At 26.4% G+C, this 132,061-nt stretch overlaps 7 protein-coding genes across 10 annotated transcripts; 5 read left to right on the forward strand and 2 right to left on the reverse strand.

The window, feature by feature from the left end:
* The first annotated feature begins 7,759 nt into the window (after window positions 1-7,759).
* Window positions 7,760-8,872, forward strand: LOC145833382 (metal cation symporter ZIP14-like). The gene has a single exon (XM_082940561.1). The coding sequence runs from the start codon at window positions 7,760-7,762 to the stop codon at window positions 8,870-8,872; it is 1,113 nt and encodes a 370-aa protein (XP_082796687.1).
* Window positions 8,873-17,802: 8,930 nt separating this feature from the next.
* On the reverse strand, window positions 17,803-22,791 carry LOC145834863 (uncharacterized). The gene is made up of 10 exons (XM_082942382.1): window positions 22,676-22,791; window positions 21,968-22,081; window positions 21,815-21,910; window positions 21,655-21,753; window positions 20,918-21,119; window positions 19,693-19,819; window positions 19,344-19,489; window positions 19,129-19,278; window positions 18,385-18,523; window positions 17,803-18,323 (listed from the first exon to the last, which is right to left on the reverse strand). The coding sequence occupies exons 1-10, from the start codon at window positions 22,713-22,715 to the stop codon at window positions 17,853-17,855; spliced, it is 1,584 nt and encodes a 527-aa protein (XP_082798508.1). The 5' UTR covers window positions 22,716-22,791; the 3' UTR covers window positions 17,803-17,852.
* Window positions 22,792-41,730: 18,939 nt separating this feature from the next.
* LOC145834028 (tRNA N(3)-cytidine methyltransferase METTL2-like) lies at window positions 41,731-42,688 on the forward strand. The gene is made up of 2 exons (XM_082941338.1): window positions 41,731-42,450; window positions 42,552-42,688. Exons 1-2 carry the CDS (start codon window positions 41,805-41,807, stop codon window positions 42,560-42,562), a joined length of 657 nt encoding a protein of 218 aa, XP_082797464.1. The 5' UTR covers window positions 41,731-41,804; the 3' UTR covers window positions 42,563-42,688.
* Window positions 42,689-43,699: 1,011 nt separating this feature from the next.
* LOC145834976 (fructose-1,6-bisphosphatase 1-like) lies at window positions 43,700-51,950 on the forward strand. The gene is made up of 7 exons (XM_082942506.1): window positions 43,700-43,886; window positions 44,768-44,930; window positions 45,486-45,581; window positions 46,643-46,780; window positions 49,209-49,346; window positions 49,725-49,844; window positions 51,385-51,950. Exons 1-7 carry the CDS (start codon window positions 43,723-43,725, stop codon window positions 51,568-51,570), a joined length of 1,005 nt encoding a protein of 334 aa, XP_082798632.1. The 5' UTR covers window positions 43,700-43,722; the 3' UTR covers window positions 51,571-51,950.
* An 11,838-nt stretch (window positions 51,951-63,788) lies between these two features.
* LOC145833858 (phosphatidylinositol 3,4,5-trisphosphate 3-phosphatase and dual-specificity protein phosphatase PTEN-like) lies at window positions 63,789-66,430 on the forward strand. Its single transcript, XM_082941084.1, has one exon. It carries the CDS (start codon window positions 63,798-63,800, stop codon window positions 65,052-65,054), a length of 1,257 nt encoding a protein of 418 aa, XP_082797210.1. The 5' UTR covers window positions 63,789-63,797; the 3' UTR covers window positions 65,055-66,430.
* Window positions 66,431-67,401: 971 nt separating this feature from the next.
* LOC145833922 (general transcription factor IIH subunit 2-like) lies at window positions 67,402-68,718 on the forward strand. The gene has a single exon (XM_082941192.1). It carries the CDS (start codon window positions 67,411-67,413, stop codon window positions 68,620-68,622), a length of 1,212 nt encoding a protein of 403 aa, XP_082797318.1. The 5' UTR covers window positions 67,402-67,410; the 3' UTR covers window positions 68,623-68,718.
* Window positions 68,719-84,819: 16,101 nt separating this feature from the next.
* LOC145834714 (ribosome quality control complex subunit NEMF-like) lies at window positions 84,820-110,815 on the reverse strand. Of its 4 annotated transcripts, XM_082942213.1 has the most exons (28): window positions 110,729-110,815; window positions 109,254-109,322; window positions 107,802-107,904; window positions 105,349-105,474; window positions 105,002-105,094; window positions 104,091-104,176; window positions 103,522-103,589; window positions 103,367-103,456; window positions 103,233-103,306; window positions 103,023-103,154; window positions 102,418-102,606; window positions 102,159-102,319; window positions 100,245-100,452; window positions 98,848-98,927; window positions 98,461-98,639; window positions 97,868-98,038; window positions 95,775-95,833; window positions 95,127-95,286; window positions 94,881-95,023; window positions 93,049-93,156; window positions 91,856-91,915; window positions 91,576-91,653; window positions 91,244-91,418; window positions 90,187-90,337; window positions 89,972-90,015; window positions 89,527-89,606; window positions 85,216-85,325; window positions 84,820-85,031 (listed from the first exon to the last, which is right to left on the reverse strand). In XM_082942213.1, the coding sequence occupies exons 1-27, from the start codon at window positions 110,785-110,787 to the stop codon at window positions 85,224-85,226; spliced, it is 3,048 nt and encodes a 1,015-aa protein (XP_082798339.1). In that variant the 5' UTR covers window positions 110,788-110,815; the 3' UTR covers window positions 84,820-85,031; window positions 85,216-85,223. The 4 variants fall into 4 exon arrangements, with proteins under 4 accessions (XP_082798339.1, XP_082798340.1, XP_082798338.1 ...); XM_082942214.1 differs by having other exon boundaries at window positions 84,820-85,325; window positions 94,881-95,011; XM_082942212.1 differs by having other exon boundaries at window positions 84,820-85,325.
* Window positions 110,816-132,061: the final 21,246 nt, after the last annotated feature.

Consider the following 132,061-nt stretch of genomic DNA (forward strand, 5'->3'; position numbering starts at 1 on the left):
TCTATGGGGTTTTTGAAGCTTTATTAAAAAAAATTTTTGAAAGTTTTTCTTTTATTTATTGAATACTTATGTTTTACTAAAGTTATGCATATTGTTTTTCATCAAAGAGTGCGATTCGTATAAACTTTTATTTTCATAGTATGTGTATGAAAATACCCAGACTTATTATCCTGGACAAGACATTAAAAGGTTTCTGTGATATGCGACACGATAACCGAAAGAGTTTTTTCTTGCAACAAGTCATAGGACCAAATATTTTGAGCGGTATTTTTTGTCGTTCAATAAACTATAATAATACCAACTCCAGGAGCATATTGTAAATTCAAGTACGAAAGACCTTACTCCTAACCTAAAAAATTTTTATAGAAAAGTTCTAAACTAAAAGTTTATTCATTTAGTTTTGATTAAACATTAAAAGACTTACTTTTACTTTAGCGGTTTAAAAACTTTATTTAAGCTTTCGTCGACTTTAGGCTGATAATTTTTTTTTAATTGTAACTTTGTTAAAAGCATGTTTTGGTCACTTAAATACCTTTTTCTTTTACTAAACTTGTAAAAAAAACGTTCAAATAATAAACAATAGCAAAATATAGTATCTCTAACCAAAACAAAACGAGCTTTTGTTTTTGTTTTTTATTGAAGATCTCCGTTTTAGTATTTTTTACAGCAAACTAAAACTTTTAAAGTGTTAACAAAATTTATTTTAAAGTGTTATACAAAATATGTAAGACAGTATATTTTATCTCTATTTTACATTTATTTAAGATTATATTTAGTATTTCTTTTTGGACTAACTGATATCACATTGCTTCTATGCAAACTGTTTTTGTAGTTTTTATTTACAATTGGTGCAAGTAAAACTGAAACAACTGTTAGCAATTTCGAGAAAAGTTATATAGTTTTATACAAAAAATTAATTAATGTTTTTGATGTGTTTAAATTTAAAGTAAACAGTAGTTTATTAAAAAACCGAGTTTAGGTAGAAATAAAGTTGTCTATGCTGATATTTGTTTACTTTACACGCACGCTCCTGTTGTATTTTATTTATTTAACTTTTATGATTATTATTGGTGAAAATGAGTTTTAAGAATTATAAAAATCTTCAAAAAAAAATTTAGAAACAAAGGTCTGTTATGTGTAATAGTTATGTAGCAAAAATTTATACCAGTTTTGCTAAAACTTATATAATGACAATGTTTTTAAATCTACGAAAATATAAAATGTAATTTTAAATGTGTTTTGAATCTCATACTAGTGTTAGAGGAACCGCTCAGTTCCAACCCGCGATAATTTCCCGCCCTTGCACAATTCCAACCCGCACAATTCGCATTTGATCAAATTCTAGAACCGCTTACCGACCAAGGGTAAGGGTTAGGGGTAACAGTGACAGTAAAAAATAAATAATAAAAAAACTAAAAAAATTTAAAAACAATAAAAAAAGCAAATAAAAAATAAATTAGATGGGAATTGTGCGGGTGGGAACTGTTAGTATACCTAGTGATAGACGTCGGTGTGTAATGTAGCTTCTTTTGTTATAATAAACACACGAGTTAAAAAGAAAGCAGTATAATATATAATAAGTATAAAGATACAATTTACTATTTCTTTTAAATAATGAACCAAAATAAAAAAATGTATATGTTACTATTAAATACTAGATCATTACGACTAGAACTTTTTTTTTCTTACAAACACTAATAAATTATTAGAAAAAAAAACAATTATCTACCTGGCTTAAACACTTTTTACGCAAAAAAGTTCTTTTTCTGAAAACTTGTTTACTAAACGATGGAGAGTGGTGACAGATTAACGATACTCAGTCAAAACATTTAAGCTTCAAAATTCAAGATATACATATTTTTCTTATATCATGAAAATCATCTATTTTATTTTGATTAAAATATTATCTTTAAAACTAAATTTTTCTCATTTTTCAAGAAGCTGTAGTTTTAAAATTTGATCTTTTGTATAAAAAGTAGGCATTTTTTGTTTCAAAATTATTTAGACAAGACATTTAACTGTATCCGTGGTTTATGACGTAACAACCGAAAATATTTTCGTACACCAGGTCCTTAGACTAAACTTATTAGCGCTTTTTTTGTGGTTGTTTAAACAATATATTTTATAAATTTTAAGATAACTATAAAGAATTTTAGTTACAGCCTTTTGAATTGTCAAATGTTAACGTGAATTGCAAATCAGTGTTAAGTATCTATTTGCTTGCGAATGAAATTTAAAACCATCAAAAAACTTAAACCAGCTTTGTTTTAAAAAACTTCCATTTAAGTTTAATTAAAACACAAGTAACAGCTCTTTTTAAAACTTCCTTTTATGATTTACTAACACAAATTATTTTCACACGTTTTTGGCTATGTTGTAAAAATGTAAACTAATGCTTTATTAATGAATGCTGCTATTTATTTTTGAAATTTTACTTAATTACAATAGTGTTTCGAGTATATAATAACATTTTTTATTTACAATAGAATAATAATGGTTTTAGTATTTGTTTTATAAGTTAAGTTAACAAATAAAATTTAAATAAAATTACTTTTTGTGATGATTTTTTTTTTAAGTCAAGTAATTTGTTTTCCTTGAAAATCTTAATTATAAAAGATATCATTAAGTTGTAAATGATTAGGATTTTAAAAAACTAGAAACTAATAACTTTATACTATGAAAAAGTTAAATCGTTTAAGTTTTTAAACAAACAATAGTAGTTTTACAATTTGAAACAGTTTTTAAAATTTTTACAATTATTAAGTTATTAAAGGCAAAAAAGAAAGTTTAATTATCGTTTAATTTAATAAAGTAACTTCATTAAATAAGTTTTTTTAATTTAAATCTAACACCTAATTATTGTTCATTCAAAGCTTTTCAATGAAATGATTTTACACAATAGTCATCGCTTATCAATTTACTAATGAACGAACGCTTTTTTATCAGAGTCATTTGGCCGGGCAAAATGATATAAAATTTTTTGTGTAATTTATTAGTCACATGTAAATGAAAAATAAATAAGAAGTTTATAATGAGTAATTTTTAAACCATGAAAATTGTATAAAAACCACTTTAATTTACATAGTCTATAGTTTTATCACTACATTACTAAGCACCCGATTCAGAGAAAAAATCCTTTAAGTATTAAAATTTACAAATGGAAAAAATCTCGTATTGTTTTTAGATATCGATAAAAAAAATAACTGTTTATATATCAATGATATTTATGCAGCTAAGTGCTAGTTAAGTTTAATATGAAAAATAGTATAAGTTATTAAAATCAACTTTTTACTCATGACATTTTAAAGCAAACTTTCATCAACATCGGTTGCGCACCGAATCAGTATATTGGGTAAGTTTCCTAACTTGTCACTAATTGGTATTCAAATTTTCGTTTAACTTTTCGAATACTAAATAAACATAGTTGAAAAAAGACAAATTAAGCAGAAAAATAAACAATAAAGAATAAAGATATTACATTCTTTTTTTTACTTCTTTTCTTTTTTTTTGGGTGGCACGCATGCGCCAGTGTCCCTCCCCACGCTACGCCCCTGGTTTACACTATACTCATGCTGAAAAGCATGCTAGTGGGAATAAGTTTAATTACTAGAAATATGTAAAAAGTGCTTTTCGAATATATTTCAAAATTCAAGACTATATATTTAATATATTATAAAATCGAGACTAAAATTAAACAACTTTAAACCAACACGATTATAACATTATTTTATAAAAGTTTACAAAATAGTAATGCTTCAATATAGTTCTCAGTTTTTTAGTACAAGGTCATTAAAAAATAAAAGCCAAAAATAACTTTACAACCATATATATAGAAATAGATGTATTATAAACAACCAGCTTTGATAAAGTCACTTCGATCATCAGGCCAAAACACTCGGTAGACTAAGATCCACCATTTAAAATCGCCAACTAAACGTAATTAAATGAAAATGATTCGTAGGTCTACAATATAACTTTGGTCAAAGGATTAAAGTGATATGATCAAAATTTGTTCATAACAACCTTTAAGCTTGTTTCACGGCACAAGAAACTACAGGCTTTGGTTCTGACTTAGGCCTTTTTTTTTTGTTTTTTACTACGAATTTTTGTATTAAAACTACTTTAAAACTAAAGTTAGTTGTTTATACATAAAAATAACTATTATAGAATCATAGAGTTTGAAACAAAAACAATTTTTAATTTATGTACTACTAGTAGTTAAATGTGTAAAGTTAAATGTATAACTTATACATTCCTTGTTGTAGAACAACCTCTTCTAAATTATCAATTTTCTTAACTTGTAAATATGCATTAGCTTTTTAAAAAAAATAGTTTTTTAAGTTAACTAACGTAGACATTTTATTTTTTGAAACAGAGGTCGGTTCGGCACTGCACACTCGGCAGGCATTTAGTGTTCTCGGAGAAAGTTTCGAAAAAATAATACATTTGCCGGCCTTAGTTTTAGTTTTTGATCTTAATGATAGACCCCAAAATATCTAGTGTAAGTTTTAAATCTCCAGTAAATTCTACCTAAGGTCTTTTTTTAAATTTTTTAAACTTTAGATTACTGAGTAATTACTGTAAGTTTCAAAACCTTCTTTTTCGACCCAAATTTGCATGCTGGTGGGTCGCAGTTTGCCAATCTCTGGTTTTGAACTTGAATATTTACTTGTTTAAACTATGGTACTTAGCTTTTAAAAATTGTTTATATTGAACTTAATCAATAATCACGAATAATTTAATAAATCAATTTTCTCAAAACTAACTTTAACCAAAACTTAATAAATTCTCTGTTATTTGGGCCATCATAAAACTTTTAAACCGTTTTTTCCACTACTTTAGTTAAGCTTTATAAAAAGGTGTAATATTTTTTACTTTTTTTGAAATATGTAGTTTAAACTTTTGTATAGTTTTGACTACTACTAATGTAAAATTTTAAAAATATTACTTTTTGTTAATTTTATAAAACTAGCTTTAAAGTAATTTTGTTTAATTTGTATTGAAAATACAAGTAACTTACTTGATTCAAGAGGCCATATCTGAAAAAGGTAACTAAAGCTTAACAAAACGTACACAAAGTCATGTTAATATTGTAAGTATAAAATAAAATATTAAAAAGTAATGCCATGTTTTAAATATATAAAAAATTCTTAGAAAAATTTCTAAAAAGTCCATTGTTAATGTTTATCTAAATTAGCAGTGAAAAAGTAAAAATACGGTCAATGTTATTTAAATCATTTAAACTTAAATTTTAATTAACTTTTGATTCAAAATATCTTAGTCATTGATGTAAAGTAGAGTTGTTTAACGTTACTAAGTTTTTTTGTTCTTTGTTTTTTATATGTGTTTTCTATAGTTTTTTTAGTTTTCCTATCAATAATTTTTTTAATATACTGTTTAACACCTCTAAAATTTATTTTTTTATTCAAAAAACAAGGAGTTTTAGGTCCTGTAAGATTTACTACAACTACTTGGTTTGCTTAAAAAAAAGAACTCTACTGTTAGGAGTGAATTAATCTTTGTATAGATAAAGTACACATGCTTTTATGAAACGCCAACTTTAATCTTAATCATATTTTGATTCAATTTTTGCTTTTAATCAGATGTTGAAAAACATGGTTATTGTTTATAAAGAAAAATTGGGATAAAAAATATTTGTAATGCTAAAGTATATAATAACAAATTTCACAGTACTCTTTACATTAATTTTTCAGTTTAAAAAATTATTAATAGTTATGTAAAAATAATTTTAAATTTTCGAAATGTGTTTTGTTTTTGAAAAATTATAAGTTGATTTTTAAGTTGTATAAGTTTAGACACTTTTTTTTTAATTATGCGCTTTTTATAAAATACAAATGAAAACTATTGTGCACCTAGACTTTAGAGAAACAAATGAGTAACTAACGCTATTGTTTTTAGCCCGGGCCAAAATTGTTTAATCTACGTATATATAAGAATGAACTTTAAGAAGATAAGACACAACGACCTATTTACGTTTTATTGGTTTAATTTAAATTTGCCTAATTACCTACAAAGAAAAAAAAGTTTAGTTTAATATAAGAACTATAATACTTTAAATCAGAGTTCATTACAGTTGGTACAATAATTTTATTAACTATAAATGCTTGTACTCATAAGAAATTTGTTTACAATATTAAGTTTATAAAGGAATAAACAAATAGATTAAACGTAAAAATTAAGAATCTCAATTTTTATTTCTAAGAGAGTATAGTTATTAACTTTAATTATCTTGTTTAGACTATTAAATTTTATTTCGTTGTTAGTATTTATATGCACAAACGTAATAATAAATATATTAAAATTATAAGAATCTTTGAAAGCTAATGTGCACCAAGAGAGAAAATGAGAAACTAACGCTCTCGTTTTTTGCCCGGGCCAAAAATTTATAATTTGCGTACATATAAGAATGAGCTTTAAGAAGAAAAGACACAACGACCTATTTACATTTTATTGGTTTAATCTAAATTTACCTAATTACCTACAAAGAAAAAAAAGTTTAGTTTAATATAAGAACTATAATACTTTAAATCAGAGTTTGTTACAGTTGGTACAATAATTTTATTAACTATAAATGCTTGTACTCATAAGAAATTTGTTTACAATATTAAGTTTATAAAGGAATAAACAAATAGATTAAACGTAAAAATTAAGAATCTCAATTTTTATTTCTAAGAGAGTATAGTTATTAACTTTAATTATCTTGTTTAGACTATCAAATTTTATTTCGTTGTTAGTATTTATATGCACAAACGTAATAATAAATATATTAAAATTATAATAATCTTTGAAAGCTAATGTGCACCGAGAGAGAAAATGAGAAACTAACGCTCTCGTTTTTTGCCCGGGCCAAAAATTTATAATTTGCGTACATATAAGAATGAGCTTTAAGAAGAAAAGACACAACGACCTATTTACATTTTATTGGTTTAATCTAAATTTACCTAATTACCTACAAAGAAAAAAAAGTTTAGTTTAGTATAAGAACTATAATACTTTAAATCAGAGTTTGTTACAGTTGTTACAATAACTTTATTAACTATAAATGTTTGTACTCATAAGAAATTTGTTTACAATATTAAGTTTATAAAGGAATAAACAAATAGATTAAACGTAAAAATTTAGAATCGTAATTTTTTATTTATAAGAAAGTATAGTTATTAATTTTTATTTTCTTGTCTAGACTGTATTTAAAAAAATTTAATATTAATCTATGTCAGTATTTATATGCATAAAATGTAATAAAAGTTGATTAAAATTATGAAAACCTTTAAAAAACATGTTGTTAAAAAATATTTTATAATTGAGATTTTGTAATTTTTAGACCTCTTTAATTTTGTTTGAAATAATATGTATACATATATATCCGTTTACTGCCAGTTTTGTTATGTTAATATTCAAATTTTGTTTAAGTATTTTTTGTACCAGTAGCCCATTTGAAACAAAAAATTATGTTTCTTTTTTTTTATAAAAAATTGATGTACACTTAGCATTTAGATAAAGTAAATCTATATGATTAAAAAGTTCTACATTATCTAAGTTAAGTATTTTATAACAGAGCTGCTAAAATTTTATACTATACAAAGTAAAACATTTATCAAAGATGAGTAATTCAAATTTTTTTTTATTTATTTCATTTGTGCTTGTCCTTGCAACAACCGTGGCTTCCCACGGAGGGAGAAAAGAAGAAGAATTTTTTCACCACGACAGTGGTGAGGTTAATTACTGTGCCGTGCACCACATGGTTAAAAAAAAACTGGCAGCTCCTTGCGAAGATAAAAAATGCGATTTTGATAGCATTTATAAGGGTATGAGCAACAAAAACTTTTCCGTGGTCTGTAAAGAAGAACATAAGGAGGGCGAAGCAGAAATTCAATTAGTTTGGATTAATTCGATAGTTTCGGTTACAATAATCAGCCTTTGTTCTCTCGCAGGCACCGCGCTTTTTCCTTTAACTAAAAAATCGGGTTACAACAAAGTTTTGCTGTTTATGTTGGCTCTTTCAGTGGGAAGTTTATCAGGAAACGCTATTTTTCACATGTTACCGACTGCGTTTAGTAATGCTACTGAAAAAGACGCGCTATGGAGAAGTATGATGATAGTTTCAGCTATTTTCCTTTTCCATTTAATAAACGAGTTTCTAGAAAAAGCCTTTAAATCAAACCATGATCTTATAAAGGGAGCTTCATCAGCAGGAGAAGTAAGTGAAAAAATATCCGAGTCAAGTTGTTCAGTAGAAGAAGGACCTTGTCAAAATTCCCTTTTAAATGATTACAATATAAACTCTCTTGATACAATGATTCGCGAATGCGGCTCAGAATGTGAAAGAAAAAAATCATTTTTCGATGTAAAAGGAGTAAAACCGGTAGCTTGGCTTATAACAATTGCTGACTTTTTACATAACGTAATAGATGGGATTGCTATTGGAACAGCTTATAATGTCTCTTCTTTACATGGCTTCAGTACCTCCTTAGCTATATTTTGTGAAGAACTACCTCACGAACTAGGTGATTTTTCAATACTTCTCAATGCAGGATTTACATTCAAACAAGCAGCTTTCTTTAACTTTTTATCCGCTTGTGGGGCTTACATGGGCGTAGTAATGGGTGTTTTGATTAGTTTAAACCTCGATTATATGCCATGGATATTTGCTTTCACAGCAGGAGTGTTTCTTTATATTTCACTTGCAAACATGATGTCTGAAACAAAATTGCATGCGCAAAAGAAAGACTTAGCTGAAAGACCTTGGATGTGCTTCTTTATCCATCACTTGGGTCTTATCTGCGGATTCGGAATAATGTTCACTTTGGGATTTTTCGAAGATAGTATTAGTTTCGTTCAACATAAGGACTAAATTTTGCTCTATTTGACTACTAAAAATAACAATATAAATAACAAAAAATATAGATTTTAGAATTACTAAACATCACTTAAACCATTTGTTTATATTGTAAAGTATGGTTGTCGATTAATAAGTACTATAAAAGTATGTTTTATTTTTTGTATTATAGCTAATTAAGTATGTTGCACAAAAGACTTCTGTTTTTCGTAATCTAATCATTTTATATTTAATGTTTTAATTTGTTCAATTTTAACTTTTTGTTTAAGTTGCTGAGTTCCGCGACTACCATTTTTTGTTTGCATTGATAACTTTTTGCAGAAATCGAGATTTTTTGGTTATGTTCTAAATTAACTTTATTTAAGTTGTTAAATTTTAAACTGGCTGCTTGTTTAATTTATTCTTAACATATAAACTGTAATATAACAAGCATTCCTACAAAAGCTACCTTTATTAACCATGAATAGTGTCTGAACTAAATAAAAACGATACTTTTTAGTTAATTAAGTTTAGTTAATTTTTGTTTATTTTGTTACCTTAAGATAGACTTCCGTTTTAGTACTTTTTTCTTTTGAAATGATCTTTCTGTCTCTTATTTTATATGTACTATCGAATGATAGTTGAATTTTTAGTTTATTTTTCTATTTTCTATATAGAATGTTTACCTAAATTTATATGTAACTACTTTGCATAGTTTGTAATGTACTAAGTTGTTTACATTGTTTTTTTGCAAAACATTAAAAGAATTTTATAAGATTTAAGTTGTTTCTTTGAGTAGAATTAAAAAGTAAGTATAAAAGTAAGCACACATATTTTAAAATTACTTTAATTAGTTTATTGTTCTAGTTTTCTTTAATATTATAAGTTACATTTATTATTATTTACATAAACCTAGGTTTTAAAATATAAACAAAAAAAACTATAAATACTCTTAGAAGCTAGTTTAAAAGTCTCTGAGTACTCAAATTATTCACCTACTAAAGGAACATGAAACTAGATATATTTTAAAAGCATTTATTTTAGATAAATTAATATTTGTATAGTATATGTAAAATTTTCAAGTTAGAAAGTCCCGAAGTAAGAAGCATAAAACGCTTGGATTAAAAATAAATGTTTTTTTTTTCCTACTTAAACATGTGATCAGTTTTTTTTTGAAAATTTAGAATGAAATCTTTAAGCAATATTTTACTATTTTAAAAAACTTATTTGTAATTTATCTTAAAGACAAAAATTTACCAACTAATTTTAATTTGTTTATCTTTCTGCTTGAAAATCTACATATTAAATGTTAGATATTTTTCAAATATAAACAAGTTGTAATTAAAGTTAAAATATATTTTTTCTCTAGATTTTAAGTAATCAAAATAAATACTTTTTAATAGTTCTAAAATATTAAACAATACTAATCATAAATATAAAAAAATTATTAATTATTTCTCCATATTTTCTACCTAAAAAACATAGTTTTTGAAAAAAGATCCTTTTTTAGGCTTTACATTAAAAAGATATGAAACACAAAACTTCAATACATATTTTTGATATAATATAAAGATCAAAAATGTTCTTACTCTGATGACCAACATAAAGTAATTAAGTTAATTAGTAATTAAGTTTATTATTTCTGATCACATGATAGTGGTACAGTAACTTATTTTTTGAAACACAATACATGAAACAACTCAAAAGCAATTACAAAAAGCAGAAATAAAATAGCTTTTAATCACTATTATTGTGTAAAACAGCACTTAGTTTTTACATGTTCGAATATTTAAAATAATTATCCATCAGGGTTAGACTTTCGGTATATTACTATAGAATTTAAAGACCACTATGATCATTAGAAACTAAATTATCTCTAAACTTCGTCATAAATTTAACATGTTAGTTGCTTAACAAAATTACCACAGTCCAGTATATCATCACAACAAAAAAATTGTAATTGAAATGCAACAAAGCAGCAATTATGCTTACGTAAACAATTTTATTTAATAGCTTTTAAGCTTGTTTAATTAAGTAGAGTTAATTGAAAATGTTAGTTTGTTTAACGAGAAAAAGAAATCGACTATCGAAAATATTATCAAACGACTTGATGTACATATTATTGTATTTATTTAACATTACTCATTTACTTTAACTATTTTAACCACAAAAAAAAAGACTTTATATCAGTAAAAACTTTTATCTTTTAAAAATAACAAGACATAACAAAAAGTTTAAATTGTTTATCAGTAAAAATTTGTGCTTAAAGAAAATAAAAGAATGAAAAAAAATTCTAAAGGAAAACCAAAGCAGAATATGAGATTTAACTTTGAATAACTTTGCATCAAAAAACAGAAAGTATTTAAAAATTAAACAAAATCTGTTTAGAATAATAAACTCAGACGTACTAACTTGTTTCAAATTGTAAAAACAAATCTTAGGGTAAAGGTCTAATTAATGTGTTTTATTATTATTATTTTTTTTTTAATAAATATAATAGTAAAAATATACCTATAAATTCAATTAGAACATGATAAAGTAAATAATACGAAAAGAAAAAAAAAGTATACAAACTGCTTAATGTAGTCTTTACAAAAAGAAAATAGCTGTAAATATTACCTAAAATATTTTTAGCTGAATATTTTAACATAAATTTTAGGGAAAACATTAAACTATTTCAAAACAGTTATGTCAAAATTTTAAAAACATACATAAACAAAACTAAAATTAACTTATTAGATTATTTTTTACTAGTAGTCTAAATATAAGAAAGATAAATATCTGATATAAACACTTTACCTAACAAACTTTTAAAATTTGAGGCTTTATGTCTTAAGTTCTCCTTAAGGAATATAGTTGTAAAAAAGATTTTAAAAAATAATAATTAATTTTTTTAGTAACTACTACAATTAGAGTTATCAACACTTTCAGAACAAAAACAACATACTCAGTAAGGACTATCTTTAGGTGTTAAGTTATTATTAGTGTACTCCTAAAATATTGAAAAAATTAATACTTATGGCAACCTAATAATAGACAGTTTATTAAATTGATATTTAAAAAAAATTCTCACATCATCCTAAAACCTTTTAGATGGTCATTTCTCTTTTAAGTTATTAGGCTATCAAGTCCATTTTTTTAACCCTGACAAGCTAAAATCTTATGCCCAGCCCATGTCTATTACATCTCAATAAGAAAAATTTTCTTCAGAAAATCTTGTTGAATAGTTATTTGCTTTATCTAAATCAGAGTTTCCCAAACTTTTTTTTTCCCAAACTGGCCCCCTAAGAAGAATTTAAAAGAGCTTAACCCTTCCAACAAGATTTATCAAAAAACTAGTCTTAAATACGCCTAAAACCTTTATTTTTGTTCTTCACCATTAATTCCAAAACATATAGTATAAGTTTCGAAATTAACTCATTGCCCCCCTCCTTGCAGCTAAAAAAAGCACTTTGAGAAAAGTTTCAAGTTTTTGCGTAATGTCTAGTTTAAGCTTAAAATTACCTTTAGATACGCTTAAGACCTTTTTTTGCTCTTCATTATCACCTCAAGAGTAACTAGTGTAAGTTTAAAATTATGACCTATCTGCTAGCCCAACCCCCTTTTGCAGTTTATGGCTTCCAAAGAGGCCAAATTGCTCATTTTGGGAAACCCTGCTCTAGAACAACGGATTAACAACAAGTATTACTGTAAAGTTGTAAAAGCAATTGTAAATGACATAAATGTTGTCAATGACTAGGTGTTTAAATGTGAAGCAATTTTTTAATTTCTTTAAGAAATGAAGCCATGTTTTAAAACAATCTACGAATTATCATAAATAATAGAAAGAAAAGGGCGAGACTCAGAAAAGAGAAAAGTTTTTAAATCTAACCAGTGTGAAATCGAGTTTATAAATTTGTTTTATTCATGTTTTTAATAAAAATAACAACTCTAATTAACTGTTTAATTCTTTTTAAACGTGCGAACAAATTTAATTATTATTACAAGTGTATTGTCAATAAGATGGACCCAAGCATCAAAATCTAAGCCACTTAAAATGAAAGATACATAACATAGAGATGAAAAAAAATTAACACAAAAAGTTCATACTGTTTAAAGTTAAAATGAAAACATAATTTAGTTTCAAACAGAAAAAAAAACACAAACTTATAGTTATTAACTTATTTACGCTTTGATGTAGAAGTATTTTGTAAACTTTATCTTTTCATCTCCTTAAAAGAAATTGCATCATTAACATTTTCAATGATCTGTTAGATCTAACAGTAGTAAAAAGTTACATAATTTTCGATTTTAGCACCATCTTTTAGCTTCTCACGAATAGAAAACCTCATCTGCAAATTTCAGGGAAACATACTGGGACGCTCAAGTAAATCAATTCAGTGATTCTATTGCAAAATTCAGCAGCTTGTGAATCACTTACTTCTACATCAAAATATGATAAAATTTTATCCAAGTAAGTTAAAACACACTAGAATTTCAAAAGACATAATAGCAACAAAAGTTCAAGATTTTTTTTTTCTTTAACAAACTTCAACCCGATATACCAATCATGACTATTAGAATGTGGTTCTGCACATTTGTTAAACCTTTTTTTTCATTTATTTGGCATAATCAATACATTTGAAAACGTACTACTTTAGAATCAAAGTACAGACAATTGTGAAAAAAAAATTCAAATATTTAAATGCATTGACAAACAAAAAAGTTGCAAAACCCAAAGCCCCAAGCACAATAACATTAGACTGGCAACATAAATATTTATCGTACACTTTGAAAAAGGACTAATCATTAATAGAGGAAAGGCGCTACTAATAAAATCGAACTATGGATTAAACCAAATCTTACAAAATAAATCAACGGTTAATAAGGAAACAGCAAAATAAACTACTTATTAATTTTACTAACAAACATTTTTTTTAAATCAATATATTTAAACTTAAATCGTAGTTGTTCAACTTTTTCGGATGAAACTAATTCGTTTTTCAACTAAACAATAAAAAAAATAATTATGCCAAACATAATTATTGAAATGATGTTTGCATTTAAAAACTTTCTTATTTTCTCTCAGTAAGTCATTATATAAGTCATTATGTATCAAATTATGACTTCTTTACTAGCCCAACTTAAGACTTCTTAATGATTCTCAGTAAGTCATTATGTCATTTAACAAACTGCAAAGTACCGTTAAGCTTTTATTTCATTGATAAATTTCTACGTGGACTTTGAGCAAAAAAAAAACGTCACTGACATTTAATCAGACTTGTTCATTAATATAACAACTCCGAGGGTGGTCACATCTCGTCTCGTTAACCTTCTTTAAATTTTCAATTAAGTTCATATAATATCCAAAATTTAAAATCACGTGATTCACTTTTTTTGTTTTTATTACCTAACAAATTAGTATTTATTGTGGTATACTTATTTTTAACATTTATTTCATTAAAAAGAATTGAAACAACAAAAGCACCACAAAATAACAAAAAAAAAAAAGAGAAAATGTGAAATTATTTATTATTAGATTAAGTATAATTAAAAGCAATAGGTCGTAAAAACTACTACATCACAGTTCTTTCTTCCTTTTCACCAACTACTTTTAGACGGTTGTTCAGGGCAATTTCCTTACTTTTATTTGTTTTAAAGAAAAACCAGCCAGCTTAAAGTCTATTGAGTTTTTTATTGGTGTTTATCTGTTCTATTTTCAATGTTTTACTTTAAAACAAATAAAAAAAAAGCATTTTTACCACATGATAATACAGATTTAAATCCTCTGTGCCACTCTTCAACCTGGTTGTCAGTTCTATATTTATTGTTTATTCATTCACACTTCAGAACTTAATTGAAAACGATGGTCGCCCCAACGTTTAAGAGTCGAGCTATATAATGACCACTTCGAAAACTCCCTAGTATAACTTGTAAATTTACACTATCTTATCAGGAACAAAAACTTCAAATGTTATGTTTTCTAAAATTTGTCATATTTGCTATCTTTTTCATAAATTGCAATTGCATTTGCAAAAATAATTAAATTAACTTAAACAAGTAAAAAAGAATTTTTAACATAAAAAAGTACTAAAGTATTAGTTTTTAACAAAACAATAATAATAAAAACTATAAAAAAACTAGAGTTATTAAAATATAACGTAAGTAAAAAACTATTGTACTTAAATAGAAAAAACTAGATAATGGAAAATTAAAAAACAAACTTGTTGGTTTGATAAATATAAGATTTGCTATAAACTATGAAACAAATCTTATATTTTTTCCATTTGTTATATTAATTTTTTCCATTTTAGTAAACATCTAAATTTAATGTTTCTTCCCTGATAGGATAGTTAAAATTTACTTGTTTTATTAGGTACTTTTAGGAATGGTTATACTAAGACAATTGTAAAGCCTGTTATTTAGGTTCTAACATATAATTAATAAATAAAATTATAACATAACAAGAAATTTGTAGGTGCAAATGACCACCGATAACGAAGTCGACAGACTTTAAGCTGACTTTTCTATCATTCTGTTTGTGGTTTCGTTGTTTAAGTTCTTATTAGTAAAGTAAATGTAAAAAATATATATATCAACAAATAACAAAAACATTAAGTATTATAAATGATCACGGGTTAAAAATGATAGTAGACTTTTAACAATACCTTTCACACCTTGAAAAAAGTTTTGACTATAAGGTCACTAGTTACACGAGATACAGTAGTTTTTTTTTACGAATTTTAATTCAGATGTTATCCTTACCGTGCAATGACTTTGTTTAATACTAAATTTTTTAACAATATTATGTACTTCAGCTTTTGTTACATCCAACAAAAAAAAAATGTTGCTTTTATTTTTAAGATAACTAGATATATTTAGATTACTTCATTTTTTTACAAGTCTGCTTTTTATGTTATCAAAATAAGTATTAAGTTTATTATTATATTAATTGGTTTAGTAATACTTTTATTTTGTATCTAATTTATAATGGAAATAACTTCCTTTCTTTTGTATGTTTGTGATATAATTTCTAATCTCTAAATTATCCAGACCTAAAATGCAAACTACTATTATAGACATTATTTTAAATCAATCTACTACAAAGTTTACAAATTTACTTGGTTGTTATTTTCGTTTATATTTAGTTTATAAAAATTACCTTCTAGGCAGTTTTTTATTATATGTAAATTATAATTTATGCTAGTGTAAATTACCTTGTTTGTTTTTTTGATGTGAAAATTTTATTATTGGACTTTTAATTTTTATGTTTGTCTTTAACCTTGAAATTCTCAGATGTAAACTGCACTCTTCTTTATTTATTTTTTTTCATGTCTTTTTGAGTGTTTTCCATTGATTAATTTCATTAAGCATGAAATATATAAATGCTTGTTTTTTTTTCTAAATTGTTAATACAGTTTATTAAAGTTTAATCTAAAAAATACTAGTTTGCACATCTAACACAACTCTTTTTAGTAAGAATTGCGAACTCAAAAGTAAGACTAATGAACTAGGAAGCTATTATGCTTTAACTAGTAAATTAAGTAGAACTTTATCTAACATAGTTCTAAAACAGTCATTCTTGAACACTCTAAGTTGGTTTTTTTCATATTGAAGATACATCAGCTCTTTAAAATATAAATATTTTAGTGAAAGTTATTACTACCGTATTTTTGTTAGCACAAGTCAGACTTTAAGTCGTTTTTTTCTAAATGCTTTTAATAATTAATATTTTATAAAATGACTTAATCCTAAGAGATACATTTGTTTCCTATTAAGATTGTAATTTATTATGTCCGTTCATACCGACTTAGTATCCTAATATTATAATTAGCTTGCTTAAAAGCTACTTTCCTGTGCATAGAAAAAAGTTAATTAAAAAAATGTTTGTTTTTTACTCTTGATTGTATTAAATTGTTTTTTTTCTGTTAATTTAACATTTTTCGGTAGTTCTACATTAACCTAAAATCAAAATTATATACCACTTGGAATAAGGATTGGGTTTTGGTATGAAATATATTCGGTCAGAGAGCAATTTTTAAATTTATAACTTAACAATTTAGTCGATGAGTTTGAAAAATTCTGATGTAGACTAATATATAATATTATATTAATTTTACAACTATCAATCTATTATGAAACAGTTATGAAGTTAACAATAAAATGTAATCCTAACTAAGCTTATAATCTTTTATATATTTTTATTAAAATGTTATAATCAGCTATTTGTTTTGTACCCTTTATTTTAAATAAAAAACTCGTGTGCTTTATTATAAACTTTCGTAGAGTAAGAATTTGGACTTTCTATTTCTAACTTGAAACTAAAGATAAAAATTTATAACTATTTTTTCACGTAATACTGCAAGTATAACGCTTCAGTATTACGTTTTTGATAGTTTAGAATTACTTCTGAAACCGTTAAAAATTACTTGACAGTTATAAACTCAGCTTTGTTTAAGTAAAAATTAATGCTCAAGAAAGTAAAAATAGTTTCATCGTGATTTGCAAAAAAAAAATTAGTAAATTGATTTTTATTTTAAAAATAAGAAATAACAATTTAGAAAATTGCGTACTATATGATAAAAAGAAAACCAATAGCTTTTAAGTTTAACACGAAATATTAACACGAAATTAAAAACGATTTAAGAAAATAGCATTAACTTTTCGCCTACAGATTTTGTTTTAAACTTTTATGTGTATCTGACAAAATAAACTAAAATACTTAAGTAATATTGTAATTTCAAATAGATATTAAACTTTTTTTTAATAAGTTTTAGACATTAAATCTTTAAATAAATATACGTTATCAAAAAATTGCTACTTGTTGTTTTGTTCTACCGTACTTTTAAAGTAATTTGTTAAACAGTTATGATTTTACTTAATTAACAAAAAAAATTTTTTTAATTTAATACGAATAAATGGCCGAAAATAACTAACAACGTTTAAAACACTTGTTTAAAGCTAATAATGAATTAAAAGTTGGCAGTTTTATTAAAAATGGATGAAGAGAGTCAAAAGTAAGAATTTTTTGCTATACTTATCTCTGAGAACCACTAATTCCAACGACTGGGTTTCTTCTGTGCGGCCCGAAAATTCTTTTATGAAACATAATGGTTACCATGATGGCGAACAAATATATCAAAACATTGATCTCCATCAACACAAGAAAATTAATTTCAGCGTAGTTGAAGAAGACTGACTCGACCATGAGCAGAGCGTAAATTACCAGTATCGTAGACAAATATATCACGTTTTGTCCGGGAGTCGGTTCACCGTAGCTCCACTTGCAAGTCACACAGTTTTCAATAGCAATGTAAACGTACAACACGAGCCATGCTAATAGCATGTTGATGTATTGAATTGAAGGAATGTTAATTGTTTGCCAAAGATTCCTAAGTCCACTTGGCAAGTACAGCCCAAAAACAAGAAAAGCTATCAAGTAGAACGTTACTGGTGGAATTGCTCTCCACCATTTAGATATGGTTTTCCAGAACGGCAGTGAAAAAATCTGTTTACAAAAGTACTATTTTAAACTAATGTTTTTGAATTTGTTTTAGTTGTTTTTTTACCTGAGTAAAACAAAACAAAAATCCAAATCCGAAAAAGAACATGGGCCATAGCTGATTCGGTGTGGCCGGATTGGCAGTCTGAACTGCAACAATAGCCCCATGGGCCATTACCCAGCTCTCATTTATTAGTTTCCAATATCTGAATAAAAATACATAAATAATGATTTTACAGTACTTTTGATAGAACTTAACAGAACTAAATCAAACTGAATATTTTCTTTACCTTAAAAAATGCATAGGGTGATTTATAAGTTTTTAAATATTTTTTATTCATTTTACTAACTGTTAAAAATATCTAAATATACGTTTGGAATTAAAGCTGCTGCATAATATTTTAGATAATAATTTATAGTTACCCACCTTTCTACAAAGTGTTTAAATTTGAATAAGAAAACCAAGTTATTCCGAACACTCAAAAATATATGTTATTGAAGAAACATATTTAATCGTTTTTTTTTCACAGTAAGAGGCTATAAAATAAAAAATTGATTGTGATTAACTAGTATAAAAGATACTGCATCAAGAGACTAATTTATGCATGTGCATTGTACAGTACAGTGTGCAGACGTTTTTGTGAATAAAAGGTTTGACTTTATATATTCAATAAGGTAAATGGTCTAAAGTTTTATATTTTGATTTGTTTTAATTTTAAGATGAAAAAGTTTACTAATATATACGTTAAATTAAGTAAAACATAACTTTAAAATAGTTGCGTACGTAAAACTAAGTAAAAAACAAATAAACTTGTTCAAATGAAGATCAGTATACATCATGGAACCTTGAATTAATAACATTCCTGTGTGCAAAAAACCTGTTGTATGTGCCCATGTATTTTCCATAGGATGGTACCAAAATGTGTAGACTATCGCCCAAGAAAAGTAGTATCCATGGTATCTAAAAGTTAAGAAGTAGAAAACTTTCAAATAAAAAACGTTTATTTTTTTTGAAATAAAACTAACTTTCTTATGTAGTTAATCGGCTTTTGGTTAAGTCGTAACCTCTTAGCAAAACGATCTGTTGATCTTGCATTAGGCCACATAAACATTATTCCTCTGTCTCGATATTCGATTAACATAATAAGACTGATCATCAATACTACTGAAGACTGTAAATAATTTTTAAAACTTTAATTTTTTTAAACAAACATAGCTTTTATGCGCGATTTTAACTTGTGGCTATAAAACGTCTTCTAACAAACCAAAAAGAAAAGCAATAAAAACGACTTTTAATGATTTCAAAAAACCTACAGAAATTAATTTAGCTTAGAAAACGATTGTTTAAAAAATGTATTAAATTCAAAATTATTACTTGAGAAGATGATAGCGAAACATCTTGTGAAATACCATCATATGTCCAGTGTGACTGGATTAAGTGTAATATATGAAAAATTGCGTTGATAATTAGCGATGCCCAGTTGTACCACTTTAATTTATTTCTGTAAATTGTTTTTAATTTTATACATGTATAAAAAAATTATTCCTATATTTAAAAAACTAAATAGATTTTAATAAGCAGTAAATAAAAAAGTATTAAAAAAACCATAGTTCATTATTAAAAACTAGTTAATAAAACTTCTATTTTTTATAATATGTATTTAAATACTTGCTAAAACTTAAAAGGGTTATTTAAAAGAAATACTTTGAAAAAATGTAACTTTTTAAGTAATTTAAATATTTACAAATTGTATCACTTTTTTATTGTTTTTGGTTGAGCAAATTAGTTAGTTGTTTAATCCGTAAAAAAAAAATTATTCAAAAAGACGACTTTTAAAGCCTTTTTGAAACAACAGTTAGTGCATTAGTATATGGTTGTTAAAATGTTTAATTAACCAATTTTTAAAACCGATTATATATGTATTTTTTAATTATTTTGAATTTTTTTTAAACACTGCAGTTATTCAAAAAACTTTACATTTATAAAACTAATCATAATTTTCTTTAAATTTGTATGCACACTTTTACATATAGCTATTTTTTGACAGAAGCAGTTTTTAACAATACAGACTGTAGTTTTTTTCATTTCGACTACATTGTTTATTAAATGTTATTCAACTTTAAAGTTCAGAAAAAAAAAGGTATTATTATTTTTTACTATATGTGTTGTAAAGCTGTGATGAAACTAATAAACTTAATTAGAGAGTTAATAATATAAATATTTTTTCATAAAGGTTAAACCTTTAATTTTTACAACAAAATACTCAAAGTAGTATATTAAATTTGTTTCGAATTAATAACGTTATGTACAGTTCTATTTTTAATTTAAATTTGGAAAATAAAACTTAAATAGTTCAACTTAGTATTAGTTTTATGTTTTGTAATTATTACTTTAAATTTATTAGTTAGGTCAAAGCATCAACAATACGCCAAAATTCTTGAAATTGTTTTGTAACAAGTTGCATAACTTTTCTTACTTTCAATTTTGTTCTCACGCAATTTCAGTTGAAATAAATCGCGTAAAAAAATTCATATATTAAATAAACGTAAATTTTACAACTTTAACTTATCCAATTAATAGCGCAAGTTTAAGTAATAACCCATATTTACTGCCTTTGATTCCATATTTCTGACGATATTCTTGTGTGTTTTCTTGTTGTGCTTTGTATATAATAACCCAAATGCTAATTTGATGTAAAGAATACATTACCCACATAGTGGCTCTGCTAAGATGTGTAATTTGCTCGGTAGGAAGTTTCCAAAAGTACCAGCTTGCCGTGCAGTCTGGTAAGCCAGATCTTCCTGTTTGTGGTTAGTGTAAGAATTTTTTCTTTATTTTCAAAATTTAATACGATTTTTCAACCATGAATCAAAACTACTTTGAATGTTTCAACCTATAGGAAAGCCAGTTTAAAAAAGTAGCTCGTTACAGAAAATTATGTTTTTTATAAAAAGAAGTTAGTTAATCTACTTAAAACTATGCTAGAAAATACTGCTAAGTATAAGAGCTATGTTTTATTTAAAAAAAAAAAACTCTAAACAATTATGAATACTTTATGTTAAGTATTTTTAGATTTAAAATAGTATAAAAAGAACTTTTTTATAAGTTTATAATGGGAGGTTCAGTAGTCAAGAATCTAAAACTATTTTAATTGCGGTTTTTAACTTTATAAAGTTTAATCATATTACGTATTTTTGATTATGCTTCAACTTGGCTGTAAGAATCTTGTAAAGCTGTTTTAATTAAAAAACTATATGACTGTTTCTTTTTTTTAAACTCTTTTAATTTTTTTAACACTAATTATTTAGAGTAGAAAACTAAGTTTCAAACTAAAACCTGGTTCTGAAGTATCATTGCAGCCGTATGGTTCAGTATCAAATCTTCCGGTTCCGTTGTAGCCGTAACCTGACTGTGCACCCCAGTCTGCCGAACTTCCTATCAAGTAATGAAAAATTGTCTTCCATTTATTTTACTTTGTGATAAAAAACAACCTTACCCCAAATCCACATAGCTCCAAGTACTGCTGCAAGAAATATCATTGAAACGGCCCAAACTACTTTATCTTGGTCAAGCTTGTAACTTTTGGACTTTTCTGTTATAATACAAAAACGTTAAAAAAAAATTTAGTAAAAAGTTTAAATAAACTTACTTATTTCAGAGTTGGTTTCTAAATAACTTTCTTGTGGTGGTTCTTCAACTTGAACGTTATTTGACTGCTTCTGATCATCATTAAACTTTGATCCATCGTTTTTCTCGATTGGAACTAAAATTTGTTTAAGTAAAAAAATCCACTAAACATTAAATATCCCTATACTAAAAAAAAAATTAATGTAATTTGGTTCTTACAGTCATTTTAAGAAATATATTTTTAGATTTGATAATCTTATATAAAGTGATAGTCTGTGATTTCTTTGATATACTAAACTTTAAGTTTTAGATATAAAGTTTAACTACTATGTTATCAAATTCAGGGAAAGTAAATTATAAATAATTTTATTATAATATACGTACTTCATGTTAAAAGTAATGTATTGAATACTTTTGAAACGGATGCATCACAAGTGCGTAAAAAATGCAACAAAATTAGTCGTTTAAATGTTTATATTATGCTTACAGTAATATTTAAGTTATTCATTCCTCTAACACAAAATATTACTCACTAAAATAGCTTACAAAGTTGAATTTGTATAAATTAAGTATAAATGATAAAATTATTAAAATCGCTTAGCTGTACATGATCCAATTTTGTTTTTGAAGGTTAGTTAATAAACTTTCAGAACTAATAGTTTATAAAAAGTGAACTATTTTAGTATTACAACCAAAGTTAAACTGAACTAAAATATCAATTGTTAAGTACTTAATGTTGTGGGTACATCAGAAGTTGTTGAAAGACTCATTGTTGCCACCTTTTTGGTAGTTTTTTGTTGTTTTTCAATTTTACTTAATTAGGCTTAATATAATTTAATATAATATACTGTAAAATTTTTACAAATGTAGCTTAAACAAGAAAGTACTCTGCCAAAATTATCCAATCTTTTTTTTAAACTTATTGTTTAAAATATTTTTTTTGAACTTGTACAATCCTTTATTTAATTTTTTATTATTTCTGATACGTGAAGTTTAAAGTTCTCAAACAACTTTATTGTTAATTCAAGTAGAAAATATTTTAAAATGCTTGCTATACAACTTTAAACGTTTTCTATCAACTAAGTTTTTTTTTAACTTGTTCAACAGTTGTTATACCGTTTTATTTATAATAGTTGAAATCATCTCAGACTAATATTTTTAATTTACTAAGCAATAAATATTTGAATATTTTCAATATCTTCTGTTTACTACTACTTTTTTTATTATTATTCAATACTCAACTAAAGATAGTGAAAATTGTATTTATTTAGTTTTAATTAAAAATATTAGAATAATCGTGTAACTGGTTAAACTGTATAATTATTACGTAACATCAGACTCTTAAATCGAAACTTACCAAATTGTTATAATTTGTTTACAGAAATATTAACTCTTTGTATTAAAAAAATTATAACTAAACAAGTTTTAGTATAGTGATAACATTCGGAAACATTATGAAATTTTATGTTTTATGAAACTATATTCTACCAAAAATTAATGCCGGAATGTAAACGACTGTAAGGATTCTGTCTTTCTATAAAAGCTTGCTAAGCTAAATAATCTATAATGAGTAAAGTGATAAAACTTTAAATTTTATTTTAGTTATTTAATAAAATAAAATTGTTGTTACGTTATAGAGTCTTATAAGGTCTTACTTATAAACCTAATATTATGTATAGGTGACAATAGCTTAAAAAGTACAATGCTTAAATTATTTCACTAAATATACCCTTTTTGCTTTTGTAATAAACTAGTCGGAAGGTAAGTTTTACTAGTAAATAAGCAATATTAACTTTCAAGTTCAATCATAATACCATGAAATAATTTTGTGATTTATAAAGCTTAAAAAAATATAAAGACTATTTAAAGTTATAAATCCACCCGTCTTGTAAAAGTCTGGTTATAAATTAAGTTAAATATAACTTTGAATTCAGTTGTAAATACAAAGCATTAAAGTATACGTTATTTTTTCAATAACAAAAGGCAGTTTTATGCATCTATTTTCTTATTTTTTGTAAGTTTATATGATTTTGTGAAAACTACTTCAGTTCTATAAAGTTGTTTGAATATTAAGATACATTTATATTTGTAATAGTTCATAACATTAAAGTTGATTGCTATACCAATAACAAAAAATCTGAACTAATGAAAAAAATATACTTTATCTACCAATTTAGTACCTGAAAACCCTAAAATAAAAACTTATAACCGGTTCTAAGCACCGTAACCAATTGAAAAAACAAATCTTCAAATCGTATAACTTTTTTTTTGCTTTTTTAAATAAATTTTGTTCTCACTTTCTTACTTTTTTAGTTTCTGCGTAATGAAAAATAACTTAGCTACTTCTAATTTGAACGTATAACTGTCATGCTTCAGTAATATTCTACAAGAAAGTTGTAGCGTGCAACTTATACAATAGTCTGTCACTTTGTAGTTTTATGTTTCTTTTTTATCTTTAAGCGAATTACAATTTAGCATTTTAAAAGTAAGTAAAATTAAGAAAGAGGGACTTGAAAGACTTTCTGTAGTGTAATGTAGATTATATTTTAAAACTATTTTTCGAAACTTCACAACTGTATTTAAAAATTCGACTTTAATGCTTACTTATATATAAAACAAAAAAAAATAATTTATATTAAGAAATACATTTATTTGAAAGCTACTTTTTGTTTTTACAAAAAAATACAATTCTTAAGTGAGAAATTTTAACGAGCAAGTTATTATGCTTTTTTTTTTTTCAAAAAGAATTCGTATTTTTTATATAAATAGTTTTTCAATATGTTTTGTTTGTTTTTTTAAGAGGTTTAAACATATAAACATAAAGTTAGTAAACTTTTTGATATCCAATTTAATCATTAAGTTACTCTGAGTAAAGTTAGTAAACTATAGATAAAGTTTATTAATTTCTAGAAATAATTTTTAAACAATATTTTTTTTTGATTTTAATGAATATAAATGAAATTTACGAAAAATTTAACAATAAAAACTTATTGTAAAATTGTAACTATACTTGTTTAGTGTATTTGGTAATTATTAAATTAGAATTTACAATTCATGATGATGTTAACCTCTAAATATTTTTGTACGCATATCATTTTTGGATGCTAAACTTTTAGTGTCAAAGAGTTTAAATTTTACATTACTAAGTTATCCTTAATCTAAAAAAAGTATTTTCAAATGCTTAATTAAGCCTCATTTAAAGGAATTTAAACACTTTTGTTTAGGTAAAACAAATACACAGCTAGTTTTTTTCCTCGTTTAAAAAATATTTTGACCTTTTTTTGTCCTATTTAGTCGTAGGGCTAGAAATAACTGTTTTATCTTTTTTAATGACTTATAAGGAAGTATAAATAATGTTTAATTAAAATAAGTTTTAAATATACTTTGTATTTTTTTTATTTATTAATTTCAAATAAAAAATATCATTTCAATTCTAAAAGAGCAGACACATTTTTATAGTTTTTTTTTTTTTAATCTATCATAGCTTGAAAATAAGTAACCTCTTAAAGTCTACTTTAAGTTGTTGTAGTTGAACTTTAAAAGATACCAACGAAAAAGTGCACTTGTGTTTAAAAGGCTCTTACTTTGAATTGGATCAACGTAGAGTGATGAATAATTTATAACCATTAAGAGCTTTGTATATTAATATACAAAATTTTTGTTTCTATATACAGTACTGCTCGAAAAGTAAATATTTGAACTGGTTATAATTTATCTACAAACTAGCATTTTCCATAAAAAAGCCAAGTTTTTTTTGACAATGAACTTAATATAATGATGAGCACAGTGAGGTATTGTAAACCTTGATTTATTTTTAATTTTTTTGATCACTTTTCTTAACGTTTGCTACCTTGTTTTCTAAAATGTTTTCTACTAGAAAATCGGTATTGTAAAACTTAATTTAAGATAGTACATATTGATAAAATTTTCGTTTCTTCAACTAAGAAAAATACTTTTACACTACTGATAACAAAGGAAAACTTTTATGCCTTGTTTATGAAGTAGTTTATGCAAAAGCTTATTATATATTTTTAGAATTTGTTATAAAAATAGTTAGCCCAAATCGGTTATATGTGGTGTGCTCAAAGGATTAGGTATACACAAAATGAAGACAACACACAGTAAATGTGATTGAAAAAAAGTTCTTTTGCTTATTCATCTTTTTAGATCTTCTTAAATTTTGATATAGAAGTTTTATTCTCAACCTAGTTTTGTCCTTTTTTCTAGTATTCATTTAAATTCCAATTTTCACTCAGTCTCTTGCTGATGAGAGAGTACTAATTATATTGCGATTATTAGTTAGTTTTTTCACTCACCAGTTGCTAAACTTTAATTGTTCAGATCGCAATTGCAAGTATTTTTGTAACACAACCTTATTCGACCGACGTTCTTTTACGACCAACTAGTTTGATAGTAGAGTCTTTAAGATACGTTCATCGCTCTATTTCAAAAATGACAAAACCAGCAAAGCCTGAGTTGGCTGAGGGTGGTGAACATAGTGGTGAGACCAGAACATATCAGCACCTTTTGTTGGTAAAAAAGTTTTCATCTAAACGACGAAATTCTGATAATACGGCATTAGTATCGTTGGTAGCTAGTTAAAAAGTTCGTTCCCACAATTAGTTCGTCCACGTTTAATGTCCGGTAAACTTTTTGCTGTATTACAGTAGAGTACTGCATACACAACCAGTATAAATAGCTATATTCAGACGGTCATTCCATACTTTATACCAGTATAATCTTTATTCTCGGCTTCCATTAATGTTCAATCTGGCCTTTGATAGTTCACAAGACCAAACTAAATCTTTGGTTATAGGTCACATAAATACAATTGGTTTCAAAAGAAATATGCAAAATCGTGCTCTGTTCCTTACTTTTTTGCAGTTGTCGCATAAAAAGCATTGTTTCAGTGACAGAGCGATCAAATTTAAATCAACATTGTGACTCGGTAATACTTTTTCAAGTAACTATTATAAACGAGATAGGTTCACACGTTCAAAAATTATTCTCAAACTACAAACAAAAGTATTATTGCAATTTGATACAGAAGTTTTGTTCTTTAACCAAATGATAATATCAGCACCTAATTTTGTCCTTTTTTCTATTTATCATTTGAATAGTTTTTCACTTGAAAAAGGATAGTAAACAAGGCTTACATTGACATCAAAAATATGACAGTATTTCCTCTCTTCCTAGTATTTGAAGAATAACTCTTTGTTGAATTAAGTGAACTTAATAACAGTGTAAAACATCTTAAACATGCATAAACATATAAACTAAAATGATCTAAAGCTTAATAATTCTACATCCCCTTTAGCTCATTTAACGAAAAATAAACTTAAGGTAAAACAAAGCTCAAATGAGGGAATCTAAATAAATAACAAAAAGCATATATTAAAAGTTTAAACAAATTGAATATACTAATAAAATTCAATTGGCTTTAACCAAAGAAAATGCTTTAACAAATTAATGATTAACAAATAAATAATATAACGGTAATACAACAAATAAACCTTAGAATTAAATTCTATACAACTAAACATATCCAAGTTAACGTGAATCCATTCTGTCTTTGTTAATATCACCAATTTGGAGACCTGGGGAATTGAAGTCTACCTACGCAGAGCAAGTGGTACTTATTTTTTATGGGAACCATAGGAGCAGTAGTGTGCTCTTCCTCAACATTCTTATGATCCCCATCAGCTTCATTTATCTCATTAATTCTATCATCTTTCGAATCATCTGAAAACATTGAAGGCGAATCAGGAGATTGATGACTTACATTGTCCTCTTGTGAGCTAGGTTGATCTTGACGCCAACCATAGAATGCCCTTGCACCAATACTCATTGAGATTGGGTTGTACAACCTCAAAAACCTTCTATTCATTCGCGTCAACCTCCGTGAGCCATCAGTTCTCACTACAAATTGATCATGTGGAGACACTTCCATTACAACTCCACTCCTGTCCCATTTACGTGGATGGTTGCCGCTCTGGTTCTGCAGTAAACACCTACTGCCAACGTACAAAGGTCGCAACTTCCTAGCTTTGTGGTTGATAGCTTCTGCATTTTTGACGAATCTTGTACGCAGTGCCTCTTCTTTTAATTTCCATGCTTCTCTCCATACAGGTCGCACCGCATGATTAGAAAAGTTGTCCAGCTTGTTTTAAAAAGCAAAAACATCTCGCAGCTGTCGTCTATATGTAATTACAGCTGGGAATACTTTACAGTTGCTGTCAGGGGTGTTCCTCAACCGAAGCATCTCACTTGAAAATCTATCGCTATCTAGGCTACCTGATTCAGTAACTTTGGACCTTAGAAGTCTTTTTGCTTTCTTTACAGCGACTTCTGCTCTTCCATTTGACCTTGGATAGTATGCTGAAGCTACTCGATGTGTGACATCCCAGGTTTTAAGAAATTCCTTTTTTGAACTAGACGAAAACTCTGGTCCACCATCACTTGATGTCTCATCAGGTACTCCAAATCTAGAAAATAAGTCTCGTAGGCACTTAATCAAACCAGCGAACCTGCTTGAGGTGTTTCGCTGAGTGTTGAAAATATTTCTGTCCAACCTGACAATCTGTCACCTACTACTAGAAAATTGTTTACAGCAAACTGGAAAAAATTGCAAATATCTTCTCGAAAGGACTTGTAGGAGGATCGATAACTCTTGTGTTTAAGAAAACGATGATTCAGAAAGAAAATTTTGTTTGCAGCTTTGACACTTTTCTCGAATTGATTCAATGTCCTGTGTAATCCCAGGCCAGAAGACAATCTGTTGGACACGAGCATGCATTGATGTTACACCTTAATGTACTGAATGTAACTTATTGAGAACCCGAGGTCGTAAACTTAAAGGCACTACTACTCTATCCTTGTAAAGTATAACTCTATCACTCACGTACAAAGCATCATCGTATTAAAAATAAGCTGACAAAGATTCATCATTTTTTTAACTTCGACCTTCGATACACCTAAAAACTCTTGAAAGTAGTTTGTCATTTAACGTTTCTTCTACAATTTATTCTCAAGTGATTGCGATTGAACGGCGTATTTCATTACTTAATGAAGCAATAAGAAGTGATTCATTAGTCAAGTCACCATCACGCAAATTCATTTCACTTGAAAATGTAGGATAACGTGATGTAGCGTCCGCAGCTAAATTTGTTTTACCAGGTATGTACTGTACTTCAAAAAGCCATGGTAGTGTGCGTTGTTTCAGTCTAAATATTCGCATGTTCTGAATTTTGTTTAAAGTACGACCACCAAAGATCTTTACTAGTGACTTATGATCCGTAACAACCACAAGATCTTTACAGCCCTTAGTAAAATACTTTGTCTGCTCCAACGACCAAGCAATAGCAAGCGACTCTCCTTCAATGGCAGCATAATTATTTTCTGCTCCATTTAAAAACATTGAACCTACAAGTTTCACCTTCCAATCAGTGGTGAAGCAGTCTGTTAATCGGCTATTTAAATGGCATTGTTTCTGCATGATAAAGTAGCCTAAGCCTTGCTTCGACCAGTCAGGTCCTAGAAATGGCAACTTTCCAAGATCAAAAATTTCTACACCGCTTCTTATCGCATCAACAATCATTTGTTTTGACTCATTAAATGCTTTGTTCAAATTTTCTGTCTAAATAAACTTGTTTTTTGGGCTGAGAAAGTCTCTAAAAGGTGCCATAACTTTACGAAGTTTGTCATAGTTGGATACTTGATATGTTAGGCAAACCCAGCTCCGTATATCTGTCGCAGACTTTGGTGTTTGGAATTTCCGAATTGAGTCCAAGTACTTTGGTAAAGGTTCTATGCGTTCATTTGAATTTTCTAAAACCTGCAAATCAACTGACTTTTGACAGATTTTGAACATCTTTGGATTAAGGATTATGTCAGGTTTTCCAACTTTTGACAAAAAATATATTGTTCTCCACGAGTGATATTCTAATTCAGAATCATAAAAGACAGTATTTCCTACACACCTTTCCTTTCTATCAAAATTATATAAGATAGCTGAAAAACGACGATTGTAACCGTCACCAGACGAAACAAAGCCTTGAGGTGCTCTAGTATATTGAAACCTACTAAACGGAGTGATAAATGTTGTGAGATGCCTATCACTTTCTCTCAAAGGAACTCCATGATACACGTCCCAAGCATCTGTTACAGTCTGGAATGTTCCTTTTGGAATTCTGCGTGCCAACTTAAACGAAGTTTCTGAAGCACATGTCTCTCTCTTGCAATACTTGCTAAGAGGTGATAAATTTACAGTTCTTCTAGGTGACCCATCTTGTTTCCTTGTGATAACCATACGATGACACCAGATTACAGGTTCACCAAATGGGACACGTTCCAAAACACCCAACTTCTTCTCATCCCTTATGAGATCCGCTTCAACCTGATATGCCAATGAATTGGTACGTGTGCCGGACTATGAAAAGCAAGAGGTTTAGCATTATCCTGCAAAATAATTTTAAGTGAGGGCCCACTAATTAGTTAAGTGGTTTATGCGGACATATAACAAACGTAGAAGCTACATATCTTTGCAGAATCCAATCACGCATCTTACTCACATTTTCACTTGTAGCCTTGAATGGAAACTTGCATGGTTTATCTGAAACTTTGCTTCTGGTTGGGCAACTGCAGGTTACCTCGTGTGACTTGAGTTTACACTTTGATATTTTTCATTCAAATTTGCAACAACTTAAGAATGCTGATGAAGAAGCTGAGAACCAACAGTGAGAATTAATCTATTTATGATTAGAAGTTTACCCATTGTTTCATACAAGAGAAAAAATCCAGTCACTGACATAAATAATACTATTGCAGCTGACTACCTCATTTTTTGGAGACATTCCACTAACAGTAGCTCTGAAAGCGCCTAAAAAAATAATTAGAGCTTTGTTAGCAGCCCGAATTGTGATTTCTACAGGAAGTAGGTCATTCTTACAAAAATCAGCATCTTGAAAGTTTGACTGTGCACCACTATCAGCTAACACACTAATTATAACAAACTTATTTATGCCGTATTTAGTGATTTTAGTTGATGCACGTGGATGGTCAAATGTCTTGGTTCTACGCAAATTTCTCTTGTCAAAAATAATGTTGTTCAACATAATTAGTTTTTTAGCGTGTAATGATATTACTTGTGTATTCTGTCGCATAAAACAGGAACTATCATCATGGGTTTGAACATCATTGACCTTCTTTGACTGGCTGCGCCAACAAGAAAAACAATATCTGAAAGGTTTTACATTTTGAGTTCCTTTCCTTTTCAATGGATAAAACAACTTTTTACAGCGCTAGCAGATACGTATTGGGACTTATCCCCTACATTAAAAGGTTGTTTTTTTTTGTCGTTGAAACGAAGATACCGCTGATACATTCCGAGAGTTCTCTGTTGCATGTCTGCCCATTTCCTTACTCTCAATAAAGGAAACTATCTCAAACGATGACCTGGACAAGATATCTTCAGTGCTTAAAACTTCTCTTCTAATATCTTCATCACCTACACCTGCAAGTATCACGTCTTTAACTTCTTCTTCTGTATAACTTGAAACATTTTCCTTTCCACATTAACACTCACTAACTATAGTGAATTTATAAGCTTCTGCTTTACTTTGAACATGGGTTGCAAATGTTCTGAAAGGTTCATTGTGGTCTTGATGTAATTTCACCAGTTCTGCTCTTTTGACACCAACTGCAACTTTTATGACTGCTACTGACGTCATCAATTTAGCTACATACTCTTCTGATTTAGGCATCAACCTTGGATCATTTGCCAACATTAGATTATCAAGTTTGTCATGGGCACATTGAAACAGTTGTTTGCTTGCATTCTGGCTGCTTATGTTTGAACCAATTTTGAATGCCTCCAACCTACGAATGAACGCAAGCCATGTTTCCTGGCTGATCTCACGGTTCACTCTTGGACGAATCAGTTTAGGTTCATTTGGCATTGATACACTTTTTAATGAAACAGAATTCTTTTCATGGTCAACTTTATGTAGGTCCAGAAGCCTGCAAACTAACTTATATGATTTATTTGGCGTTTGGTAGATGCATACTTGAATTGGGCACTTTATCACAACCATAATAAGATATTTTACATGAAGAATAGCACCTTAAAGAATTAAGTGAATTTAATAACAATGTAAAATATCGGAAACAAGTACAAACATATAAACCAGTGGCATAGCTGGATTTTGGTTAGGGAGTGCGCAAACTTTTTTCTCAAAAAATCCCCTAAATTAAAACTTATAATTAGCTATGAAACGATCTTTTTATAAGTAATATAATTGAAATAAATTCATTAAGTAAAAAAAGTTCGAAGTAACTGTTTGTTACTTTAAAGTTTTTAAGTTAAAAGTATACTTTTTAAGTTTAATTTATCTGATTGTATTTGTTTAAAATAAAAATCATAAACAAAGTTTTTTTCTCATAGGCCGACACGCTTTTTCTTGTATGTTTACTAAAATAAAGATCAGAAAACTAGCAGTAGTCTTAACATCTATTGTAGCATAAAGAAAACTTGTAAAATTGTTTAATTTTCCTTTAAGCGTGACGTATTTTTGTAAACTTTTTGTAGAAATATCTGTCATAAGGTTATACTAACGCGGTGCACTAATTTATTGCGTGCATTTTGAGTCTAAATTCTTATGAAATTCATGAAGTTATAAAATTTTTCCTTATGGAGTTTTTCATCAACATCGGTGCGCACTTTCGCTTGCGCAACGAATTAGTATATTGTGTAATTTCCTTAACTTGTCACTAATTGGTATTCTAAATTTCGTTTAACTTTCCGAGTACTAGATAAACATAGTTGAAAAAAGGCAAATTAATTAGAAAAATAAACAATAAAGGATAAAAATATTACATTCTTTTTTTTTTACTTATTTTCTTTTTTTGGGTGGCACGCATGCGCCAGTGCCCCTCCCCACGCTCCGCCCCTGATATATACTAAAATGAGCTGAAGCTTAATAACTCTACAGTACTTCTAAGGAGCTATCTCAGTTATAGTCCTATTCAGTTTTTCAGTATTTAGTTGGCTATCCACGGACTTTCAATAAAGTTAAGTGCAATAAATCTTACATTATACTTTAGTCTAATACAGGGATCGGCAAACTGCAGCCCGCGGGAAATTGAGGCACGCAAAGGATAAATCTGCTGCCCGCGAGCACGTTATATTTTTGAATGGAATGCGGCCCGCGAAAAAATATTTTGCGGCCCGTGAGCATGTAAATTAGCCCGCTGAGAAAAATAGGTTTTAAGTTAAGTTTTTTCGGTAGTTTGTTTTTTTTTGTTTAAAAAAGTCTCTGTGAAAAAATTTGAAAGAATTAAAAAACTTTACTGATTTAGATTGAAAATGTAAAAAAGACAGTTTAGAATTCTATCCGAGTTTTTTTCAGTTTCATAATAATTTATTCTTACAACAGCAAGTTATTATCTGAAAAAAGAGCTTGGATTTAGTAAGTTGTTTATATAATACATATTCAGTATATAAAATAAATGCAAATATTTTCCATTTTATACAAAAGTAATGAACAGTAATCAACTACGATATAATTTCTTTACAGTTTAGGTATCTTTTTAAATGTTTTTTATTTCTAAGTTTATTTTATAGATGTTTAACTACTAAATGTTATATTTTAGAGTGCACAAAAACAGTTAAAATAACAGAATAGTAAACAATAAAGTTTTTTTATTTTAGTTTTGACACATTTTGATTTTTTAGAAGTCTTTTGTGCACTTTAGATTAAATCCTATGCACACCAATGTACAAAGATGCTCATACTTTGAACCAGTTTTTATTTAATAACTAAGTTAGATTAAGTTTAGTGTACGCATAATTTTCTAAGATTATTGTTTGTACGTATAATATTTAAGTGCGTACAACAGGGGCGTGTCTAGACATTTTTCAAAAGGGGTTCACAACTTTTTTTTGCTCTTAATTTGCCGCTTAAGTACGCATTTCTTAGGTGTGCACTGCCAGTTAAGTACGCAATATTAACAATTGTTTTTTTATTTCTTCAACTGTTACAGACATAACTAACTTAATCTATAAAAAATTAACCTTTTTATCAGGAAACAACATTATAAAATAATTAAAACTAGTATAAACTTTTATAAAGAGAATTATATTTTTGATTTAAATGTTAGTATAGATGTAGTTCTTACAAATTTTTCTTTTAAATTTTGACTTTTTACATTTATATATCTTTTATAATAAAATTTTTTTTTTTAAGTTGTTTAATTAATAAAATTTTAAATTTCACTAAAAAAAATTTAGACTTATACAATCAAATTAAAACATCTTTAAATTATAACTAAATATTTGCCTGATAGTGCAGGGATTCTAATCATAGTTTTGAAATCTCTCTGAGTTGAAAATTTCAAAAAATCAATAATCAACTTTGTGGCTAAAAAATATACAAAAATGTAGAGTTCTTAAATTTTTTTTTTAATTTAAAACCCTTTACATTTATATATCTATTTATAATAAATTTGTTTTTTTCAAGTAGTTTAATCTATAAAATTTGAAATTCCACTAAAAAAAATTTTTAGCCTCATACAATCAAATTAAAATATCTTTAAATTATAATTAAATGTTTGCCTGATGGTACAGGGATTCTAATCATGGTTTCATAATCTCTCTGAGTGGAAAATTTCGAAAAATCAAGAATCAACTTTGTGGCCAACAGATATACAAAAACAAAACAACTTTAAAAAAAATATTAAAACACCATTAAATGATAAAAGAATAAATTGCCATGTGGTGTAGTGGTCTAAAGATGATTTTGAATACTCTCTGAATTGACTTTTCAAGGTTTAAACCCAGTTGGTTTGGTTGACACATAAACAAAAAATCTAAATGTTACAAAAGCTTCAATTAACATTATTATATACAATCAACTAAGTAAAATAAAACTTTAGTGATTATATTGACATTTTTTAAGTAAAATTGTAGTTACTAGTTGAAAAACAATACATAATCAAAAGTTGTTTATTTTAAGTAACAATTTATAATGGGAACTAATAGCATTAAAGTAAAAAGTTATCTAGAAAAAAAAATCAAAATGTGTCAAAACTAAAATAAAATATACTTTATTTTTTACTATTATTTCATTTTAACTGTTTTTGTGCACTCTCAAATATAACATTTAGTAGTTAAAAATCTATAAAATAAACTTAGGAATAAAAACCATTTTAAAAATACCTAAACTGTAAAGAAATTAAAACTTTACCTACTATCAAGTCACAATTAAAATTTTATTCGAAATTTATTTCAGCTGGGCAAAAACGAACATCTTTTGTTAAGGAAACTTATACCTTTCAGTGTTATGAATTCAACATTCATTGTTCAAAGTTTATCAAATAACCAAAACAAAGTCAATAAACAACGTTTTAAGTGATATTCTAAGAACCTTTTTTAATTTTATTTTATTTTTCATCAGGGGCTTCACAGGAAACAGGAAACCAGTCAAAACACGCCCCTGGTGTACAACCACATTTAAAACAATATATGACATAATTTAAAATAGTTTTTGTTAGGTATATATTTTCACTTTTTAAACAATTTTTATTGGCAAATTAAGTTAATTTTTATGCGTTGCATACTAACATACACAGTTGCTGTTTTTTGGAACTACCTATTTAATACAAACTAGTTTAGGGATGGTAAATTTAATAAATTAAAATAATTCAAACTCAAGCAAATAAACAACTAAACATTGCTACACACTAAGACTATGAATATTTGAATAATTCAAACCTCAGGCCAATTTATTTGTTTATTAATTTTTGGCTTGAACTGCTTTTTATATACTAAAATATCAGACTAGTTTTTGGTCACTCAAGCTGGCTTTTTTGCTTTATAGAGTTGCAAATAAAACTAATGATGTATGTTTTGTTCGATCTAGAGTGTTCGTTTGACTATAAACTAGGTTTTTCGAAAACTAATTAAAAGCCAAAGTTATAAATAACAATAACTAGTAAGCTGAAATTTCGCAGATATTCAAAATCAGATATTCATATTTTTGAACTTTTATTCGCTATAAACAAGTTTTCGTAAAAATTAATGGAGCTTACCATTCTTGTTCAATTTGAACAAAAAAAATCTTAAACGATTTGTTTTGCTTTTTAGATATGACATTTTTGGTTTATATTGAATAGAAATATCAAAAAGTTACTATTTTTGACCTAAAAATTCAACTAATTTTTTTTTGTTTATTCTATATTAAACAACTAAGTTTCATAAACATCAAAAAATTTTTTTTTTTAATTCAAAGTTCAACTAATTTTTTTCTAGTTATTCTGTATAATACAACTAAGTTTCGTAAAAACTTAATGGAGCTTACAATTCTTTTTTCAATTTAGACAAAAAACATCTTAAACGATTCGTCTTGCTTTGTTAATATGGCAATTTTGGTTTATATTGAATAAAAACATCAATTTTTTTTTTGACCCAAAAGTTCAACTGAATTTTTTCTTGTTTATTCAATATAAAACAACTATGTTTCGTAAAAAATAAATGGAGCTTACAATTCTTGTTCAATTTAGACAAAAACATTTTAAATGGTTCGTCTTGCTTTATAGATATGACACTTTTGGTTTAGATTGAATAAACTAGCAAAATATTATGACTGTTTGAACTCAAAGTTCAACTAAATTTTTTCTTGTTGTTCTGTATAAAACAACTAAGTTTCGTAAAAATTAATGGAGCTTACAATTCTTGTTCAATTTAGACAAAAACAATTTAAATGGTTCGTCTTGCTTTATAGATATGACACTTTTGGTTTAGATTGAATAAAAACATCAAAAAATTATTATTTTTGACCTAAAAGTTTAACTAACTTTTTACTTGTTTGTTCTATATAAAACAATTAAACTTAACAACCTTTTTTGTCTAAAGTGAATAAGAATTGTAAGCTCTATTAGTTTTTTACGAAACTTAGTTGTTTTATATAGAATAAACAAAAAAAAAAGTTGAATTTTTAAGTCAAAAAAAATATTTCTTGATGATTTTGTTTAATCAAAATCAAAAAAAAAATTCATATCTATAAAGCAAGACGAACCATTTAAAATGTTTTTTGTCTAAGTTTAATAAGAGTTGTAATTTCATAAATTTTTTACGAAACGTAGTTGTTTTTTTATAGAATAAACAAGAAAAAAAAAAGTTTAACTTTCAGGTGAAAAAAAGATTTTTTTTGATGATTTTATTTAATTTAAACCAAAAATGTCATATCTACAAAGCAAAACGTATCGTTTAAGATGCTTTTTGTGTAAACTGAATAAGAATTGTAAGCTCCATTATTTTTTTACGAAACTTAGTTGTTTTATATAGAATGAACAAGAAAAAAATAAGTTAAACTTTTAGGTTGAAAAATAATTATATTTTAATGTTTTTATTCAATCTAAACCAAAAACGTCATATCCACAAAGCAAAACTTATCGTTTAAGATGTTTTTTGTCTGAATTTTATAACAATTATAAGCTCCATTATATTTTACAAAATCTTGTTTATAGCGAATAAGTGTTCAAAAATGCGAATATATGATTTTTAATATCTGCAAAACTTCAGCCTTCCACAATAATTACGTTTTTTTGATTTATACTTAAGTACTTTATTTATTCACAACCTATTATCTTGAAATACAAAGTTATTTATACTAACTATTTCGTTATTTAAAAGAAAAAATAGTTGAGAAAAAGATGGAGTTTTTATTTTCTGCTGTTTTTACAACCCTTAACTAGATCTTCCGCAATTAGAAACTAAAACAACATTGCATAGTTGAAAAACTTGTTCTCGGCATACGCATTATAAAATGCCTGCTGCAATTTTAATTCTCATCTGATTGGTTTAATTCTAAGGAGGCTTGAAATTTCGAAATTTGTCTTAGTTTTAAAACCTTACTTGACCCATAATTCAATATTTATTTGAACTGTTTAAAGGTTTTTGAATTTCTGAAGGTAACAAGTTGTCATTTTAAATGCTTTAATATAAGAAAACATCAGTACTTTTTTTATTTTCTTCCTGTTCATGAGTATATTATTAAAATTTAAGTTAAAGATAGCTTGCTTATATACAAGTTTATTTTCCAGTATTGGTAAAATGTAGGTTTAAATTATTCTTATATTAGTTTGTTTGATAAAAGACTCTTCATTTACTTAATGCTTATAAGAAAGTAATTGTTTTTTTTATGTTTGTAAAATCATTGTTTTTTTGCCATTAAATAAAGTACCTATCAAGTTCTTACTGAACTTTTATTACACTTTAAACACTTTTCAAATATTAATTTTTGAAGCTGTTTTGATATTTATTAGTTTGTTACTGTAGGTTTTATAGTCTTTTACTTTGATTGTGTTATTAAAGTAATTTTTGAACAGTGTTTTATTTTTTTTACTGTATTTTAAGACCAACAATTAGTAGAGTAATCAACTGAGGTCAAGAGATACAAACTTAATATTTCAAAGTATTAATTAACAAAAACAATAATTTTCCATGTAGGGCTGTTCAATTAGAGTTCACAATTCAATTTATTAGTAACTTAAGTTTATCTAAGAATTTACTTACAATTTTCTTAACAAAATTTTTTAAACATTTTTATTTAAGTTAGGTTTAAGTCATCCATTCAATACACTTTTTAAATAATCTTGTATATTCTTTCTTTTATTTAGTATTCAAAACTATAATGTAAATCACTCACATATTTATTTTATTTTATGGCCTTATCTAAATTAAATTCAAGCTTTTCATATTAGGCTTTTATTTATGAATTATAGTTTGTATACTTAGCTTAAGCCTCAATATCCTCATACATATTAGCTTTAGTTTTTAGGAGTTTAATTATAATTAAAGACCTAGAGGGCATAGTTGTGAAAATAAAATATTTTAAACTGAATGTAAAGAAAAATGTTTACATGATTTAATGTCCCAGTTAATTGCTGCTAACCATACTATTTCCATTAAGAAAATTTATTGAGCAGTTCTTTCAAAATTTAACTAATTTCTGTTTAAAAACAAATAAATACTACTTAATCAAACAAAATATAAGTAAATTACTTGTAGTTTGTTTGATCAAACAGTTTTGTGAGTATTTATTTTGCTTTGAAAATGAAGTTGGTTAAATTTTGAAAGCACTGCTCAATAAAATTGTTTAATGGGAAATGTGTGGTTATTAGCAATACAATGGTACATAAAATCTTTTAGATATTTGAAAATATTTTACCCAGCTAATTTTAACCTAATAGACTTCAGTTTACCTTTGATAATCAACTATATTTTCTTAAACTTTAATTTAGTTATTAAACTTGTCTTTTCTGACAAACTTTTGCAAATTTATATATATCTAACCAAACTACAAGTCCTGGACAAGACATTAATAGGTATTCATGGTGTGGGACTTGATAACCAAAAGGTTCTTTGTGCACCAGGTCCTAGGACCAAATATTTGAGCGTTTTTTTATTGTTGAATAAACTATAGTAAAGACAAACTTTTCAAAACTTGTCATAAGGATTTTCATTAACACATTTTACTCTAAAATATTTTTTTATTAACCATTCAAACTTTAAATCTATTGAGTTCTTATACTTATAACTTTATATACAATTTTATGAAAGAATGTTGTTGATGTAAAAAATTCTTAGTATTCTTCTGGTTTATAAAAAATATTTTGTTTCTAATGAAATTGCATAGAATGAGATTTAAAAGTATATTAAAACTATATTTGATCTCTAACAAGAAATGTTTAAGTCAAAAGATTATTATTACAAAGAATACCTCAGGCTCAGGCTAGTTAAAAATTTTAGGCTGGGCTTTAAGTTTTTTAGGTTATTTGAAAACTTCAGGCTTATTTAAATTTTTTGAATACTCTTTGGTTTTGATTTGTCTAAATTCCAAATCCCTAAATCTTAAACTAGTTTTTTTGTCTAAAGTTTTTGCCTCGAAAAGTAGCAACCATAAATTTTCAATTTATAAAAGACTTTATTATTAATTCTTTGAGGATTGAAACACTAAGAATGATCTTGTTAATGTTTCTCACAAATTAGTAGCTGTGGTTAAAACTTCAGTCATTTTAATAAAATCCAATCTATAAATGTTATTTTAATAAATTAAAAATTTTGTATTTTTTCTTTTTCAAAAGAGTTGTCTCAACTTATAAAAGTATCCATGTTTTTAGCTGTATTGTTTTTAATTAAACTCCTATTTTTAAAAATTAATTATGCAGTGTAACCTATGGATGTAGGTACCTTTAATAATAAACTTAATCTATGCTAAATGATGATACTCAATAATAACTAGGGCTACTCTATATAAAACTAGACATGACAATGACGAACATGTTTTATTAAAGAACAATTGCAAACACTAACAAATATATAAAGAATATCAAATTTAAAAAACACTTTAAATGTGGTCAACACCTTTACACAAGATTTATCTAGCTAGCAAGAATATACTTTAAGAATGTATAATAAAATAAAAAAGATTTAACTACTTAGAATGTAAATAAGAAATACTTATAAAAATAACACTAATAAAAAAAAACTTCATAAAACACAAGAAAACAATATAAATGTCTATTCTTCAGTATCACGTTTACTGCAGCAGGCTGTGACTAGAATTCCCCACTGCTTTCTGTGGCTGATTTATATAGCAGCGTTCTTAATTTTTTGCAACATTACATCAGTAATTTCTGGTCTGCACTTTATTTTCTCATTTTTCAACTGTATTAAACTTGCATCAGTATAAAACTTGACCTTGTGAGCTTTCTCTTAACCGCTTGAATGAACTTTTAGCTCAAAACTTCCATTAAATCTAAACAGTAATCAAGTGCAACTTGATATCCTGTTACAGTAGGTTCCACAATGACAGTAAGTTAATACTAATAATAATTTTTTTATTGCCTGCTTAAAAAAACCATCTGACTAAAAGAACTTCATCCTGTAGTTTTTTGCAGACTTTAAAATTTTATGTTTATTTCTTTAAAAGTTAAAATTACGGGGCAGATTAATATTTTTTAAGAAATTGGCTTCTAACTTTATGCTAAAAGTATGAACTACAAGTCAGTTTTTATAGGTTATAAAAATTTCAATTAACTTTTGAGATATTTTAGTCTGATAAAGATAAATTATTATAAAGATTGCTCAATGTTTTTACTTTAATAGTTTTTTGTTTCCATTTTAGTTTGCTTTCTCTATTAATAAACTATAAAGCTGCCAAACTTTGATTACTTATACTTCTAATAGTTACTTTGAATTTGAAAAAAAGTTGTAAGTGACTAGCATTTTAGTTGATAATTTAATAATTAAGATTAAAACATAAAGTAATTCACCCTCTTCTACCATGCTCCTAAAAACGAACTGAATAAATACTTTATTTCTATATAATTTTCCATAACTTACTTAAAAAATATAATTAAGAGACATTTAAATGGTTTTATAAAGTTTTGAAATACCTTCAATTTAGCATAAGTTATATACAATAACATTTTACAGTTCTGTAAATTTAAGTAGTTAATTCAGTTTTTTAAAGAAAATGTAATTGAAATTTTAAGTCAAATAATTTTTTTGTTTTTTGATAGTATATTTATTTTGTTTTATTAACTTATAATATATTATTAATAGCAGAAAATATAGGTAAGTAAGAACTACTCAAAAGTACTAAATCATTTTAAAGGATTAATTTTAAATAGTTTATAAATTACTATTTTACAATATCATTAATTAAAACATATTGTTTCAAATTTGTTACTATTTTGAACTACATTTTGGACAGATAAAAATTATACAGTTTTTAAAGTCATTTGTATCTTATTAAGTTCAAGCATTGTGGTTACAAGTTTGCTGTAAAAATTACACTATGGATAAAGAAACAGATAACACTAGACCCCAGTTTGGAGATAGAAAATTGAAAAATCCTAATAATGTCTTTAAGCATAATGCTTGGGATAACGTTGACTGGACCTCAGAGCAGGAAGCAGAAGCCCAAAAGATTACTAAATTGCAATTAGAAGAATCTGCTTCTTTAGAAATTAAAACTGACTTGCTTGAAAATGCTTCTTCAAAATGGGATAGTTTTTACAAAACCCATAGCAACAAGTTTTTTAAAGATAGGCATTGGTTGTTTACTGAGTTCCCAGAGCTGTTAGTAGCTGAATCTACAGAGAGTTCAAAAAGGTTTTTGGAAGTTGGCTGTGGTGCTGGTAACACTATATTTCCTCTCTTAAAGGCTAACTCAAACTCGAATTTTTTCATTTATGGTTGTGACTTTGCTGAAAGTTCGATTGATGTTATTAGAAATAATGAGGAGTATAATTCTACCAAATGTAATGCTTTTCAACATGATATCACCTCTGATGATGTTTATCCTATTGAAGAAAACTCACTTGATATCATAATTATGATTTTTGTCTTATCTGCCACTGAGTTTAGTAAAATGAAAGAAACAATAAAAAGACTTGCAAGACTACTTAAACCAGGGGGTCAACTTTTGTTTAGAGACTATGGTAGGTATGACCTTGCACAGCTAAGATTTAAAAAAGGTCGATGTCTAGATGAAAACTTTTATTCAAGAGGTGATGGTACACTTGTTTACTTTTTTACTCAGGAAGAAGTTAAAGAAATTTTTACTAGTGCTGGTCTACAAGAAGAACAAAATTTAGTAGACAGAAGGCTTCAAGTTAATCGTGCCAGACAACTTAAGATGTACAGAGTTTGGATCCAAGCTAGATATAGAAAACCTTGATATTGTTAAGGGCATAGGGGGGGGTAAACACCCTTTTTTGGTTTTTGATCTTATTTTATAAAGTTTTTACTAAGCTACAAGATGCTTTTTACAGATTTTAAAAATTCAAAATAATTTTTAAGATATAGCCGGTCAAAGTCAGAGGCAACAATAGAATCCTTATGGAAGGCGCAAACTAAAACGTCAAATAACTAGAAATCACTAAAAATCTATCTCCTCCTACGTTTTTTAAGATAACTACCTCAAATTTTCAGGATATGTTCCTTGCAGTATTTAGAAAATTCTGTCGGAACAGAATTTAAAAAAATTAAAAAATAAAAATTTTATAACAAAAAAACAAAAAAAAAACTGTTTTTTTTGTTTATTTTTTATATAAAACTTTTATTTTTTATTTTTTGAAAAATTCCTTCCGACAGAATTTTCTAAATATATAAAGAAACATTTTCTGAAAGTTTGAGGTAGTTATCTCAAAAAACGTTGGAGAAGATAGATTTTTAGTGAAATAGTCTATTTTTGCCGTTTTAGTTTGCGCCTCCCATAAGGATCCTATTGTTGGCTTTGACTTTGACCGGCTATATCTCAAAAACTATTTTGATTTTTTTAAATCTGTAAAAAGCATCTTGTAGCTTAGTAAAAACTTTATAAAATAAGATCAAAAACCAAAAAAGGGTGTTTACCCCCCCCTATGCCCTTAAACTCTTTAAGATCCTTAGAAATATTTTAAGAACACATTTAAAGTTTAATAAAGTTTTTAAAATTTCATAGTTAAGTTTATTTAGAAAATTAAATAAGTGTATAAATGTTTAATAAAACTCTAATTCTCATAGAAATTTTTACATTAAATTTCAAATAACTCTTAGATTTTTTTTAGACATATAATTTTGTCATATTTTTAGTTAAAACCTTACTAATTCCAGTAGTTTTACATTTATTTTATAAAACACTTGTTAGGTAATTTGTTTTTTAGCTAAAACATACTAAATATTTTAATTAAATTTAAAAATAGAATATACTTTACAACTAAGTTTTAGAAATGGCTCAAGGTATCAATACAAACTTGAAAACTTTGACACGATTTATTGTTGAAGAAGGACAAAAAGTTAATTCTACTGGGGAGTTAACAAATCTCTTAAATAGTATATGCACTGCTGTGAAGACTATTGCTACAAATGTTCGTCGGGCTGGTATTATCAATCTGTAAGTTTCTGTATAACAAGATCAAAGTATTATAAAGAAAATAAAAGTTTTGTTTTGATTTTATGAGTTTTTTTAAATGTTACATCCAATTTTATGAAATTAAAGCTAATTAATTTATTTAAAAACTAATACTGTACTGCAGTGTATCACAGACTAATTATTCCTTATTGTTTATGAATATTTTGAGGTTGAATTTTTTTTGATTGTGTCTGAATTCTAAAATAGAGGTACTTCTGTGTTAAAAAGTAGACTGAGTAGATAAGGTCATTGTAAACAAGAGTTACATGATAATTTAAGTTATGATTATTCAAATTATTATAAAATTTATTAACGTGCAATATCTCAAAAATGATTTGAACATTGAAAAATGTACCATAAAGATAAATAAAGTTTGATAAAGATTAAGATCTTAACAAAAAAATAAAAATTGAAATAGACAATAGCTGTATTTTAGTAAGTTTAATTTTTTTAGCCACTTAAAGAGATCTTTTTAAATTTGAAAAAGAAAATGTACCAGAAGCCCAATTAATTAAGATAATGGTATAAATGTTTAAGTTATTAAAAGACATTAATCAAAATGACTCAGAATTTAATATGTTTTCAATAGTCATAGTTTGAAATAACAAGTCTAATATAAAGTATATCTTTTGTTTGCAGTTTTGAAATTGTGTGATTTTCAGGTTTTTTGCCTACTCTTTTTTAAGGGTAAAAAGTCTTTTTTTATAGCTTGCTAATAAGAATTACCTGGACTTTAATATACATAATTAATCCTTCAAAAAAAAAGAACAACTCTTATTTTTATTGGGCTTTATGCTTTGTTATATTTTTTAATATATTATTGTAAAACAAAAAATATGAATAATTGATTAAAACTTTAACAGTTATGGACTAGCTGGTTCTTCCAACAAAACTGGTGATGACCAAAAGAAACTAGATGTCCTTTCCAATGATTTATTTATAAATATGGTCAAATCTTCTTATTCAACATGTCTTTTAGTTAGTGAAGAAAATGATGAAGCCATAACTGTTGATCCTGATGAACAAGTTTAAATTTTTATTTTGTTAGCATTTCAAAACTTCATACATAAAAAACTGATTCATAAATTGTTTATCTACACGTTTTTTGGTTTAACTTACTTTAAAAAATTAATTGAATGAAACGTGCGTTAATTTAAAAAAGGAGTAAGATATTTAAGAAAAATATTTTAACTTCAATTACAAATTAAACAAACAAACGTCTTTTAAAATCAAGCAATTCTTAACATTTTTAATATTATATTTGATTTAGTTCTAGTAATTTTTTGAGGAAGGACGAATTGTAAACCTGAAAACGTTAAACTTTAGTATTGTGCAATAAAAATTTGTAAATTTTTTAAAACTATCATTTGATTTTTAAACTATTGATGCTGTAGAAAAACCACCTTGTGAAAACTCCGTAGAATTGTGTTATTGATTTAGTATAGAGAAACTTTATTAATTTTTTATAAATTGGGTACTTTTTCAAATTTTTGTTGTTATTATAGAGATTAAATTGTATGATTTTTATCAAGTTCTTTAATTTTTGAATACTATAAAATAAATACTTACAATGTACTTTAGGGAAAATACATTGTAACCTTTGACCCTTTGGATGGATCATCAAATATTGATTGTTTGGTTTCTATTGGTACTATCTTTGGAATTTATAAAAAACAGGTTTGTCAAAACTAACACTAAATTTGATTCTTATCAAATAAATTCGCACATCTTTTAGTATCAATAACTTTCTTAAGCTTATTGTAGTTGTTAAATAATCTAATGAATTAAATAAAAAGACTTGAGTTTTACTTTCTAGGGTTTTCATACTTAAACATGAGTATGTATTGATTATTACTAAATAAAGCAAACACTTTCAGTGAAAACTATTTTTAGTAAAGTTTTGAAGTTATTGAATTATAATTTATAAGTTAATATAATTTTATATACAATCAAACCACAGTTTATTAACATATAAGCTAGTGATTACCTATATTAATTGTTTACATTTAGTCTATAAAAGATACTTGTTTTTCTTTATACAAGTATATATAAAACTTTATTGATTGAATGAAAAGTAATATAGCACATTAACGTTTTCTGCAAGGAGATTGTAAAAAGTATGTTTTTTAATATTTTCAAAAGGTAGTTCAAAACATCTTATTTAGATATTTTTACTGTAAAGTTTATATATTACTCAGTAAATCTAAGTATTTTTTTATTGTAAAGTTTTAGTTCATTTTTGCTATATATTGTATTTTTTAAATTATTTGAGTAAAGCTTGGTTTTTTTTTCTGTTTTTATTTTTCAAATTCTGCTATATTTTAATATGTTTAATATTTTTGTAATTAACACTGTACTACTTGAATTACTAAAACTTTTGATAAGTTAAGAAATTTAAAAAATGCGGTTTAAGCAACTAAGACAAAGTAAAATTAGGTAATTTAAAATTTACATTGCTAGGAAATAGTTCATAGAAAATGGCTGTCCCTGCCTAATTGGTTTTTATTTGTATGAGTTTGTTTTGTTAAGTTATAAACAGTATCTGATAGCCTAAATAATTTTGTACAAAATAAGATAAGCTTGTAAAAAAAAAATGGTCTCAACCCCTTTTTTAGTGAAAAGCTAACCATTTTAACAATTTTTATTTTATTTATTTTCAATTACTAATAAAATAGTTTTGAGATAGCATTTAACTTTTGTTAGATAGTTAACTTTAATCTTGACATTTTAAAATGTAGCATCAAGGCAAAACAGTCGAAAAGGACGCTTTACAACCTGGAAGACAAATGGTAGCTGCAGGTTACGCTCTGTATGGAAGTGCTACTGTTATTGTGCTTGCTACTGAAAATTCTGTCAACATGTTTATGTTGGATCCAGTAAGTTTTTTCTTAATTTGAAATTTAATACTGTTAAATACTTGTGTAAATCATAATAAGTTATGCAGTTTAAGTTTTTAAACAGTGTTAAACCACAAGTGTTTTAGAATTTGTGTAAATCCAATTACATGCTTCTTTGATTACTACTAATAAATAATGAACTTCACCGCACGACCAACAACAACAGCATCCAAGACAAACTACGATCGGTTTCGTCCTTTTTAGGACTCATCAGACATGCTTAGTCTCGAGAAATCGCTGTTGTGATCTTAAAGCAGGCTTTAGTGCAAATGCACTGAAGCGACCGTTTGTGGGTAAAGTCTAAAAAATTCACGCAGGCAAATCGTTTACAGCCCAACGTCTAAGACATTATAAGCTTTTTTTTGACTTTACCCACAAACGGTTGCTTCAGTGCATTTGCACTTAATCCCGCTTGGTTAAGATCACAACAGCGGTTTCTCGCTACTAAGCCTGCCTGATGAGTCCTAAAAAAGAAGAAACCGGTCGTAGGTTGTCTTGAATGCTGTTGTTGTTGGTCGCACGGTGAAGTTCGTTGTTTATTATCGATGGCATAAAACATCTCAACTTTGTTGATGATGGCCAAAATAAATACTGATTACTATTAAGTCAGGGTTGTCACAGATCAGGCTAAGTCAGTTTTTTTGGGGTCAAAGTGACCTAAAGTCAGTATTTTAGGTTAAAATTGCAAAAATTCAGTTCTTTTAGGTCAAAATGTCAGAATTTGTCAGTTCTAATTAACAAAGTTCCTTAATTTTCAAAGCCTTAATATTGAGAAATTAAATAAAAAGTTCCTTTATAAAGTCAGACTAAAATTGAAAATTTTTCCTAGAAACATGTTGAACTATTACCGTTTTTGAACAAGTAGTTGTTGTATGTAATTTTTTTAGTATTGATGATCTGTGCCAAGGACTTTTCAATAGTGAATCTTTGATATATACACAAAAGTCTATTTTGCAAAGTTTTAGAATCAGACTGTTTTTTGTTAAGTAAGTTATTGAGATCTTAATAACTAAGCACTTATGTAACCAGTCTATGTGTATGGTTGACCTCTTTATATAATTTTTTCGTAGAGTTAATTAAATTTTGAAAATAAGTAAAAGCAGATTATGTAATTTATTTTTGTATTTTAAAGGTTTCAGAGCAAATAATAAGAGGAAGTATTTTATAAAACAGATGTACGATTTACTTTTTTATAATTAAGTTTGTAAAGTAAGTAAGAGTAAAAAAAATATTAATAACTTTTTTAAAGGTTTTGTTTTAAATGACATGAGAAAGTATTTAATTTATATAACGGAACATGGTTAAGTTTACTTATTTGTAGTACTTTGTAGAATTACTTGTAGAATTAGTTTTATTTTTTATGCATCATAGTTTCATAAAAAGTACTTTAGTTTAAAATTTATAAAAAGTTTTTAAAAAGAGCTTTACGATTGTTTATTGGTTATAGTTACTATTTTATTACATGTGTTGTTTTCTTTATTTTCGTTTATTTTTGTAAGGTTTGTTTAAATATTTTATGTAAGATCATGGCTAATTTTTTTAGTTTACGTCCTAATATAATTTTTTTTAGGTCTTAACGAAGTTAATTACAAATGTTTAAGTTTTGATGCCATTTTTCGTTTTTCTGAATAAATTATGATTTAGTTAAAGTATTTTAATCAAAAATAGTTTGCCAGTATTTTACTTAACCTTTGAGACACTTAAAGATTATTTGAAAAGAGGTAAACAGCGAGAAAAAAAGTATACCTAGTTCAGTGCAAACATTTTTGTAGTTAAGTTTATATTATTTATTTTTACATTCCAATAACTTATTAATAAAGTTAGCCTTCGTTGAAGTACACATTCTGAACACAGCAACTACTCAATAGAAAGTTTGAAGCTTAGAATTACAAGTCTAAATAAAAAAGAAACCTGGTAATTTTTTATTTATTTTGGTTCTAAAATGTGTACTAAAGTGCGTACTTCTCTAAATATGTGTCTTCAAAATATGTACTTATTAAAACATGCGTACTCAGAAAGCGTATTTAAGTGAAAAAGCGTATTCAAAACGCGTCCCTAAGAGTAATGTAAAAGTCAGGCTAAATCAGTCAGAATCTCGAAAAGTCAGGTTGAATTTACAAAATTTTGCGTGGCAACCCTGAAGTGCAGTAAGGTAAGAAAAAGTAGTTGTAATACATAATTTTTTGTTTTCAAACTTTAATAGAATTATTAAAATAGGATATTTTAATTAGTTCAATACTTTTATTATGAAAGGAGCTACTTTTAACTGTTTAGTGAAGTAATAGAGTTAGTTTAATAAGAAAATATTGACCATTTTATGTGACTAAAAATAAAACAAGTTATTATTAAATTACTAGTTAAATTATAAGTTTTTTGTTTCTGAAGTTTTTAATAAAAATTTAAACAGAGTGTGGGAGAGTTTGTGTTAACTGATAGTAATATGAAAATTAAACCAAAAGGAAAAATATTCAGCATAAACGAAGGTTATGCTCAATACTGGGATAAAGCCATGACTGAATACATTAGAAGAAAAAAATATCCTGATGTAAGTATGAGGATACCAAACTTTAAATATATTATGTTTACTTTGATTATGTAAGGTATTTTTTATTTAAGTTTTTCTTCCAAGTTTAGAATAATTTTTTTAATAAAATATTTAAATTTTTTTTAGCTATCAAGTCAGTTAAAATTAAAAAAAAAAACTTTTGGTAAAGTTAACTGTTATCTATTATTCTTAGATTATAACAGGTTAAAAATTAAGTTTAACTAAAAATTATATAAAATAAGCTTGTGTATGCAATATATTGCAGAAAATATTTTTCTTAGACCACATTTTGTAGATACATATAAAAACTTTTCCTAATTAAATTTTATGCAGTTGCTATAACTAATAACTTTTAAAGAAGGCTATTTTGTTAAGTAGGATGGAAGTTCACCTTATGGAGCTCGTTATATTGGCTCGATGGTAGCTGATGTACATAGAACATTGGTATATGGTGGACTGTTTGCATATCCAGCAACTTCTAAATCACCTCAAGGAAAAGTAATTGATTATTGTAGTTTTTAAAGCTTTTAAAATTAGAATAAAACTAAATAATTTTTTAAATTAAAAATATGCGCATTTAGTTTCTTAACTTAAATTTTTGTTCTAAACACTTTGGTTAATCTTGTTTAAAAATATTTTTTGATAAGTTAAACTTATAAACACTTTTTTAAATATAATTTTTCGTTGAATTATTGAAGGGATTAAATTTTTTTTTTAATTTGTTGCTGTTAATTTAGGCAATAAAATTACTTTTGTCTTAAACTGATAACGCTCTAATAAATAGTTGTTATATCATTGTAGTTACAATTTTTATTATTTTCAGTAAAAACTTTAAAAAGTATTTTACATATACCTGTATTTTGTGAAATTAATAATAAAGTGTATAATATTGCTCATAGTTTTCGCAAAAACATTTAAACCATATTACGCACTTCACTTCCTTGTTGTGTACAAAGTATAATACTTGTTTTAAATTGTAAATTTAATTTTGAATTTGCATTTATTAAGTTAAAAATATTTCTAGTAATAATATAATGACTTATTTAAACTTTTCGTTATAATTTTGCTTTCTAGTGTGCTAAAAAAAATTTTGTTTTACATAAATTTTAAATGCAATCTTGATTGCTTTAACATATATTGTTTTTAGTATTCATATCGACAACAATCTATATATATTTTTTCAACTCTCAATCATGTAATACACAAGAAATCTTTTAACTTTTTCAGTTATGTTTAGTTACAAGTTTGAACTATTTTTTATTGATAATTTTTTTTTTTTGACATTTACTTCTTTTGACTGTTTTAAGTTTTAATTATTTTAGAATTAAAATTTTTCAGTAAATTAGTCTTAAACTTACTTTTGCAAATACATATCTTCTTTTTTATAACAGCTTGTCTCATTTAATTTTAAATTTACGTAAGAAAGTCAGTACAATAAATCGTAGTTTCCAAAAACTCGGGAGTTCTGGAAAAATCTATAGTTTGTCAATTTAGGTAAAAAACCTGGAACTTTTAAAATTTTGAAAAAAAAAACTGAAAAAATTTGGAATTTTGAACAAAAATCACTAAAAACCCGCATTAAATTTTTTTTTTAAATAAAGTAATGAAATTTTGATTTGATACGAAAAAATACTACTTTTTTTTTTTTTTTAAAACACTTTTAAAGTAGCTTTAAGGTATCTTTTCAATGTTTTTATACTATTTAAGACAGTTTTGTACCTTAAATTTAATTTTTTACTAAAAATGAATCAAAAAACCTGTTCTATAAAAAACCTGGAACAAAAGTTCAAGAGATTCTTTGCAACCCTGTTAATTATATCTAAACAAAATATTACAACCATATATCAGGAAAGTAAAACTTCTTTTAGCCTTCTTATTTTCTAATTTTTACTCATTGAATTTAATTGTTATTTATTAAACTCTACTTTTTTTAGTTCTTTGCTTACTTCCAGAACTTAATATCTTTTGTTAACTAACGTGTTAATAAATATATATATTTATACACTTACTGAAATGATATTTTTTTTTACCTCAACAGTTAAGATTATTATACGAAGCTGCCCCAATGTCCTTTATAATGAAAGTGGCCGGCGGAAAGTCAACTGACGGACACCAAGACATATTGGACATTGTGCCCACTAAAATTCACCAGAGGGTTCCAATAATACTGGGCAGCACTCAGGACGTTGATGAGTACTTGAAAGTAGTCAGCTTGTTTAAATAAAAACTCATTGTAAACAATTTGCAGTTTGGATGTAGGCGTGCATTACTAGAGCTTTGTATTTATCCTAATATGCATCAAATTAGCTTATTTAAACTTTTAATCGGCTATCACTCCAATTGTTTGTTGCTTTTACTGTAAATGCTTTACCTCCTTATATCTCAACTTGTACTTTTAATCAAACTTTTGAAAATTTAATTAGTTACTTTTGAAAAACTTTTTTAGTAATTAAATATATCTTAAGTGTACTTATATTTTGTTAGTATTAATAGTCATAAACGCATAAATTGTTATACTTTATTTACATTAGAATCTGTAATGATTTCATTAAAATAATTTACATATATTCTTATCTTCTTTATTTTTGTTAAATAAAGTTTTATTTGACATCCACTTGCAATTTAATATTTTATTTTTTAATATCATAAATAGGGTTGATCACGCCAATTCGACCATCAGACCACAAGTTTCGGTAGACTGAGACCGGTTTCGTCCTTATAAGGACTCATCAGTCAGTCACAACCGAAAAACTTGTAGTCGTCAATCTACAAACGGTTTATCATGCTTTCACATGAATCAACTATTTGCTAGCAATGATCAGTGACGTCAGCATTGTCATTTGCCGTGCAACGTTTAAAACATTGTCCACTAAGCAAGACATCTGGCACGCTCGTTTTAGTACGATCAACAAAAAACATCCGCGAAAGTCAGCAGAGCAGAATCCTGGACTTTCGTTTGCCGTGAGACAAGCTCAAGTTTAACAATAGGGTTGATCACGCCAATTCGACCATCAGACCACAAGTTTCGGTAGACTGAGACCTGCTCTGCTGACTTTCGCCGATGTTTTTTGTTGATCGTACTAAAACGAGCGTGCCAGATGTCTTGCTTAGTGGACAATGTTTTAAACGTTGCACGGCAAATGACAATGCTGACGTCACTGATCATTGCTAGCAAATAGTTGATTCATGTGAAAGCATGATAAACCGTTTGTAGATTGACGACTACAAGTTTTTCGGTTGTGACTGACTGATGAGTCCTAATAAGGACGAAACCGGTCTCAGTCTACCGAAACTTGTGGTCTGATGGTCGAATTGGCGTGATCAACCCTATTGTTAAACTTGAGCTTGTCTCACGGCAAACGAAAGTCCAGGCTTCTGCTCTGCTGACTTTCGCCGATGTTTTTTGTTAATATCATAAATTAATATTTTTTATTACTTACTAAATTTTATAATTTTAACAAATTACCATTGTAAGAAGGTTTTTGTAACTTTTAATATACCATTTTCAACAATAAAAAAGTTTAAAATACTAAGAAGATGAGTAATATTTATATATTTCATGATGCAAATCTTCAAATTCTTAATAATTTTTTTATATATGTTTTTTTAACTGCTAGACATTTTCCGGAAGCTCACAGTATCTTTATTACCTAATTTAAAATTGCTGTATTCAGGGTTGCCAAAAAACCGTGATACCTTGAATTTGACAATTTAGGCTAAAAAACCTGGAATTTTGAACAAAATCACTAAAAAAACCTGGAATTTTTAACTATTTTAATATGTTAAGTAAAAAATTTCGATTTGACTATAAAGGGTGGGCAACATTTTCAATCAATGGGCCGGATCCGGGTAAAATTAGTCGTTTGCGGGCCGGAGCATCTCGAATTAGTGATTTACCGGATCTGGTATCCGGATCTAACCGGATAATGACTTTTTAGATCCGAATCCGACTAGATACTAATTTTAAATCGAGATCCGGATCCTGTCGGATTCTAGTTCAAATAAAAAAATTTGGATCCGACCGGAATCTAATTTTGTAGATACCGTTGATCACTTTTTTGAATCCTCCAAATTCACAAAACTTTTTCAAGTCTGACAGCTTAAGATGTAGATTGAGACATGTCAAATAATAACTATAAATATAATTGACAAAGGTACGTATATGAATTATCGTACTTAAAAAACAAGTTTCTTGAGGTAATGTAACAAAAAGATATTCCAACTAAGTTAGAACAACAAAATATTAGGACAAAATGGTATATTTATTAGTACACATCAAATTATTAAGTCATTTTTAGCATGTTTTTAAAGTCAAATTCTTACAGTTTTGTAAAAATATGATACAAAGTTTTATGAAAATTTTATAATATTTACCCTTTGCAAGCCTGTCATTTCGATCGCGGGCTGGTCATTTTTATTTGCGGGCCGGATCTTATTAAAATTTAAAAAACGGTCTGGGCCGGTTATTTTCACTCTGCGGGCCGGATCCGGCCCGCGGGCTGTACGTTGCCCAACCCTACTATAGATAAAAAAAGAATTTATCATCATAATTTTATTGTTAAAAAGCACAATTAAAGGAGTTTTCGAGTATCTTTTCAATGTTTTTATATAAATACAAATTTTGAAAACCTTCAGAAAATTTGGCAACCCCGTGTATTGTTAATTTTTTTATTAGTTTTCAAAATAAAATTAATTAGTGATTTTTTTACTATATTAAACAAAAATTTAAAATTTTACTAAATTTTTATTTAACAATTGCTTAGAGATAGTTGCTCAGCGACGTGTTTCAAGGTTATACAAACAATATTTAAACTTCGAATTAATACATGTCATGAGGTGTTCTAAAAACAACCAATAATAAAGTTTTTTTGATAAACTTTGACAGTTACGTGAAGCAACTCTACTGTAAAATAGACCTTAAATTATTTACTCGAAAAACTTACTCTAAACTATATAAGTTTATAGATCAATGATATATTTAACTACTAAAATTTATATATATTTAATTAACTTTACAAAACTTAAACAAACGCAATTATACTCAAGTTTCGCGTTCCGGTTTCTCAGTTGTTAATTTGAAATAAAATTCACTGTAAAGCTTAAAAAAATGTGTAACAGTATCATAAAATACCATAACTTATTAAACTGATATGAGATATGTTAATAAAAAAACTTAATAATTTTTCAAATATTTAAACAAATATAAAGAAAAAAGGTTGAATTAGTTTCAAACCATAATAAACTTTAGTAACCTATTTTTGATATGCTTACAATTGAGCACAAATTAATTTATTTTGTTCAAGTGCGTTCTGTTTTTTAGCGGATAAATAGTGACGTTTTAGCATTTGTTTTCACATAGAAGTGTGTTGGTAATAAGAATTAATTACTCAACAAGTAATTAAAAGTCTGGTAAAAACGAACTTTTCTATAAATTAAGTACAACTACAAATAACTTTAGAAAAAAAAATTCGACGTTAGTTTTTTTGCTATTGATAAGAGTTTTTAGTTTAAGTATTTCTACACTTTAATAACTAAAACGTATGTTGCATTAAAAAAAATCACTTAACCAATATGGGTATAAACACTATTGTTTAAATCTTTTACAAAACATGTGTCGCTACTGAATTATGAATATTAAATTTCCGTGTGGCTGATTTTGATATAATTTATAAAAATATTTTAAAATTTTTAATATTTTTTTATACTGTATATAAAAAATAACTGAAACAAGTAAAACTAACTTCTGTATAAATACTTTGAAACTTTTTTTTATATAGTTTTTCTCACTTAAAAAAGCAAAATTAACATTTTTTTAAAGGAAGCATTTGAAAAAATTTATTAAAATAAATTGAATTATAAGTAAACAGGTATGTTGTTATTTGCTTTATATATAAATAACTACAATTTTGACAGTTGTTCTTTTTTAAAGTTTCGATCAGTTTTTTGTAAGAACTCAAATTTCATTGCAAGTAAACTGATTAAAAAGTTTAAATCATTAAAAAGATAAGACCATCTATCGACTTGAAAAAATTTTTTTTTGTATTATATACGAACATTTTATGGTTTTTGAGATTATTTAAAACAGCCAAAATCAATTTTTAAAACTGCATACTGTGTAAAGGTAGAAAAATTATTTATAAACATAAAGCTATGCTAAAGTTTTCTTTAGAAATTTAAAAAAAATTAACAAGTAGTTATTGATTATAATTGTTTATTGAACGAAAAAAAGCGCTTAAATATATGTTCCAATGACCTGGTTTACGAAAAAACCTTTCGGTTATCGAGTCATACACCAGGAATCAGGATACAGTTTAAAGTCATGTACAGGACAAGTCATATAATTATGTTAATTTAAACAGTTTTTATTTAAGATAATCTTTTAATATCTTTTTGTTCAAGTATTAGCTTAAAGTAATTAAAGCTTTAAAATAAAACTAAAAATGATATATTTAATTAAATAAATTGTTGGTTAATATTTGCAGAGAATAGTCTATGTAAATAAAATTAATTTTAAGTGTATTATATTATAGCAAATGTATGTTAATAATATTGTTTTAGAATTTAAGAAAAATGTTGTTTTTATCATAATTTTTTGCATATTTATAAGATTTAATATCCTGGACAATACGTTTAAAGGTATCCAAGTGGTGTATGACTCGATAACCAAAAGGTTCTTTATGCATCAGGTCCAGTAAACTATAATAATGTTTTATAATATAAAAATGCAAAGAATAAGTTACAGAAAATAATTTTTAAGTTTTTGAGTCAATTGAAAAACTATTAAAAAAATATAACGTTGTAAAGCTATTTAGCATTAAAAGTTAAAGAAAGTTTTATTCTACGGACAAAACTTTTTTTTTAAAGATAGGGTTCAAGTAAAATGTGAACTATTTCTTTTCAAGTCTGTATTATTTTTTGTTTTTTATTCAAACTAAAAATATATGTTACTTTTAGTTAATTTTAACACAATAAAAGCTATTCACATTTCGCATATGTACTTGTTCATTGAACAAATCATATTTAAGTTTAATGATAAAAGTTTATAACAAAATTTTTATAATCAAAATTTATTATAATTAATTATTATATTATAATCAGCTTGTTTTGTTTTTTCTGACAAGTTTAAACTTTTAAACTGATATTTTTTCAAGCTCCCGTAAAACCTACTCTAATAGTTTTAAATAAATATAAGTTTGAAGCTGGTGAAAAATGTCCAAATTATTTGAAATTATCACTACCTTTATGATTTGTTTACAATAAGTTAAATAAGCTCAGTATCTTCCCCAATCAATATGCTTTATGAGTTTTATGAGAAGTTATTGTTAGGGTTGTCACTTTACCTGGAAAAACTTGGAATTTTAATATGTTCAGTAGTAAAATTTCAATTTGACTCAAAAAATCTATCATATAGATTAGGGGTGGGCAACGATGGGCCGGATCATAAAAAATTAGTCCTCAGCGGGCCAGAGCATTTTAAGTAAGTGATCTACCAGATTCAGTTGGATCCTTTTATAGATCCCGATCTTAATTCAAAAATGTTATCCGGATCCAACTAAATACTAATTTTAGACAAGGTTTTGTATCCGAATAGAACTAATTTGAAAAGATGTGGATCCGGCTGGATGCTAATTTATCTGGTGTTTTAAAATTTTGAATCAATTTATTAAATACCAAGATTCTCAAGTATAAAGTTTTAAGTTAATTTTTATTAAGTACTCATAATTCTATATTTATTACAACTCTGGACCAAATTAATACTTGTTACTTTTAAAAAAACAATAATTTACTTACTAAAAGTTATTAGAGCCTAAGATTTCAAACTAAAACATTAAAGTTTTTTAACTATTCAGAATTATCTAATTTTGGTCATCCTTGGCTCGAGGCTACATTAATAATATTATTCAGAAGTTGACTAAAATTACAATATTAAACTACTATCTTTTAATTTAAAAAAAACTTATAAAGATTCATTCAAAATTTTGTTGGATTGTAAACTGTTATTACAAACATGCGCAAGTAAATTTTCTAAACAAATCATACTTTAAGTTAATGAGATATTGTTTTGAAATATTGTCATCAGTTGGTCATCATTAAACTTAATCATTTAGTTGATCAAACATTTCTTATCTAAAATATCAATAGCAGAAAAGAGTGCAAACTGTAGTCTTAACTTGGAATATTCTACTAAAATGTAAAGTTGTGCAGTTTTACTGAAAATAGGTGTCAGTGTTATTAAAAACTACTTTTCTTAACATTTATAAGAACAACTCACTACACATCTGGGAAAGAAACCAGTTTTTTACATGTCATTTTTTATGAAAATTATTTTGATAGGTAAGATCATTAAAGCTAGTTCAACAAACAATTTTTTTTTGATTATTTAAGAAAAAATTAATTTAACTGACTTGAAACAGAACAAAGTACTATAACAAAAGAGTGTTTTTATTATTACAGGAATTAAAAGCCATTTTTAAAAACGTTTTCAGGTTAAAGTTTTACAGTTTATTTTTTGAAAATAATTTTAAAAAGATTGTGTACAAATTTTGTAATATTTACATTGACTTGTAGGATTTCATACAAATTTTGAAAATGCCAAGCAGGCTGGATCATTCACTTGCGGGCCAAATAAATTTTGTCTGCAGGCCAGATTCCATTTAAATTCAAAAAAGGTTTGGGGGCCAGTCATTTTGACTCGGGAGCCTGATCTAATATAAATATAAAAATTTTCTCATCATCAAAAATTTATTCTATTAAAACTATACATTTGTAGCTTTACAGTATCTTTATTTATTGTTATACTATTTAACACAGTTTCTTACCTTAAACTTAACTTTGTACTAAAAATAGACAGACTAAAAAATATGTACTTTTAAAAACCTGGAGGAAATTAGGAAAACTTGGAAAAAATTTTTAAGAACGAGTGGCAACCCTGTATTATGTGTTGTAAAAATTTATAATAGTATTTTAATTATGTAGTTTGATTAGTATCCTAGTAATCCAACTATTTTCTGCTTGATCCTCAGAAAACGTTTATTATTGTAAGGGGTAGAGTTTGAGACTGATATTTTTTTACCATTTGAACTTATGATAGAGATTAAGAATTTTTTTTTGTGCATTTCTTGACTTACACAGTTTTGATCTTGTAAAGTTCAACTTAAAAAGATATAAAGCTGTCATCAGGACCACTACATCAGCTGACCACTTAAAATAGATGTGTATTTTTCACAAAATGTTTATGTAAAACTAAAATATTGTACTCTGTAAGATAAAAAACCAGCACTGAAACATTCACAAAAACAAGAATTTTGCATCTAAGTATGTTTTTTTACAGCTAAGTAGCACCTAATTACACTTTGTATAAGTTAAAAAAATTTTCAAAGTATAAAAAAGTTATTTAAATATTATATTTTGTTAGATTTAGACAAAAAGTTTTTGTTGTTACTTTCATTGGAAATTTGATAAGTGCAACAATATAAACTACCTTAATCATTGTTAAGAAACTTTCATATTTAAATGTTCTATCTTAGGTTTTGTTTTAAGTCTTAATGTGCACGTGTCATGTCAACATGTAATCAAATAACATTCAAGACAAATTAAATTTATTCTTAATTTTACAAAAATAACTGATCCATCAGTTTATTTTTACAGTTAAATAAAGTTTTAAAAAAATAAAAGATAGAAGCAATCAGTTTGACAGTTCCTTATAGGATGTACATATTAATGGCATATGTGGGTAAACTCTTTTTTTCAAATTTAATCTTATTTTTTGCATAAATAGATAAGCTACCTGTGACTTTTTACCGCTTGCTAAAATTCAAAGTAAATTTGAGATATAAGCGATTAAAGTTAGAGCGTTCAATAGGTTCTTTATGGGAGGCAGAAACTAAAAGGGCATTAAAATAGACTATTTCAGTAAAAATCTATCTTCTTCAGTTTTTGAGCAATTGTTTTAAAACTTTTTAGAGTAATCTTTAATAAATTAATAAAAAATTGTAAGAAACAGATTTTTTTAATTTTGTAAAAAACAAAAAATTTAAAAAATAACTAAAAAATTATTATTTTTTATTTATTTTGATCATAATTTGTTTAATGGTTTTTTCTTTTTGCAAAATCTGCTTTCTACAAGTCGTTTGTAATATTAAAAGGTACATTTCCTAAAAATTTGAATTTAAATTCTATAAAATGAAGGAGGAGATAGATTTTTAGTAATTTTTCAAATTTCTGAAAAAACTGGCCTTAAAAATTTTTGATTCCATACGGTTGTATCAGAATATTTTTACAAAACTTGTTATATCTCAATAGTTAATTGAAGTTTTTTTGTTCAATAAATAGTATAGTATATTCTCTAAGCTTTCAAATGTTAAGTTTAAAAAAAAAGTTGAACCCTTAGAAAACTATATGCCATTAAATATATGCCCTATGCCCTTAAAAAACGGCTTTATAACTAAAAATTTATATTCTCCAAAAATTTTATCTTTTAAAACTATCTAAAATTTACAAAATTTGAAAAGCTGTTAAAAATATATTCCATTAAGTTTTGAAAATTTTAGGTTATAAAAAAAATTTCAGACAGATATTCCTAACTATTGCAAGGATCACTTCTGAAAATTTAAGATTTGTAGCTCATAAAAAAAGTAAATATAATTTTAGTCAAACATTTTATTCTGAAAAAAAAAAGAAACAAAAAATGCTGTCCATAGTTTTGTCTTAGTAAATTTTTAACAAAGTGATTATAACAAATAATAATTTAAGTCTTTATATTTTATAGAAAATTATTTAAAGTTTATACTTTAAATTTTAATATAAAAACTAATAAGTATAAAAAAATCCTGAAGCACCATATGCTTTTTAATGTTCTGCAGCCACCCCTAATATGCCTTTTACATGATCACATGTTGGCTCTGGTAGCTTTATATTGATATTACTTGTTATCAAGTTGCTATGGAAAATATAGTTTGCAATAAAAGAGTCATATTGAATATAAAAAAACGGTTTTTATATGTTAACCAAGATGTAAGGTATATGTTTTGTTTTGAAAAATGAAATTTGTTTAACTACAAAAACATTTATAATTAAAAAACAAGTAAATAATGTTACATTACTACCTTTAGGTCAATAAATTCATGAATTAGTCAGTAATTTTGTCTTTTCTAAAAATATATCAGAAAGTTAAGGTGTTTTAAATTAAAAAGTTATTAAATATTTTTCTGTCAAGTAGTTCAAAAAAAAATCTTAAGATAAATCTGTTTTTTAGATTTGTGTATATTAAATACCTTTGATAGTCTCTTGCTTGAGTATTTACTTTAAAGCCAAAACATTTTAACTTTACTGTAAACTTTTAAACTTAACTGTAAAAAAAATATTTGAAAGTAATGACAAAAAAAAATATCTCTTAAACAATTTTTTGTCATCTAAAGGTAAGTAAAGTAAAAATAAAGAAAATAAAAACTCTTCAAACGTACTGGGTGGCCATTTTACCTGGAAACACGGTAAAAGCTGGATTTTTGAACTTTCTGCATGATATAATGAAGTTCAGATTAAATAAGAAATGAATTTAAGGACATAAGGGGATTGGTCCAACATTTTTTTAAATAAAAAATAACATAAACTATTATATGAAAGCTTTAAGTATGAACTAGAAGCTAGTTTTGATAGAATTAGGAAATTTTATTTAATTTTTGAGATATTAAATTTCTTTTTAAACATTTTCAATAAATGTAAAGACCGAAAATATTTTAGGGTCTATTTTATTGAAATTTTAAAATTCAATTAAATTCTATCTTCTCCTTCGTTTTTTAGCTAGAGATCTCAAATATTAAGGAAACATTTATTTGGTTTAAATGTTGTGATTTTTAAAATATTTAAAAACAAAACATTTAAATAAAAGTAACAAACAAAAAAGGTGGTTTTAATAGAGTTTTTATATCCAAAAATTAAAAAAAAGCCTGCTTTAATTTGATTTAAATATTAGTGATGAACTTTCTTTGAAAGTTTGAAGAAGACAGTTTATAGTATTTACAACGTCTAGATTTACACCATACTGAAATTCTAGCAATTGTGGCCTGTATACTAAGAAAATAAAATTTAGAGATTCTAACCTTAATGAATTAAAGGTTTTTAAAATGTTATGGGAAATTTCTAACTTGAAAGAATAAGTTAAATATTTCAACACATAGTAATTCATCTTATTTTGTTAAGTTACTCAATTTGCAAAAAGTATTTAGTGAATGAAAGTTTAAGAGATTTTTTTTGGTGAAAGCTTTAATACGCTATTAAAAAATCTCAGATGGATAATGTCAGATTTGTGATTTTTATATGCCTATAGATTTTTATATGCCAAAAAACTAAATAATATAGACATGTACTGTGAAACATCAAAATATTATCTATAAAATTAAACTTAATAACTGTGATGAAAAAAATAGAGTAATATCAACATATAAATTGATATAAACTCAAGTAGAAGAATATGAACAGTAGCTTAACATGGGAATGGGTCTAAATTGCACAAAGACAAAGTTGCACAAGAGCATAAAACTGCACAAAGATACTTTTTCACGGGGAGACAAAATTGCACAAAGACAATTTTGCACCAAGGGTCAATTTTACATAAGAGAAAATAAAAAGAAAGGAAAGTATATAAAAAACAGAAAAAAAGAGTTAGGGGTAACAGTGATAGTAAAAATATCTAAGAAAAAAAAATCAACTTTGCAAAAATGTTTTTCTGCTAAAGTGTCTGCTCATGAAAAAGTGTCTTTGTGTAATTTTATCTTTGTGCAATTTCATTCCCTTGTGCAAAAGTGTCTTCGTGCAAAAGTATCTTTTTGCAATTTTGTGCCCTCTTGTAAGTTTGTCTTGTGCAATTTTGTACGCACGTACAAGTTTGATAGCTTCCCGCTTAACATAGTTGTTCTCTAACACCATCTACCAGACAATTTTTTTTGGTCATTTTCCCTAGTATAGAAAAAAAAATTCAAGCTAATAACTTTAAATAGTTGTTTTCGTTTTATTTTTCTGGAATAAATTCAAACAAAAAACTAATATAAAGCTCTAAATTAGGGTTTTGCAGGCATTTGGAGATCCCAAGACAAATTAAAATAGAATTGCCTGTTGCAGTTGTAAGTTGTTTACTTTTTGAATCAGACCTTAGAAATACTGTGTCAGTTTCTAGTTTTGCTGAAATTATACCTAAGACCTTTATTTTAATTTTAATTCAAACCTCATATTATCTAATTTAACTTTTGAATTTACCAAAAATTTTACCTTAGTCCTAATTTTTTCCTTCTTCATTTCAAACCCTAGAATACCTAGTGTAAGTTTAGTAATTTCTAGAAAACTACTAGACCTTTTTACTCTTCATTTCAAACCCCAGAATATCAAGTGTAAGTTAAATATTTTCTTTTGTGGGTCAAGTTTTTACCTCAACTTACCAAAACTATAGCCACCTCCCATTCAGGGGCCATAGTTTTCCAACCCACGCTCTAAAACAAACTTTAAAAAAACATTCTGGTCAAAAGTATTTCAGAAGTTATTAGCATAGTTGCCAGATTTCTATAAGAGCATTACCGCAAATTTACTTCAATATTACATTTAAGTTAAAACAAATGTTATTCAGTTTGAAGGAAGCTTTTTTTTTAATTTTGGCAACAAACTTTATCATTATAGAAATTAAAATACATACTAGTTAGTATTATTGGTTGAATTAAACTTAACTCTTAATCATACTTAATTGAATTGCTTTATTTACTTAAGTGTTACTTTTTCATTCAAAACAAACAAATTTTTGTTACGATTAAGTACTCAATCTACATAGCAAAATTAGCAATTTAACAATTGTTTTTCAGTTTAATTAAGTGAACTTAAAGGCTATAAACAAAATACTATAAAACTTAAAAGGTTACTTAGATTTAACTCTTTTAGATATTAAAAGATTTTTTTCAAGTACCATTAGTTAAAATGTTTATCAGAATTTAAAAAGAAACATATTATAAGTTTAAAGTCTAAAATTTGTTTAAGTTACATCTGTTTAATATAGTTCTTCAGAAAGGTAATCATTAGTTAATGAAAGAAGTTGTTGTTAACAATTTTCAACTGAAAATATAAAAACAATTTTTATAAAGTTTGTAGTTAAACTGCTTATAATAAAAAAGTAATATTTTTAGATTTTTTTTTTAATGCAACAAGTAATACAAGTTTTGCCACAACTATATAAAAGTAATAATTCTGATTTTATATTTTATCTATACAGTACAAATATTTAAATTTAATTATATAAAAAAATTAATGTGCTCTACTTTAAGGTTTTTTAATATAATTGATAGAAATAGTTGAACCAAGTTTTTCCTATTTAACAATAGTAAAAAATTAAAGATAAAATGATTAAAAAAATTTTAAGTATAAATTGTGTATTCAAAATAAAAGATTTAATTTTGTTTAGAAAAGTGTTAAATAATGGCTAAAACAGTTAAACATCTTGTTTCAAAAAATAAAAGAAGGTACCAGCAAGATGATTTTGACTTGGATTTGTCTTACATAGTTCCTAACATAATTGCAATGGGATTTCCTGCTGACAAAGTTGAAGGCTTATATCGCAATAATGTTAGTGAAGTAATCAGGTTTTTGGAGACAAAACATCCAAACTACTATAAGGTTTACAATTTATGTTCTGAACGTAACTACGATACAGATAGGTTTCATGATCGGGTAGCATCTTATCCTTTTGATGATCACAATCCTCCAAATTTTGAGTTGATAAAACCATTTTGTGAAGATGTAGACCAATGGTTGGCTGCTCATAGAAAAAATATGGTAGCAATACATTGTAAAGCTGGAAAGGGAAGAACAGGTGTAATGATTTGCTGTTACTTGCTCCACAGAAAACGTTTTACTTTTCCTGATGATGCATTAAATTTTTATGCAATTGCAAGAACAAACAATAGCAAGGGAGTGACTATACCTTCTCAACAGAGATATGTTGGTTATTATGGGGATTTAATAAAGTTTAATTTAGAGTACAAACCTAGTATGCTAATACTTCATTCATTGACTCTTGAAAATATTAGTACACAACAAAATAGCAACCCACTCATATTACAAGTATCCCAAAGTGGAACCAAGTTGGGCTCATTTATGAGCAACAAAGTAAAAGAATTAAAGCAAGGTAAAATAAATTTTGAGTTGAAAAATCCCCTTCCACTTTGTGGAGATTGTAAATTTGAAGTGTGTTTAAAACAGGTTATGAGAAAAGAGAAGCTTTTTCACTTTTGGTTCAACACTTTTTTCATCAGTTTCGGAAATAAGTTGAAACTAAGTGGAAATGAGTATCAATGTGAGGAGTCTTCGTCTGCTCAATGTGTTGTTGACCCACCAACAGAAAATGGTGTCAGAGATACTAAAAATAATCTTCCTCACAAAGTTTGTATTGTTTTCAATAAAATGGAGCTTGACGGTGTTTCGAAAAAAGATGAAGGTAAAAAGTTGCTAGGCCACAACAACTTCAGAGTGAAAATTGTTTTAAGTTGTCATGGTAATCTATCTACAGGTTCTGTAAGTGAAATTGAGAACCAAATGGACAACTGCAGCATGTCAAGTTCTAACACTTCACCTGGTAAGCCATCAACAGGAGACTCTGAATCATCAAAAGATTCAGTTACGTTTTTTGAGGAAGATGACTTAGAAGAAGATGAAAAAGATTGGTCTGCACAATAAAAAACACTAGAAACGGTAATATAGCGTTGAAGTAAATTATTTGAAAACTGACTTTTGTATAATAATTAAAAACACTGCTGTTGTTTTTAAATTGCCTAATATTTTTAAATCTACAGCAGTAAATACTTATTTTTTGAATTTCTTATACTTCAATATAATTTTCCTTGAGTATGAGCTATGAATACTGCCTTAAGTTACATTTAATCTATATCCAGGTAGAAAAAAATATATTTTAGCTTTACAAAATAAAACTTTATTGCCTTGAATTTATTTAAAAAGAATTTTGTATTTCTGTTACAGCTACCAGACTTATTTTTTGTATTATGTTCTTTAATACGAACACGCTATTAGTGGTTGTATTTTTTTATTTAATTGTTGATTGAGATTGACATCTTAATTTGTAAGTGTAGAATTCTATGAAAAATGTTTTGATATAGACAGGGTTGCCAAAAAACCTAGAATCCTGGAAAAATCTGGATTTTGACAATTTAGGCTAAAAAACCTGGAATTTTAGAAATATTGAAAAAAAACCTGGAATTTTGAACAAAAATCACTAGAAAACCTTGAAAAACCTGGAATTTAAAACAACTTTGAAAGGTTAAGTAGTAAAAAACAGTTTGACACAAAAAATTTATTGTATAGATAGTTTTTTTGTCACAATCAAAACTTGTATTTAAAAAAACACATTAAAAGTAGCTTTAAGATATCTTTTCAAAGCCGTTATACTATTTAACACAGTTTAATTTTAAACTTGAAATAGACTCTAAAGTGTGTAATTTTAAAAACATGGATAAAATTTGCGAAAAACATTTGGCAACCCTGGATAAAAAACATCTACAAATTATTTAAAGCTCTTATAATTTAGACTTATTTTTTTGTATCATGTTATCAGTTATGATAATGTATACTTTGAAAAAAAGTTAGCTTAAGGTTAAACCTTTTTCTTATATGCAATTCTATCAGATGCATTTAAAATAGTATTTATTAATTTTTTTGATGACTATCCAAACAAATTATATTTAATTTAAACATTTTTATAAACATAAGTAAGGTGTATTAAATACTAGTACTTCATTATAAAAATAATAAAATTAGCAGAACTAAATCTTTTTTTTTCTATAATATTTGTTTTATACTTTATTTAAATATCCGGTTAGACATAAACTTAACTTGAAACTGCGTATAACTTTATATTGGCAATATTTTTTGTACTATGTGCAACTTATAAGAAATAATATATTCAATACATGACATCTCTTAACAAAGCATAACAAAATATTTTTATTCAAAATTTGTAAAAATTTAATTATGTTTATTTGTATTGATTTTAATGTTATAAAATTGTGTTTAATTGTACAAAATGTAATAAATTAAGTAACCTATGATTTTTTTAACTTCAACTGTAAAATGTTTTTTCTTATAATTATTTTTCAAAAGTTTTTTATATATACCATTTCAACAAACTTTGTGCAATATATTTGTTAAACTACTTTTATAAATATGTTTTTAGAGAAGATAGATGAATAAAAAAAAAAAAAAATTGTTTAAAAAATTGTTAGTTATTTTTGCTTTTGGTTATAAATTATGCTTAACAACTTACTGATTTAAAAAAGTTTAAATTTAAAAAATAAATTCGTTTAAGTTGTTGGTATAATTGTTAAAACTTAATATCTAAACTAAAAATAAAATAGTTTTTTTGTATATAGTTTGTTATTATTGAAATTTAAACTGTTGTTTTCGTTCTTCAACTAGTATTAAATGGCTTTATTTTTTTCGTATAATAGCTAGACTAAACCTGCATATTATAAAGACTAATAAGTTTATTAAATGTATCCTAAAAGTTTAGTCAAATATAAATTCTATTAGACATGTATGGACACTAAAAAAGTGAAAATTTAAATTTAAAAGTATTAATTCACAGAATTTTCTATCTTTCTAAATTCGTTTGAGTATAAATATTTTTAAATTTATGTTTAGCCTTTAAAGACTTATTTCATGGCAATCACATACTTATAAAAGCAGTACTTAAATTATTTGAAATTTGTATTGTGGTTGGTCGCAAAATTGTATTTTGTACATAAATTTATTTTTATATAAAATTTAACTTTTTTTTTTGATAGTACAATCAAAAGTGTTTTACATTTATTATAAAACTATTCTTAAAAGTTTTTCACTCATTTTTTGTTCGTATATTTGTAGCTTAAATACAAAAATACCTAAAATGTTTTATTAGTTTTCCAACCATTTTCTTAAAAATCATTTTTTGAATTTGTTTTTGTTTAAAACATTTTATTACTAAACCAAAACGGAATTTATGTGAATTTTTTATATATTTTTTAGACTTTACTAGTCAAAAATGGACGACGAACACGATGAGGACAAAAAGTACGATTTGGAGGGGGAATTTTTGAAAACTTGGGAGTTGGTGAGAGAAGATGAGCACGGGTCGTTGGAGAAAACAGTGGAAGAACTTGTGGCTAGAAAAAAGAAAGACAGGCTGAAAAAAAGAAATGTTGGCGTCAGGCTGGGTATGATGCGGCACATGTACGTCATAATCGACATGTCGAAATCCATGTCTGATAAAGAGTTTAAACCGAACAGAGCAATAGTCGTGTTAAGGTATTTGGAAAATTTTATAATTGAGTTTTTCGATTCAAATCCTATTAGCCAGCTCGGCTTCATTGTTACTAAAAACAAAAGAGCTTATATTATCAGTGAGCTCAGTGCAAATTGTGTAACTCATTTGAAAGCTGTTGAAGAATTGTCAAAGGAGGTTTTCCGGACGAATGGAAAGTGTTGCTTTGGTGATCCTTCTCTGTACAACTCTCTTGAAATAGCCGCAACAACTCTATCAAATATGGCCAACAATGCTTGCAAGGAGGTCGTTTACATATTCTCAAGCTTAACAACAGTCGATCCTCACTCGTCTTCTAACTTGATAGATCTTGCAGTAAAACACAAAATCAGATGCAATTTTATCAGCCTCACTGCAGAGCTGTATGTGTGCAAAAAGCTTTCACAAGCAACTAACGGCAAGCACGGCGTTATTTTGTCGCAGTCAGACGTTGGAGACATGCTGAAGGAGTACATATCACCTCCTAACGATGGCACAACCGAACCAGATCTGATGAAAATGGGATTTCCGAAGCTTGTTGCTGCTGATAAAAGCGGGAAAATTTCGTTTTGCATGACTCGAAAAAAGTTTACGATCGGAGGTTACTACTGCCCGCAGTGCAAAGCCAAGTACGCGGAACTTCCTGTGGATTGCCACATTTGCAAGTTGACGCTCGTCTCAGCCCCGTACCTCGCCAGATCATACCATCATTTGTTTCCGCTTCCGTGTTATAAGGAGGTCAATCGGAAGTATGAAGTGAACGCCGCTCAAGAGTGCTGTTTCACCTGTCAGGTGGATTTGAGCGACGTATGCAATCAGTGCGACAGATGTCAACAGTATTTTTGCACGGACTGTCACGTTTACATATTTGACACGTTGCACAGCTGCCCGGGCTGTGTTAATGAAAGATGTGAAATGCGTCCTTCGTTTAAAAACGGCTACAATAATTTTTAGTTGACGTGAGACCAACTAACACTTAAATAGGTAATGCTTTTCAAAATTTAGTAAACATTCTTTTTTTTAAACATTTTTTTTTGATTTTCTTCATTGATAAACAAAAAATACTTTTTAAGACTTTATTAAAATGTTTTAAAGTTATTAGTATGAGTTTTATGTTTGTATTTTACCTATCTTTTAAGTTAATTATTTTTATTAGAAAATTAATGATTTAAAATGAAATACTTTTAGTTGTAATTTGCACTGACTTATTAGTTCAGGTTTTAAATTTGAACTTTTTACTAATACTTTAAACATAAATTTGACATACTTAAGTTACCGTTTAGAATTTATAGGAAGCATGTACTAAGCAGTAGAATTTATAAATTGACATATAAAATCATATAATCTTTTTTACAAGTAAAAAAAGTTGAAACGATTATAAAATATTTTACAGCTTTCAATACACTTAGCTTAATTCTTGAAATATCTTGAATATTTTGTATTTTGAGTTAAATTTATTTTAACTTGTTGGTTTGAAATTTATTTCATAAATAAATTTTAAAAAAAACTTTGTATAAACGTGTTTATTTTTGGAAAACATAAACTTAATTATATAATTTATGAAGAAATAATGATAAATCGCTCTTTTCCTTAAATTCTTCAGCATAAATATATGTAAACGATTGTCTTTTGATTTAAATTTTAATTAACAAATAATTATTTTTAATTTAGGTGCCAATCAATGTTCACTTATTCATAAATATTTTACAAATTTACCTAAATCCATGCTGTTATAATGAATAACGCAACAATAACATCACATTATTACGTCTACTACATAGCATGCGCGTCACTATTGTATGCATGTTATTTGTATGTATACACTTAAAAAGTGTTTAAGAAATAACATTTAAGTGTTTTTTTCAAATTTATATAATATAATGATTAGAAAATGATTATTCGAATTTAGAAAAATTATAAGTAACGGACAATATTTACTATAAAAATTATATATATAAAACATATTTCACTTAATCTTTAATAAATAAGTTTTACAATTTAGAATGTGTAGTTTCAGTTTTTCTCTTTTTTTAATCATAAGTACTATATTTATTAAACTATGTTCAAAATTATATAATTATATTAACTAGAATAAATATTGAGTTATATTGAAAATTATATATATAGGTTTGAAATAAAAGTTATTGAAAATATTCGGCTATTTTTTATCGTTTTTTAGATACGTTTATATTACTATAAGTTGCTTATGAGATAAGTTGAGTTAAGAAAGACTTCCTGGTTTTGTTCAAAAACAATTCAAACACACATTTCACGACTAGGAAGTTTACTTATACTACTTATTGTGTTTAATTTAACGTCTTTAATATTACTGATGAACAAATAATAAAAACGATAGTTGTTTGTTAGGTTGGAAAGCTATCTTTATAAACCCGATTAATTATATAATTCCCCTTTTAAATTGAATTGATAATTTAAAAGCAGGGCTTTTCGAAGACTATCGAGCTCTACACAGGGTTGCCACTTTAACTGGAAGCCTGGAAAAATCTTGAATTTGACAATTTAGGCAAAACGAACCCTAAAAAATCCTGGAATTTTTAACATGTTCATTAGTAGTAAAATTTCGATTTGACATAAAAAAAATAAAATATAGATAAATTTTTATTTATTAAAGAACGCATTTAAAGTAGCTTTAAAGTATCTTTTCAATGTTTTTATACTATTTAAAACAGTTTCTTACCTTAAACTAACTTTAAACTAAAATTAGACCAAAAATGTGTACTTTTAAAAACCTGGAGAAAATTTTGAAAAAAAACGAGTGGCAACCCTGTCTACAGTGAAAATTTATTTGTTTGATACGAACGCTATTTTGTAGCTTTAAAATAAATGTAAATAACCTTATTTGTTTAGCAAGCTTATAAGTTAGTTTTGATTTAGTTGACTCACATAGTTCTCACAAAGTCTAAATACAATAGTCTGTCGCTTAGGTTTGAATATTACAATCAGGCCAAAAGTGCGAATTCAGCAAAACTCTGGATTTTAATTCATATACCAGTCTACTATGTTAATTCTGGCGTGTTAAGTTGATTTCGTTTTTGTTAAAAGTCTTAATAATATTCATTAGTGTACTATTATTAATTCTAGTTTTAAATGATCAGATTAATATTTGAATAAACTGAGAGTATTTAATTTCTGACAAAACAAGTTGAACCTTATAAGAAAACTCCAGTCTTAGTTAACGTCAGTACCTGGACACAGAGCCCATGAATACATATCAAAATAGTTCAAAAATACATATAAAAACAAAAAAAAAACACCAAAAGAGAAGACATCCTATACTTCACACCACCATTCTGTTTGTCGATAGAGACATTAAACGGTTCCTGGAAATTGTTAGACAAACCTTTGGCGCAAAAAGTTTTTAACAAAAAACTGTTGAAAATTTCGTACTCTTGTATGCTAAATATGAAGAGCCAGATAATATCTCATAGTAGCAAAATGTTAGAGGATAAGGCAGAGGAACGAAAGCAATGCAACTGCAGAGATAAATGCATAGTTGATGGCAATTGTTTATAAACAAATTTCATCTATAGAGCGACGACAATAGTATTGAAGAACAGTAAGCAGTATGTTAGGTCATCAGGTTTATCGTTTAAATTAAAAATACAAAAGTGTTATATCTAAAATGAAGTTATACTGTATAAATTTAAAAAAATTAGAACCTGAAAGCATAAAGTATAGAAAAATACTACAACTCCAAAAAACATAAAATGTAATGTGTAGTGAATTGACATTTGTGTACCCCTTGATTGCTACACAAATGTAAAAATCGATATCACCGAAAATAAAGAACAATTCAATTGAGATTTATTTAAAACAAGATGCGTTTGTAAACATGTCTGTTAATGTAGCTTGTCGTCTAGGTTTAACAGAGATTATTTGTTACTCGCTTCTTTGTTACTTTTAAAAAATTTTGAAAGTTTTAAAAGCTGATTGTAGTTTTCTATAGTTATTTCCAACAACTACTTGCGTTTCTGCTGAAGACAGCTTTCATTCTAGATTGGCAGACTGTGTAAATTTATCGAGAATATTATAAGCCTGTAAACTTTAGCTATTTATACAAACATCCATTGGCTCATCCTCATCTGACGTAATATTCTCTCCGTCATTTAATGATCAATCATTTTAATAAAATGTGATCAACGTGTTAATAAATTTTTTTTGTTATTATTATTATTGGAGTTTATTGTGCGAATATGGACTCTGGCATTAAAACCTGAGCCGCTTAAACAATACACACGAGAAAATAAAAAAACAAATTACTTTCAATGAAAATTAAAAACATAACATAGTAAAAAAAAATTACAAACAAACAGTCCTGTATCATCAAAAATAATTTAGTATGCACAAAAAATATCCATATATAAACTTATGTATTGAATATAAAAGATTACACGTTTACAAAATTTATATAAAATCTGTAGGGGGAAGGCGAAGGGAAGAAAAAGTTTTTCTTATAAATACTAATACTTAAAAATAAGTTAATAAAAATTACTTCAAACTATCTTTATATTGAATTTTTAATCGATAATCTATGTATTTTACTGGTGTTTATAATATTTTAATCTTTTTTTTTAGTTTTAATCGGAAATGCTCCAATTGAAAATTAGTAATTAATTATGTAAACTATGTAAATTTTAAAGGTACAACGAAGAAACAAGATAAATATATAAAACTTTGTGGGTTGAGTATACAGTACATGTACATAAAAAAAATTTGCATATAAATACATACAATGGTTAAATGCTCATCAAGACTTCTTGGATACCTTTATCAAATATGCGTTGTTTTTATGATTAAAGTTTTTTTGTAAGACTTTGCTTTAATAGTCGTTTGTAAACTTTAGTTGCTTTGCTTATTGTATTGGGCTTGATGTAGATTATTAAAAACCGAAAATTCCTAGGTAGACACTGTCGGTAGGGTACGCAGTTTTGTGCGTTTTATTTTTAGTGCCAACCTAGGTGGTAAGCTACTGTATATGCATCAACTGTTGAGTAACAAATAATTCTGTATGCAATAATTTGATACTAAATGTTAAGGTATTCAATTATGAGGTGTTTAATATATTTTCAATTTTACTTTGTGTGTACATCATTTTTGAACTGCATCTTTAAATTTTCCGTTATCTGTATGATATATGATTCGATTGATAAAAAGTACTATATTTTTGTCCTACGTTTTAAGGAAAAAGTTTTTAAAGAAATTTAAATTGTATTTAAATAATAATTTTAACTACTTCTACTAAGCAGAGCTGAAAAAGTGTTAATGCCTTTTATGCCAATTGAGTACTAAAGCGTATAAACTTATGTTTGATTTAAGTTAAGATTTCACGCTCGAGTAAAAAAAAGAAAATTGTTTTAATAAGTACTTAAAACTGTTTTTGTATTTGAATTATAAAAAATCTTTTAATAGAAAATACTTTATTATTTGTAGTTTATTTGTAGAGGTTAACCCATACCTCAACTAACTTTAAAGAAACTTGTAATCTATACTCTTACCCCTACCCTAACCTACCTTAACTAAACATATAACAATAAAATATAAATAAAAATTTTTTTAAGAATAATAACTTTATAATTGTAAATCTACTTTTTTTTTCTTAGTCTTGTATTGATATATGCAAATTAGTTGCAGGTTTTTAAACACACCCTTTAAAAACCAGTAAGGCTTTCAATAAAAAAAAACTTGGAGTTGTATTAAACAAACAAAAAATATATTATTCAGAGTATTACACTACTGAGCTTCAGTGATACGCACTTAATCACATGTAAAAGATCTTATATAATTGAATTTATGATCAAGTGCATAGCACTGAAACTCAGTAGTGTAATACTCTGAAAAAAATTTAAATTAGAAATTTATCTTCAAAGCCAGGAGTTCATTTCTATTGCAAGAACGTTTTGTTTTTAATATAAATTTAAAGGAAGTTATCATAAACCAAAAAAAAACATGATACTAATAATTGCTATCTTACAAAGTAAAACAAATATCAAAATACTTTCAAGTAAACGTGTATTTAATATTTAAAGTTGAGTATTGTAAACAAAAAGTGTTGGTATTGTATTTATATTGCCAGCTACTGTAACATAACATATAGCAGAGAACTAAACGTTGTATTTAATTCATAGAATTATAAGTTTGTTATAGCATTGTATAATAAGCCAACAGAAAATAAATTAGTTAAATAACCTTATAAATATTGATATCGCCCCATTAACCAGTTTACAAATATCTAACATAGTTTCCTTGCAGGAAGAAACAAAAAAAAATGATTAAAATAATTTTTTGTTAGTATAAATTTTATGTCTTAAATTTTTCTTAACAATTAAATTTGAAAATTAACTACATATTTTTAAAAGTACCGAACACACAGTCTTGGTTGCCATGTTTTCGAAAGTCATAAATCTTAGGATGATTTTTTTTGTAACAGTGATTTCAAATGTATTGAATGATAATAAAAAATATGGTTTTCAGAGAGCAAGATGTTTTAATAATTATTGTTTTTCAATAAAAAAAAACGTTAATGAAATCTCTAGTTTGAGTTGTTTATAAAAGACGGCTTAAGCTTCTTAAAACTTAGCCTACTACAGAGCTACGTTTGTTCATATAAAGACCGTTAGTATACAATTGATAATATAGAAATTTAAGTATCTTGTAACATGTTATTCAAATCAGACTTAAATACTAGATCTTTTGTACATTGGTTGAACTTTAAATTACAAAATTTATTTGAAATAAATTTAAAGTATCTACTAAAATATAACTTTTTTTAAACCAAACTGTCAACAATTTAGTCTCCTAATAATAGAACTATTGAACACAAACAAAAATGCTCAAAAAAAATTGGTCAAACGACCTGATATACAAAACGACCACTTGATCATCGAATCATCCACACGACACGATGGTCAAATTAGTATTATCATGAGCCAAAAAATTAACAGTCAAAGCATGAAATTTAAAGTAAAAAACTCACAATAAATATTTGTAAAAGTAATAATAGTTACAAAAAAACTAAACTAGATGTAATAACTAGTATAATAATAAATTACATGAGTAAAACGGTTCTAAGTAAAAAGTGATCCAAAAATAGAAACTCAGTCATGTTAATTTAAAAAAAGTTCTGATTAAAAAACAGCTAAAAAACTACGTACTCAAATAAAACAATTATTAAAAAATAGATATACAAAAACTTTTTTTTTCACAACTGTAACTTTAATAACTGTAAATTTACTCCTATAAAATAATATCACTAAAGTTGTGAAAAAGCATTGATACAAAGATAAAAAATATTTTCAAAAAGAAGTAATAACACACATATATTAAAATATTCTAATTTTAGTTTGTATCAGCAATAACAGCTGTAACGCCTCTGGCTAAAAATTAAATTTAGCAAAAGAGTTTTCTCTAATTAGGGGTTTTTTATTAATTTGTTAACTTTGCCGCCTTTAGTTTTAAATAATTAGATTTGAAAAAGCTCAAGCTGAACTTCCTATGTGCTAAATTGTGAGTATTGCTATTAATCTCTTATTTTTTTGTTCTGTCTCTTAAATTGAAATGTCTAATAAAGTAAATTGAAGTTAATTTTACTGTGGTTTGCATAAATTTGAATGAATAAACTCTGCTGTTGATAAAATTAAATTGAAGTTAATTGTACTTTTGGTTTTGCATAAATTTAAATAAATAAACTTTGGTGTTAATAGATCATTATATTGAAATTATCTGTAAATTGGTTATATAAAATTGAATAAATAAGCTTTGTTGTGGATAATTAATTAAGAAGCAAGCTGCTTTTTGGTGCTCTTAATAATCTCTGAAATTTACAAATCAAATTTGATTAATTTAAATGTTTAAATTTATCTAAATATCTAAATATCTAAATATCTAAAATATCTAAATTTAATTAAAATAACTAGTGGGCCACACCTAACTTTTGGTATAGCATAATGAGTAATAGATCCAAGCCCCCCAAAAAGGATAGTATGTTCTCTAAAGAGAACATACATCATACTTTAGACAAGGTCAACAACCCCGAAACTCGCTGTAGCCAGCGTAACATTGACAGAGGAATCAACAAAAGGGGTGTTGACCCACACTCTTCGCGCCGTAGCCAACCTGGTCCATCAGACCAACCACAAGCAACGTGTGAAAGATATGGTGACCCGGACGTGATGGAGGAACAACCCCAGGCAGAAATGGGCAGTTATCAACAACCTAGAGACCAGCCTAATCCAAGTGGTCTGCCAAGACAAAGCTACCCACCCCAACAAAATTCTACACCTAGCAACTATGGGCCTCCACCAAGGGTGACAGGACCACCTAGCAACAGCTCCACTCCTCCAGCAAGAACCTCACCCTTGACACTCCAACAACAATTCCAACCTAACCACTTAAACATGGACTATTCCCTCCAAAACAACAGGAGACCCCCTATTCAAGTGCCACCTCAAGAACTGGGTGCCGAGGAGTTAGTACAGGGGATCAAAGATTTGAAGGAACAAATTCGACGGGCTAAACTTCTAGAGGAATTTCGAAAATTACAAGAAGAATTACATGAATTGAGAAGTCTAAATCCATCCACAAGGACAAATCACGACATCTCAACTCAGGTTAGACAGAATACATACATGGATCCTCAAATCCAGGTTACCCACCAGGTTTCACACACCTCAAAGGCTCAAGACTTACCAAGGAGCCAGGTGATATCTCCGCCTCATGCAAAAAACGAGCTCCCAAACTCTCCGCAGTGAGAGGGAGAGTGATTGGGGCTACACTATCTCACACCCAAGCTGTCCAGTTTGTAAATAAAACCGCCCCTCGACAGCAACCCCCATCTCAACCGAGATCAACCAGAAATGCCTCAAACTGCACTATAAGTCATCCAGGAAATGAAGTGTCCACACCTTCAAACAAACCAAAGATGACTTTTCATATAAAGCAAACAGCCTCACGTAGTGCAGCAGAAACACCTGATGAGAACCAAAGTTCTGAACAACCGCAGCCAGCATCAACAGGGCCAGCGTCAACGATCCGAGCCACCTTAGCCAGCACCTCCACGACCAGCGTCAACGATCCGAGCTACCTTAGCCAGCACCACAACGGGCAGTCCCAACGGTCTGCGCAAACACAGCCAGCATCACCAGGGCCAGCGTCAACGGTCAGCGCCACCTTAGCCAGCACCTCCACGACAAGCGCCAACGATCCGAGCTACCTTAGCCAGCACCACAACGGGCAGTCCCAACGGTCAGCGCAAACACAGCCAGCATCACCAGGGCCAGCGTCAACGGTCAGCGCCACCTTAGCCAGCACCTCCACGACAAGCGCCAACGATCCGAGCTACCTTAGCCAGCACCACAACGGGCAGTCCCAACGGTCAGCGCAAACACAGCCAGCATCACTAGGACCAGCGTCAACGGTCAGCGCCACCTTAGCCAGCACCTCCACGACAAGCGCCAACGATCCGAGCTACCTTAGCCAGCACCACAACGGGCAGTCCCAACGGTCAGCGCAAACACAGCCAGCATCACCAGGGCCAGCGTCAACGGTCAGCGCCACCTTAGCCAGCACCTCCACGACAAGCGCCAACGATCCGAGCCACCTTAGCCAGCACCACAACGGGCAGTCCCAACGGTCAGCGCAAACACAGCCAGCATCACCAGGGCCAGCGTCAACGGTCAGCGCCACCTTAGCCAGCACCTCCACGACAAGCGCCAACGATCCGAGCTACCTTAGCCAGCACCACAACGGGCAATCCCAACGGTCAGCGCAAACACAGCCAGCATCACTAGGACCAGCGTCAACGGTCAGCGCCACCTTAGCCAGCACCTCCACGACAAGCGCCAACGATCCGAGCCACCTTAGCCAGCACCACAACGGGCAGTCCCAACGGTCAGCGCAACCGCAGCCAGAACCACAACAAAAATCTCTCGACACTACCAATCACAATAAAGACAAAAGTGTAGAAAAATGGACTTTTCAACTGAATAAATTCCCTGCACCCAAACCGAAAAACCTCCCTCAGAATCTATTATTTTTAGCGGATTCAAACACAAATGTTATCTTTTTGGTTGACAGCGGATCCGAAATTTCAATCCTGCCGAAGGAATTGACTAACGGTATAGACAAATATTTTCCTAAACAAAGTAGAACCATCCAAGGGTTTGGTAACAAAACAACCCACCCTATTGGTAGCGCGGATGTCGAACTTCAATTGGGGAATTTAGAACCCATCAACCACTCGTTCTGGGTTATTCAAGAATCACGCCACTTTGGCATTATTGGCATGGACCTGTTAAGAAAGAACGAACTAGCGATCCTGCCATCTACCTCTCAACTATGCAAGATGGGGTCAAACGAATCAGCTAGACTGTTCGCACCTGCTGAGTTGCCCACCCCTATAGTCGCTTCAGTCAACCACATCAATCTGGGTGGTAAGAATACGACTCCGTTAGAAGAAAAATGCATAATGGACTTCCCTGAAATTACCAGGAAGCCAACCTACCACGCAAAGCCAAAACACAACTACGAGCTCGAGATAATATTGGATAATTACAAGCCTGCCATGGTCAAAGCCAGGAGACCTGGTGTTTTTTTGTACAAGCATAGAAAAATATTTGGTACTTTTTAGATGAATACTACTTAAGGGCTTATTCAAATAAGCAACAGTTGATTTTCACTGATTATTTTGTACAACACCTAGAAGCTGCTTGCATTTTTTATATTACTGTTAAATGACTTAACTTTTAATTTTTTTAATTTTAAAATTAATGGGGTTTTTGATTTTATATTTATTTGTATAACCATTAAAAATTGGTATCTTATAGACATGTTTTTTTTTTGTAATTATCTTAGCTAAAATAGGTACTGTGTGATGTTTTATATAAAAATCTAAAATGTTCTATATTGCATTGAGTTTTGGTTGTCTCCTGTTTAGCACTGGGAAAGCTTGCCAAGCAAATTGTAAAAATCATGGCTCAGTAACTTTCACTCATCTAGTTTGGTGGGGTAAGTCGAACTGCCACACCCCAGAGACCTCAGAATGAACCATTCTAATAAGAACAAGCTGCCACTACGTACAGCAGAATTGTAGTGACGATGTCGATTTGTCTGGAAATGCATACATGGCAGCACACCTTCGGATCCCATGGGGGAAATGCCAACCCGTCTGCTGATGATGTCAAGCAGACCCTCAAATCCGTTGGCGTTGATGACGATGGTGAACAACGCCAGGTCGCCAGCGATTAATTCGCGGAAAAGGACGTCAGTGGAGCCAAACTTCCCGCCAGAGTTCCGGGGGAACCACTACAAGAAGAGCGGCCGCAGCTGGAGCAACCAGAGAAGAGGAGGAGAAGGCGAGTAAGAAGAGGCCGAGCCTCAACCTCCAGTGGATTTACTCCTATAAAATAATATCACTAAAGTTGTGAAAAAGCATTGATACAAAGATAAAAAATATTTTCAAAAAGAAGTAATAACACACATATATTAAAATATTCTAATTTTAGTTTGTATCAGCAATAACAGCTGTAACGCCTCTGGCTAAAAATTAAATTTAGCAAAAGAGTTTTCTCTAATTAGGGGTTTTTTATTAATTTGTTAACTTTGCCGCCTTTAGTTTTAAATAATTAGATTTGAAAAAGCTCAAGCTGAACTTCCTATGTGCTAAATTGTGAGTATTGCTATTAATCTCTTATTTTTTTGTTCTGTCTCTTAAATTGAAATGTCTAATAAAGTAAATTGAAGTTAATTTTACTGTGGTTTGCATAAATTTGAATGAATAAACTCTGCTGTTGATAAAATTAAATTGAAGTTAATTGTACTTTTGGTTTTGCATAAATTTAAATAAATAAACTTTGGTGTTAATAGATCATTATATTGAAATTATCTGTAAATTGGTTATATAAAATTGAATAAATAAGCTTTGTTGTGGATAATTAATTAAGAAGCAAGCTGCTTTTTGGTGCTCTTAATAATCTCTGAAATTTACAAATCAAATTTGATTAATTTAAATGTTTAAATTTATCTAAATATCTAAATATCTAAATATCTAAAATATCTAAATTTAATTAAAATAACTAGTGGGCCACACCTAACTTTTGGTATAGCATAATGAGTAATAGATCCAAGCCCCCCAAAAAGGATAGTATGTTCTCTAAAGAGAACATACATCATACTTTAGACAAGGTCAACAACCCCGAAACTCGCTGTAGCCAGCGTAACATTGACAGAGGAATCAACAAAAGGGGTGTTGACCCACACTCTTCGCGCCGTAGCCAACCTGGTCCATCAGACCAACCACAAGCAACGTGTGAAAGATACAGCTATTCAACTGTTTAATAACTTTAAATGACTACAAAATTAATATTTAATTAGTAAACAAAAGCTGTCAAAAATTATAGTCTAAAGCTAAACCATTAAACTGTTTTAATTTTCACGAAGTATATAAAGTTTTAGCATTTAATATTTAGAAAAGATAAACAAGTTTAGCCATTTAAAATAATATTTTTTAAAGGTACAACAACGAAAAATTAAGTAAGTAGGAATAGTTTTTAAAAGTTCTATATTTATCGTTAAAAAAAATCAGTTCATGAACATAAACTTACCAAACCTTTGGATCGAATTGTATTTAATTTTAAACTAATTTAAAATAAAGAAAACTAGTGTATATTTATAAAAAGAGAGCAATTTAAGAAGTTACTCAGAGAGCATTTAATATTCTACAGTTAAAAGATTCCTTATATAAGTGCTTTAAAATAGTTATTTATTATTTTCCTGGTATAAAAAAGTTATTAGGTCAGCTTGTGAAGCGTATTTGGAATTTTTAAACTTCCGATTAAGTAACGGTTTGAAGCTCTAATGTAGCAAAAGTTGTGTAAGGTAAAGTAAAAAATAATTAAAGGAAGAACAAAAACTATAACACATTACTATTGTCATTAAACCGAGTAATATGCTTTTAAAACATATTATGAGTTTATAAGGGATTTTAGAACAAAAATATATAAAAAGTTATCAATTTTTTAATTTACTCAAGACCATTGGTATTCACGGTGTGCATCTGTGCATAGGAAATTTAGAAAGATAAAAATGTATATTTTAAATGACGTCTTTCTTGTCATTTTGTAATAGAAAAAGATTATTATAACATGGATTAACAGTTTCTAATAATTTCTTTGTATATTAAGACAATTAAAACTAAAATGAAAGTTTTTTAACACCAACTATACTTTTTTAGTCTTAGTGTGCACAAAATTTATTTTTTAGTAAATAACTGTGCACAGCTTTTAAAAAGGTTGAAGATCACTTCTCAAGACAATGTATAAAGCACAAATTATGTGATATACTTAAAAAAAACCTGATGTATTTAAAATTAACAATACTTATATATTGCTTAATAAAGAAGTTTGATGAAGTATGAGTTTTCAACTTCCAATAGGAGATAGTTATACCCAAAGGAAAGATAAACATTTTAAATTTGAACAGCTGTTTTAGTATTTTGACACTTGTTTAGCAAGTTTTATTTATTAAAGGTACACTTACTAAAAAAATTTCTATACAAGAGAATATGTGTCAAAAATGTACGAGGGGACATTTTTGAACGAACGGACAATTATGCAAGGGTTAAACATTATTTTAACCTTTTTTTTTACTATCACTGTTACCCCGGCCCTAACCCTTGGTCGGTAATTTTGTTTTTAGGTTTTTTTTTACTGTTGTGCAATTTTTTTTTTCATTTTACTGTCGTGCAAAATTGACTTTCTGTGCAAAATTGACCCTTCGTGAAAAAATCCCTCTGTGGAAAAGTGTCTTCGTGCGAAACTGACTCGTCCCCATACAAGAATATAGCTGTCAATTTTTTTTTTTGATAAATTTATATTAATTTGTTTTTTTTGCAATTAATTTTTTTTTTAAACGCTTGATTTTTTCAACTTCGCATAACCTGTAGCTGTTTGCAAAATACTTTTTCCCCTATCTTTTAAGACTTCCCAATTTATTTTAAATTTAAAGTTTTTTCTGCATAAAATTAAAACAACATACTTACAAAAATATATAAAAGTTTATCAGTACAACTTTTTAAATATATTTTAATAAAATATTTATTTTTAATAGTCAGTATCATATACTGCAATTTAGTCATAAGAAAAAATCGTATAAGAATAAATATTTAACGTAGTAAAAATCAAAGGTCAACAAACTGTATCTAAAAATACAATAATCAGCAGTATTTATCTTACACAGTCATTACATAGTTTATTTCATTAAATAAATGTAAGTTAGAATTATAAAGTTACAACATTTTCTAACTTTTACCAGTTTGTTTAAATTTTGACCAGGTTTTATTTCTGCTTATTATATTCCAATTAGTTTATAAGTACAAAAAAATCTTCAGCACTAAGTTCCCCTGTATTAATTTAAAAACCAGTCAGTTTTTGAAACTTATGTAACCTAAGACTCATTTATCAATTAAAAACGCTCACAGTTTAGAGAATATATACTTTAACGATTTTTATCATATGGTTTCTTTTTACGTTCAGCTAAAAAAAAACTTAGTTGAACTTTTAGGCTTTAATTGCTTAACGCAGTTCATCCGAATATATTAAGCAATTGTTTTTAAACGTTTAGTTAAGAGTTCTGTTACTTTTAACAGAAATAATTTTGTTTAATACTTTAGAAGAATAACTTTTATTTATTGCGTGTAGTTAAAAAATATTCATTACCTATTTATAATTGATTTTTACTGCAAAATAAAACGCATACATTCATTAAACAATTAGTTAAGAAAATTTGTGCTTTAGATGAAGTAAGTTCACTTTGTATCAAAGACATAATAAAAAACAATTTTGCTTTTTTTCTAAGAAAAATATTCTGTTCAATGATTTTACGGTTTATACATATTTAACTAGTAGTGTTAAAATTAGCCTAAAACTTTGGAAAAGGACAAACAATACCTTAATCGTATTAATACTCTTTAGTTTCGAACTAGTTTTTAAATATACCCTTACTTACCCCGTAGTTTTGTATGCTTACTGTTAAAAACCGTTGAGATATGTAGTATTGGTGAGAAGTATAACCGCAGGTTTAAACTTGGGCTTTAAATTTGTTTAATATGAGCCAAGTATTGAGAAGATACTATAATGCTACTTTAGTGTGTTTGATAATAAAAAAACACACAAAAAAAATGCATTCGTCTTAGAAAATAATTTTTGTATCTGATAGTTTTTCGTATTTAATCTACATTTCATTATCTTACATATAAAAATTATTTAAAGCTCCAGGTTTCTTATTTAATTCTGTTTATTGGCATCACTGTCTAACATTAAAAAAGATTGAAGTAAAAAGTTATAATACATAAAGAAGTTTTTATTAGTAGGGTTGCCACAGATCAAGTTGAGAAAAATTTCTTGACTTTTCTAAATCAAACTCTTAATTTAAACTTTTTCTAAAATACACAATTAAACACTTGAAGCTATATAAAGCTTACAATCTCATTTTTATACAGGTTAAAACAACATTTTTTTGATGAATTCAATCATCTAACTTCTACTACATCACTTTAACCATCTGTGTATGATTGATTTATTTGCAATAAACAGCTCTATCAGCAAAATATTTGTATTTTCTTACTTATAAACACAACTTGTCTCAAAAAAGAGACCATATTTTAGCATTTCCTAACATAAATTTATCTAAATAAACGAAAAAACATATAAGGAACTTTTACAATTGAAACCTTAAAACATTAACGAACTTTAAAACTAAAACCTTAAAACAATAACGAACTTAAACAAACACAGTTTTTTTTTTATATAAACATTAAAATCTATTTTCTCCATTTTTTATAGTAGCACTTCAACCTCGTCATCTAATGAAGACATGGTTTCCTTCATCTGGTCTGCATACCGCTTAATTTTCTTGGCAGTTAAAACCATTTGCCTTATTTTATTTAAATCGTCCTCATCTGCTGCCCCTACACTTGTCGAAGAATATCATTTTTCTAAGTCTTGTCACAATTTGTTGGCTTCATTTCTTTATTTTTTGCACTCGTTTTATTAATTTTTACAAGATGAAGGCATTGGAAATTTCTAGGAAAATTTTGCAATTGTAGTCTGACTTTAAAGGATTTTTAATTAATTTTTAACCATTTGAAGGCTTTGGAAAATAATAAATTTTAACTGACAAAATCTGAAGTTTTTTCAATTTTTGTCAAATTTCCTGACTTTTTTTCAAAAACCCCATTTTTCCTGACCTTGTGGTAGCCCTGTATTAGTGTTCAACACATTATTTAAAAAAAATAAAGTTTCTAAGCCTAGGTTTCTTAAATTATATGGCTGCAAGGATACGCGGTTCTATACTGTATAAATTTCAGCGATAAATGAATAAATTGTATATGAATTTTTTTAAGAATTATTGTTATGACGATATATATCTTTGTTGAAAAAATTTCTAAATTATGGAATTGTTAGAAAATTGTCAAAGTATATTATACCTACCAAAATAACTGCCTCTGTAAATAAGAACAGTGTTGTCTATATAAAACTACATACGTAGGGTATTGTACGAAAATTACTCAGAGATTTATCCTGACACTTATTCGTTATCAAGCGATGAAATTTTTTTTATTTTATATCCGAGTTTGTACATCTAAGAAAAAATAAAACAATGGGCTATTTGGCGCAACTGATACAAGCCTTATGTTTTATATATAAAATGTTATGAACTTAGTAGAACCGCCTTGCTGAAATAAGAAGTTGGTTATTTGTAATATTTGAATGACATTAATACTTTTTATGACTTTTTAATCTTAAACATTATTTTGAAAAAAAATATAAAAATGGAACACTGTAAGCTTTGAAAGTATAAAGACCCTTTCAAGACTAGTCAGATTTATATATCTATTGATTGAATTTATCTAACAGACCTCTAACGTCTTTATATTTTAGTAAATCGCAATTTTTTTTTGGTAATTTAATTAAAATTTAGTATAACAAAATTAAAACTGATGACATTTAAGTTAATACTCTCAAAAAAATTGCGTTTTAAATTAATATACATCAATAAACTTTAGAAACTTATTACAAATCTAAACAAAGATGAATTGTTAAATTTTTATTCTGTTTATTTTTTATAAGAAAGGGAGTGTTTCAGGCAAAAAGTCCAGCCTGAGTTTATAAGAAAATCGAAAAAAAACAAAAAACAATATGAGCCAAAGTTAAGAAGAAAAACTGTAGTTCAAGCTTAAATACCTAAAAACACCAAATCTATAACAAGAAGACTTATTGAAAACATAATCAAAAAAATTGTCTGTAGAAAAAGTTCAAACTAGCCTGAGCTATCTTGAGTGTGTGGCAACCCTGAAATAATAAAAATTTTAGTGATTATTTGGTGTTTATCACTTAAATAATCTATTGTAGTTTTACCAACATATGGTATAAATAGTGTTAACGAAGTACTAAACAAGTGTTTTAATTGCATAAAGTTTATAATACCTAACAAAACTTAATTTAGGAAACACCCACGAAAAGAATAAATACAAACACAAAATACTATTTCTTTTTCTTATTCTGTTTCTGTTTTTGCTTCATTCCTTGCAGATTTGGAGCAGAAAGTTTGACTTTTCCTGGGATATTCTTAGACATGTCATAGTCCTACGTATCAAGTTTTTGTATATTTTAATGAGTAATAATAACTTATATAAGTTATTTAAATATCAACTTATGTAATTTAATATTCTTAAAGTAACGTATAAAGTAGTATGTTACATACAGGGTTGCCACTCGTTTTTTCCAAATTTTTTCAGGTTTTCCAAATTTCTTCCAGGTTTTTAAAAGTACACATTCTTAGGTCTATTTTTGGTTTAAAGTTAAGTTTAAGGTAAGAAAATTGTCTTAAATAGCACAAAAACATACTGTAAATCTACTTTAAATCTTTTTTTTCAATAAAATAATATTTGATGATGACAATTTTTTTTAATCTGTATAATAGATTTTTTATTTCAAATCGAATTTTTTTTTCAAATTTTCTCCAATTCCAGTTTTTTTCCAGATTATTTTGCCTAAATTATCAAACTCCAGGTTTTTCCAGGTAAAGTGGCAACCCTGTAAATAGAAGCCAAGTAGTTACAGTCCATATTTAGAAACTATAGTCAAAAATTTATATACACAGGTCGAATATAGACTAAAATTGTTAAAACGGTGAAATTAACAGCAGTTTTGTCAGCATACTAAATTCATCCAGAAATGAAGGTGGGTTCAACTCAAGAAACAAATAATTTTTACAATATTTTTGAAGTACAGTAACCTGCCAACTAGGTACGCATTTTAAACACATCCCAAAAATGCGTACCCAACTGACAGTGCGTAATTTTTGGTCTTTAATTACCAAAATTAAACCTAATACAAACAGTTTATCGGTCACTAAAGTTTAAAAATGACTATTAAAGCTAAATTTCCGAAAACAATAACTTTTACTGAAAAAATAATTGTTTTTTTTTTTGATATTAGAAGTCTTCAGTACTTATTTAATATATATATTTATATTTGTACCTTGTAAATTTACATAGTACAAATAATTAACTACTAATTTAAAATAAATAAAAATTGATAAAAAAAATGATCATGCTTTCAGTAAACTGTGCCTTTTCAAAAAAGCAAGCGTAAAGTCATAAATTCATTTTGCAGTTTATTTTATTTTTTGTGAACTTTAAATTTTTCAATCTACCCTTTTCAAAAATTCTTGTAGATAACTAAATAGATTTTTGTAAAATAGTAAACTTAATAAATTTGTAAGATTATGCGTCATAATAGGTAAATAAACTTATATGTACTATGCAATGCTATTATAAAGTGTTTAACAAAATTTAAAGTGTACTTCTTCGCAACGATTCCACATAAGAAGGGACCAACACGTGACCAACGTTTTAAGAAACTGAATGATCTATAGGACAAATAAGCCAATAAAAATTCAATCGGCAATAGGTGAACATTTGTTAAATAACTTAGAATGCGCAAAAAACTATAACGATAATATGTTTTCAATTGTTTGTAAAGGACGTAACATGTATCATTTAAGTGTTTTATAACCTATATTTATAAAAACTAATAAGCCAAGTTTATGCATACAAAAATTTGTTTATAATTCTAATTTGTTTAAATCATTGTAAATTCGCTACTAAGTTTTGTTTTTGTTGTTTAATTTTATTTTAAAGAAAGTTTAAATAAGTCTGTTTCCTCTTATTAAAATTGCTATTAATGCCTTCAATTTCTAGTACTTAAGCTTTATACTTTAAATTTTGTTAAACTACTTTATAATAGCATCGCATAGTACATATAATTTTATTTACCTATTATGACGCATAATCTTACAATTTTATTAAGTTTACTTTTTTACAAAAATCTATTTAATTATCTACAAGAACTTTTGAAAAGGGTAGATTGAAAAATTTTAAGTTTACAAAAAATAAAATAAACTGCAAAATGAATTGTTGTCTCAAATTTTTATATAAAGTTAGTACCGAAAAGAAGTTATAAAGTCATGGAATATTACTTCCGCTTATTATTTAGCAATACTTGTATTTTAACTGGATGTCTTGGTAGAAAACACAATAATAAAAGATAAATTGGTGTTGTGCTCATTGTAGACTGTGGTTATAATCATAGCCAATACTGGTAGTAATGGATTTTAAAAAAGTGCTTTATAATTTAATTTTATAAGTTTACTTTTTACTTATTTTGTTTATATGTAATTGCCATGATTACCACAATCTCAGGTTACTTAAACTGACCAGAACAGTTCAGGCTAGCTTAAATTTTGTAAATAACTCAGTTTTTATTGGTTTTATTTTGAACGCAGCGTTTTTCTGTTAAAAAGTGCGTACCATACCGGCAGTGCGTACCTAGTTGGCAGGTTACTGTACTATATGATAAAAATTAAAATACATTAACTTACTACTGTTTTTAAAAATATGTCTGTCTGAAGTATGCATGAAAATTTACTAAAAGTTTATTTATTTTAGATGTTTTAAGCTATAAGTGTTAAGGCCATAGGGGGGGGGGGGGGGGTAAGTCATGTTTTTTACAAGTTGATTTTATTTTAAAGAGTTTTTTCTAAGCTTGAAGATGCTTTATATCGTTTTAAAAAATTCCAATTATTTTTTGAGATATGACTAGTCAAAGTCGGGCCGCAAAATAGATTCCCTATGGAAAGGGAAAACTAAAACAGCAAAAAAAGACTATTTTATTTAAAATCTATCTCCTCCTACATTTTTCAAGCAATCTTCTTCAAACTTTCACAGTCTAATCTTTATACAATAACAAAAAAATGTTATTTTGGAATTTAAAAAAATTTGGAAAAATATATTTTTTTTTGAAAAAAAAATACTTTTTTTTCAATTTTTGTGATAAAATTTTTATTTTTTTAAATTACTAAAATTATAAAATAAAGTTTTTTCCTTCTATTATAAAGAACGTTTCCTGAAAATTTGAAGAAAATTGCTTGAAAAATGAAGGAGGAGATAGATTTTTAGTGCATTTTAAAATTTCCGAGAAAACTGACCCCGAAAAATTTGCGGTTCATACATTTGTATCGGAAACTTTTTACAAAAAATAAAATATCTCTAAAGTTAAATGATATTTTTAAATTCTATGAAAACAGGCTTGTAGTTTGTGTTCAAAGCTTTCATATAAAAGCTAAAGTTAATTTTTGTAAAAAAAATGTCGGACCCCCCTATGGCCTTAAGCATTATTTAGAAACTATAAAAATATATTAAAAAATATTTTTTGTAAAATTTTCATTATTTGATACGTCTATAACCAGAACTAAATACTTTACATCGTTTTCATTAAAAGAGTACTTTTTAAACATAATTAAATTTCTATTAACTATTTTTCTAACAAACTGAAGTTTTGCAGAAAAGATCTTAACGTATAAGAAATAAAACCGACTTTGAATGAAGTGGTTTTTTTTTTAGTTTTTTACTTAATATTAATATATTTAGCTTAACCTCTTACATCTTAACATATTAAAAAGAAAAACTATCGTAAAGTAATACTGATAATCAATTTTATTAGTAATATCAATTGTACTAAAGGTTCTATAGCCATATATTATTGTGTTTTAAAAGTCATAAAAGCATTTTTTTGCATCCTACTTGAACTTTCAATTAAACAGCAAAATAAACTACCAACTTATTAAATTATAAAGGTAAGAACTATACTGCACAATATCAAAAACTGTCCATGCGACATTCTGCGACCAGGTTTCGTCTTTATCAGGACTCATTAGGCAGACAAGTGAGCTTAAGTACATCAACACTAAAAAGTTTGTTTTTGGGTAAAGTCGATTATCAGTTATACCAAACGTGTCTAAACTTATTCTAGCTATGTTTGCTTGATGAGTCATAATGAAGATAAACTAGGTCGCAGAATGACACATTGACTGTTGTTGTGCTACGCAGTCTAGTGCTTATTGAATGATGGCGAATACATACCAGCTTTGATTTGCATACTGATAATATACTATAAAATGTTTTTATTTTTTCATTTAAATATACCTGTTAGATCCTCATACAATAATCATCTTATAGAGTTAACACTTTGAACAAAGCCCAAAGGTGAATACTTAAGAATATTATTCAAAGTATAAAAAAAAAAGCTAAGTACAATAGTATATTAATGTAAAATATCAAAATCTTAATACACCAAAAAAGTAGTCTATTACATTCGTATAAAAAAAACTTAAAGTAAATAACAGAACAAAATATCATCTTCACAACAATTAAAAAAAGTTGTATCTAAACAATGGAAAAAAGTAGAGCAAACACAAACTAAGTATTTATGCTTTATTACTAACCTTAACACTTCGAAGATGATCTTTTTCTTGTTGAGTAGTTTCTTTGGTCATTTGAAACATTTGCAGAGCAGTTTTTGTGGCTATAGATTATTTGTTTTCAAAGCTTATATAAAAAATTAAGAAAAAAAACAGTTTAATACAAAACTTCAAATCATTTCTCAATAAGAAATAAATTATATAAATTTAAAACAAATAAAATTTAAAACAATTATCTATTTTGTTACTATTACCGTTACTATAATCGGAAGTATAACCGGTCATAACTCGAATAAAGATTATTCAACATAGTTCTATGTAACCAGGGAAAATTAAGTTAAAAGATAACCATTTCCATAGAACCAAAAACTAGTTTGTTAAACTTGAAAATTACAAATCGTCTTAAAAATTGATTTAAACAATAATCTATGGCAGAAAAACATTTTTTATTGAAATTCAATTTACTAACCTTTTCCTTTTTTATTGTTTCCTGGCGTTAATTTAACTTTAAATCTGTAAAGTAAAATATTAGTTTTTAAAACTGATTATTTAGTAAGTTATAGTAAGTGACAGGCAAAACTTAGGAAGAACTTGGTAGATTCAAAAAGTGATAAAAAGAAATTTTTTCATTTACATGTATATACAATGGTTCAAACTACAGACTTACAAACTAAAAAAACTAACTTAAAGTTTTTCATGGAGCTGTAAGGCGCACATGCAGGTATGGCAAACAAAATAATATCATCGGGTTGAGGGCAGCCAGTAAGGGATTGGAGGAGTTGCTCTCCTTCATATTGCGGTTCCTCCTGTTTCATCTCTTCATCATCCGATAACTCTATTTAAAAGTATGCATTTTAAAAAATCAAGCTTTATTAATTAATATGACATTTAATTACAAGTCACTAGTTTTTGGAAATTTTTTTTTAGGTTTTCAAAATTTCTTCCAGGTTTTGAAACTACATCTTTTTTTGACAATTTCTAGTAGTAAATTGGTCTTAAGTTAAAAAAAACGTGTTATTGATATATTTAAGCTACTTAAACGATACAGTATTACTATTTTTTAATCTTTGTTTTATTCTATTGCAACCTGTACTAATACTTTGAATCAATTTCTTCAAAATTATTCTCATATAGTTGTTTAAAAGCATTTTTGTTGATAATTAACATAAATAACCATACAATCTAGTTTAATTTGTTGTTAGTTTTAATCTGTTATTTCTTAATTATTATTCATCGACCTATTTAACTAAACAATATTTTAAGACTTGAAAAAACTAAAATATTGGCCATAAAACATTGCACCAAACATTTTTATTTGGCTCTGCTCTTATTTTGCTCTTGCTCTTAATTTTTGCTTGCACTTAATTGTTTTACTTGCTCTTAGTTTTCTTTAATCTAAACTCTATTAAGTTGCATCAGTCAAAAATAGGTCCTTGTTGACTGACTTTACATGACATTCAAATCAATGGAAATGCAAGTACAAAAGTAGTTTCATTAATTTTAGTAACAACTTAAATAATAATTTATCAACTACTAGTTTAAACTTTTATACACTATTTTAAAATTTAAAAATGATAAAGTTTACAGTTTTTATTATATTAAAATTCCAAGTTTTTTCACGATTTTTGTACAAAGTTACAGGTTTTTCCAGATTTTTTTCAAAATTTGCAAAACCTAAGTTTTTTTGCCACCCAGTAATTACTTTCTCTCGTTTTAATAACAAAAAAAAAAGTATATTAACCGTTTTTAGCAGTAGACGTTTGTTTTTTATTGTCATTGTTCTGGTTTATTTTCTTAGTATCTTTTTGAGCTATCTTAGCGTCTTTTCGCTCGTTGTGAAAGTTTTTTCCTTTAGAAGGTAAAATGTTTTTACCCTTTTTGTTGTTTTCTTTATTCTTTTTGCTCTCTCCGCCACTCTGCCAATTTATAAAGTCAAAAAGCAGAAATTTATTGAAAGCACTAATTCTAAAGCCAATTCTTACGATCTGATTTCATTTTGTTCTATACTGAACTTTTCAGGACTGTATCCAAACGTTGGTAGAATTACAACTTAACTACTTATATAAAACTAACAGCGAGCAACTTCATGGCAAGTTCCCGGTCCTCTTCATCCTGATCCTTGTATTTGTTCTTCATCTTACGCAACTTACTCTGATAAATTTACTAGATTAAAAATCTATTTATACAAGTCAGCTAAGAACTATCAGTTCAAATTAAGTGAATAAAGTTTTGAACATGACATATATTTACAGAACATAGTAGCACATAAATACTATATTCAGCGAAATAGTGAACTTATTTCATGTTAATAATCATTTTAAATATAAATGTTGAAACACGTAAATTTTCAAACTTTTTGTCCTCGTTTAAGTTGAACTTGTGGCTGCGATTTTTGCTGTTTCATGTTTTCACCCTGTTAGTAAAATATAAGCTTTTAGTTAAGTACTTTAAAACTGCTTTAGGTAAACTATAAGATTTTAAAAGTTTTTTAAAGTAGATTATTTACGATATTTCATTTCTTTATCTATTAAAAGCAAACAAGTTATGGTCACAAAACTACACGCTTACCTTTTTTTGTCAAGTTTTTATTGTTATATACATTTTATAGAAGATGCCTGACAAATTTTACTACTCAACAAAACTCAAAACTGTTTACAGTATTTATTTATTTTAAGTTGTAAGCGAGTAAAATTTTAGAGCTTATTTGACTCCTCTATAAAAGTATAACCTACAAATTTAGGAATTATTTTATATTTGTAACAAATTTCATCCCTTTGATTCAAGTATTATCCTTTAAACATTAAAATTTATTTTAACTGAACTAAAGTTCATTTGAGTTAAGCAACTTTTTATTTCAGAAAATAATTCTTTTTTTCAATATATTTAACCGTTTTTATATCATATTACAACTCTTAATTTTGGTGGTAAAGGAAATTCTTTTTAAAACCTTAAGTACCTAGCTTAAAGACCTAGAAAAACATCAACATTTTCTAAACTTCTAAATTTGAAATATAAAAATTAAGATTTTGTAATAAGTGTTCTCTTAAATAATCGACAATTTATAAGTATAGTTTTGTAATAACAAAAAGCAAGTAACATTTTAGATTCTTTTAATAGTATTCTTTATGTAAATAGAAAAAAATAATAATTTTTCCTCTTTCAGAAGTACATTTATACTAATTAAACTAGATTTAACAACACATCATAAATATTAGAGAATTTTTTTAGTCAATGACCATTTAACTTTTTTATCATAGTACATTTTTAACAGCTTTTCAAATACAAATATATTTAATAAATTCCTAAAACAATAATCAAGGTAAGAAATATTTATAAATACAGCGGAAAAACTCTAAAAAAATCGCTATATTCAATTAGATTTTAAAAATAAGTGTATCCAAGAAGATTATTGTAACTGAGAAAAGTAGGCATAAATATGATCTATTTCAATGAAAAAATAATAATACAAAATTTAAATAATACCGTGCTTAAAATAAAAGTAGCTAAACTATACTAAAAACATGGGGAAAAAAATTAAAGTCAAACTTTTGTTTTAACATTATCAGTAATGTTTGATGGTTGTTCGTTTTCTTCATTTTTCTTTCTCTGTTTTCTTAAATCGCGCTTTTGTTTGGCTGACAATCTTACTTTTTGCTGAAATAGAATTAACATTTAAAAAAAAAACTATATTTCAATTTCAACTCGAATTATTTTTTTTTTAATTGCTAAAACACAGCTTGTATAACATTCAAGAATATTATTCATTTGTAAATTAAGATTAAAGCTTACAAAACAAATTATAGCAAGTAAATTTTTTATAATAAACGAAAATCTTTAAGAATTCTATAACTTCTTTACGTAAATTTATTAAAAGTATTGAAATTAAGTTTTTCTAAACACTTATAATTTAATAAACTTAGAAGGAAATTTCAATTTAAGGTCATAGCGGTGTAGAAGACTTATTTGTATCTTATTTAACTTGTTAATAACTTAACTACCAGTTTCTTTTTACTTGTTAAAATTAGTGATAAGGAGTGATATAAGCGTTTGTGTTGTAAGAAACGAACTCTTCTTATTTTTCTTTTAATCATAAATTTATTAATTTAATATTAACTTAAATCTTTACCATATGATTTATTAATACCATACAAGTAAAATTTCCTAAAAAAATTAAGGTGAATTGGAAGCTAGACTTTTAGAGAATTTAAAAATTTCTGAGATATTTGACATTGAAAAATTGAGGTTGATACGTTTATTTTTCACAAATTTACTATAATTCAAAAATCAATTAGATTTTATTTTTTAAAACAAACTTATAGTTTATAACAAGGTATCATCCTAAATTAATTTTCATATTTGTCACCAACAAAAATTTAAAAAGTATTTTCCAGTTATTAAATACCGCTTCTTTACTAGTTTGTTACCCATTTACTTTTTTGCTTGTATAAATTACCCCAATACAGTAACCTCTCGCTTATTTACGCACATTATGTCCACAGAAAAAACGCGTAAATATACGAGAGATCGTAAAGATACCAGAGGTACCAAATATACTTACTATAATGGCTGTTTTTTGATATTGCTTCTAGTTAAATAAAAGCAGACTGGGTACTTTTCCACTTTTAACAATTTGTTTACTTTATTTATAAATATGATAACAAAAGATAAAACTATACGTATTTAAAAAAAAAGGAATTAAATTTGTATAAAATAATAATACTTGTAGAAAAATTTTACTAATTTTAAAATAAGCAGATTCTATCTATAATTATATGTGACTTTTTTGATACTTAACATTTATATTCTATTCTACTTAGGGAATTCAATTTATTGATAAGCATTTGTTTACAATTAAGAAATGCTTTAGTGTCTATACCAAAATTTGTTTCTATAGCCTTTTACAAAAATATGCATTTGGTGCTGTAATGGATTTCTTTTGACCAAAACTATATAAAACATAAAAAAATGTTTAATAAACATTGTTTATGTTACTAAAACTTTTTTAACTTGATCTTTGCCCACATAAGGATAAACTTGTCTTGTATAAAAGATATTTAAATGGATTTTTTGAGTAGGAATGAAATTTCATGACATAAGAACTTTGGGTAATGAAATTAAAATTTTTATTTTTGAATTTATTAGAATTCTAAAATGCGTAACTAAACGAGAGTGCGTAACGTCACGAGTGCGTAAAGATGCGAGAGGTTACTGTAAGCGATATTGCCTTTTTTTTGAAACCATGCTTTATACTTTAATTCATGTCAAAGTCAAACTTAATTTTTGTAATAAAATGTAATCTTCCCAATATACCCTTACTAAATACAATAAAAATAAGGTTGATACTTATTAAATGCTTTATATTTATTTATTTAAATTACGTTTTGAATCTTTTCTTCTCTTTTGTAATCTATTTTTATTTCTGAATCGGGAAATTCAAACTCAGCTTTAACAGTATCATCATTTGAATCAGCTTTTGATTCTACATCCTCAATAGCATCTTCCTTTTTATCTACGTTTGAGTCTGGAATTTATTTTTATCAAAGAATAATTAACATTTAAAAGTCTTTACGACTTAATATTTTATCTGAATAAATGGATAAGTATAAATATTTCAAACAATTTACCTTCATCAACGTATTTTTCGTTTTCATCAATTGATTTTTCACTTTTTTCATCGTCGTATTTAATTTGTAATTTTTCAAAGTCACTTTTACGAATCTCGTTATTTTCAAAAACTTTAACTTTTCTTTCGTCTTTATGTTTCCAAACACAAGATTCATCTACCTAAATAGTCAATTTCATACTACAATTTATAAATATTTGGCTGATATTCAAATAATATTATTGCTTTTAAAAAGCTAATCTATTTAAAAACTTCATTTTAATAAAACGAATTTATGCGTGTGACTGGTTTTGGTGTAAATATCAGATTTAAAAAAAATGTTAAGGTAACTTTAACAACTAAATTTTACAACTCCTTCAGTTTTTAAACTTTTTCATACTTTAGTATAAGTTGGACAACCGCAGTTAGTAAGCAACAACTTTTACTTTTTATTAAAGATTACTACATTAATCCTGTTTCTCAAATTTTAATGTAATAAAACATAACTAAATAAATTACTTCTTATAGATTTTATATCAGAACAATTTCAATTGAAACAATAATATATTGTGTTTCTCTTAGATTTTGATGTAACGGACATTATTTATTACAAACATAAGCTTTATAAGTAATTTTGTTCAAAAATGTTTAAAATTACTAAACACCAAACCTTAAATAAAAATCCAAAACCGTACACAAGGTAAGATGGTGGAAGGTAGTTCTTTTTTCCTGAATTTTTTTTTTGTATTCTTTGTATACATTGAAATAATTAAGCTTACAATTATAAATCATAATATTAGGGAAGCAATCATTTATAAAACTGTAAATACACACGTTTTTGATAGTTTTTAATAAAAATAGTTGAATTTTTTATTTTAGTTAGTAAGTTTCTAAAATAAATATTTATAAATGATGTTTACAGGGTTCGTGCGCGAAATTCCTTTTCATTTAGCCTGACAGAGACCTATTTAGCCTGACATTTTTTTAAAGTAGAAAAAATCACCTTCAGAAGGCATTTTGGGTATCGGAGGGTCTTAATTAGCAAATTAACGCAATAACAGTATTCACAAACACTATTTTTGAAGAAAATTAAAATTTAAATAAATTATTTTCAACATCTATCAATCGCTTACCCAGCAACTTGAATATTTTTAAACTGGTCATTATAATTTCTGCTTCAATGAATTCATACCTTAATTAAATTTTGGGGCTTAGTTACATCCACCGCTTATCACCCATATACAGGGTTAGTGTCAATTAGTACTTGAATTCGTCAATTATAAGTTACATGACTGGACCAGAAGCTTTTATTAAAACAGAAATGTGAATAAGTCTGTAAAAGAAAAACAAAATGTAATTAAACACATCTCTCAAAAACTTTATGTTATTATTAAAGCATCTTAATTTTTAAAATAACTAATTAAACTAATCATGATATTACATAAGTTATTTCAAAGAATCCTTTAAAACGAATACATAAAGATAAGTATTAAACACATGATCTGGACTCTAAAACTTATCTTTTCATTAACAACATAATTTTTAAAATAACTACTCAAACTAAAAAAACAGTTTAAGCTTTTTATGTTACTACATAAACTATTCAAAAAAATCTTTATAAACGAATGAATAAAAAAACATTTATATTAAAAATAATTTTATATTTAAAACTGTTATAATAAATAAATGTCTTTGAACGAAAAATAAACGTAAAATTATCTAAGCGTTATAATAAACTGAAACATTTAAAAATAGTAAAATAAAAATTACTATCAACTCATTAACTTGCAAAATATGATTCTACTAATTATGAAACTTATATCTTTAAGCTAAGTTTTAGTCTTGTGAATATATCTCTAATAACTTTGAATTAACAGAAAATAAAATATATTAACAAACTGCTAAGAGTATTAATCTAAAAAGTATTTGGTATAAAGCCTTTATATTAGAAATTAAAACAGTTTAACCAACTAAGCTCTTAAAAACAAAGCTCATGTAAACAAATTCAGACAAACAGCTAAGTTGTTGAACTAAACTGTAATGTTTAAACTGTACTTTTTTATGAATTTTTATAATTATGACGTATATAATCTACTAAAAACAAAATAATGAAGATTCTTAAAATAATTTTAGAGATTCAACAAAAGGTTTAAAGCACTTATTTTTACAAATACTGACTGATTTTGTCTTTAATAACTAAATCTTTATTTAGAAATAAATTCACATCTCAATTTGATCTTAATTTAAAAAACTTCATGCATTTGAACTGACAAAAACTGAGATTCTCAAATTTTTAAACATAAAAACTGATTTAGCCTGACGTTTTTCAACTTTTTTCAAAAAAACTGATTTAGCCTGACGCGCACGAACCCTGTGTTTAGTTTGATTAAGCTTGGCTCTTAACTTATAGTTACAAGAAAAATTTTACTGATAACAACTTAAATTTTCTATAAATTTGCACAATTACACTGAGTAATTTTAAACAAAAAAAAATATTTATACAAATCATACTCGTAAACAGCTTGAAACAAAATAGAAATTTACATTTGAATTCAGAACGGATAAACTTTAAAACACTCAGTTTTAAAACTTGTAGAAAATTTCTATTTACAAATAAAGCAAACACTAACTTTTAAAATCCTTTGAATTTTTTTGACATGCAAGTTACTTTAAAACTAAAGAAAATTAAAAAACATTAAACAAAATACAAACACAAATTAACTAAAACAGTAGAAATACTAAAATTATCATATACTTCAAAACCTCTAATAAGAAACGATCCAGTTGTAAGATATTCGCCAGAAGGTGCCGTTTTGCTGACCTGGTCGTGGTGAACCCACCAAGCTGAAGTCACCACTTTAGCATCCCAAGCCCCACTATGACAAATAGCCATTGTACCAGCTTCGTTCAGAGTTGATGGGGGAATAGGTTGCGCTAAAAATATTCAAATACTCATAGCTTATTGGTTTGCGTATGCATCTCCAAAGCTTAAACCAAGATTTTCTAAGAGAGGTTAGAAAATTGTTGCGATAAAACCAAGTTTTACTTAAAACAAATAGACCCGAAAATTAATTACATTGCCCTCCAAGTTAAGGAATTTACACTCTTAGTAGTTATCACTTATTCATCATAACTACCCATATATTACAGATGTATATCGATTAAAATGATCGTTTAAAAATATTAATCAAAACTTAATAAATAACTTATCTTTTTGAATATAAAAAAAGATTATAATATTGTTAAAACATATGGACAAATAATTTTTCCTAAACTAAACAATTTTTTTTAATATATTTTAACAAATAGCTGTACACAGCTCTTAACAATTTAGTTATCCACTGCACTTAACTAACAAGGATTGTTGTTTTTAATGATGCAACTGGTAGCACCATGTAAATCCGCGTGCACATAAACATCGCCAGCTCGAAGGTATCTCTTAACAAGTATTTCGTTTTGCTGCGCGTCATGTCCTCCTATCACAAGGTAGTTTTCCGTACTGATGAACCAAACGAACTTTTCGAACCAGTAAACTCTGAAAATAAATTTCATGCTTTATTGATGTAGATTGTGGGAGTTTTCAATATTTCAGTTGATCAACGTTTATATTTTAAATCTAAAAAATGTTTCATCACTGATAACAATAAATGTATAAAAATGCAAACTTAGAATAACAAATCAATTTAATCATGTATAAAATATTACTCTAAGTTTAAAATTAAGAGTGCTAATTAAATTCAAACTTTCTTGATTTTTGTATAGTATGTATTGTTGCTACTTCTTTTAACGTCTCTTTAGTCTTTTTTTGAGCTGATTTAAAAGCCTGTTTTTTTTATTGATGTAAAACGTAAACAGTAGAGCAGGAGAACAAATTAATTAAAATTAAAAAAAAATAATAATTAAAGAAATTGTTTAAACCAATAAACTAATTAACAAAGCTATACCTTTTGTCATAATATATCAATTTAATAACTATAGTTGTTATACATTGGCTCTTGTTTTTACGAAAATAATTTATAAATAGTTTTTTTAACTTGACAATAAAAGATTTCACCAATAAAGCCATAAAAAATATGTTAAACTTTTTAACCTCCTTACAAACATAACTGATCCGCATTAACAGCGATTATAAATACGACTTCTTGTGTTAAAATAGATAATAATTGTAAACATAAAATACTCCAACCTCCTTGAATACAAACGCTGATAATTTATAACTTGATATTTTTTAATTTTAACTTTCTATTTTGATTATATTTGACTTGGTACACTTCTAACTAAATTTTTTCTAACTTAAAACTTTTCCATTTTTTGTTTTCTTAACTCACTATGCTTTTAACTTTTTTCTTAATTTTATTTAATAATTAAGAAGTACGTTCAGGGCTAAATTTGATTTTTTTTTAGTTATACTCGAAATTTAACATAAATTTAAAATACTACTGTTAATTTGTTTTAATTAATATAACTTAGGCTTAAATTAATTTAGTTTAAATTTAATTAGTTTTATTTTTATATCTATAGTATAATATAAATAACTTTAAATTGCCTTAAACACACAGGTTTGGAAATTTAGTTAAAAAAAATAAATTAAATTATATTTAGTAGAAGCGTATCGAATAAGAAATAACGAAAAAAACATTTGACTTTTCGTTTTTTATTTAAACGCTTAAAGAGCTTCGCTTAAAGGGCTTATTGAGTACAAATTGTTAATAAATATATATTATTGAAATATTTTTTTACATTTACAAAATTATTTTTAGAAAAAACAACGTTTATTTTCTTTCCTTGCACTTGAGAACTCTAGATGTTTAACTATTAGGCAGAACCATAACAAAGTTGAAATGAAAGAAATGAAAATTAAAAACATATAAGTCTAAAACCATCTTATTTCATTTTACAAAATGCTCAATGAAAAACACAATTATCGACAACAAAATATAAATGAACATTTCTTGTATCTAAATTATTCAAAATCACAGAAATAAAGTGAACTAAAAACTAAATATAACTAATTAAGCAAAAATTTAGTTTTTAGCTAAAAATTTTTTTTTTGTCAAACGTAACTTATTTCAAATTATTTTTTTTATATATCATTTCAGGTGATGCTAATGATTACAATTATAATAGTCGAGTTATTTACCTTTTCAGAGGCGTCAATAGTTCTTTGCTCTTTATTTTTAGCTAGACGTTTTTTACTATAATATTTCTCAGCGTTACCATAAGCAGTAAGAGACAGGTCTATCTCTATTTTATAAGGTTTCATTTTATATTTTTCGGCAGTTTTTTCTTCAATAGAACTGCTCGATTCGTCACTTTCATTGTCTGATGGTGAATCATAATAAGGCATCCTAAAATTAAATAAAGATGTAATACATAAATTTGTTAACTGAACATTATTTACACGGTATTAAACGTTTTATGTGTTTTAGTATTCTTTAAAGAAGTTTTACTCTAAGTTTAGGCAAAAAAATAATAATATTCTGTTTATAAGATTCTCTGATGTGTTAAAACTAACTATTTTTTATAGTTAAATTAGTTCTAATTTTGATAGACCAGTAAAATTTTACAGTTAATTTTTGTATTGTTGTTGTACATTAGGAGCATCTGTTGCACCTCAAAAATGAAAGTTTTTGAATAGGCACTGAAAATTTTTTTCAGCGTGTCAAATCACACAAAAAAAAAATTGACTTCCTAGCTTTACTACCATTCAGCGCTTTGAAATTTTTCTGAAAACAACCCATATGTAAATTGTATGGGACTTTAAAAATTCGACCTTCAACTATTGGTTGCAAAATTTTCTACATGTTGCAATTTTCACAATAAAACACTTTACGCGTTTTAAAACTATTTAAAGAAAGTTTAATGGAGGCACTTCTTGTTTTTTTCAATAAAAAACTTAGAATAATCAAAAGATATAAAAAAAAACTTAAAGCACCTCCGTAAAAGTTTCTTCTAATTGTATGAAAGCTCTAGAGTACGTCATTTTTCGTTTTAAATATTGTTTAAAAAATAGTATTGTTAAAATATTTTGCAGCTATATGTCGCTTTAGTACCAAACAACATAGCCAAAAAGTGGGTACTCATCTGACAGTGTGTAATTAAGAAGTCTTGGTAGTTAAAACACATGCGTAAGACGTTTTATTGAAGATGAAAGAAGTCGTGTGTTCCAAGAAGTGCGTTAGAAATAAGTAAGAAGTAGTTGTTGAAGAGCAGCAAATTATAAATAAAGATGAGAACAAAAAATCAACTTAGAATAGGCCAAGAGATGTTGATACTACTGGTCTAAAGGTTAAAAGTCAGCAACATTCTTGATAATGTTTACGCAACTATATGTTATTATATGAAGAAGAGTTGTCTTTAGCAGAAATACAAGCTGCCATTGGTAGTCTATGAAAAGCTATAATCTAACTTAAACATCACAGAACTTAGAAAAAAAAAACCCAAAAAGTGTCTGCTAGACACAAACGACAAACACATCTGATAGTCATGTTTTCAGGTTTTTTAGCATTTAGTTGTTAAGCAGGCTTTCCTAAACTAGTTTTATAATTTCCCACATAACAGAAATTTAAAGATTAATGACATTTTTGTTATTTATACATATATATATCCCCCATTTACTTTTTGGCCCCCTTACTAGTTATTGTCACCTAATACCCACAGCCACCTCAACAATATTGCTTTTAAAAACTCTTTTCTTAACTAAATATAAATTGTACTTAATGTTTGTCGTTTTTTTTAGAAAAATAATTTTTATATGCATGTTTTGTGCAGTTATTAGATTTATGTTTAAATCCTAAGGTAATTAATAAACTTAGAGAATATAGTTAGTGCTTTTTCGATTTTACTACTTTTATTTTTCGCTTATTTAACTTAATTTTATTAAATAGCATCTTTACTAACTTCCGTTAATATTTATTATTATACTTTTAATTAGGAAGTACTCAAAAAAGCGTACTTAATCGGTAGATTACTATATATAATGATTACCAAGTGTAAAAAATAACTAATAGTTTTAAGTAATATTAAAGCCTTAATCTTTACAAAGTTTACTTACGAGAGAGACATCATAAAAGAGTTAGTATCAAGCTTGAGTTTTCTAATCTTCAAGGCAACAGGATCTTCGTTTGCTTGGGCATCTCGAACTAAACTTTCAATGTCAGCCCAATCTAACTGATTGGCAATTGCACCGCAAATAACTCTAATAGCCTTGTCCACCTAATTTGATTACACACAAATAATTTGTAGTTAGTAAAATTAAATTTCTAAAGGAAAAATTGAATATAAAACATTCTAATTCAATTCAAAAAGCTAACATCAGCGAGATTAGCCTCTATAAGTTCAGCTTTCATGCAATCTTCTTCTTGTTCGAATCTCAGTCCGTTTATGCGACTTTCGTGATCTTTCCTGACATTTTCTAGTTTCTTCATTGCCTGTTTTTCACGTTGAAGCTGCTTCAAGTCGTTTTTTTGCGATTGCATTGCTCCATAAAACTCATCAACTGCCTGAGAAGATATTTTGTTTATTTATAAATAGTATACTTTGTAATAACTCATTGAAACATTTTGCTTATTTTGTGAAAAAAAAACTTATTAAAACTGCTTTATATTCTTAAGACTTAGTTTCAGTTTAATATTATTTTTAATAAACTTTCAATTACTGTTGAAGATATAAATCAAGCCAAAGCTTTAAAAATCATCAACAAGTTTTATATTTCAAAATATAGTTTCTTGGTAGTACTGATATTTAACTCTAAAAAAGAAAACATACTATTTTAAATTAGTTTAGTTTATTTAAACTGTTTCACGCTAAAGCATTAGTGATAGAAGAAAACTTATAAATAACAATGAATATTTACGATGTTAAGTAATTAGAGTGCTGTTTAAATCTATATGCATAGAAAGTACAGTTACCAACTGACTTTGTTAAAGGAATTATATTCGGTGTGTGGCAAATATTTATGTTGTTCAAACAAAAAAGGCTGAAACTCGACATTAGTTATCATTTCACTTCCGTCTGTAGCTTTTTTCTCCTTCTTTTGAATAATGAAGCCCTATTTTAATGATAACTATTAAAATTAAAAACCATTTTTCAAATATATATTTTATCATATAATACCTATATATTTTACCTTTGATACAGTTGATTGGGCATTTCTTAGTAAATTTTCGCCATTTTGAAAAGCAGTATGCAAGGTTTGGGCATCTAGGTTATAAACAAATAAATAAATAAAAATGTTACTACTAAAAAAAGATGTTTTATTACCTTTATCTAAACTAAAACTTTGCCCCGTTTTAACATTAGTCGAAAATCCAGCAATGCAAAGACAATGTTCAATTGTGGATATTCCGTAAGCTGCAAAAAAAATAAAAAATAAAAAATTACATATTTAGGAATTTTTAATTTATATTTCAACTTACGCAATTTAGAGTTAAGAACACGTTTGACCTGGGAGTCTTCTTTAGCTTTTGATAAAACTTCAACAAATCTATGATATCATGTATAATTATTAAGGTTTGAAAGGTTTACAGCCTAATAAAAAACAATACCAATACTTTTATACAAACAGTCTTTTGATTAACAAATAATTTATATTAAAGTAAAAAGATATTTGTATCCTCTGTATACTTTTTCCTTTAGGTATTTTTATTATACCAGATCAAATAATCTTTCACCATTAAAAACCAATAGGTATCATTTTTTGTCAACTATAACAAATTAAGTATGCTTATATATTTTTGAAGAATTGACTGACATTAAAAATTGTTCTTTTTATTAAATCATAATCTTTACAGATATAACTGATTTGGTACTTTTAGTTTAGTTAGCATGTTTACACATTTATTTAAACCCTTTTAATTTTAAAGAAATCTTAAATAAATACCATAAAAAACAAAGGTAAGAAAAAGCACTTTTTTTTTGATATTTATACAAAAAACAATTTTTCTAAGTAAGTTTATAGTATAGAAGTACAATTTACTAGACTAACTCTTGCAAACTCATTAATGGCTGTTGAGGTCTAGCAGCACTAATAGGATACTCTTCATGCACAGCTATTCTTACATCACTGTTTTCCTGATGTATTATATTGTTAAAAACACATACTTAAGTAGTATTTTTTTAATAAATTAAAACATATTTTTTAAGTTACTACCAAAACGATTGTAATTTGTATAGTTATGACAAACATCAACCTATTTTCAAGTTGTAAGCAAAAATTAATATATTACAGTGCATGAAAAGTTTGGAGTATAATAAAAAAAACTACTTCGCTAAAAGGCAGTTTAATATATAATATTTATGTAGCACTTTAGTAATATTTAAAAAGTACTAGCTAATAGTTTGGTAATACAGATCCAAATGAAAAAAATAGTTGAAATATAAAATAATAACAATAATTTGCACAGTACTTTTCTTAATTCAACTGACAGATTTTTTTTCGTGTTTAACAAATAACACAGTTACACGGAGCTGTTTAAAGTTCTAAAAAAGTAACTATTTGTTATATACATAGGTCAGTATATTAAAAGTACTGTGTAATCTAATGTTACTATAATAATTTTATACATAGATTGCTATATTCAGTACTTAAAAAAATTGTAAATCAATCTATACATTACTATAACAATTAAAACTTTTCGATATTATTACAATTACTTTGTACAGTTTTGCTGAAGTACAGCACTATTATAAAGAGTACTATTAAGTACTCAATTAACGTAAACGATTTTTTTAATAATTCAGTATTAAAGTAAGCCAAGCATTCTGGAATATTTAACATCTTGATAAAATAAGGTTTAATTAAGCACTAGTATACTAAAAAACGTTCATTTTAAAAGAAATACACTATATACTTTTTAACGTCCAAAACATATCGAGAATACTAAAAAAAATTCTAACATCTTGATCTTTATTTTCCTTAACTTCTGTAGGTCGACGATATCGAAGTAAGTTTAGAATGGTGTAGTTGCAGTCAGTCAACGCAATATTTCCCTGAATTATTTAGTTTAACACTTTTTTTAAATGTGCTATCATGAAAAAAAAAACTTTAGTTAAGCAGTTTAAGAACATAGAAATTTTAACTTCTAAGTAAATAGTAACACAATAATTGATTATAACTATTAAAAAAAAAACAACTAATAGATTGATACAAATAGTTTCTTTTTTTTTGAAAAATTAACTGGATGTTAGTTACATTATTTAAACATATGTTATCAAATAAAATAAAACTTTAAAAAAAGTCCAACTCTGTCATATAGTTCGACTATCATATGAAAAGCCATTTCTCCAGATCCAAATTGTAAATCGATGATTCGGTCAATACCAAGCTGATTAACTGATGTCAGGCGTTTACCTCTTATGTGTTTTCTCAGCTAAAAATACTTTATATAATTTTTTTTTTGAATTAATTGTCTAAATTAAACATTTAAAACTTAGTTTTTAAACGTCAATTTAGAGTTTTAGATGACGTTAATGTTCAGATGCATCTTAATTTGCAATATATATTCTTTTTATGTTCTTAATGTTTTCAAATACTAATTTCTTAAACTGAAAGCTCTATAAAATGCATTGAATAATATAGTATGATGAATAAAAACTAATGAGAAAAAACTTAATAGTTTTAAAAAAAGATTATTTTATATGTAAAAAAACACTATAAATTGTTTGTAAGATTTAAATTTTGTCTTTAAACTTTCTCTAATTAAATTAAAAAGTCTCTACTGTTTTTAAATTAACCACACCTGAAAGTATTTTTTAATTCCATACAGGATTACAGTTAGTCAACCTTGTTTTTACTAGTTAAAAGACTTATCTTACTTACCGGATATCTACTAAACATTGAAGGTCATTAACATGATTTTAGACAACAATAAACTGTTGTCTGTAATTTGTGTAATAATTTTATAAAATTATGTAAAACCTAAAAAAGACACTTTTGTACCCTTTAAAATAGGGTGTAGTTAGAGCTTTTTGGTCATAGGGAATAAGGCACTATTTTACATGTTAATCTCATTTAAAAAAACTTTTACTTAGCTAACAGTTAACTTTTACTGTTTCTTATACTAAAAATTTGTTTTTGAGGTATAAGTGGACAAAGTCGGAAAGTTCAATAGGATCCTTATGAAAGGGCAAAGTTAAAAAGTCAAAAAAAAGCTATTTTATTAAAAATATGTTTGTTCGTACTATGTATTTATATATATGTTCTGCTTAACAGAATAGTGAAGCAATTGTATTTGAAAACTTAGTTTTTTATTAATATATATGTATATATATATATTTATTTATTTGATTATATGAAAATAATAAATAGGTTCGTACGATCGTTTACTGAAAATAAATTATACAGAAAATTTTAATATATATATATAAATTAATTATTTGTTGAAAGTTTTGGTCAATAGTGCTTGCAAAGTTAAATTAGAGCTAAATATTTATTTAGTTGTGTAACAAACAACAGTTTTACAGTCGTTTCGTATATGAATTAAATCATTATTACTACGTAATAACACTTATAAAATTATTAAATTCTTAAGTTCTGTAAAACATGTTTAATAATCTTTAGCTTTACTGAAGAATATATATATTCGCAACGGCAGTATATAACTGTTGTTTATTATATAATTAAAAAGTAAAAAAAATATATACATATATATTAATAAAACACTAAGTTTTCAAATACAATAATTTACTAAGTAAAACAGAACATATATATAAATACTTTTTTTCTTTTTTTATTGTTATAATATAATTTGTTCTTCTAATGCAAGGAATATTTTCTTAAAATTTTAGATCAATCGATTGAAAACGAATGTGAAGATAGATTTTAAGTAAATATTTAAAATTCTGAGTAAATTGACAGTGAAAAAGTTGCAGTACATGGGTCTGTATACGAAATTATTTACAAAAATAACTATATCTCAAAAGTTAATTGATAATTTTGTATTCTACAAAAACTGACTTATATTTTATACTTTAAAAAAGAGCCAATATTAGTTTTTGTAATATATATAAAATAAACTGAATGCTAAGTTTGTAAAATGTTATCTAAACTTGTTAAATTGGCTTTTATTTATTATTGGGTTCTTAAAAATTATTAATTTGTTTCAGCTTAAATTATCAAAAAACTAATTCAAGTTTTTATTATAAATTACAGGGTTGCCACTGGTCTTTTAGAAATTTCTTCCAGATTTTTGAATAAACACGTTATTGGGTCTGTTTTTAGTTTTAAGTTAAGTTAAAGGTATAAAAAAACTGTGTTAATTAGTATAACAACATTAAAAAGATACTGTAAAGCTACTTTTAATGTTTCTTAAATAAATAAATAAAAACAATGATGACAAATTATTTTATCTAGATTCTAGATTTTTTGTGACAAATCAAAATTTTACTACTTAACATGTAAAAATTGTTTAAAGTTCCAAAATTTTAGTGAATTTTGTTAAAAGTTCCGCTTTTTCCAGGCTAAATTGTCAAATTCCAAGTTTTTCTATGACTCCAGGTTTTGTGGCAACCCTGTAAATTGGTAAATATAAATATCATTTTTTAAAATTAAAACGACATTCTTATTTTAAATTTCAGAATGTTTAAAAAACTTCTAAAAAAACATTTTGCTAAAATATACCAATTCAAAAGTTTATTTTCTGTTTGAAATAAACTTAAAACTAATATTTTATTGATTAATAAATACTAAAATTCTAACCTTCATGGCAAAACCTGATGGAAAATTATTTTTTGGCCAGTCAAACTCTGAAAGATGCATTCGAATACCAGATTCAATCAATAAAAACTTCTTCACATCTGGCCTTAGCAAAAAATTAGTTAAAAGGACAGTTTTAAGTAAGCATGTATTTTAGAAGGAATGTTTTAGTTTTAACAAAAAAAAAGTTAACTAATTAAACAAAATATTTTTAACTACAGTATATACTTACTAATCCAGTCAAGTTGGTCAAGATTTTTTGTAAATCTGGCCGGATTAGCCTTTAGCAAGATAAGAACAAAACATAGTTTTTTTCTATGTATAATATACCTCTTTTGTATTGTGCAATGCATATTATAAAAACGCACACTAAATTTTTTGATAGCTTAGTGTAATTTAAATTTTTTCTGCAAACCAAACACTTAAAACAGAAAAAATACACGAAACAAAACTATGATAAAATTTAAAACCAATTTAATGAAAACAAATCACACCATAGACAATTTAGTTTGTACATGTTTTAAGTTTCAAAGTAAAAATATTGATTTTAGGTGAATTAATCAAATTTTTTTTTTGATAAGCGAGGGTGCACTGTATTTTTTTTTTCTAACCAAGTTTTAGATAGAGAAATTTGTTTTTTTTTGAGATTTTTTATCAAGTAATAATGTTAAAAAACTCATTTTTTTTAATTTACCAAAACCCTAATGCATTCAAATGTATGTAAAAAAATTACTATTCTAACATTAGCTAAAATAGTATACTTAAACTTATTATTTCTTGTTATGCAAAATTCTGAACAAATATCTTGTAAAAAACTACTAACTTTTATAACTATAATAAATATTTAGTACAAAAAATCAACTTACTTCTTTTTTCAAAAATGATAATTGAATAAAAAAATATAATGTTATAAGCATTTAAATATTGAATTAATAGTTCAAAGTAATAAAAATTTTAAGCTTACTTTACTACTATAAAAAAGTTTTTTGGTTTGTAAAAATCACTTTTTATGTTTAACAGTTTTAATTGTGATGGACACTTATTACACGATTTTATTTTCGAGTGAATAAAAGTTAATAATATATGGTATCGCAATGATTTGTTATTACTTTTTAATTTTTCAAAAACTTTCAAACCAAAACTGAAGAAATAAAACAAACCAAAATTTGATAAAAAAACATTATTCCTGTACCTCAACACAATATTAAAAGAATAACAGGTATAGCTATGTTTTTGAGTTAAAATAGTAATAAACTTAAACTAAAAAACTGTTAGTTATAAAACACGGTATATCAAACCAGATAATATCTATTTTATTTCAGTTTTGTAGTATATATTATTTGAACTATATTCTAAATATTTTATTATATAACGTTTTCATGATATAAATTTCACAAAAAAGAATTATATCTTTGTTTTAATAATTCTATTATTCTGAACATAAAATATACTCACTTGATCAATTTCAACAAATAGGTCTTGTTATCGATATCATAAACATTGTTCAGCCTTAATCCAACAGCACTAAGTTGATAATAAAGAAAATTAAAGATTATAAAAATCGTAAAAGTTTATAGTTATAAAAACTTATGTATGTACTTTGAAAAAAAATAAACTAGAACTTAAATATTAAATATTAATATTTTTTAATTCTAAGAAAATACTTACTTTAAAAATTATTTAACGATTTAAAACAATTGAAAAAAAAAATCTGAAATATCTTGTCAAATAGTAGAGCTATTAAAAGTTTTACATTTATTTTTAAATTATGATTGCCCTAAACTGCACATAAGGATATATATTAAGATTATGAATTAAAAAAAAAAATTATAGCTGATTAAAATTTTATGATAATAACTTATAAAAATATAAAGGGTTGATAAATTTGCAAGTTAGTCACAATTCGTAGATAATTTCACTACTCTATGATGTTTTCAAGTATAATGGTATTATTTTGAGATATTATGATTCAAATGTGTAGATTATATACTTTTATTATATAAATATATCAAACAATTATAAACTTAACTGTCTAAAAGAATATCAGTTTTGACATTTGTAAACATTTTAAATTATAATTATATTGATTAGAACATCATTTAACATTAAAAATAGAAATTTGTGAAACTTTTAAACTTTTTTAGAAAAAACATTTTATTATACCTCAAAAATTTTCAGCAACTATTAATGACTTTAATTCTTTAATTTTTAAGGCCATAGGAAGCTCCACCTTGATTTTTCAAAATGGTCGTATTTTGTAGAGTGTTATCTAAGCTATCAGACATTTCTTAATCGCTTAACAAAATTCAAAATAACTTTTAAAATCTAAATAATCAAAGTCGATGACCTCAATAGGTTCCTTATAGAAGCTCCAATCAAAATTGCAAAAAAAAGACTATTTTACTAAAAATCTATCTTCCTATTCTTCTTTTTTAAATTACCTTCTACAGTAAGTCCGATACTAATATTTAAATGGATTTAATGCACGATATTTTTGAATAAGAAAAAAAATTATATAAAAAATTATCTTTTTTTTATCTAAAATTTTTCTGTAAAAAAACTTTCTTTTAACCCAACATTCAAGTATAAAACTATAAAATTAATGTTTCCTGAAAATTTGAGGCATATAGCTCAAAAATTAAGAAGATAGATTTTATTGAACTTCTCAATTTCTGAGAAAATAGACTCTGAAAATATTACAATTCATATGTTTGTATTGAAAACTTTTTACAAAAATGTCTATTTTTAGAAAACTAATAAAAGCTTATTACATTTAATAAAAACTGGCCTGTAGTTTATACTTCAAGCTTTAATATAGGAACTAATGTTAAATTATCTAAAATAAATGTTAGATCCCCTATAGCCTTATTTTTTTTATAAACTAATAATAAAACCTTCATAGCATTAAAAAGCTTGTTCATTTGACTAACCTTTCATTAATTTCTGTAATAACACTGCAGATATCAAGTGTTGTAAACCTTGTTTTCATTGCTATACTATTAATTTACATTAATAACACTGGAACGTAATGACAACACATTACATTTTTAAAACTGATAGTTGCATTGGTATCAAATAAGTTTCAATAAATAAAACTGTACTTATGTAGTAGCATAACAACACATATTTGAAAAAACACAAGTTATTTTAAAGACACTGTTTAATATTTTTTTTATTGAAAATATTTTAAATTCAAAATATAACTATAAAATTGTTAAACTAAAACATTATAAATCAATTCAAATAAATCATTTAAATGTTAGATGTCATACCACTTGCTTAAAAGTTTGTTCAAGTGTTTATGAAAATTAATCTGTACTACCAGTTTTTTTTATGACAAACATTATATACACAGGGTTGCCACTCTTTGAGCCAAAAAATCTTCCCTGAGTGACCAAAAATTTCCCTGAGTAACCTTTAAATTCCCTGAGTTTCCCTGAGTATTTTTCAAATCTTAAAAAGAAAATTTTCTCTTCTAACACAAATTATTAATACCTCATTCTCATTTTATTCTTTAATAATAAAAGGAAGGTTGTATGTGTATGCTTCTGCATTAAATTTATGAAAAAAAAAACTGTTTTCAAAAACTCAATCTTAAAATGTTTAAACCAATTAAAAATTAAAAACTAAATTTTTGCACAACTTTGTGTAAACTTGTTAGTTAACTTTCTACATAAAGAATAAAGTTTAATTTGTTTGACATTTTAATTGACAAAATTTAATTATACTACAGTAATAATTTCACATGAAGAACTCACTTAAATGCATACAAAATAACTTCATTATTTTACTTAAGTAAATATAAATTTAAAACTTAAAAAAACTACAATGTTAATACTAAGAATATTGAAGAGCTAGCCGCAAGGCTAAAAAAATTCTAAATAACCACTTAAATAATAAAAATTACTACTTTTGAACAAAATATTGAAACTGGATTAACTAAACCTTATTCTAGATCTAGAAAAAAATTTCCCTGAGATTTTCAAAAACTTCCCTGAAATTTAGAGAACATATCAAAACTTCCCTGAGTTTCCCTGAGTTAAAAGAAAAATGCCAAAATTCCCTGAGTTTCCCTGAGTTTCCCTGAGATTTTCTACAGTTTGAAAATTCCCTGAGATTCCCTGAGTTCCCTGAGAGTGTGGCAACCCTGTATACATCACTAAGAAAGCATAATGCCATATTTTAACAATTCAGGGCGAAAAGGAAATAATACTAGAAGTTTTAGATAACTGAGAAGTTTTGTTACTATGAGCTTTTAACATATCAGCAAGTTTATTCTTTTTACGTTTTGACTGGGTGTTCTTTGTAGAGCTTGCAACTCTATCTTTCCAGCTAAGTTTTCCTTTACTTTTGAATTCAAGCTTTGAATGTTTTTTTATTTGAACTTGTGTATGTTTATTCTTTAGCTGCTGATTATGGCTTTTAGAAACCTCTTGTTTACTAAAACTTTTCTGATTTACCTTCCTAATTTCAGCCAACCGTGTTTCATTTATTTCTTTTATCTTTTTTCTACTAAAGCTTTCTGTTTTAGATATAAACTTGCAACTGTTGCAAATGGCACTAAAAATTGATTTTTCTTTCAAATGCTTCTCCAAAAAATTCATATTTAACTTACTTCTTGAGTTCTTTCCAATTTTATTCTTGTAATTTTTTTTTGAAATTGATCTTATTTTAACATTATCAGAAGTAAAAACTTGATGACAATAGCTGCAACTCCAAAAATTTGGCAACTGAAAACTAGTTTCTTTGTTTTCACTTTTACTGCAATCAAGTTTCAAATTGTAAGCCATGTTTTTTGACAAGCAAGGTATTTGTTTACATAATTGATTTGCAACAAGCCATCGATGCTTCATTGTTTCTTGCCTTGCTTTCATTTCAATGTCATCATCATTTTCTTTTAGTTGTAAACATGACATTTCTTTTATTTTTAATCTAGTGTTAGGATATTAATAGTATAGACTGTTAAAAATAGTTGGTTAATAAAAATACTTCACACTTAAAAATTTATTTTTATCATGGTAACACAACTCATAAGTTATAAGGATATAAAAATATAAAAACACAAAGTTTCTCTTTTATCTTAATAAAATTACAGTTTTCACAACAACTTTTGTATAATGAAACTAATAGTTACATGGAATTTATCAATTATTCTAAACTTATTAATTACATTATTAAAAGAAACTTATATGTTAAAGTAATTAAAAAGATGTTTTAAATTTTGATAATAACAAAACAAATAATAACAAAAGAACTCAAAAACTTGTTGGTAGAAAAAAAAAACAGTCAAACAAACTATTTTTTTGAACTAAAAAAATATTAAAATTAGGCTGAATTATTAGCCAAAATTTTTTCAAAAGTTTATAGTAGCCTGAGTTTTTTTTCAAGCTAGTCTAAGTAAATCAAGTGTGTTGCAACCCTGTTATCACTAATTTCAAAATTTATAAAAAGTTTAACTCTAGTTTTAAAAGGAAGCTTATATATGACATTTTATAAATTCTTAATATAAAAGAATGAAAATAAAATCATATTAAAACACAGGGAAGTGTCTAAGCTTTTTAAAGTGGGGTAGCACATGTTTTACTTTATCAACAATAGTGTATTTTTAGTAGCTTTTTACAAAATACTTTAGAAGATAAAGTAAAGTCTACTTCTGTGATATAGCATTGCTACATTATAAATGAAAGTATGTGTTATAAAAAAATTATCAATTTACTATCAAAGTTAGTTTATATATATTTTTTACAATAATTGTTTTGGCTTTCAAACTAGCTGTTGTTGAATTATATCAGACTAACTTTATCTGAAATTGTCTTTCTACGTTAATTTTTAATATATTTTAAACATTTTTTTTTCCTTATTTTACTAAAGATTCCATTCTAAAAATTGAGCCTGTTTAAGAAATCAGAACTAACACAAATTACACAAGTAAGAGAGAAAATTTGTTAGAAAATAAAATACTGAATAATCTTCTATTATATTTTGTATGATTTTAAATGTGATATTTTAGTGGTAAGTCATGACATTTAAGACATCTAAATTATAATGAAAGTAATTTTTTAAGTGAACAAACGGATACACCTTTTGTCAATCTAAAGCTTTATTTAAAGTGAATTTCAACACTTTTTTTTATTTAACTTTATAGCCAAGTTATTTGAACCATTGACTTAAATTATGTACCTTAATTATATAGTTAAAAATACTATTTATATTAGTTTAAATGTCACCATAAAAAATATAAATTATTTCAGCATTAAATTTGAACATAAAAAGTATAGTATATTTAAAAGTAGTATCTTAAAGTATTAAAAAACTTAAAATATTTTTATTTGAATGGAATTTTAAAAGAAACATTTAAATTTCATTATACTAAATTGTGGCTGAGTATTTAAAATGACAATATTAGTTTTAGTGAACTACAAGATTCAGGGTGACCACTGGTTTTTGAGAAATTTATTTTGGGTTTTTGAAAATACAAGTTTTTGGGTCTTTTTATAGTTTTAGTTAAGTTTAGGTAAAGAACTGTGCATGGTTGCCATTGATCAAGCTGAGGAAAAAACTCCTGACTTTTCCTGACTTTTTACAAAAATTTTCCTGACTTTTCTAAATCAAACTCTTTTATTAAACTTATTCTAAAATAAATAACCTAACACTTAAAACTATATAAAGCTTTCAATCTAATTTTAATACAGGTTAAAAAAAACAGTTTTTTGCTGAATTCTATCATCAAACTTCCAGTACTCACTTAGACCATCTGTGTATGACTGATGTTTGTAATAAACTGCTCTATCAGCAAAATACTTGTGTTATTACCTTATAAACACAACTTGTTTAAAAAATAACACAATTTTTTAGCATTTCCTAGCATAAATGTATCTAGATAAACAAACAACATATAAGGAACTTTTACAATTAAAACCTTAAATCAATAAGGAACTTATACAGTCAAAACATTAAAACAATAAAGAACTTAATCAAACACTGTTTCGTTTAATGTATGTACTAAAATTTATTTTCTTTGTTTTTTTATTAGCACTTCAACCTCTTCATCTAATGAAGATATGGTTTCCTTCATCTGGTATGCATTCCGCTTCAGTATACACATTAACTTGTTACATAAAATACTTAACTAACTGCTTAGTTATAAAGAACTCAATTATTTACTTAAACAAAAAACACTTTGATTCTAAAATTATGCTTGATAAACTTTTGTTTATATATCACAGTTTCACTATGGAAGTGTCCTTGCTACAGATCATCAATACTAAAAAGCTTACAAAATCTGCTTTTTCAAGTAGGGTACTTGTTTAATATCTTAATAGAAATATTTTGCAGCTTTATAAAGGATATTTTACTATTTAATACCAGATGAAGGCATTGGAAATAAAATTAAATATTTTTGTAAATTTCTTGGAAAAGTTTGTAATTTTTTCTCACTTTAAAGGACTTTTAATTAATTTTTACCATTTGAAGGCTTTGGAAAACAAGGAATTTTGTAATCTTAAACTTACAAAAACTGACTTTTTTTAAATTTTATCAAATTTCCTGACTTTTCCTGACTTTTTTTCAAAACCCCCATTTTTTCCTGACTTTTGTCATTTTTTCAAATTTTTCCTGACTTTTCCTGACCAAGTGGTAACCCTGACTGTGTTAAATAGTATAAAAACATTGAAAAGATACTGTAAAGCTACTTTAAATGTGTTCTTTAATAAATAAATGAATTTGATAATGACAAAAGTTTTTTATCTATATGATAGATTTTTTGTGTCAAATCAAAGTTTCATTACTTAACATGTAAAAATTGTTTATAACACTAGGTTTTTGAGATTTTTTCAATATTTCTCAAATTCCAGGTTTTTTAACCTAAATTATGTAATTCAAGGTTTTTCCAGGATTCCAGGTTTAGTGGCCACCCTGAAGATTTAACACTTTCAAAAATAATAAAAAATAGAAATAGTAAAAAATATCATAGTAAAGGATCTGAGGAAATTTGTTTAAATCTAACCAACTTTCAATTGTGATTTATAAAATTAATAAAAACATGCTTCCATATTATTATCTACAAGTAACTAAGTGTATCTAAATTTAATAATTAACATTGAAGTTAAATACAGTTTCTAATTCAAAAGCTGTGTATATATTTATTCCATATACTTAATTATGTGATGCATTTTTCAGTGTAAATTTTAAGAACATTAGTAAAACTTTCCTCTTAAAATTAAGGTCTAATAAGTTATGAAACCATTATGATATCACATGAAAGTTATAAACACTAAATTTTATTTTAAAATCTATTTCAGCTGATAGCAAAAATAACACTATCAGTACTTAAAACTATAAGCAATGTTTATTTATTTTATACAATATTAATTGTCTTAAAGTTTATCAAAAAACCACAACCAAATATATTATCATGAGTAAAAATTCTGCTTAGACAAAGGTTTTAGTGAATAGTCTAAGTTTTCTTTTTTTTTCTTTTTATTAAGGAGTTTCACAGGTTCCAGGAAATCAGTCAAAAATGTAATAAATGTCTACTAAAGAAAACCAAGCTTTAAAGAAACATTAACACAAGGTCACCACTACATTACTTTTTAATCGGAAAAACCCTGACAATTTTTTTAAATTAGTTTCATCTACTAAAACACAAGAGTTTTAAAAAAAAAATTATTTCTGAAGTTAACTTTATCATTTTTGTGGATAGGTATTAAAATTTGTTACTCTTTTAGTCAAAAAAAAAATTCTGAGTGACCAAAAACTGTCTTGCGTGACTTAAAACTATCCTGAAGTATCCTGAGTTTGAAACCCTTAAAAAAATTTTTGCCTCTGGCGCAAACTATCAATACCTCATTTACATTTTGGTTCTAAATTATAAAACGAAAAGTCGCATATGTATGCTTGTACTTTATGTTAAAATATAGTTTTTTTATAATATTTATAGTATGCCACATCATGCTAATGTCACTGTTTTGTTGAGGCCTGAAGAAACTAGCACTAGTTGCTTATTGAAACAGCTATTTCCTAATAAAGCTGATATTTGTAGTTGTTTATGTAAATAGCTCTTTACTTAAGTAAATTGAGCAACCTATAGTAGTAATCTGCAAATACACAAAAAAAAGTATAAATACAAAAAATAACTAATATTGAAACTAGATCAAATAAATTTCATTCAAGATCTAGAAAAAAATGTGTTTTTAAGAATTTTAGAAGTTTTAACAGTTTTTTATAAAAAACAAAACTATCATGAGTCAGCCTTATTAGTTTTAAAAAAAGTCATAAGATCTTGAGTGTTCCTGAGTCATCCTGAATGTTTCAAAAATATTAAAATATCCTAAGTTATCTGTAGGCAAACCCTGTACTTAACTTGTCATAGTTATTTCCTTAATAATCTGGTGTGCAAAAACTGTTCCTTTTGACTTATTTACTGTTCAGAAATTTATGAGTTAGAAAACCCTGGACTTAAGCTAAAGCTCATCTTCATCTTTTTAAGAGAGAGTAAGTATAACTTAGTTTTAACTTAAATCTATTTTGTAGAGTTAACTTTGGAGTTTTAGCAGGTAAAAACCAGAGAGCACAACAGGTCTCTTATAAGAGGAGTAAACTAAAAAAGCAAAAACAAACTGTTATACTAAAATCCAATCACTTCCTACGTTGTTTGAGATAAAAACCTAAAATTTTTAGGAAATGTTTTTTGCAATGTTTAGAAATATATCTTGTTAGGAATTGTTAAATTTTTGAGTACCATTTTTTTCAAGATTTTTGTTTTTTTTTTGGTCATAAAATTTTTGTTTTTCAATATTTTAAAATTCCATAACTAGAAATTATTTAAAAATATTGTTAAAATCATTTCCTAAAAATAAGAGGTATTAATCTCAAAAAAAAAGTTGGAGAGGACACAATTTTAGTGAATCTTATTTATTCACCAATTTTTTTAAACTTTATTTAAACCATTTTTACAGGGTTCCACTCAAGTTTCAAAAAAAATTTACAGGGAAATATATTAAATATAGCAAATTTAAAGGGAAACTATAAAAAAATCAATAAATATATGTTATGAACACATTGTTAAGGTTCATAAAACAAAATTTATGTCTTTAACTGTTGTCTTAACAAGAAATTTACAAAAGTTCAAGGGTCTTTTGGCAGAATTTTTCATTAAAATAATTAAGGGAAAAAATATTCACTAGGTGGCACCACAGAACTAAAATTTGTACTAAGATTGCAAATGTTTAGATCTGGAAAAAATATGTAATTGTTTTTATGTGCTTTTCAATACGTGGTGTTGCTATTTTGATTTTCAAATTTCAATCACCAAGCAAAAAAACATAATTTATAGGGATTTTCACATACTTTACAATTTTTTATAGGGATTTCTAGGGATGTTGCAGAATATTGCAAATTTATAGGGAAGTAGGAAGTCTGACTTTATTTTATAAAAGTTAATAAACCTAATAGTATTGTTTTTAAGTCATAATCTTAATACTAGCATACTTTATATTAATAAATTTAATTTCAATCAACAATACATGTAATTGGTAATTGGTCTAACACTAGGCAAAATAAGTAAAATCCAGGGATATCCAGAATTCTTTTTTTTAATTTTATTCGAGTTCAAAACATCCAATTTTTTTTTTTAATTTGCAATTGTCCACATAAATGGAGGAAAGTTAGAATCATGAATATAAATAAACATTGGTTCAAAAATGATAAAAAAACAGTGATTATTCAAATTCCCCTTTTTGTCTTTGTTCAGATTCTAATCTTTTTATATAATCAAAGATCAAAATAAACACGGATAATCTCAAGTTTTAACTTGAAATAAAATTTACAAAAAACAGGGTATAGATTACAGCACAATTTCGGTAATGGTGTCAAATTTATATAGACTGGTTGGATTTAGATATTTTTTTAAAACAGTTTTAAAAAGTATAATAAAAATTCATAACCAAAAAAACTTATTTGACCCCTAAAATTCTCACATTTTTGACAATTTCTTTACTTGTACAGTTACAAAGTTACTTTAACTTACCTGTACTGTTCTTATAACTTCTATATCACATGAAAGTTCGTTGTTATAGGCATAAGTTTACAGACATTAACTACATATTGTTGTATGATGGATCATAATCACTTAATATATGGCAACTTTATTTGTTAAAAAAAATGGTACTATATGCAAACTTAAAAATCAAATATGTTTGTTAAAATAAAAATATATATTTTTTGTTACAAAACCATATATTTAGTAATATGTATATATATTTTTTTTTTGAAAGCTTTTATTACTCACCTTTAGAATGTAGGTAATGTAGTATATATTAATACAACACTACGTTTTACAAATACAATTGTTTCACTGTTCTGTTAGACAGAACAGCTCTTCAGTTTGTTTATCATAGTAGTAACTTAAAACATATATCAAAATATACATGAAATTAAGCAAAAAACTTAAGGATTATAACGTCACTAACTATATCATAAAAAAATGAAACACACAAAATTAGAGGTAATGTAGTAAATTCAATAATTTATTCAGTTATCAATGTACAATAATCACCTAATTAGTTACTACAATAAGTGTTACAAATTACACAATGTTAAAAGAGTATATTCTTTGCTTGATGGTTATACAGTAATGTACTTAAACAGCGTTGCACTAAACATAGGGTAGAAGTAAGGTAGTTTTTTAGGTATTGAAGTTTATTAAAGATCTTTAACTGAGTGTTTTGCAGGTACCTGTAATCTAGCTACTAGGAAGCATGAAGTAGTGGCCTGTATGAGGGTAGAATTCCTACAGCTCCTTGTGCTTGTCAACCTGGTCTGGTGTTTGCTTTTAGGGATAGCAACTGCTATGCTCTAACCACTCATGGTTGCCACAGATCAAACTGAGAAAAATTTCCTGACTTTTTACTAAAATTTTCTTGACTTTTCTAAATCAAATTCAAAAATTAAACTTATTCTAAAATACATAATCTAATACTTGTAACTATATAAAGCTTTCAATCTAATTTTACTACAGGTTAAAACAACAGTTTTTTTGCTGAATTCAATCATCAAACTTCCATTACATCACTTGAACCATCTGTGTATGATTGATGTACTGGCAATAAACAGCTCTACCAGCAAAATACTAGTATTATTACCTTACAAACACAGCTTGTCTGAAAAAAGACACAATTCTTTAGCATTTCCTAACATAAATGTAACTAAATAAACAAAACGACGTATAAGGAACTTTTATAATTAAAACCTTAAAATAATAAAGAGCTTAATCAAACACTGTTTTTTTATTATATGTACTAAAATCTATTTCCTCCATTTGTTTATTAGTACTTCAACCTATTCATCTAATGAAATTATGGTTTCCTTTATCTGGTCCCTTCTCTCTTATAACTTATTTCAAAAATTTAAACAACTTTGAAAAAACTAAATAGAGTTAAAGGATAAACATCAACTTGTTACATAAAATACTAAACTAACTACTTAAATATAAAGAACTTAATTATTTATTTAAACAAAAAAAACTTTGATTCCAAAATTATGCTAGATAAATTTTTGTGGATATATCACAGTTTTACTGTGGAAGTGTCCTTGCAACAGATCATGAATACTAAAAAACTTATAAAAACTCCTTGTTTAAGTAGGGTGGTTGTTCAATATGTTAATAGAAAAGTTTTGCAGTTTTATAAAAAATATTTTATTAATTTATACCAGATGAAGGCATTAGAAATTAAATATTTTTGTAATTTTCTAGGAAAATTTTGCAATTTTAGTCTGACTTTAAAGGATTTTTAATTCAATTTTAAGCATTTGAAGGCTTTGGAATTTAAGTAATTTTGTAAATTTAAACTGACAAAATCTGATTTTTTTTTAAACTTTGTCAAATTTCCTGACTTTTCCTGAATTTTTTTCATAAACCCCCAATTTCTCTGGAATTTTATCTTTATTTTAATTTTTTTCTGATTTTTTCTGATTTCCTGACTTTGTGGCAAACCTGAACCACTTCCCAGAAATAAGATACATGTAGCAACAAAAAAAAAAACTTAGCCAGAAATTGCTTTTACCAATTTAATGATTATAATTAGTTTTTGAGACATGAGGGTATTAAGTTGAAGAGTACAAAGATTTTTTATGGAAGGACCAAGATTAAAGGGAAAAAAAAATTCTATTGAAAATATATATTTATCTCCTCCAGCTTTTAAGCAATAGTTCTGGTTTTTTTCAATTTAATCTTAACAACTTAATATAAAAATTTATACTAAAACAAATGATGACTGGAAGGTTTTTTTCAATACCAACTAATTGACATGAGTTGTGAGCTTTCACATATTTCTTTCTATTTTTCTGTGACAACTTATTGAACATAGTCCTGAATGGTTTCATTTTTTCTTTCAATATAATTTTGAATGTTTCGTAAAACTTTCATTAAAGGGGAATTTATATACAAAACTAATTCGGGGTAGCTGTCTAAATTGCACGAGCGTACAAAATTGCACGAGGGGACAAAATTGCACCTAGACAAAATTATATGAGGGTTCAATTTTGCACGAAGACACTTTTGCACGAGGGTATATTTTTCCCGAGCAGATATTTTTGCTGGAAAAATATATGCACGAAGGGTCATTTTTGCACTAAAGACAATTTTGCACGCAGGGTCAATTTTGCACGGGTTTTGTTTCCTTTCCAGGGACGGGTTAGTATTGCACCAAAATTGAGGGGACAAAATTGCGCGAAAAATTTTTAAATAATATTTAAAAAAATCAGAATAAAAAACTTAATAAAAAATCAATAAAAAATAATAAAAGTAAAAAAATTATGTAAAAAATAACAAATCAATAAAAATTATAATAAAAAAATAACAAGACAATAAATAAAATAAAAATAAAAAATACTAAATTAAAAAAATAATAATAATAATAATAAAATTGTTTTTAAGTAAAAAAAATATTTTTAGATAAAAATAATAAACTAAATGTTAAAAAGATCAAAATAAATAATAAAAAAGGTAGGAATAAAAAAAATAAAAAGTAAGTTTTTAAAAAATTACAAAATAAATAAGATTTATAAAAAATAGATATTAATAAGTTAATTAATAAACACATAAAGACAGTCTAAAGTAAAAATTAGTAAAATTTAAAAAATATAAAATAAATTAAATAAATAATTAAATAAGTTTGTAAAAAGTAATAATTAAAAAGTCAAAATAACTAATTTAAATCATTAAGCAAAAAATTAATAAAAAAGAATTACCACAGATGTTTTTGTGTCAAAACTTTATTCCGACTAACAGCGTTTCACTGCTCTCAAATAAATTTAAGAACAGATCTACGGAGTCTCAAAAAAGATTATAAAATAAGACTCTAACCGTTATTAAAATATAATTACCAAAATAAGTTTTGTTTATATTAATAAATATTTTTTTCGTTAAAAATAGAAATTAACTAATTGTAGCTGTTGAATTATTTTGTTTGTTTTATTTTAGTCAAAAGCTTGTATCTCCTTTTTCTTCTAAAAAAATAAGAAGAATATAGCTTCTACAGTACTTTTTCGCAAGTCTGGGTTATATAAAGAGAAAAAACAGAGCAGGAGAATATTAAGAGCTAATAAGAGTTATACGCGTGCAAATAGTGATGCAACTAAGATAAAGTTTAAACAAATAGAAAAAAAATTAATTAATTGTGTATAAAATTTTATATAAAACAAAAAAAAATTTAAGTATAATTTATGAAAGTACAAAGCCATAAGAGAACTTTCTGTACAATGCAAAATAAAATTTCATCAGACGGATTTTCTCCTTTCTAAATTTATCTAATTGTCTCACTATGTTGCATGCTCGTTTTTTCTGTGCAAAAATATCTTCGTGCAATATTGTCCTCTCGTGCAATTTTAACACCTACCCATGTAAGTATTATTTACTATTATTTTTTTTAATCTTGTTTTATTTCATATTGAAGTTAAGTATAATTTTAATTTAATTTAAGTTTACATCAATACATCTTTATTCTTTGATAGCGGTTATTTTTATTAAAATAAAATTTTAGTTTTATTTTTAATAATTTTTTATTTTATTTTTTATTAGGTTTTAAACACAACAATTTATTTTTAATTTTTAAAACGCTAAATAAATTAAAAAATATATATACAAATAAAATTAATATAAACCTAATTAAATTAAAATTAATCACACTTATACATGCTTATTATTTTTTTTATAAAATATAAAGGTTTTACTATATTTTTTATTTAGTTATTTTAAGTTAGTATTTTTTTGTGCAAAATTGACCCTCCGTGCAAAACTGTCTGTCGTGCAAAATTGACTTTCCGTGCAAAATTGTAACTCGTGCAAAATAATCTTCGTGCAATTTCGTCCCCTCGTGCAATTTTGTGCCCGCGTGCAAACTAGTCTTTGTGCAAATGTATCTTCGAGCAATTTTGTACACTCGTGCAATTTTGTTCTCGTGCAATTTAGTCCCCACGTGCAATTTAGTAACCTCGTGCAATTTTGTCTTCGCGCAATTTAGACCCGTTCCCACAATTACAATATATAACTACAGGTTCTCTCTCACGAGTATGAAGTTAGCTTGGTAACGTTTTACAAGAATTTTTAAAAAATGACCACACTTTATACCCAATTATTTTCCTTATCTTAATAGCTAAATAAAAACTTTTGTTTTTCTTGAGTACGATTCTTTGTCTGTAATTTAAAAAAAAATCCACTGGATTGGGGCTTGACTATAAGTGTGGAGCCCCTTAGAAAAAACGAGGTTTTTTATCAATTTTTACCTAGCTCGAATAAACAAATTAAATAACAAATTTTTTTTTATTTTTAATATTCATTTTTTTAGTAAATAAATTCTGTACAACACTTTTTTTTTCCAACTGTTAATATTTTGTACTATTTAGCCTTATTCTAGATTTCCTAATTCCGGAATAAGGCCAAATAGTACGAAATATGAGTTTTGTCATCGATTTTTACTCAGCTCGAATTAAAAAAAAAAAAAAGGTTAAATTTTTTTTTTTATTTAGATTTTTATATTTATATGTGAATAATATTATACAATTTTTTTTTTCAACTGTTGATATTTTGTTTTATTTGGCCTTATTTCGGATTTAGGAAATCTAGAATAAGGCTAAATAGTACAAAATATTAACAGCTGGAAAAAAAAAGTGTTGTACAGAATTTATTTACTAATAAATATGAATATTAAAAAAAAATAATAATTTTGTTATTTATTTTTTTAAATTCGAGCTAAGTAAAAATTCATAAAAAAAATAATTTTTTTAAGGGGCCCCTCGAAGTCAAGCCCAAATCCAATAAATTTTTTTTAATTTAAAGACAAATGACCGTTCTCTAAAATAAAAAAAATTATTTAGATTTTAAGGTAAGGAAGTTTATTGGATCTAAAGTTTGGACATTTTTTCAAAATTCTTGAAAAACTTTACCAAGCTAACTTCACACTCGTTTCTCTCTCTACTACAGAAGTCGGGTAGCAGTCAAAATTGCACGAGCGTACAAAATTGCACGGGTGCACAAAATTGCTCGAAGATACTTTTGCACGAAGACACTTTTGCACGAGGGGATAAAATTGCACGAAAATACTTTTGCACGAGTAGACAACTTTGCACGGGTAATTTTTTTTTTATTATTAAATTTTTCTTTTTTATTATTATTTATTTTTGTTGATCTTCTTATTTTTTTTTATCACTCTTACCCCTAACCCTTACCCTTGGTCAGTAACTTTTTTTTACTTGTTATATTATTTCCTAGTTTTTTTTTTCTACTCTCGTGCAAATTCGTCTTCGTGCAATTTTGTTCCCTCGTGCAATTTTGTTCCCTCGTGCAATTTTGTGCCCTCGTGCAAATTCGTCTTCGTGCAATTTTGTTCCATCGTGCAATTTTGTTCCATCGTGCAATTTTGTGCCCTCGTGCAAATTTAGCTTCGTGCAATTTTGTGCCCTCGTGCAAATTTAGCTTCGTGCACTTTTGTCTTCGTGCAATTTAGACCCGTTCCCACAGAAATCTGCTCGAGTACAACCACTCGACCAGGGGCGTGTCTTAGTTTTTTTTTAAATCGGATAGCACATTTTTTGTTCCATAAGAGAGTATTTAGTATGAAACATTTTTTTAATTTATTTAAATACCTATTAAGACGTAATATATTTGTTTGCTATAATACAAATGTTTATAGTATTAGTAATAAAACAATATTGAAATATTCTTAGTAATTTATTTTTTTTAAACTTTAGTTTTGTCAACTTTTTTATAACCAGTGTCTCACTTAATTAACCCATTAGCATAAACAAATATATTTGATCAAAAGAATTAATTCGTTTGGTTTTGAGGACGTAGACATTAACTATTGCCTAAAAACTTAATATAGAATAAAGCAAATTATAGTTAAAATCAAATACTGAAAATTTTGATTAACTAATATTTGTTAAATAAATAAGTAATATAAAAAGTTATTAATTAACTGTGGTTGAAATTTTAATACAAAAAAAATTGTAAAATGGAAACAAAAGTTGAACAATTTATAAACTAAAGTACTAATATTTATAAAAATGTTAGATAGTTAGTTAGTATGTATAAGTTATTAGTAAAAAACTTTTAAATAAAAACAGATGATATTTTTTCAAAAAGAATTTAAAATTCTAGGTTAGGTAACTATAATAGCAGATAATAACTTTATAATTTAAAATTCATTACTAACGTTCTTTAGTTTTATATAGCTAATTTAAATTGTTAAACTTTTTATGTTATTGTAAAAAATTACTGCTTTAGTATTAAAATTATTAAAGTTGTTTTAAAAGATGAGGAAACACAAGTATTTTTAATAAGTTCTAAATAAATTAAGTATTAAAATGTTGCTATATCAATGTGTTTGTCGTTCATAAGAATCAAAAATTAGAAACATCTTTAGAAAATAAAACAAATATATATCATGCCTTAGGAATGGCGGCAATGACATAAGTTTAGTGTTGTTAGATCAGATATGAATGACTTTTGAACATAACAGGCCGGATCGTTTTGTTTTTAAATATTAACTTTTTAAAAATTATATTTAAAATATTTTTTAAGTTTTTCAAAACTCCAACTTATGACGACAAAAATTAGCAACATGTTTTACTCTCAACTAAGTTTATATCATTCTTTTTTCGTTTCTTTTTTTCAAACATTTCCTCCCAATATTTTTAGTGCCGAGTTCTATCATTAAAAAATAATCACAGGATATGTATTGGCCACCCGTACTCTATGAATAAACTAGTTGAGTTATATGCTTATAAACTAGATATTGTTTATTCATTTCATTTAATCTTTAGCTATAAACATTGTCATAAATTAGGAAAAAGGAACTTACGTAATGAATCAGTCCCGCTAAATGAAAACTTATCTTTAAGCTTAAAGTTAGTTGATATTAAATCTAAGTTAGTGTCTATTTTAATAGCATAGTTAAGGCTTTGATGTATTAAATTTTATCATTTAGTTTATTGTAGAGGTGGACAACGTACGGCCTGCGATGTGAAAACGACCGGCCTGTAAATGTCTTCAAAACATAAGTAGAAACCGCTTGCCAAGTAAAAACCTGCAGAGATATAAATCTGGCATGCTTAGCTAAAATTTGAAATTTAAATAGACTTTCTGAAATTTTAAATAAAAAAAAGGCCTTAAGTACAATTAACGGAAAATTTTAAACCTACACTAGATGTAATAAAAAAGAGTTATACAAAACTAAAATGAATTGTGGATAAATGAATAGTATTCATGATTTAAATTAAACTCCAATATAATTGAAAGCTTTTCTTGATAAAATATTTAACGATAAGGTGATTTTGACAGTATATGTATATTAAAATCATTTGAAAAACAGTTTATCTATCAGATTTAATATAGTACAGTTTCTTGATCAAGACAGTTTTATAACCAGTTTGTAGTCATAACATACAAAAGCTTTTTTTTTTCTTTTTGAAAAAAAAATATTTAAAAAAGAAAATTAAAGATTTCTAAAGAAAATATTTCAAAACTAGTTTTAGCCAGATTTCCGTAATTAATTCAAAAATTAAAAAATAAAAAGTTTTTTGGTATCTGACCTACATACGTATTTTATAATTTTTCAAAATAAGTTATAGTTTTTAAGTTCTAGCCCTTTAAAATAGTTTAAGAACTTAAGTTGTCAGAATTTGAACTGTCTAAGGTTGCTGGTTCTGCAACCAAATAGAAGAAGGTCAATAACCCTTATTAAGCACTTCACTAAACAGAGGTAAAGATTCTAAAATTGAGAGTTATAATTTTTGGCTCTATCATGAAGAAATTCTTTGAACCAGCTAACTAGACTATTATGAGTTAGTATTGGGACAATATGTTAATTATTTTTAAGTGAGAGAAATATTCAAAAGCTTTTTGGAGATATGTTCAAATTACTTTAGTAGAAGCTTAAATGTCGAAACATTGGTTCGTTTTATTATAATAATACACAAACATAATCATTAGTATTTTATTTAGTATAAAGTAATAAGTAGAAGTACTTTTCAACCCCAGCATCAAACTAATTAACAGGATTAATCAACATGTACTAAAATATTTCTTAAACAAGATTAGATTATCTAATAAGGAAAAGGAAGTTGATAAACTACAGAAAATAAATAACACTTCAGCAATCGGTATATTTTTTTTAAATAATTCAAAATGCTTTTAAACTGTGAATGATTTCAAACTAATACTAAAAGCACGTAATTACTTAATTTATGAACTCTTAAGCAAAAAATAAGAACTATGCAAATAAAATTTGTCTATTCGACAATATGGTTTACTTCATTGAATTTAAACTAATTAATTTTATGCTCTACTTCAATAACTAGTATAGTTGTTTTACAATTTTATATCACTGATGTAGCGTTTGCATTATTTAGAGAACTATTATAGTTGTCTTACACTTTATTTTTTCTTAAAGGTTTTGATTTCTCGTTTATTACCAACTAATGCTATTACAACAACTTTCTTTAATCACAAATTAAATTCTGATGAGAGTGGTTAAAAATTCTGTTTATTTATTTTTTGTAAAATTGAAATACAAATAACTTATTGCTCAAAAAGACACCGAACATGAGTACAAGTAATCCGTTAAATAAAAACAGGATGTTTGTTTAGTTTAGAGATAAAAACAAGTTTTTAAGGTGAAGTTAGATTATAGAAAAAATATGGCTAGAAAACAATTAAAAATTAGAGAAATTGGAAAACAATAGAGAGCAAACAGTATGTTGAATAGAATATGAAGGATAATTTTTGATTTTCTAATTGTTTTATCTTTCAATTGACTAACATATTTGATTACTTAATCATTGTTTATAAATAAATTTTGCTTTTTATGATTTTTTTTATTATTAAGTTTGAAATTTTGTCTTAAAATTCTGTTTAAAATATTTTTGAAAAAAATTGTTAAAAAAGCTTCATAAAATTCAGATACTGTTGAAAAATTGTTTTACTTAAGTAATAAAGGGAAATAAAGTGATAGGTTAAGGTTTGATTTTACAAAACAGTAAAACTTTTTTGCATTTAGGTTTCGGAATTTATTTAATGTTCTATGTTAAACATTTTCACAGCTTTTTAATACTTATTTGATATGTTTTGTGGTTCTTTTTTATCATTTAACTATTAGATTTTTATTTTTGTAGAGTTATGTTTTTCTTTGAACATATTTTTTATCTTATGAGAGAATAATTTTAATGTTATAGTTTTATGATTAAGGTTAAGATGTACTTGTTATTTTAAAAATTTAAATAGTTTACTTAGCAAGTAAGATTAATGATAAAGGTTTAACAAAACATCGTCAAAAGCCATCGGAGCCAGAAATTTTGTTTGCCGTGAGACAATCTGAAGTAAAGAGTAATTTTAAACACATCACTTTGATTAGGGTGGCTTCAAATTTCCACTACTTTTTTGAACTGCTTGAAAATAATACAAAGAGTTTGCATATTTGCTGAGACAGCAAAATATTTTTTCATATCATTTTCAACTTTAATAATAAAATTTTATTTTTCGATTATTTTTTTTTTGTTTTTTGGTAAAGTGGGTTAGGGCTAAGGGTTAAAACTTTGAAAATATTTTGCTGACTCACCATATATGCAAGTTTTTTCATAATTTTCAAGCTACTCAAAAACAGTAATGGAAATTTGAAGCTACCCCTTTGATTATCATATTACAAGCTCTTGTTTAATTGAGACCTAGGAGTTTGATTTTTATTGAAACTTATCAGTTAGTCGTAAGCGAAGAAACTTGCAGCAGGCAATCTAATAATATTTTTTTAATTTGAACTGTTTGCTAGCGTTTTCAGTGACGTTGGCCTTTTCTAATTGTAATGCAACGTTTAATACATTGTCCATAAGGATATCTAGCTTGTACACTCGCTTTTAATACGATAGAAAGCAGATTTAAGGAAAGTTATTAAAGCCAAAGCCTGTAACTTATGTGACGTGAGACCCGCTAGAGTTGTCATACCACTTACATCGTCAGACCACAAGCTCTCAGTAGACTGAGGCCTATGTATTCAATATACTTTATTTACAGTCGGCTTATTATTTCATTATAAAATACTATTATTAGTATGTACTGTTTCTTTCATTTTCCGTTATAAAATAATAATTTTGCATATCTAAAAGAGTTGCGCTTTTTAGGGTATTTCCAGTAGTATGTAGGCATTACACAAGTTAGCAATACAGCTAGCAATGGTAAATAATAATAACAAAATAACTTGAATGTCAAGTCAAGTACCTGATAGGTGCAGTTTAATATTAGCCCTACATGCTTTATAAACTTAAATGTTAATATTCATATATAGAAGACACATGATTTTAACCAATACCATATAAATTTATAACAAGATAGCAAATTTTGAGCTTAGACTCGCAATAATAACAAGGTCTGGACAAGAGGTTAAAAGGTATCCATGGTGTACAACTCGATAACCAAAACCAGGTCAGACTTGATAACCAGGTCCTATGACCAAATATTTTGAAAGTCTTTTTGAGTGTGAGCCATTATTCTTCTATCTCTATACATAACTGCATGTTTTCAAATATCATCATAGAAAGTGCTCATAATGATTTAACTAGACCAGTACTTTTGTAATTTAAATAAAATTTATACAAAAATAATTAAAAACACACAACTATGAACAATAGACTCTTTTATAATTCAATTAGACAAGTCTGGAGAAAGACCTATTAGTGACCATAGTACAAAAAAATCTAACATGTGTACTAAATTACAATAAGCATTAGATATATAGATAAGAATAGTTTTTAGATTTCTTGTAAAAGTTGAGCTGATTTTAAATAAAATTACTTAATTATAAGTGTATTTACTTTGAAGAAAATAAGGTTTTTTATCAAAACTGTTCTAAAAATGTTCTCAAATAAGAAGTCTATTTTTTACTCCAATATGTATTGATAGTTCAACTTTTCTAGCTATAAATAATTTAAACTGAATATAACATGTGTTCATTAAATTCAAAATAACTTATTTTAAATTAATTTCATTTCTAAGGTACAGTTTTTGATGAGTCTTAGTTGAAAGCAATTGGCAATACAACATTTAACAAAAAAAATAATGAAACATATATGGGTTTTTATACCACAGATATTTTTGTGTCAAAACTTTATTCCGACTAACGGTGTTTTACTGCTCTCAAATAAATTTAAGAAAATCTGTAGATCTGTTCTTAAATTTATTTGAGAGCAGTGAAACGCCGTTAGTCCGAATAAAGTTTTGACACAAAAACATCTGTGGTATATATTCCGATAAGCTTAGCTTATCAGGATCTCCAGGATTTAACACCTTTTAACTTTACATCTTATGGGTTGTTATATATTTTTTTATATGTTAGGCACCAGAAAAAAAAAGTTTTTTCAAAAAAACAATCTAAAAATGCTACTCTATTTTTGATTATCAATAAGTTGAAAAAAAGCACTGTAAAGTAAATTAAGTATGACATTAAAGTTTTTTTTATTAATGTGAATGATTGAGAGCAATGGGGGGTAAGTCACTCTTTTACATGTTGATCTTATTTAAAAATCTTTGACTTAGCTTAGAGTTTATTTTACCGTTTTGTGAAATTCAAACTAGGTTTTTTGATATTAGGGTACAAAGTCCTAGAGCTCAATAAGTTTCTCATGGATGAGCCAAAGTAAAAAGGCAAAAAAAACTATTTCATTAAAAATATAGCTTCTCCTACAGATTTAAAGCAATTGTTCTGAATTTTATTAGTTTAGTTTTAACCAAAAATTAAACAAATTTATTGTTGGATTTTTTCTGTTTTTATTAAAAAATTTTAATATAAAAATGTAAAGTTTTTATTTAGTTTTGGTGATAAAGTTTTCAAATTTTATTTTATTCTAATTGTTAAAATATATTTTTTTATAAATGCAAGGAATATTTCTTGAAAATTTGATGTTGGTTGACCAAAAAATTAAGGAGAAAATTGATTTTAGTTAATTTTTATAATTCGGATAAAACTGGTAATGATAAATATTTCCTTCATACGTTTGTGTAGAAAAAATTTTTACACAACTGAAGACATCTCAAAAGTTAAATAATATCTTTTTATTCTGTGAAAACCATCTTATAGTATGTAATTATAAGGTTTAATGTTAATTTTTGTAAAAAAAATATTGGATACCTTATGCCCTTAAATTATATTTTATAGGTTGAAGAGTGTATTTGAGTTTTAATACATACAATGTGTTATTTGAATTAAATGAAAAAAAAATATTAACATTACAATAATCTCAATTATGATAAAGTCTTTAATAGCTGATGAAAAGTTGTTTGTACAGTTGAGTTTACTTAGAATTATGATTTGCCTCTTTAAACATGTATTTCCAACTTTTAAACTATTTAAATTAAGGGCATAGGGGGGGTAAACACCCTTTTTTGGTTTTTGATCTTATTTTATATAGTTTTTACTAAGCTACAAGATGCTTTTTATAGATTTAAAAAATTCAAAATAACTTTTGAGATATAGCCGGTCAAAGTCGGAGGCAACAATAGGATCCTTATGGGAGGCGCAAACTAAAACGGCAAATAACTAGAAATCACTAAAAATCTATCTCCTCCTACGTTTTTTGAGATAACTACCTCAAATTTTCAGGAAATGTTCTTTGCAGTATTTAGAAAATTCTGTCAGAACAGAATTTTAAAAAATTTAAAAATAAAATTTTTATAACAAAAAAACAAAAAAAAAACTGTTTTTTTTGTTTATTTTTTATATAAA

Source organism: Thalia democratica, chromosome 4, assembly GCF_965202585.1.
Source record: "Thalia democratica chromosome 4, ktThaDemo2.hap1.1, whole genome shotgun sequence".
NCBI lineage: Eukaryota > Metazoa > Chordata > Thaliacea > Salpida > Salpidae > Thalia > Thalia democratica.

Coding starts and splice junctions, on each gene's coding strand:
- LOC145833382 (XM_082940561.1), top strand. CDS start 7,760: ATGGTTAAAAAAAAACTGGCAGCTCCTTGCGAAGATAAAAAATGCGAT.
- LOC145834863 (XM_082942382.1), bottom strand. CDS start 22,715: ATGAGTCTTTCAACAACTTCTGATGTACCCACAACATTAA. Junction 21,911..21,967: donor AGAAACCAACTCTGAAATAA/GTAAGTTTATTT, acceptor GTATTATAACAG/AAAAGTCCAAAAGTTACAAG. Junction 19,279..19,343: donor CCGATTAACTACATAAGAAA/GTTAGTTTTATT, acceptor CTTAACTTTTAG/ATACCATGGATACTACTTTT.
- LOC145834028 (XM_082941338.1), top strand. CDS start 41,805: ATGGATAAAGAAACAGATAACACTAGACCCCAGTTTGGAGATAGAAAA.
- LOC145834976 (XM_082942506.1), top strand. CDS start 43,723: ATGGCTCAAGGTATCAATACAAACTTGAAAACTTTGACACGATTTATT. Junction 44,931..45,485: donor CTGTTGATCCTGATGAACAA/GTTTAAATTTTT, acceptor AATGTACTTTAG/GGAAAATACATTGTAACCTT. Junction 45,582..46,642: donor TTGGAATTTATAAAAAACAG/GTTTGTCAAAAC, acceptor TTTAAAATGTAG/CATCAAGGCAAAACAGTCGA.
- LOC145833858 (XM_082941084.1), top strand. CDS start 63,798: ATGGCTAAAACAGTTAAACATCTTGTTTCAAAAAATAAAAGAAGGTAC.
- LOC145833922 (XM_082941192.1), top strand. CDS start 67,411: ATGGACGACGAACACGATGAGGACAAAAAGTACGATTTGGAGGGGGAA.
- LOC145834714 (XM_082942213.1), bottom strand. CDS start 110,787: ATGAAAACAAGGTTTACAACACTTGATATCTGCAGTGTTATTACAGAA. Junction 109,323..110,728: donor ATTACAGAAATTAATGAAAG/GTTAGTCAAATG, acceptor TTATCAACTTAG/TGCTGTTGGATTAAGGCTGA. Junction 98,928..100,244: donor CTATTGACGCCTCTGAAAAG/GTAAATAACTCG, acceptor TAAAAAAAACAG/GCTTTTAAATCAGCTCAAAA.